General features: G+C 39.7%; 2 protein-coding genes across 4 annotated transcripts; both read right to left on the bottom strand.

Moving 5' to 3' along the window:
• Window positions 1-18,378: 18,378 nt before the first annotated feature.
• On the bottom strand, window positions 18,379-41,605 carry cd82b (CD82 molecule b). The gene is made up of 9 exons (XM_042412079.1): window positions 41,438-41,605; window positions 35,749-35,821; window positions 34,457-34,529; window positions 28,822-28,946; window positions 26,651-26,725; window positions 24,501-24,599; window positions 23,819-23,992; window positions 22,703-22,786; window positions 18,379-20,422 (listed from the first exon to the last, which is right to left on the bottom strand). Exons 2-9 carry the CDS (start codon window positions 35,809-35,811, stop codon window positions 20,345-20,347), a joined length of 771 nt encoding a protein of 256 aa, XP_042268013.1. The 5' UTR covers window positions 35,812-35,821; window positions 41,438-41,605; the 3' UTR covers window positions 18,379-20,344.
• A 2,879-nt stretch (window positions 41,606-44,484) lies between these two features.
• Window positions 44,485-80,975, bottom strand: tp53i11b (tumor protein p53 inducible protein 11b). 3 transcript variants are annotated; one of them, XM_042412854.1, is made up of 9 exons: window positions 80,798-80,975; window positions 76,781-76,903; window positions 69,580-69,684; window positions 54,300-54,439; window positions 49,753-49,811; window positions 49,523-49,571; window positions 49,001-49,097; window positions 46,643-46,744; window positions 44,485-45,912 (listed from the first exon to the last, which is right to left on the bottom strand). In XM_042412854.1, exons 4-9 carry the CDS (start codon window positions 54,426-54,428, stop codon window positions 45,779-45,781), a joined length of 570 nt encoding a protein of 189 aa, XP_042268788.1. In that variant the 5' UTR covers window positions 54,429-54,439; window positions 69,580-69,684; window positions 76,781-76,903; window positions 80,798-80,975; the 3' UTR covers window positions 44,485-45,778. The 3 variants fall into 3 exon arrangements, with proteins under 3 accessions (XP_042268788.1, XP_042268787.1, XP_042268789.1); XM_042412853.1 differs by lacking the exon at window positions 69,580-69,684 and having other exon boundaries at window positions 80,798-80,972; XM_042412855.1 differs by lacking the exons at window positions 69,580-69,684; window positions 76,781-76,903 and having other exon boundaries at window positions 80,798-80,974.
• Window positions 80,976-101,305: the final 20,330 nt, after the last annotated feature.

Here is a 101,305-nt window from a genome sequence, read left to right as displayed (position 1 = left end):
TGTATTATATAATGTAATAATGTATAATATAATAATTTATTTTTGGAGCCAGTGGATTCGCCCCCTGCTGGCCATTGGAAAGAATGCAGGTTTAAGGCACTTCACTTTTCAGACTGGGAGCTACCCACTTGGAAATAACAAGAAATAACAAGAAAGTTTTGTGATGTAATAAGGTGTATGTTGTTAAAAAAAAAAAAAGTTAGTTAAAGCTGAATAATTTAGAAACTAGTAATAATAAGAAAAAGTATGTCATTATAACATGAAACTATCTTGCAATAACATGAAAAAGATCATGTTAAAATGAGCAAATATTTTTTGTCATGATGGCAGTGATACGCTGCTTTGATATGATTTTATATATATATAGAAAGGCTCCAGAGCAGTTTTGAACAAATGAAGGTGGAGACTTTTTTAATGTTTTTTTTTCATGTTGTTTCAAACTGAGACTATCACTGTCTTAATAATATAGGATGTGTATTGGGTGTTTGTGTGTTTAAAAAGACTTGACACCCAATGCAAGTGATTGTTCAAAACACTGACATCTTAACTCTTGTCTTTGAAGGATAAATGAAAAATAAGTATCATTAAGGCTGAGTCCAGCCCTTAATGATATGAGAGACAAAATCTCTTAGCTTCTTGCAGAGCTACTTTTGTTTCACAAATGCTCTAAATGAGTGAAAAAGACTTTTCTGCAGAGTGAGAGGCGAGATGTGAAGGAGTCTCAGGCCACATCATCCATTCACCTCTTTCCCTGTGAACCCTCTTCTAATGGCTATTTAATTCATAGTACTAACGGATTATCAAAGCCATTTAAATTAGTCATTATGGAGAGGATAGATTGTGAGACAGCTATGGGAGGTGGGTCACGTTAACCAAAAGGCCTGGAGGAAAGATGAGGAAAGCATGCAAATGAAATATAAAAAGGATAATTTTTTCCTCTCCCCCTGTAGATTCCACAGGCTCTACTTATGATTTAATCTGCTATAAAGCTGAGCCCACTGTGTGAAGCCCTCATGAAGCCCTCTATCCTGCACTTTTAGCAGAAATAATGTTACAGATTCAAGAGAATCTTAAGAGAAAGAAAGGGAGACAAAAGAGGATGTGTGTGTTAGAGAACAAAGCTGCAGAGAGAAATGGAGGAGTTAGGCGAAGAGCGTGAAATGCAGGCGGCACCGGAGCCAATAAAATATAGATCTCAAACATCACATTGAAGTGACAGGGTGACCTCGTAGCTGGTGAGTGCCATTTATGAAAAGCCAAGAAAAAGCAAAAAGGAAAGCAAATACACTTAGCCTGGATTCAATTTATTTAATGTCTCCAACCCCACATTGTGTTGTTTTGGCATTTTCCAAGGTGGCTGGACTGTATCCAGATTTTGTAAAATGCCTGTGCACATGTGACCACTTTCACATCTGATTTTGAAGTCCAGAAACACTGTGAGTAAAATCAGAGTCATTTAGACTGATATGAAAGGAATAGTCTGACATTTTGGCAAAGATCAATATCACTCTTATGTCTGTACATTAAATATCAAGCTGGAGCCAGCAGGCGGTTGCTTAGCTTAACATGAAGACTGGAAACAGCACCAGCACCTCTAAAGCTCACTATACAACATGTTATATCTCATTTGTTTAATCATTACAAAAACCAAAGTTTAGAGGTTATATGCCAGATTGTTTCTTGGCTGGAAGCAGTAACTTGCTGGATTCTTGTCATCACGCTAGCTGCTAAGCACCTCCTGGCTACAGCTTCATATCTAACAGACTAACAAGGGAGTATTGATCCCCTCATCTAACTCTTGGTAAGAAAGTTTATTTCCCAAAATGTTGAACTACTCCTTCAACTAAATTGCTGTTTTAACTGCTTTAATTGACATGTGTAACCATAACAAAAATTTGAAGTCTGTGTCAAATATCCCATTACATCAATCGTATTCATCATCAGCTAATCTATTAGTTACTTTTAGATATATCAGTTACTTGTTGTCATGTCAGACAATAGTGAAAAATTCTCATCACAAGCTCTTAAACTCTAAGTTGGTGTCCTCGTGTGCTTGATTTGTCTAACTTCAAACCCTAAAACCCAAAGATATTCAAGTGAGACATATAGAAATACAGAAATACATACAGAAAAACAGAAAATATCCACATTTAAGAAGCTTGTATCAGTGAGTGTTTTGATATTTTTGTGAAATAAATGACCTAACCAATTATCTGAATTATTGTTGATACATTTTTTCTTGGTTGACTAATCATTTTAATTGACTAATTGTTATAACATTAGTGTCAAAAACGTTCTGCAGTATCACAGCTCTGCATCAGAGATTAATGATGCAAATTTGGAGGATCACTGGAGAAGAGATTGAGAGTTGCATGCGTGTGTTAAACTCAATAAAGCTCTGTGTTCTTGTGAGATGCACTTGTGCATCCACACATGAGCACACAGTCACAAATGTCTGACACAGACCGCTTCATCAGCTCATGTCTCTGCTCACCACAGGCCACTGGCTCTCCTCCGCCATGAAAATATCTTCCAAACCATATAAATATTTATGTCCATTAATAGTAAAGAAGCAGCACGAGTAGATGCATAATGCTTTGCGCTGGTTTTATTTTCGAACGAGATGCACTCCAACTGCCACGACGTCTCTGTCACCATGACAACCGAGTTCAGCGAGCGAGCCAAGCAGGACTTGGCCCCGTCACTCTGCTTCAGACAAAAGTAGCATGATTCTCGTGGAAGGGAAACAATGTGCACATCAAGTGTGCTCCAGCAGCAATGTGCATGTTAATGTTAATTCGTAGCTACTTAAACATCACAAGGACACATGTTTTAGGGGTAGAGAGTGTGCACAACATGCTTCACTGTTACCTCTGTGTTCACCACAGATGTCAAAATGTGGATATGGGCATGATTAGATGATCTCAGACCATTTCTAGACATTGTTACCAAACAACAGGAGCCACAGAATAGTTTGACCATATAAAGATGTGGACGCTTATGAGGAAAGCAGATGTGAGGAATTACAAGCTATCACATTCACATTCCACAGTGCCTGAGTCCAAGTACAAAACACTGTCTTAACAAGGAGCCAGAGATTTATTGTCCTCCTGCTGTCAGACGTTAGTTGATGGGGGGATTTTGAAGGAGTCACATCTGATTGTACATATGAACACACTTATATAAACAAGCAAAATAATTTCACTCTTACTTCACCTCTTTCCATCTCTCACGCAGAAACACACATGCTGTTCCTGGAGCTCTGGGCTTTATCCTGTCAGAGCGTTGAAGTTTTGTGAACACGGACATGATTTCTCTTTGCACTGACATCTCCACTGGGAGCAGCGACGGTTCTGGCATAGAGGATGGATGGAGAATGAAGGGGAGGGGGGTCTTTCCAGTTACAGCTGGTGGATGAGAAACAAATGAAAAGACAGGAAGCACAGATAAAGCTGAGTCGTGTGTCAGAAAACAGAAGCGGAGGGTTATTAGAGTGTGTGTTGAACACAGCAGCTCCATGAGGGATTAGGAGGCCGAGAAGCAGGAGCGATTTGCACCAGAGAGAACAGCTTACCGACTTTCTGCTTTCAAGGTAACTCAGCTTTCACTTCCAGACTCAGCATGCAAGCACACGCTGGCTCAAAGTGCCTCCTGCAAGATTAACAAGGAAGTTTGCTCATTGTGTGAAGAAAAGGAATAATATCTTCCACCAGAAGACGGAGCTGGAAAAGTTGAGTTTTTTTTCCTGATGAAAATGGGTTTGTGAGATGAGGTTTTACATCATTCAGAGTTAGAGTCACTTTCCCCATGATGCGAGACTTCCTCTCTAATGACAAGGGTCTGTCTCTCAAGCTGTCCTCTAAGCCAGTCACTCTCCCGCAGAGAGATGACCCTGTGAGAGAAGCTGAGTCAAAACAAGGCTTTAAAGTTTGTGATGCACCTTTCAGACACAGGCAATTCAAAGTGCTCTACACGAGGCAAAGAAATGCATTAGAGCAACGTGAAGACAATGAAGATGGAAATAAAATCCCTTAAATTAGAGTAAAATTAAGCCCAATTTAGCCCAAATTAAATAAAAGAACAAAAAGTACAAAAGGAGATTTGAGAGTGGCTAAAATTGGGAGATATTCACTGTCATCAGGACGTTAGCTCCATCTGTGCGCTACATAATAGCCACTGTAATGCTAAACACAGCTTCACCATTGTTGGTTCAAACTCAAGGATACTGTTAAATGCTTCCTAAAAGGTTTATATTCTTTAAGTATATCACAAAGGTATTTTGGCCTTGGATGTGATTCATAAACAAACAGCAGCACTTTAAAATGTATTAAAACTACATGGACACTGATGTAAAGATTTAAAGGTTAATTCCTGTTTATCACAACTTCCCCCAAAATGGTCTTCAGTCAGACAACTGCAGCACATTCCTGTTCTTAAAGGAAAATCCCAGTGTACAGTGTTAGAACTTTTCATCATTTTGGACATCTTTTCCATTAGTTATGATGAAATTGTACTTACCAATGTAATTGCAGAGATTTGGGAGCACAACCACATCACTACAATATAGTCCAACAGGGCAAGAAAGACAAGGCAACCATTTACTGTATCTAGATTACCTAAACCACTTTATTTGAGAGGTAAAAAAGGAAGTGAACACAACCATGATGTCTGGAGCAATCCACAGGGGAACTATGTGCACATATAAAGCACAGTTGGACAATGTGGAACCAAGATGTTGGTCTGCAAAATGTGATGGATGTTTACAGTGGAACAACTTTACCGTTTGCCTTGGTTTGTGTACTCTGAAGGTATGGTTAAAACTTGGACTAGGACTAGGATCATCTAACTGTTTCTTGCTCCATCTGATTCCCATTTAGCGATTTCACTGTGTTCCCAGATCTTGCATAATGAGTTTAGTACTCTTATTACAGATAGGAATGATGGCCAAAACTATGAAAATATGACCCAAGTTTTACTTCACCAAAATTGACCTTTAAGAACAGCAGTAATGTGCTCGCTTCTCCTGATTTTTTATGAGAACGTTCTTAATAAGCTGCTGCTTTCTAATGATCTTTTCAGGAAGATTAGACCACTGCTCAAAGTGCACCTTGCCTAATTTCGTATGGACATGAAACCTCTAATTCTTGCCATCATTAGATGTTCCATTTATTCCATCTATTTCTTTATTTTCATAACCAGCATCCATTGGAAAACTTGGCTGCCATTCGACACTGCTTTAGCCATTAGAGGTGATGTTATTTGTCCAGACTGCGGCCCCCCCACCCCCACCCCCACCCCCCCAACATCCCCCACTCCGGTCTGAGTGAGAAACAGAGAGAGACCCCATGTAGAGACAAAATAGACGAGGGTGTGGAAGAAGACTGGCGAGCCCGCGGTGACAGCAGGACGTTCCCACACACATACACAAACTGCAGCCCTCCGTGTCCCACTGATATCCCCAAAAACAGCAGGAACACCAGAGGGAGGGAGGGTCGGGTGGAGGGTGAGTTTTTCTAGGCTGGTCTCAGCTGTGCCTGGGGATAGTGAGACAGCAAAATCCAGGACACACATATAAACACACGCACACACACACACGCCACTAACTGTTATTAATACAGGTCATCAATTAGGCCTGACCTAGAAAGCCTGTCTGCACGAAGGCTATACAACAAGCTGAAACAGACCGACGAGCTCAAAACAGTCGGTCTAAAAGCCCGGATTAACTTGCATACATATAAACACACACATTGATATGACAAAATACATGCAGACTTAAAATTCCACTTAAAATAATCTTCTCAACCCTGAGACTGATTTATACACGCAGTAACATGCAGAGAGGCACTCACGCATCATACGACAAAAACACACACATATGGGAGGAGGGCCAACACTGAAATTAGGCAACTAATTTAAAGTCTTTGATTTTGCTTTCTGTGCAGTTGTCAAAAGAATGTGAGACAATTGGTTCCAGCATGACTGTAACTTGTTTCTGTGACTCTGCAGGCACAACACCAGGAAGCTGGCAGACCATGTAAACAAAGCTAACCTGTAGAGAGTGATACACCTTCGCCTTTTTGTCTCTGTGCTTTTCTCTCCTTCATTTGGAGTGCAGGGAGTGACTGTCAGAGTCCTAGGTGCCACGTTGAATGCATTAGCAGAAGAGGAGGGGGTGGTTGTTGAGGCAGAAAGATGCTCTGAAGGTGAGGAGGGTGAAAGTTTTCCTCCTGTGCCAGGCATGTGCTCTCAGTTAGCAAGCAAGGACATGCCAGGGGCAAGCAGCCGCATTTGGCTCTGTTCCCTGCGCCCATACCCTTTGCTTTCATTCATGGTCTTGTCTTAAGAGCTTTTTCCTCCTCCATTGTCACACAAGGCCTATCTAAAGGGTTTATGCCTCTGACTTGTGCTAAGCACCAGGGGTGACAGAGCCAGACCTCTTCACAAATCCTAAAACCCTCTGCAAATGCTATTTCTCCTTCCTCGTTGCTCTCTGTCTATATTATTGTTTTTTACCCCCTCCTCCCTGTCTCCTTCCCCCTTGTCCCCTCCCTCTTCACTCTCTGCTCTCTTCATCTCTTAATGCCTCTATCTCCTCTACGCTTTGACTGTGACAGTGGAGTGCAGGCGTGCTCTAATCTAAGCCAGATGAGCTACAAAAACACAGGCTTCCTCCGCCGGTTGCTTTCTCCATTAACCAAGAGGCCCATCATTTCTCTCTACAATCACAGGGCAGCCTTCTGAGGTTTACCAGCACGTCTGCATATGCACTAAAGCAGACGAGCCAGTAAAACTCCTATATGAGTGATTTATAATGACACTTTGCTGCTGCCATCTTCTATCTGCTAACCGCAGACTATTGGGCAGTGGCTCAGAGCCAGACTCATGGCACCTGTTGAGATTACTGCAGTGTCAAAGCTGTTTTATATAATGTTGTCTTTTTTATGGATAGGTTTGGACTTCCAACATATTTAGGAACCTGAAGGTACTTTTTCAGATCATATGGGCACTGTGTTGCATGTAAATGTGGCTCCCATTCAGTCTGAGTGTACAGTCGCCACCAGGGTTGAGCTGAGGCTTCATCTTCCACTCTGTCATGGTGAGTTTGGGCTGAGGCTTTCATTTAGGAACGGCTGACTCTCGCTCACTGCTGAGGCAGAAGGACATCTCGTCCCTCTGGGGACGGTTGCCGTCCCGCCCTGTCACTTTCACTCTCATATCCACAGGCCAAGAAGCACATGGCAAACAAGCACAGACTGCAGTGAAACAGAGGATGGAAGAAGAGGAGAAGAAAGGGAAAAGATAAATAGGGCAGTAGACAGAACGATGGAGATAGCTGAGACTCAATATTTATCAGACTTCAAGGAATAGTTTGACATGTTGGGAAACACGCTTATTCACTTTCTTGCTGAGTTAAATTAGAAGATCAATACCACTTTAATATTAGGCTGCAGCAGCCAGTTAGCCTAGCTTAGCGTAAAGACTGGAAACAGGGGGAGACAGTTAGCCTAGCTTGGTGCAAAGGTTATACAATCCACCCACTCCAATCCACATTTCTAAAGCTCACTAATTAACACTTTATATCTTGTTTGTTTAGTCTGCAGAAAAACCAAAGTGTAAAAACAACACATTGTGGTTTCACTGAGGTTATTGGCTGAAAATGGAGCTAGGCTTGCTGGATCCTCCAGCTTAGCTGAGCTTAGTGGCTGCTGGCCCTCACTTCATATGTATCGTGCAGACATGAGAGGTATGATTTTTTTCATCCAACTCTCAACAACAAAGCTGTTCATATTTCCCAAAATGTTGAGTCCTTTAACTTATTTTAATTTAATGTTGCAGCACATTTGCACATTAAACACATTTTGATGGTCATCCTCGTGCCAAGGTTTCTGCCATGTGGGAAAATAAGGTCGCTGACAAATCAGAAACCGGATATTTCACCTGATTTTGTGGGAAACATAGTTTCCATTACTCTCTGGGGTAGGTGAGAAAAACTCTGTGAACTAACATCAGAAAAGGCAAGAGGTGAAAAGGAAGCTGTTACATCCACAATCATCCGCTGCTCACTGGTGTCATGTGCTGCATACCAAATCGAGCTTTTTCGATAGTCTCCCTTGTACCTTCTCCCTCACACTCTTTCTTCTCTCTCCTCCCTTGTGTTACTACCTTCATCCACCCACCTTCGGCTCACAGCAGAGGGTACAATAAGTGAAGATGGTGAGATTTAGATCGGCAAAGTTTAGGAAGTGAGTAAAAAAAAGATTTAAGATGTGAGGAAATAAAGAAACCTCTCCTCCTCTAACTATTTATCATTTCCTTGTACCCTCCTGTGGCGACTCATCTCTTACAGGGCACATCTAAGATGCTAAGTTAATAACATCGGGAGGAGAGCATGGTGCAAAAGGAGAAAGGGTGCAGAGTCTCACAATAACACACTCTCTAGCGAGCCCCACATGAATCAAACTGACAAAGCCAATCTAGCGACAAATTCTCTCTTGCTGGCTGTAAACTGCTCGGTTCTCTGGATGGGTGGATACAAGAGTGCAGGCTGGGGAAATTGTAAGTTAAATTTAAAAAGTAAAATTCAGTAAGGTGTGCACACTCTACAACCTCACTTCTTATTCCCTGCGGTGGAGTTAATCATATCCTGGTTTATGGGACTAGTATTCTTCTCAGTGATACAGACTTTCACTTTTTGTGGTTACACATGTGTATCATAAAAAGCATGTCAGTGGAGATGGGAAAGGTCAGTAAAAGTCAAGTGAGTTCACTTATCCCTGCAGCTGCCTGTTGAGTATAAAACTAACCAGAACCACAAGCTAACCTCAAGAGGGTACAGTATACTCTATATATACTGCTCGCCTTCGCTGTCAAATTCTGCTGGCTGTAAAGGAACCAACACAACCATCAAGGCAGCGGGTTATCAGTATGTGAACAAAAAATACCGAAATTCAATTTTTTTGGGAAACCATTAAGTCCAAACAAGAAAAGGAGTCTCTGAGCACAGTGAAATATTACCAGCACAAATATATAGAAGCGGTGAGATGGAAACAATCAAGTATGGGAAGAGATAAGGGTTTAAGCTCCATCCTCCAGCCAGAGCCCAGGTGCACCATGTCACACCCCCAGGCTGTGAGAGTCTCCATGCTGGGGAGATCTTTAATAGCCTCGAGATGGAAGCACACTATCCCCACTAGTCCATAAAAGACAGTGTTCCTCTGTCCCATCTCCTTCTGTCTGTCTGGTATGGGCTCATAAAAGACTTAACTGGTCTCACATGACCCCTCTGTTCACTCATGCTGTGATTGGCTAGATTCTCAAACACAGGGGGTGCAATTGGATGGTTTTAGACTGTTTTAGACTGTAAAGGACAATGTGGCACACTGCCTCAGAGATGAGCTCATCTGTCCTGCAGTACAGTCAGTCTGTGGAGGCCCCTTAATTGGGTCTGAGCCATGGAAGACAAAGGTTACATTATTAAGAAATGTGCTCCACTGTCTCAAAGATCCTGAATCTGCTTTAACTGAATTATATTTGTCCACTTGCGGGGGAGCGACACACCGACATGTGATCACCATATAAATTTGCTATGATGAACATGTTCGTAAACAGTGGCCTATTTACACATTCAGCAGACACGGAGCAACAATAGCATTAATTTTGAGTAATGTTTTGGGCCACCTGGTGAATGTAAGTCCAGTATTCACTCCCATTTAAGCTCTGTTGGCTTGTAAAACCAAAACAATACACCGGAAGATGCTGAAACCCTGTAGATATGAGGGGAACTGCAGAGTCGGCTGATGATTCTTTGTGGGTTTGTCACTACAAGTATCCTCTTTAACATACATGTAGTCATTTGATCCATTGTTACCATGGAAAAATGTTGATTAGAGCATCTTCAACATTCAAAGGAAATATAGAATAGTGTGCTAAATATTATATATTGTCTGATAAGATGTGGCTTCTTTTTGGTGGTATGACACCATATATGTGGGGTTTACTGCATGGATAGTTCAAATAGTGGTGAGGTATGTTGTTAGTCATAGAAAAGTTCAGTGAAATAACTGCAGCATTATGTGAGGCAAACCTGGGGTTACCAATTTTAGAACAAGAAACTGGTTATAAATTCTGATTTGACCCAGTTTAGTTCACTTTGCAAAGACAGACACATCAGGTGGTGGATAGAAATAAAAACAAAAAGTAAGTAAACACACAAAAAGAAAAACCCTAAATTACAAATAAAGTACACATATCTATGATAAAATAGTGTTATGGTTCACCTTCTAGCTGTTTCCAGAGCTTTTGATTCTCATGGCCTATTTAGTGAATAAAACTTGTTCAGGTTGAAACAATATGATTTAAAACCCTGGAAAGAAGACAGATAAGACATAAACTCTCTTATTGTATTTGTCATAAAGAAGTAAATGTAATTTAATGGCAAGTGATGACACATATCAAATGTGAATTGTGAAAATGTGGTTGCAGAGTCTACAGCAGCGCAATGTGGACAGAAGCTGTGACATGTGGGGGACTTTTTCCTGGATGTTTGCTTGTGGTTTTGGAGGGTTTTTTTTGTTTTCCCACTGCTGGGGAAACTATGTTGTGACCAGAGTGCAAACGCAGCACCCTGGGATCCATCTCTCCATCCAACCTCAGCTGACCTCTCCCTGTTTGTCACAAAGCTGAGACTGCGGCCGCTGGACTAACATGGCTGAGGAAGTGTGTGGCCTGGGGGAGGCCATTAGCTCTGGCTTGGTTTTTTTTTTTTTTTTGCACTGAAACAGGATCACCTACACACACAGACACACTTCTGCTTAATAATGGCCACTTAAGTCTGGCTAAAAACACCTCCAGCCCCCCTTCCAGCTGTCCACAATCACAGTCTCAACTATTTCCTAAATAACTTCATTGCCCCCCCCCCTCCCCATATTTCTCCCTCTCACACACACAATCATTCACTCCCTCTTTACATACACACCCACAGGCATTCCAACACATTTGTTTCTGTTTCTGCATCTGGCCAATGTTTTACTCTTCCATCGATGTTTTTAAGTGCTCTTACGCCAAAAAAAGTAATTAGGCCACAGTTTATCTAAAAAAGCACTCGCACAATAGTTGCATCTCCAGCTTTCTTTCTTATGAAAAGGATATGTACACATATGTCCTCCAACTGGCTGGATTAAGAGTTTCTTTCTTGGGTCAACAAAGCTAAAAAAAACCTTGGATGTTCTCCTCATGAACTCATCCTTAAGCTTATTGAGCTAAAACATCTGGGCCCCCTACTTTCTCTGCACAGCTTTCCACTGAGCACAGAGATGGGTTCTTCAGGATTTGGCTGGTGGGCAGTACACATACACTCACACACACACACTCACACACACACAGACGCCTAAGACTTACTGGAGCGCCCTGTTGAGTGACAGCACCTGAGAGGCTAGATGCACTGCTTATACTGTAGGCGTGAAAAACCAACAGCAGTGGCCCGTTTGTCATTACTCCTGTTAATATGGCTCAGCTGCCTGCCTGTCACATGGCGCCACCCGTACCCAAATCCCAAGGTGCTTTGTGTGTGTGTGTGTGTGTATGTGTGTGTGTGTGTGTGTATTTGTGCTCCTCCTGCTTAAAGCCCCTCAGGAAGAAGAGACAGGAGGTCTGTGCCAAAACGTGTGATGTTAAAGATATGACTCCACGACTGTGATCATTACAGAGTTTGGTGGAAAAGGCCAGATCCCCTGCTGTCTCTGTCCAGTGTAAACATGGATCCCTGTGTGAGGAAGAGGCAGACAGAGAGGAAACTAGAGAGAAACAGGAAAATATGAGACAAGGAAGGGGACTGAGAGAAAGGGACGGTGCAGACAGACACAGCAGGGGGCATGCTGTTCTCCGTAATAGACTGTCAATGAATCTCATTAACATGGCTTCTCTAATCAGCATCCGAGAATATTCCACTGAAGGCCATCCGCTCTGCTTCCCACCTCCTTCCTCTCATTCTGATTACACATATGCATATTTACCATTACTTTTTCCCCCTCTTTTGTTGTTAAAGGTGCATGATTTTAACAAAATTAGATTTTTGAGAAAGTGGCTAATACGAGCTGCTCTCTCTATTATGTCTAGTAGCCTTCACAGTCAATCCTCACATGTGCAACACAGCAGGCTACCATGTTAAAGATATCCACTCTGCCCTCATCACATCAGGAGAGGCTTGTTTTCAACCATTTCAGCCTCCCTCAACAAGCAGTGGAAATAAATGGGCACTCATGCTGAAAGCCTGTCTTTTCCAAATGACGGCTTACCAGATAAATACAGCCAAATTACTTCCAAACACTGCTCACAGTGAAACAAAAGAATTTTAGGTCTTTGATTTTTGCTTTGATTTTTTCAGATTTGTTGACACCACACTACTCGGGCTCGCTTGTGAAATCTTTTACGTTTTTTTTTGTGATCTATGTGTGTGCAGCTGAAGAGCAAAAGGACGGCAGGATGTTTGCATTTTCAAAACAAAGTGCAGGTTTCCCCCTGAAAGTCGAGGATGAGCTACCAGGGACAAAGACGTGTCAATGGTGTGTCGGGCACATGTGTCACTTGATAGCGCCTCAACAGGAAGCTGGCTGGTTGTAAAACAGGAAGGTCTGACCCTATGGGGGGGTGTTCCTCTTTTTTATTTGCCCTGTGCTTTTCCTTAATGAGAGCAGATGGTATCCAACACAAACAAACCCTAGCTATTGTCCAGAGACATCAAAACAGTAATATTTGATTGTCCTCAGAGAGATTTGTATGGCATAAGATGAAATGGAGGAGATTAGGGGTTGGAAGGGAAGAGTCATGCCAGACACATTCCCAACACCACACATGCTCATTCTTTAATCATGATCAAGTCCTGCCAATATTGGGAAATCTGAATTCCAAAGGCTGCTAGGCATCAAATGGGACCAGCACAGCCTCCTCTATCTGTCTAACATCTGACAGAGTGACTAATGGGAGCATCTGAGGCTTCACTCCCAGAACCCCAAGTCTAAACACCCTCAAAACCGCCATTGACTCCGAGTCTCATCCTCAACATTATATGCAACAGTTCTGACACACATCTTTAGGTGCAGACTGATTAACTATCCGTCCTCTAAAGTCCTCTCCCTTTCTCGACACTCTGCAGTAGCTCGAGGCGGTGTTCCCATCGTCCTATGCGCTCTCAGGGTGTGTTCCTGGCACTGAATGCGTAGATAGGATAAATAAATCACACGCAGGCCCTCTGGAGAGCAGGGAAACTGACTGGAACGTGCTACAGGGAATAAAGAAGACATCTGGAGGAGGCGCTAGAGCCTTTCTGGTGAGGAGAAAATGACTTATAGAAAGACATCATGTTAGGAAACTGACTACTGTTGTTTAAGTTGAAAGAAAGCTTCTTATTGTGGGATGAAATGAACCACTGACCAGAAGGAGGGATCACATCTCTGTCAGCCAGCAAATGAGTCAACTCAGACGGCTTATGTTGTGTGATAGCACATGCTGCTAGCCATTTTGTAGATGCCTCCGCATTTGTAGTCCATACACAACAGCAGCCATGAGAGCTGGAACAGTTGATCCAGTATCAACCTTGGTCCCAGTGGGTTAGTGAGCACATATCCTATTAAATACTGTAGCTGCTGTTGCATTCAGTAGAGCAGGGGGAGAAAACACACATGCACTAACCTCCATCTGCTGTGGTCAGCTCTGGCACGGAGTCAGCAAGACTCTCCAAATGGCAGAGATTACTTTGTGTGTTTGTGTGTTAATGTACATGAATGCACAAGAAATTGAGAGAGGACAGAGAGACAGAAGGAGATAGATGGAGCAGGGAGGCGAAGAAAAAAAAAAAAAAGAGTGAAGACGAAGCGAGAACAGCCATCCGCAACAAATGTGCTGCAAGGCTTTCGTATTGGGGTGACAGGTGCATTATCATAGGTTAATGAGAAGCCTAGTGCTGCCTTTAGCTGCAATCAGGGGAGCTCTGCCTCCACTACCAGCTCCATCAATCAGATCAGACATAAACTCCCACTCAAGCTCCAAGCACACACACTCACAAACACACAAAGGGATATACAGTATTGAAATAGCTCATTACAGCTTGTGGGGTACACTGAAATAACAATATTATGGCCACAATTTGGTACAAAAGATTACGGTGTGATACAGTATATGGACACAATGAGAGATAATTAGCACTTCAAGCACAGCCCACATGTGATCATCCAATGATGTTAACTACAGCTGGTACTGCAGTCAGACAGTGGTGGAATAAGTACTCAGATCCTTTACAGAGGCCCTGATAACATATTCTGTCAATCACGTACTTATTATGAGTAACTGGATCCCACATATATACACAGTTTTCTACCAAGCAATTCCGATTTTTCACCTTCTGTATTTGTGCTTTGTCTGTGCTCTTCTCACTAGTTTGAAGTCCAGCTATCAGACAATATGAAAAAATGTCTGATGATGAGATTGCTTGCTTTTGTTGCCATGGACACACCACTGTCTATCAAATCAGACCAAAACACACCCACGCAGTCCTCATAAAGCAGAGTTGAGAGCTTGAGGTTTTAATGGATAGGATGTAGGGATGTTTTTTCGAACTTCGTCTTTGTGTGATGCTTATTTAGTCATGAAGATCTTACAGAGGACGATTTAAGATTTAAAACCATTTTTTTAGGTACTTTGATAGAAGTAGTCATACAGTACCACACTATCCATCAAATGTAAAAGTTCTGTATTCATGTTAAGCTAACTAGCATGTTACCATCACTAGCAGTATGTGACTTTGCCTACCAAACAATCTCAAAAGCCACCAAACCACCGAAGCTTCCTGAGCTACCTCATCTTAGCAAGCAACACAACACATTTTCTCTATGATATCAGCAGCTGATATCAGAATTGGCTACAAGTACAGTAAGAAAAAACAGTGAACGGTGGAGACAAATGAAAAATAAAAATAAGAATATGGGAGCACCGTGTATCACATTCTCCTTAAAAACAACAACAACAGAAAAACAAACTGTAGGAATATTTGACTGTTTTTCATGCTTGATGCTATGAACAGTAAGTATTTAGGTGCAATATCCAGGCCTAATTATTACTGATGTATAAACAGTACTTTAATGTTGTAGCTTGTCAAAGTGGAGCCAATTCTAATTACCTGGTGTACTGATGTTTACTGTAGTTTAATATTTTAATAATGCATGAGATAATTATATGTTTTGGATGTAAAATCTTAATCTGCACTGTAGCTTATAAGTAACAAAAGCTGACAGATGTAGTTACAATAAGCACAATATATTCCTCTGAAATATAGTGGATTCAAAGTTTTAAAGAAATGGAAGTACCTCAAAATTGTGGCCTACTTAAATAAATACTGTATACTAACTTACTTTCCACCACTGGAAAATATTTGAAAGCTGCTGCTTCTGAGGTGTGAATATGTAAGAAAGGCTGATAAGTGTAGTTGGCGCTCAGCTATAGTTTTTTTTCTCTTTCAGTCCACACTTGGCGCCAAGTGTCTCTCTCTCACCTCCATCTCACCGGACTGGAGAGGAAACAGTGTACAACACTCATATTGCTGATGTTCACCAGTGTTTGGCGAGGCAGTGGAGCTGTGCCAGAGTGATTTCAGAGGTCTTTACTCTCCGCAGGCCAAAGAGGCCACATGGAGAGGAGAGCTTGCCCTTATCACACTGGATTAGCCTGCGAGAGGGAGGAGAGAGTGAGGTATAAAGAGGAAGAGAGAAAGGAAGGTGGCTCTGTGTGTGAGTCAGTGTATCATTCTCCGCCGGTGCTGGATTCTACAAGCCGCTGGGCAGGAAATGAGACGGAGGACACCCACTGACCTGCAGCCACTTGCCGCCTCTCAGCCTATCACAGAAACAATTTAAACAGCTAATGGAACAAGGCTGATCCTCTTTCCATCTCATACGGGGGCACTGTGACTCATACTGCTCATTTCTGAGTAGAGCTCCTCAGGCTTAAAAGTAATCTACACCAGACAGGAGGACAGACCCGGCTAGTTATGTTATTATACATATCTATCAGACAGATATGTGTAAGCAACTGAGAGCACACTGTTTATTTATGTATGATCCCTGAAAGAGATTCAAAACAGGAAAGCCGGTGTAGGGTGTGTGCAGGAGGAAGGGACCAGGCAGGCAGGTCAGTCCGCAGGTGCAGGTAGGGTCCAGTTTAGGGGGAATGAGGGGGCATGTGTGGATGCTGCCTCAACATGTCAATGACACAGTGTGAACAGGATGCAGAGAGGAAGAGCACAGCGGATCCCCAGCGAGCCCTCCACCATCATCCGTGTTGGATGAGCACCAATGGAGCAGAGAGCTAACTAAAAAAACACACATTGAAAGGAAGCCAAACAGTTGCAGAGCATAGCATATGGTAAACATACTTCTTATTTGCTTACATGAGCTCTATGCAATTAAATTGAATGTATTCCTCACAACGGCACCATTAGAATAGTTGTATCTGCCTCGAGGTACCATCACACACATATACACTCACGGGAGAGGTGCTTCTCAAATCCAGCATATTCTTTTAAATCACTCCAGGTTACTCGGTGCTTTGTGAACACGTGGACTTGACATTTTCATTATTCATCCTTTTATTTCATTCTGTCTCAGTGGGATCATCATCTGTCCCACTTCCTCTTCCCTGGACTCACTGACTGACAGTTAAGTGGAAAAAACAGAGGAAGCTTTCCTTCCTCATTGTGTTTGGCCTGGACTCTCCGTGTGTGTGTGTGTGTGTGTGTGTTTGTGTGTGATCTGACGAATCCAGCAGCAGCAAATTATCCTGGCTATAGCTTTCCTCAGCCCACATTCATACATCATAAGAAGCATATCCACATGTGCACTAGGACTGCAACTACTTTTTCAATTATCAGTTAATCTGTTGATTCATTTCTTGAGGAATCCATTAATTCTTCAGCGTACGAAATGTCAGAAAATGGAAAAAAAAAAAGAACCATAATTCAAATTCAAAGATATTCACTTTATATGGACAAAGCAGCAAATCTTCAGCTCCGAGGAAACGTTTGATCAAACGTCAGAATTGTTGTTGTTGATTAATTTTCTGTCTAATCGACTGTTTCAGCAATAATCTGCACACTTTTACCTGGTGGAACAATGATTTATCTGGATATCCAGATCTAAGTTGCACTGCATTACACCTATAGTATAAAAAAGACAAATTAGTAAGATATATTGAATATAATCAAATGGAACATTCCTGAACCACTTTTCTTTCTCACCTCAATTACAAAAATATTTCTGTAAAACCTTTCTTTTGCAGATTTCTGAAAATGTATTTAAGGGTCATATTTTAAGTTTTCTTGTATATTTTTTGTTTGATCACTTGACAGTGACATCAGTATGTAATTAGTTCTGTCCCTACAGGATAGAAACCTTGTCCTCTATTATGTTGACTACTTTATTCAGTCCAATAAAGTTTTGGGAACTTTAATCTACTTTGTTCTATTTTTTCCTCCCCTCATGTAGCCTACAGCTGTTGTTTGTGAGTCCAGTATCATGTTTTAAATGAGAAATTGAGGTTTGGCGCTCGAAGTATTGACGGAGCTCCCTGATGAGATGTGGCTCTGTTGAGTTACTTGAAACAGTCTCTTGAGAGAACATTAAGCTGTACTCATTATGCTGAGGTTAAGTGTCTTAGACAATAGTGGACTGGAGAAGCCAGGTTCGTGCTGTGATTGTGTTGTTTTGCTTAAAAGCAGAGCTGATGAGTCAGTGGTGAGGTATTAGCTTCTGGCATGACATGACATCATGAGGCTCCCTTCCTTTGATAAGAGTCACTGCACTTATGAGAGGAGCTCTTTTATATTTATTGCAGAGGAAAAATCCTGTTATCACAGTGAAATGAATGGATTTGGAGCTTGTTCTGTTCAGCCACAGGGCAGTCAGACTTAATTAACAGGAAAATACAAACAATACATGGGGAAATAATAAAAAAATGCAATAGCTCAGAGGTTTAGAACTTGCAAGGTAGCGAAATAACTAATTTCTTAAGAATCTGCATGAAAGACATAATTATAGCTGCAGCTTCAGCAAATCAGCTTCTAAAACATTATTCCACTGATGAAGAATCTTTCATTGTACACTTTAAATCTATTACAATCTATTTGTCTTGCTCATGTTGTCCCAATGCATTTTTGCCTGAGCCAATGACAGTTGAGTATATACTGCCATCTTGTGGTTGCCTTCAGTATGACAACTGACCTCCACCAGACTTGAAATAGTAGCCAGCTTGACAAAATTTCAGTATGCATGTCTCTTACCACTGTTAGAACTTGTTTTTAACAAATACGATGAAAGAAAAGACATGTAGACTGGATTCTGGTGGGTTTGAGTTTATTAATGGTTCTCAATAATAAAAAGAAATACACAATTTGTATTTTAAACATGGCTTAAAAGGTCCACGGACATTTCTTTTCCTACTAAATGAAATCTTTTTTTGTAAAAGTGTACAAAACATTTTAAAAACACAACAAAAAGTCTTCATCTCTTATTAAGTTAAATTAATGTTTCAATTTGGAGCTCAGGCAGACACAGCTGTTTTTTTTTAAAAAACGGGCAGTTTCCTCCGTCTTGTGTTATTGCAGCATGATGAACATGATTTGAAATGACTCGTGTGAGATGGTATGACAAAGCTACTAACCACATTAAAGTGCCAGCTATCCACTAAATTAACCATAAATTCAGCCATAATAGTGTGTTTGAAATGAAGCGGAAGGACTGAGATGATGAGGTGGATAATAAGTGGGATGAGGAAACTCAAAGCAACATTTAAATACTTTTGTAGAACAACTTTAGCAAAGACAGCATGAGTTCATGAACAGTCATTTTCTGGTCATATTGGTCTCCGAAACAGCCAATCATGCGCAGCTTTCAATGTTTGTCTCTACTCTTGTTACCAATAATTTAAACAAGGCAAACTTCTTCTCAGGAAACAATCAATCATGCAGAGAGGGGAAAATACATTGTGGTCACACAGCTGCCATTTTTATAAGTTTCTGCCACGACGGCAAAAAAACAAGTGAAGGCAAGTGTGAGGAGCTTATTTAAAGATGTCCAGTCGTCTGTTCACAAATTCAGGCTATGGAATAGATGCTAAAACAAATAAAATACAACTTCAAGAGTGATGACAGATTCACTCTAACTGGTCCAATTAATCTGATTCAGACCAAAATAGTGCTGACGAGGTGCTGTGGCAGCCACATTCTGTACATCATAAACAATAGAGAGGAAGTGAAGAACAATAGGACTCTTAAAACAAGAGCATGTGGGTGACTGCTTTCCCATATAAAACGCTGACCAAGCACCAAAGTGCCATAATCCCCTACCAAAGACATACTGTATATACACTAAAAAAAAAAAAAAGTTAAAAAAAACAGAGATGACATGAGAATCTAAAAAAAAAAGAAATAAAATATTCACTCAACACATCATACACACACTTACTTCATGCAGAACTAGTCATTTTGGAAGCTACTGGTTACCAGTCAGACACACCCAAGAGGAAGACAGAGATGTGATTTAGAGATGCTATGATGGATAGCGGGAGGGGGAGGTGGGTGGTGGTGGGTGTAAACGGAGGCTAATATCAGGGCTGCTGCGTACAAGGAGCTGATGACAGGAGCCAAAACCTCCACCACAGCAGCCCTGCCCTAGCTCAGCCAGGGGCCTCTCCTCCACCCTCTGCACCAAAAATACCAGCTGCAGGATCATAGAGTGGGATTTATGGTTGTAAGCATCTACTACGCACCCACCCACACACCCTCCCATCTCCCTCTCATCTCCCTGCCCCGGAGTCAGAAGATGCTCCGTCTCTCAGCTCACCAAATGTCACTAAAGTGCTCTCTCTACTACTACGTTAAGCGCTTCATTGAGGTCAGCAAAGGAAAACAAAAATACACAAAGAATCTTTTCATACATGAACGTTTGCATAGGTTTCCACTGAAACATACCACCTAAACATCATTATGGTTGTCTCCTTAAAAAAAAAAAAAAAACAGAAAAATGATAAGACAACTATGTTAACTTGCAAACTATGTCCAACATGTGTGTCAAGCTTGATTGAGAGGTGTGTGTTTGTATGTGTGTGTGTGTGGGACATATGGGGCGTGAGAAATTTGCACAGCTGTCAAGGCAGGAGAAGCTCAAATGGTAGAGACAGCTGTCTTAATTTTGTGTGTGTGTGTGTGTGTGTACGTTAAGAGTGTGAGACAAGGAGAGAGAGAGAGAGAGAGAAAGAGTCCATCCATCTGTGTGTGTGGTGTGAAGCTGGATCTGTCTTCAGCTCAGTACTTTGGTACTTTGGTATAATCCTCCTGGACGACACTCTTGCACAGACACATGGAGAGGATCATCCCGAGGAGCTGGAGGAAACAGAGTTGTCAAATTAGTTATCAGGAGTTGAAACTGACCAGCTAAGCACTCACTCAAACATATATCCATGCCGAAGAATAAAAACAAAGAATTGAGTCATTTCAAGTCTGTCTTAAAACAATACTTATATATTACATGTATGTTGAAAGTACTGTAGGGCTGAAATTAACACTTAACCTCATTACAAACTACTTGAGTAATCGCTATTAAATGCCAGAAGATGGCAGGAAAAAAAAAAAAATCACAGTTTCGTAAGGCCCAGGCTGAGCCCAGCATATCAAAATTATTGTCAGATTTCTTACTTTTAAGACAGAGAAAAGCAGCAAATCCTCAAAATTGGCATTTTTGCTTGAAAAAAAGACTTGAACTATTACTTGATTAACAAAATAGGTGTCCATTTTCTACTTAACGACCAATCAACTTGAATTTTTTCTGCTTGAGTTGGAAGAATTGGTTGCTGTAGTCACTACTCCTCCTCTCTATACTGGCCATGAAGTAATCCCTTTGTAAAATGACTCCACTGTGAAAGATGGGGAACTAAATCCACCCTCCTCATTCTGTGCAAAAATGCACCGTTAAATTCAGCTGAAGCTAATCTAAGTTAGCCAAATCAGGTGTGTTCTTCATCCCAGACATCATGTGGAGGGTTAATTGCTGGTTTTTCATCCCAGCAACAAATCTACAGGTATCCCCGAACCACAGCTGTGTCCCATTTCCAAATTATAATTCTAAGCAGGTTTTGAATATGTGGTGTGTTCATACTGGAAAAGTTACACAATAAAGTATTAAAAAGAAAAAAAAAACTCCCTCCCACTCCCATAATTAAATGCACAAAGGAAATGGTGGAGTTGTTCACAGCTGCAAAAAATTAGAAGTAATAGTCGATGGTTGGTGAAACAGCTCCAGGGTCATCTCAGAAAACAAAGTAGCTACTACATTTTTGGAAAATTCATTTACTTTCTCTTTGTGAAGTTTCACTGAAAGTAGCATTTTAAAGTCAAAGTTTATTTTACGTCTGACCGTGCAAGTATTGTGTCATTTCCTGTCAGTACAACACAGTTAAGCTTGTTGACTTCTTGTATAGTCACAGCAAAAAATGTGTACTATAAAGATTTGTATATAGTGTATATTGCATTTAGTTAGCATGTAGTATGGAATTAGCAAGTTAACACTGTCCAGGGAAACACAAATAGGTCATTTTGTAACTTTAGAAGATACCCACATGATTTGTCTAACTCAGACTGCTGAATCCTTGAAGTTTATTCAGCTGAACTAAATGGACAACAAGCTTACCGCGGTAGTCAATGTAACCAGTGTTACACAGTGTTCGGACCTACATCGATTACATGACTTGCCCATTGCCCCTACTGTCATTTTGCTTGTTTCCCCCCCTCTTTATAGAAATAAAAGCCATTTAGTTTCCATTTTATTTAATTTTCGCGTGTCAGTGCCCACGTTCATCAAGTACAAAATACTCTAATTTGTAAAATACTAAGCATGTTGTCAATACTTAGTCGGACGACGCCACAATTATAAACTGAAAATGTCCGCAGCAGCAGCAGCAGAGTCACAGCACAGAGCAGCGGAGTGAGACGTCTGTCCTCCCTCCTGCTCTCTGCTGTAAATACACGTAGCTGTTAGCGAGCAGCTACTCTGATGTCTCCCCAGCTCTCTAGGCTTGTTTTCAGCAGAAACTCTCTCACTCTCGCTGTGTCTCTCTCTTCAGATGGCAGGCGGGTTGCTCCGGTTCTGGTTCTAAGCGGTGGTCGTCCTCTGGCTCGTCCCCGCGTCTGTGTGCGTCACAGCCTGGCTGTACACAGAGGACGACGTGCTGGTGTTCCTGAGCAGCAGCACCCTGAAGTCTGCCGTCACTAACTCGTAAGTAAGGGGAAGATCTAAACTAAAAATCTAACATTAAATATCAAAGTAAGCGCTCTACAGATATTGAGCATCATCAACGAATATATCTTGTGAAATGTCCAGTGCAACCTGTGACACGAGCTTTGTCAGAGTTTATTAACCGGTGGTAAAATTTCCTCACCGTGGCATCCCTAATGGACAATGCATTTTTCCACGTTTTCCAATTATTGTGAATTTTGTCCCCCATCGTCCAATAAGAAGAGATGTCTTACAGCCAGTATGGAGAGAAAGAATGATTACAGCTACCAGTAACTCTTTCAATGTACACTGACATGTAAATGTTGTGTTAAAATAGACTTGAAAAAATCTGAACCTTTCCTTTAAGACTAGTGTGGGAGAGAGATAGATACCTCCACAACTGCCACACCGAAACAGATTCCCAGAATAACTCCGCAGTTTTCCAGGAGCCATTTCTCCACACTGGTTACACAGCCCTGAAGGGGAGAACAAGAGAGGAAGAATGAGTTTAAGAAAGACACAGAAAGAGAGGGGTTGCAGGCCAACATGCGGAGGGAGAGATGAATGGCTACGTGATCCCAGCCGGACATGAGCAGAGCCTTTTCAAAACACAACTGTTGGCTTTGGACTGAGTCACTGAGGGGGAAGAATAACAAGGCTTAGCTGAGCTGAGAAAAAACATTGTAGAGAGAGAGAGAGAGTAAAGTTTCTGAAACACGCAGACCAAACAACAGCACAGTAGAGCTTTCCTGGTGTTTGAACAAATCTCACAGCACAAACAACGTGCCTCAGCTGTTGGTATTCACTGCACTGATTAAGTGAGACCACAGTGCCACACTGAGCTGGCAGCCGGAGTTACACAACATGAGTTGAACTGACTTATGTAATGAGTAAAGGTATGAGGTCTATCAGAACAATGCAGGCTGTACTGTAGCATTGTTCACCCAGCTGAAGTAACGCCAAATAACGCTGACCACGGTCTAGACTTGGAACTGTTAGCATTCACAGATGAAATGTTCAGATGGCGTCAAGGTGAAAATATACGTTATGTTCACCTTTGTGGTACCACATAGAGATGCTGTGAATAAGAACAGAAACATCTAAACAAAGGGAATGTCTATGTATGAAAATAATCCAGGATGATCATGGGCAATTAAAATTAAAGACTCACAGCTGATTATCAACCAAATCTCTAACATTGGCAACAGAGGAAAAACCCTGCATGAACTAAGAAAAGTCCCCACTGTTAAGAAAAGTGGTTGGTTCAGCAAAATGAGGCAGACTGCAGGCTGAAGTGCAACTGCTCTGCACAGCAGTCTGAGTGAGTGACTGCAAAAATCATGAACCGAGGCTGAACAGTTGAAGGAAGGAAGGATTTTACAACCAATTGTACACTGTTGCTTACAACCAATAGCTGTTGGCTGCAGTAAATTTACAACAATGATTTTCAAAAATTACATTCAACTCAGTGCAAAAACATCATTGCAGATTTGATCAGGTTTGTGTACCGTTTCATAGACAGGTGGTTCTGCGGACAGATGCTCACACAGGCCCACGGCCTTGATCTCGATGCCAGGCAGGGAATCGTTGCGACAGGAGCATGAGTAGAGGTGCTGGGAGCTGTTCTTGATCACCAAGTTCTCTGACCAGTTGCCTGGACCAGTCCATCCACAACACTTCATCTGGTTATATGAAAGAGAGGAAGGGTGTGAGAAGGGTGTGAAAGGAAGGAGATAAAAGAGAACTGCTTACTTAGAGGTAAAGATATGTTTATATATCGAGTTTTTTAAATGTCAATTTCTAATGCATTGATCACCACAAAGAAAATTCCAGTCATCTCCACTGTATAGGTGTGTGAGGCAGAAAACTTGAAATCTAGGCACGTAAAACTTAAACAATCTGCATGGCTAGTCACACGGTATTTTGGCCCTTTATAATACACTGAGTGGAACATTTGACTGATTTTGATGGGTTGAGAATTCACACCTTTCTAAAAATATATTCACTCATGCTATGTGTCAGAGTCACACCAGATAACAGCTTGACCACATTGCATCCGTGACTATAACACTGTAAATGTTGACAGCATTTAGTAACTAGCTTAAGTAAATGGATATTCAATTTGTTGGTTACATAAGTCTTTCGTGTGATTACTATTTAAGTTATGTACAGGTTGAAGAGTCAACTCACCGTCTTCTGAACGTAGTCCCAGGTGTGCTCTGTCGTCCTGTTCTGGCCTGTGTAGTTGATTATCATGCCCTTTATGATGTTTGACATCTCATGTTTCAACTAGAAGTGAGATGAGAATAGAAAAGCAACGAAATGCAAATGACTATATGTGTGTACATGTTTGTCTGTAAACCATTAAAACAGTCAACAGATTGTCCACACACAAATTCATGTTTGGTGCAGTGTAAAGAGAAAGTGCTGAAAAAAAGAAAACAAACACACCCACACTGACTTTTTTTTTCTGACTTTCTAGCAACATCTGAACTTAATGTTTCATATGGCTACACCACGGGTGGTACTGGCCTGTGAAGTTCCATGCTGGGCTGAAACATTGCACAAGCACAGCTTAGCAGGAGCATGATTCTGTGTTTATGTGTGTAAAACCACAGAGCGCTGGCAGCTATGTATCTTAAGAGCTCTGTCAGAGATGAGCGAGAGCCTCACCCTATTCTGGGAAAGGGCACCACCCTGCCCTGTGGTAAGCCTTAAACACAGGGAGCTCATCTAGGGCTCGAGAGACACACATATACAGTACACACATGTGCATATATACATGCTGGAGAGAAAACAGCTGAAAGGGTGACAGCAGCCTCCACCTAACCGAAAGAGTCCAACAGGGGTGAGGTTTATCAAGGGAAAGGCTTTTTAAGTGCTGGGAGGGATTGCCATGTTCAGAGTTAAAAACCTGTCTGAAGAGTGGAGAGTGTTCAAACACAACACACCCTTCACACGCTGTACAAACAAACAAGACTGGTTCTATTATTTAAGGCTGGTTCTATTATTGGTTTGACCGCTGATTAATTAGAAGGAGGAGAACCAGGACAAGGAGAGTTCAAACTGTAGTTCAGATTGATGATCACCTATTTCACAGTGTATGGTTAGAGATGGCCTGATGCTCCACAGGTTATAGAAGATCTTTTGCACCTGGGGCTGTGAAACCCTCGAACAAAATTTGCATGTATTATGTAATACTGGATACATTTTTTGGAATCCACCTCTTTTGTTTATTTTTTCTGTGGTTTTGTCTTTCATTAGTCATGTTTCAGATGCATCACCTATTATCGTCCTTTTTGATCAATTTGTACTATTTCTGTTGTTGTCTTTTAGCTTAGGCTCCTGAGCAACACTAATGTCTTCTTGGTTGCTGTGTTAGTTTATGTGATTTGACCCATCTTGAATTAAAAATTTTATTGCATAATTTTGGTTTAACTTTTATTTAATCAGGTAAGTCCCACTGATGTTGGAGGAGGTAGACCTGGCCAAGACGGCAGCATAAAAAGTTGCGGACAAAACAATAGAAGATCAGGCAACAAATATAAGAATAGTAAAATGAGCACAAATAAACTCAGAATTGAGACTTGTTTTCTGACTTTTCTTGTGTATTGATGACGAAGAAAGTTTGGTTTGTTTGGTTTTTTTTAAAAACAGGCTCAGAGAAAAGACTGAAAAACTTGGAGTCAACTCTGTGGAGTTAGTGAATCCACCTGTAGGGGGCTCTGTGTCATCAAAGACTTCAGTAGAAAGTGGTTTCAGTCCCTAGAGTGATAATTACTGTCTTTGAAGGCCAATGTTAGACAAACCAGTTAAATACATCAGTATATGACAGCAGCTTTAGCAACACTCGCTCACCGTGAATTCGTTTGCCCTCTCTCTCTGATACAAAACTATACAAAGGGAGAACTGAGATTACAATGGAAACATCCAGTTTAAGAGCCTGCGTGCCACTTCCTCTACAGTTGCCACACATCTCCTTCAGTTCACCTGCCCAAACTCACTTTCCATCAGCATCTCATGTCACATGGGTCAAAAAACAACATCCTGTCACTTTCCACTCAACCTATGAAGCTGTGTTTCATCACAGGAAGCTGTGGGCTCTCTAATGGGTTTAGCTGAGACTCAAACGCAGCTTGTCACAGCTGTGATGGGGGGGAAGCACAAATACCTAGTAGGCCCCAACTGTACCAATGGGATGGAGAGGATATGAGAGGTGGGTGTAAAAGGGTGAAAGAAAACTGAAAAAGACAGAGGAGAAGAAGACAATTTAAGAAAGAAGGGAGGGAAATAAAAAAACAAAACAAAGAAAACACAGTATATAAGGGCTGGTGTCTTACCCGATCTCTCTGGAAGTAAATGAGAACTCCAGCAGTCACCTGGGCGATGAGGATGAGCAGGAGACAGGTGAAGTACTGTGGGGGATAATTGGAAATGTCATCATAACTACATCCACAACCTCTTCAACGGGCTGACATTAGTGTAAAAACTGCAAATGATGGCATACCCGCAATAGAACAAATTTTTAGAAAGCCCATATTATGTGTATAATAAAAACAAACCAGCGAAGAAGAACACTCCTGGGCATTTTTACCTTTCATTTTCAATTGTCTTTAATCTGTGTGGTGAGATACCACGTCTTAAGCATAATCTCTGAAACCTTGTGGTGTGTGTGTGTTTGTGGCTGATGGGGGGGGTCCTCTGCCAGCTGGTTAGTGTCACTGAGAGAAGTAGGTCATGGCAGTTCTTCAGTTAACCCCTAGCAGGTTTAACGCTTTAGAGGTCATACACCCATCCCCACTCTTGTTGTACCCCCTGCATCTCACTGGCTTATCCCTGTCACCCCCACCCCTCTGTAAACCCACACATGCTGCGAGCCCCCAGCCCACACATAAGCATTTCTGCTTATGTGTGGGCTGCTTACTGTCAGCAGGAATCTATCATGTGCTCTTAAGCAATGCTTAAGATCTCAGGCAGGTGCATTCATACAAATGTTTCATGCTAAAAAGTAAGTGTAACTTTTATGTTTTAGTAGTACAATAACTTAAAGTAACAAGTACAAGAAACTACTATGCTTGATTTGAGAGCTGCACTGCTGAGAATCTAAAGTATTGTTTTGGGGCATTTTTATGCCTTTTTATTAGAGATTCGACAGTAGAGATGGCAGCAAATGAGGAGAGAAGGAGATGAGGAAAAGCATGTAGAAAAGGTCCCTGGCAGCAACTTTAACCCCCTAGATCAATGATTCCCAACCAGACATATTTCTACCCTAGGGGGTACTTGTGCAATTACCAGAGAGTATGTGGAAAGACTGTAGAGTAACTCATATAATTTGATCAAATGAAAAATCTGATTTGATTCAATATTGAGTCAGCTGAACACACACAAGTGTGAAAAATTGTGAGAAAAATGGGCAGAGAAGCAAGAAAAAACAGTTAGCTAAAAGTCACGGCTAACTGGTTAAAATAAATAGCTGAAAGGAGTGGATAGCTAGCTAGAAACAGTTTGCTAAATTTAGCTAATATTTCAACCACATCCATTCCTTTCAGCTATCTATTTTAACCAGTTAGCCATTACTGTTAAAAGTAACAAACAGTTAAAAGTAATTCATTATTTTTAAAAGTAATAGATAAATGGTTGAAAAATTGATAAATACTGTAACTGGTTGCAATAGTAGACAGTAATGGATAAATGGTTAAAATAGCTAAGAGTATTTCGATAAACAGTTAGTTAGCTAGTGGATAAATGATCGAAATAGTAATGGATAAACAGTTAAAGTAATGGATAAAAGGTTGAAATGTACGGCTTCTGCCAATCCAATTGGTAGTAATACAAATGCAAAGCTAACCAAACCAAATTAAATATTTCAATGTTTGAAGCTGGAATGCAGGACTTTTACATATAAATGAACGTCCATTACATTCAAGCCCTTGCCAGACGAGTTTGCACAATGCTGATTAAGCCTATCACCGCCAGGTAAATCTCTCTGTATTGTAAAGTAAAATAAAACTATATAAAGTATACCGGAATTGTAAAATCTGATGTCTGGTGCAACTTTACACTGGTAGTGATACAATTTACTTCAACCAGCAGTGATTGATTCCCCTCAGATTTGCCAGGGAAAATACATCATGTTGGCATCATGTCGACAGTGTTTGTGTAATTACTCTCACTGCCAGAAGGGGGCAACAAAAGTTCCGCACTGCAGGTTTAAGCCTTTCATAGTATTAATAGATAAATAAAGTAATATGCAGTTTTAAATCAATTAAGATCAGCATGACAGATGGTGTTGAGAACCACTGCCCTAGATCATCAGGCCACCCCATTTCTGAGAACTTTATTTTCTGTCTCATCAAGTTTCCTGAGAGGTCATGTCTGAACTGTGGTCAGGTGGTACGTGAGTTTTATGTTTGTTCACTGGGAAAGGGTGTCAAACCTGTCACCCTCTGAGAGAATGAAACCAAGCTGTAGCGTGTTAGCATTAGAGCTCAAAGTGAATGTAATTCCTCACCAGACCCAACAAACAACGAATTTCGTAGATGGCTCCGATGCAGCCGAAGAAGCCCATGGCCATTGACAAGGAACCCACTCCGATAAGGATGTAGGAAGTCACTTTCACCGTGTCTGACGACTCCTCTGGAGAAAATAGACAAAAAACAAAACAAACAAAAAACCACAGGAAGAGTTCAATTCACACAGAACCACTGAAACTTATATGATCGCTGCAAATATACTAAACACTTGCTGCAATAGTTCTATAGCAACAGCTTTGTAAATGTTAAATTCAGTTTTCTAGTTAAATTCATCTACTTTTTAACAAAAACCAAAAAAATGCAATGCATCATGTGCAGCAATGCCCTGACCTCTGCTCTTGTTTTTCTACTTTAACCACAGTGTGTGCCTCCAAACAAATTCAGCTCAGAGGTAGACCTCGTTCACATGCAAAACCATTTTGATACAGATGGTTACAGTAATCCAAAAAATGCTTTGCACAGCAGACCTATGTTTATTTCAGAACATTCTGTTTTTTTCTTTTCTCCCACAAAAAGATTATTTTAAAGGGGACCTATTATACTATCCCTATTATGCTATTCTGTCATATATATAATGTTACAATGCTTGCTCATGGGGGAATTGTTGGGTCTCTGTAAATTAAAGAGTACAGTCTAGACCTACTCTATGTGAAAAGTGCCCTGAGATGACTTTTGTTGTGATTTGGCGCCATATAAATAAAAGTGAATTGAATTGAATTTAAATGTTGAAGGTTCACATTAAATGTGGTCAAAGAGTCAAATAACGAGGTAAACGTATGATTCAGACAGAGGGTAAATTGAGGGGCTGCATAAAGGGCCAGTATAAGATAAATACGGATTTTTTTGAAATGTGAATCATGCAAACTTGCTCTATTGGAGTCCCAGAATAAAAATATAGAGCTGAAAACGAGCATAATAGGTTCCCTTTAATAGGCCACCGGAGAGAGTTGGATCAAGACAAGTAAATGTGTGGCAAGATTAATTGATTTCCCTCTTTGGTATGTAGAACGAGAGAGATCCAGGAGGAGGGAGGCAGGGACTGAAATGGAAGATTGGAAGGTTGGAGAGGAGATAAACTGGAGCCAATATGTGGCTGTGTGTTATCTGGGCTGGAGGAGCTCCAGAGAGTCAGAGCTCGGTCTACAGATGAAGCCAGAATCTGAGCTCTGTGAAATTGCTCCAACTCCTAAAGATTCCCAAGCCAAGCAAACCAGCCAGTGCTATCAGATACCTCCCTCCCAACCATTTGTGAAGAAGCTGACAGACACGGCAGCTCCTCCACCACTGCTTTGTGAATTGAAAGCAATGTTGCCTCTTGGCTAGTTCACTAGAACTCTTCATAGATGTAGTTCCCATTTCATATTAGCTGCTCATGCTTTATGCAGCTATCATCATACACAGTATACAATCTGGCACATTGACTACAGAAATTAATGATCACACAGACTATAAAAACAGCCAAACTAGAGTATAACTCTACATAAAGAACATTTGTCCACACATGAATCAGAGAAAGACTACATTATTTACAAAACACTTATCACCAGCTTACTGTGCAGACCACAACGGCCTTTATATCTCATCACATACACTCATTATCAGAGGATGCAGGCTGTGTTACTATCCTAACATTTTCCTACCAGGCCCCAATTCGATGGAATAAACCACACACTATTGACATTTTTAAATCAAGGCTGAAAACCTATTTATTTTAACTGCCATACAACTGAACCTCCAGTTACGAAACAGTTACTTTCAAGTGTAATTATTTGCTTGTAGAAGTTAATCATTGTAAAACAGTTAGTTACATGTTATTCTACAAGTGATCTATTTTTGCCTTTAACAGACAGTTGATAGTAGAGAGACAGACAGAAAACTATGTTTTACAGATGTTTTCTTGTGTAAAAAATAATTATTTAATAGTATGTCATTTAGCTTTGTCCCCCAGCGGGGGATCCAACTGATGGCATTGCAGTTACAGGGTATAAATCATAACCCTTGGGCCAACAGGATACCCTGTTCTACATGTGTTAAAAACAAAATACTTTATGTACATCATATTGTGTACATATGTGGTGACCATGCACTTCATATAAACTTATTTCCTGTCAATATTACTTACAACTGGACACAAAATACACATGAATGCACCGAGAGACATGAGTACATGCATGTACGTACATCGCTGACTCTATATGGGTTACCAGAGCAGCACATGTTGTGGTGACTTGAGAATAATTGAAAGCTAAAAGTACCGGGGCCAACATATGTAGAGTGTTTATGTGGCTACAGGGTAGCATTTAAAGGGAGGCAGACAAGCGTACTGTACTGCATGTTCTATATCCAGCAGCATGTTATTTCATTCTCCCATATACACACAGAACGTCTGCAAAAGGAACAGATGTCTTTAGGTTGCTTAAAAACAAGAATTAGCTTGAGAGGAGGATTTGGGGAGCTGCTTAAAGCAGAAGTCTCAGTCACTACTGACAGATCATCAGTCAAGAAATAATTCAAACTGGACTGAACATGAGGGGTGTTAGTCAAAGACTAATCGCGTTATGCAAGTCGTGCAAGACACTCTGAGACTCTAGTTAGCTGCATAAAAGATCAATATCTAGAGCAGAGGCAGAACAGAGAAAGAAGTGACGCAAGTTTAATCGCTGAACTGGCTTTGCAAGATACATCGATTGATCTTTTGCTAGATACTATGACTTCCAACACAGTAATTAGTCTCAATATTTGCTGAAAGGAGCAGAATTATTATACTAAACTTATGTTCCACTGAATCAGTAATAGGGATGATTAGCGACAGTTATCTATTAGTCCAGATGATAAGCCAATCAGCTATGATTATTAACTGTGGGAACGAAAATTGTGATGTTTATGTGGGTCTCCCTGGAGACCAATGCTTAGATGAAACTTGTTCCAGTAAAAACACACACCCTGGAGTTAGAGGAAACGTCATGCAACACTAATGCAACCTCAAAAACTGTTCTACACTGTGACTACTTCTGACATTTTGTCGAAGTAGTCAAAGTTTTTTAATATTCTTGGCAAGTTATACATTAATTCTTTAGACTATTTCCTCTCACATCATGTCACATCAGCTGCAAAAAATCAAACATATTCTCTTTTAAAACTCAAATAGTGTTTCCTCTCAGACACTCTGCCAGATTTATCAAAGTTGCAGAAAAAAAGGTACTTTACAAGCTTCCTGTTGTAATGCTAGCATCTGTGTTCTTCTGTTCCTAATCCTAAAACATACAATTCTCATGAAGTCAGCATGTGTACGCCTGGTTACTGTACTGTTCTGTCATGCACTATGGCACGTTTCCATGTAGGTCTCTTTTAAAATAGTCCCTCTGGTGGTTTTCATGGAACTTTCTATTTAAAGAGACAAGAATTATGGTGCCCTTCAAGAAAGCTGCTGAGGGAGGAGGAGGACTGTTGGGTATTGTAGGTCCTTCTGTAAACACGACCAGAACCGAATACTTAGCTTGACAATATGCACAGATTTAAAATGTAAACATAAGTGGCTCAGCTTTGCTTTCAATTTCTACATTGAAGCAGTCCAAAGAAAAATCATTTTCCAACCAAGTTCTCTTTCCTCTGTTCATGACTTTGGAAAGTTTCAGAATGAATCTGCGAATGAACTGTGCTTTGGCACACTCTCCGGCTCTGCTCATAGACCTTCTCTCCAAGGCTGACTTTTGTTTAAACATAAGGCAAGCTGTGTTTTGGCAAGCACCATCAAGATACACTCAAGACATCATTTCGCTGAGGTAAACTATTAACAGTGCGATGCAGATACAGAGGAGTGAACATTGAGGGGGAGATGCCCTTTTAACTGGAAAACAGGGGGGCCCGAAACCAAAATATTCTCAAAGTTCCCCCGCCTGAAGTCATTGGGACAGCTGCAGAGGCCTCTATTAATATAACTCATAAAGAATGGAAACTGAAAACACAGAGATCCTGTTTATGGTCAGGCAATGGTACAACTTCTGAGGGGAACACAAAGAGTCAATAAACAGAGCTGCCTGCAGCTTTGGTTTTTGATCCTCTATGGAGTGGCAAGACATTTCCACTGAAGTTCCAGGGATCCAGGGAGGAGCTGAGGTTGAGCTGAATACAGCAGAGAGGTCATCAAGCCCCACATAGGAAGGGATATCCTCAGGGTATCAGTGAAGCGGGATCTCAGCTATCTCTGGAGGAACAGCTGGATTATCATAACAATAGTACTGGGGTCGGCAGGGATGATAGATAGTGTACTGCCTTTTATACTCTGCAGATAAGCAAACTCAGCTCAATAATGACCTTGTAGTGATTCTTCTCAGGGCGGTGACCTCGAGAGCAGAAATATGAGCAAGAGGAAGACAAGACTCAAGTCTGACTGGTTAAGGACACAAGGTCAGTTCAGGTTCGTCAAAACGTCAGCCTCTTAAAAATTCATTAGTCAAAGCAGCACAAACTTCGAGCCTAAATATAGATTTCTCCAGCTCCGCTCAGCCCTAAGAGATGGGCCTTAGTTGTAGAGTGCAAACAGAGGCTAAAAAAGTCAGTGTAATAGCAGTTAATCCCATAGTCAGACTGGCAAAGTGATGCATGTTATAACCACATCTGAGGCTGATCTGACTGGCTTAATGCGCATCATCAGACCTGGCTTTAAAACAGACGTCATACATGCATCTCTCTGTGTCTCACTGAAATAAATTCTGTATTTGATTTCCAACACGTGTTAAATTGCCAGATAATAAATTGAAGGATTCTTCTTTACAGACTGGTGTTGGGAGAAAACTTCGCTGCCGCTCTCGGGCAATGCTGCATCTGGGATGAATACACTGAAAGCATTTATAAAGAGATTTATGGTAGCTAAGAGTTTCCATCCACGGTTCCCTGTTCTTTCAGGCAAAGCAGGAACTGAGTTTCATTATGCTTTCTTTAGCGTCTTCACAATAGATAACAAAAGTAAGACACATTGTTGTTTATGACAGAGCTGATAACTTTGCCTCTTACAGCATTCCATTTGGAGGCTTAGTTTCTCTCTTACTGTGCAATGTCTGCAAATAGATCTGTGTCAACATCTGTGAGGGTGGGAGATTCTATCTGTGCACCTCTGCCATCTGGGGGACTGAGAGAACAGGCAGGTTCAAAGTACAACTTTGTGGAAACTGCGGGGGAAAGAAGCTGCTATTTTCCAACATAAGATGAAACGACTTGAAACGCCTTGATAATCGTGAGCCTGACACCTCCCCTGACTAACCTACTCCCCCCTATTCTCCACAGATGTGTCTGTATGTCTACAGGGCGACTTTTCAGTGGTTGAGGAAGTCATGAAGTTTCATTTATGAGTCACTTTTTTTTGGTTTGGTGTGAACATCCCTTTGTGGTTCCTTGGGAATGAGTCCTATGGGATAAAATCCACATAAACTGCGCTGAGTAGGCTAAGGGTTTTAGGATTTGACAAGCACATTCTCCAATCTGTATTTCCCCTTCTACTGTGCTCGGACTAGCTCAACTGACATTGGTCAAAAGTGCTGAATGTTTGCTGAGTTTTATCACTTAAGAACGTGACAGCAGGACTGCAGGTGTGTGTGTGGGTGTTAAAACACTTACGTAGAACAGCAATGAAACTCTGGTTATCGAAGAGAACCCACAGTCCAAAGCCCATGATCAATGCTCCAAAGATCTGTGAAACAGAAGAGAGTCAGACACCATATTGTGTATTAGAATTGAACAGAGTCTGTGCTAGTGTGTCTTATTTTTGTTTCCTCAGTCTTTCACATCTGGGATTAATCAGATCCCAACTCTTCTCTCCGTCTGCTTGTGTCTTTCTCTCACAGCCATGTAAAGAGAGACAAAGGATGTGGATAGCATCAAGAAACCCACTCTGCTGGTTTTTCTCACAATTAACACCCAACCAACCAGCCACAGAGGATTTACCACCCATTCTTCAGTATCCCAACAGCAAAGTAAGCCGTGTTAAATAAGGAGACAATCACAAATGAGAAGACAATTGTCACCTCTAGATCAGAACATTTTGGCGCTGGCGTCTGAAAGCCACAGAAAATTATCGGCTTTACCTCTTTTACCCTTGTAATGAGGTTATGCAGTTCAGAACTTCTATGTAATTAAGAGGGTCCTTGTTTAGAAGCGGTGGGGCACCGTAGTGGGGGCAAAATCCATAGATGAGAGACTGTGTTGATTCACCAGCTTCCCCCCTTGAACCACTGCCCCTCCCCAACCATGCAACAGTAATTAGAGCCCTGGTAAAGAGCTGTTCATTTAGGGGGACTGTTGAGCTCCCCAGCAGCCATCATTAGCCAACCACTTCCTGGCTTCCCCTAGTCTCCACTAGTCTAATCTGTCCACATGGACAAACACTGACATAGACACACACGCTTCCTATTAGACACCAGTCGAGTGTTCACATCAAAAGGTCTGTCTCAGGTTTACAGCTGTGGACTCATTGGAAAGGTCTGGACATCCTCGCAGAGTCAGTTTTAGGAGTCTGGGGTTTTATCAACCCCTGGACTTTATGCTGTGGCCGGTGTGAGAGAGATGGCAACAAACAGAAACCATCTGCTGTTGTTTAGACATGGCTGTGCTGAGGTGCTCTGTTATGTCTTACCCCCGGGCAGAGTCACAGAGACATTGCCCTATGTGTCTCCACTAATCTCTGGTCTTATTTGATGATTATTCAAGTAAAAGCTGTTGCTGAAAGGCATCTGAAAGCACAGAATGCGTCACAAGTGTCAACTGAAAGAGCGAAGCATACCTATCTTTTTATCTACAAAAGCCACAAACAAAGGTGAAGTCATACGATGGGGTTTTGACAGTGCACGCAATAGATCTGCAGTTATTGCAGCATGGCCATCAAGAAGTGACAAAGAAATGTCATTACTTACAAAGAAGAGGAGATTGAAGAGGAATAGAAAGTACTTGGTGACTGTGATGCATCCTTTCCCCATGGCTGCGCTTCTGGAAGACAGAAGTAAACAGAATTTATTGGTTAAACTGAACATCAGATGGTAATTTTGAAGAATAATGTGAGTGTGAAAGATAAAAAGAAAGAGACAAAAGACAAGACACAGATGGAGAAAAGACACAATAACAAAAGCTAGCCTTGAGATACTCTTGACTTTATAGCGAGTGAGCCACAAAACAAGGACACAGGAAAATCTGCACAGTTGGGTTCCTGACTAAATGCAGCTTTAATCTTCAAAGCAACAACATCCGCCTAATTCATTTTCACCGTGCACATTTTCAGTTTTTAACAGCCCAACCTGCTCTAATCCCTATCTTTATAAGACAGTAATTAGCCTGTTGTCTTAAAATATTAGCTTTTATGACAATTTTGCATGCTTTCGAGAGCAAATTTGATAACAAATATAGTTTTATTCTTGACAAAAAAGAGGAACCACCTGGGTCACTGGTGGACTGGAGGGAAGACTACCACACAGTTGAGTGGTGAGATCATGATGACTATGTGGAGACCATGACATCTCATGTTATTACGCATGCTAAGGTCATCACAAGCAAAACCGAAACAAGCAGAGATGTATTAGCAGCAACAAGCTTGGTGTGATAAACTGAATTTTACAGTCAACTTTATTAAACATTTCAAGCCAAATATACAAGATTTATGACCATAACCAGTCAAGTTCAACAGGCCTGGCTGATGTCATACAACCTCATTGCGCACAATAATGTTGTGAATCACAGCGAGCTCAGAACTGCAGCTGTCTGACCTTTTAAGTTTGGGCATGTTACAGTGACATCCGCATTGTTTTACATCACTTTACCTCTAACTCATCTATATTTGGGTTTCTGATGCACTTAGTTGTACACACGAGAGCACAAGCCTACACATACGACTGCAGTTCCATGACTTTTCTGTGAGAAACATTTTCCTTTGAGAAACAGCTGTAGGCCAGAGCAGCACCACACATACAGTACAGTAAGGACACTTCACGAAACTCTCTGGCAACATGATTCAGCCTGTGCTCCAGAAGTCCAAAGAAAATATTTACCACAACCAGACCTTTTTCCTTCACTGGAAGCACTGAAAATATAACCAGCCATTGTGGTTATTTGAGGAGTCTGAAAATATCCTCTGAAGACAACTCCCCGTGTATCAGATGACAAGCTTTCTCTTTTACATCCAAACTGTAGGCTCTGTCTGTCATATTGTGTATTTAGTTATATTTTTTATAAGTGTACTACTTTTGGTAGCAAACACTCATCACCTAAAGTTTATTGTGTATAATTTCTTAAATATATAGTTACTTAACCTTTAATGGGAGGCAATTACTTCTAAAAAGTACAGTAATATCACTTTCTCCAGAGACAAATATGTTGCATTACCAGTTAAATTACTTTTGAGTTGCTTTGGGAAAACACTCAAATAACTTGCAGCATATTTACTTTTCAGGGTTTCTCTCATCTCTCAGTCACATCTGACGGTTAGACTTTATCTTCCCCCCAGTTGATTAGCGTGCACAAGTGAAACGTTATGCAACAGTATCACAGCAGCCACAGGAAATAGAGCCTAATTTCAGTATGAAACAGGATTTTAAAAAAGAATAACACTAATTTAAAAATGCTATCACACTTTTAACTTGTCAAATGTTTTTATCTGTGTCTGCTAATTAAATTGACACTTTTATGTGTAACACTTTGTTATAATAATACAGTAAAATCTTCCTTTAAAGCATTGGTAATTAAAAATTTTTTTTTCTTCCTTTTCCTCTTCTTCTTCTTCTAGTCTAATCTGCCCAACTGGATTTATTAATGAGTAAGATGGATATAACACACAAATACATTCAGAACCATCACTAGAACTCTGGTTATTTAAAGTAAACAAATGCAAATATGACTTTAACATTACCACCTTTACTGGGCCATTAAATATACTTGATAACCTAAATACCAACACAATTTCATGTTTACAAAAATGGACCCCCTACAAAGCCAAAACCACACAAGAGATACCCCTGCAAAGTAGATAATCCTTAAAGGAGATTGCTGGTCTTTATGTCTAGATGGTGAACAGAAGTGCGGATTAAAAAAGGCTTAGTTATGACTATCATTGTTGTGTTGACTGAGTCTCATCCATCTGAAAACAATCCTTAACAATGCCTCAATGCTACTTATTATATTTTTCAAACAACAACTTAAATAGGCTAGCAGGCCCAGCCCAGTTCTCTCCAAAGCAGCCAACTGACCATATTGAGGTTTACAGTAATGCCAAGCCAAACACAAATAAACTCACATTTTTGCAGAACTTCCATGCAAACTCACATATTTAGCAGACAAACTGTGGGGCTGTTTTATAGCACTATTTTTGCTGAACCAACCTAAGCAAGTCCAATCACACTGGACTCCCTTAAAGTGAATGACAAATCTGTTCCAAAGTGAAAAAAAAAAGACTGGAAAGTGTAATGGAAATTCAAAGCAGAGTCAAACAGTCTCATTGTGACCATGAAGAACAGCAAGAATTTGCAATTTTTCTGAAATCAGAAGACACTGGAGTTTGACAGAAATATGAAAGGGGAAAAGGGTTAGAGGAGTCTCGAGCTCGTTGTGCAAAAACCATGCACAGAAATTACTTGCCACGAAAAGGCTGCAGATGAATCACCTGAACTTTCCAAACTCTGTTACCTCATACTGCCATTTACCCTTTAGAATTTCCCTCTTTACGGTTTCACATTCAGTTTGTTCACTATCAAATAATGTTTTGGGTGCACTGAAAGATGTGTTCTTTTATTGTACAAAGAGCCAGTTCACAAACATGGGGTACAGAGGTGATTATGAAGACAGCATAAGTGGCAGATGGCATTAAATGTGCCTGTAATGGACCCAGCATGGATCAACTACAGCCCTGTTGTGCTCAAAAAGGTCAGGCGACGTGCCAACCAAACCTCCATCTACCACCTCCTTCTATTATATTCATATATGACCCATTTACACATCTGTGAGGGCATGTCTCTGGCATGGACCTGCATACAGCATACTGGTACTAAAGCCCTTAATACCACGCCATCATCTGCAACAATGTAGTTTATCTACATTGTTGCTATGTAGTCCATTATCTACAGCTGTGTTTTGGTGACTAACCTGACAATGTGAGTTGTTTGAGTAAGAGGGAACAGCATCACCACTACTCTATATCTAGAAAGATTTGGTGTACATTCAGTTTGGTGAGTAATACTGCACCCAGCAACAAGCATGACAACAAGGGCTTGGCAGTAATGACCTTTTCTTTCTTATCTGATTATTGTTTATGTCTGTAATGGCTTTTATTCGTCTAGGTTTCATCATTTGAGGTGTTTCACCAGTATATTGGTATCAACAAAATCATTGGGATGGAGGGGAGTTCTGATTTATTTTATGACACTATCATAAAGGGATGAAATTTCTCACAGGGGTTTAATGCCAGGTAATTTACCACCCTCCAGTGGGCCTTATGAAGCATCTAAAATAAGTGGCAACAACAACACTGAACAGACCACAACTAGCTTTCACATAGCAGTGGGGCTGGGCAATATATCAATATTATATTGATATCATGATATGGCATAAGTGGTGTCTTTTCCTGGTTTTAAAGGCTGCATTACAGCAAAGTGATGTAATTTTCTGAACTTACCAGACTGTATTAGCTGTTCAGTCATTATATCCACATTACTGATGCTAATTTATCAAAAATCTCATTGTGTGAATATTTTGTGAAAGTACCAATAGTCATCCTTACAATATTGTCGCTATCAAGGTATTTGGTCAAAAATATTGTGATATTTGATTTTGTCCATATTGCCCAGCCCTACATAGTACTACTAGATAGTACTGATTTACTGATTTTGTCTTCACATTAAAAAATAATAACACTACAAGTAATCAGAAGCAAAATGGCTTAGTCTGACAAGAAGCCAAAACCAAGCCCCATTTTATGATATAAACCAGAAGGGTGAATACATCAGCTAACTGCAACAAGCTGAATCTTTTGGACTTTTTGTGGCTGAATTAAATCACTAAAATACATGTTTTTATGTGTCTGCAACAATCAGCACCCATGATATTAAAGATAATACCACTAATAACCTCTAAAAGCAATCCACCAACAGTGCTGTACTATAGCTTTTGAAGAAACATCATGTGCATATATGCACCCGCAGAATAAACGGCCAGTTTAATGGTGATGGTGGCTAATGGATCATTTTGCCTAACCCAAAAGCAAACTCTTACAAATGAACATTGTAGCAATTTAAAATTATGCTGTTGAGTTGATACTTTACTAATCACTTCTGCAGTCCAAACTAAATATAATTTAACCACAGAGAAAGGGTGGTGAGAAGACAATAACAGAGTTGAGAATATATTTTGCTTGCCCCATGAGGTGTGCCTCTGAAATATGTATTTCTGCTAGCTAACCACAATATTGCAAAAAGCTCACACCTAATGCAAGAGGACAGCAAGACCACTGTGGTAAAAGGATGTTGCCTCAGATATGGAGGGTAACTAGGCACTTTTGTCATAGAAATAACTACATAAGGCTCACAACTTTTTTCGTTTCAAGCCACCTTTTATAAAAATATATTCTATTAAAAATAAGTCCCATAGAATACGCTCTAACAGATTTTTTAAAATAAAATAATAATAAATTATATAAAAAATATTTATATTATAATATAAATAACTACAGAAGACAGCTGTACACAAAACTAGGCTGTTGCTAAAGAATGCAGTGCTTTTGTAACAGCACCAGCATACCACTTTCAAAACAGGGGGTTATTTAAATGTTGTTTTAGCACACAACACAACATAAAATATGCTTGTACTACACTTTAAAGGTAAGACTCTGAAGTGAAAGGAAGTCATCCTGACATCCAAAGTATATTCTTTATGTGGGATAATTAGCTGGAATCATGACCCCGGAGGTTCCTCATTTGTACAACTATTGACAATATCCGTTTGTGGTTTCCTTACGAAATTCTTTAAAGACCGACAGCACAGGAATTACACATTGGAAAACATAAATCATAACATGAATACCAGACAACATAATCCAGCCGTTACACAGGCGTTAACAGATAACAACACAGCACAAAACGGCAAATAAGTTAAAAAGTGACCGCAGCAGGCAGGTTGCTACTGTGCCGTCAACTTTTAGCACGTGTTTAACACTGAAGAATAACTTGATAAAAATGAAATAATGGCACTTTTGCGAAGGTTAGCTTAAAGGAAGTAATTGGTTTATTTATTTCAGGGAGCCCTGGCACTTTTACTTTATAAATTACCTAGCTTAACGCCAACTTCTACGTACAGTAAATCAATTCGGTTATAGAGTTAAAAGACGAACGTTTACGCTAACGTCAACCGTCAACCTCACCGACGTCGCTTTATCCTTTACAACTGCCGTGACGTGTTTACTTAGTAGAACGTTTGTCATAAACGCTTGTTCAGGGATTAGCAGTTTAGGCAGAAAGTTTTCTAAAAGACAAAGGAGATGGCGGCTAATTTACAACAGCAAGTTTACATATTCTACCTCAATCTTATATTATGACTAGCTAGACAGAGGTAAACATGATAAACACTTACTTTGTCTTCTTCAAAAAAAAGTGGGAACACTTGGCTGGGATAGTCGCCTGTCTTCTGTCTTGCTTGCTGTGTGACTGAACCCGTTTCTGCTGGTGAGAAACAAGATGTGTGTATGTCTGTGAGAGAGTGTGTGTGTGTGTGTCTGGGAAAGAGTTCACACCCCCACCGTGCGGCAGACATGGATACTTTTTTTTCCTTAACCCTCTCCTGCCCATTTCAAAAAACATACAGAAGGTCTTACATGCCACATGTGGATGTGTTCTCTTGTTGTAATATCTGAGTACTCCGTTATTTGCTTTCACAAAATAATAATGTAATGATTTCAACATGGCAAGCTGCTTTCTTGTTAACTTAAAATAATTACTTCCTTATCTGAACAAAAAGCTTCCTCATCATTAAAAAAAAAAGATCAGACACTCTGATATGAAAAATAGGCAATTTCTGCCAGCTTTTGCTTTATATCTTTCTACAGTGTATTGTTAACTAATTGTTTATATCACAGGTTCACTATCAGACCTTGGCTTGTAGTACTTTAGACATTAGTGGCAGCCTGTGGTAGTAAACCATAGTAATCTCAGTCCTGAAATGCATACTTATAACTTTGTATGTGGTTGCAGCTGCAGTGGACGGTCATAACAGCTATAAGTTGATGTCAAATGTAGGCAGCAACAATAGACAGAGACTGCCTAGTACCTTCTGATTATGGATAATCATCATTTTTAATTTGGTGATTACATTAACACAGTTTGGGTTATTGAGCTGGCTTTTGAATGATCAATTGTAAGCTATTCTTTAATACTGTTTACCACCATGCCTTAAGAAATAAACCAGAACCCAACATATTAAATGGAAAGTATGGAGGGAATGCAAACACAGGGACACACAGGAGCTTTTTGCCTATAAACAACCCTAAGCACACACACATTTCCTGTGCCACACAATCCCCCTTTTCACCCTTTGCCCAATGTGTGTGTGTGTGTGAGAAGAAATGGGATAGAGAGAGAGAGAGTGCTGGGGTGTGATGGGGATAGGTAGTTAGGAATATGTGCTTAGATATTCCTGGTAGATGGATTTAAACCCAGAGAAAAACATTTTTGACCTGAAGATAATCGTGTTATGACATGTTCAACACCTTCCAAACACAAAACACTAAACAAAAAGTGGAATTACATAACAGATGTATGGTTTCTTTGTTTAGACATGTCAGAACATGTTTTTTGATAACTTGGTGAATGTAAGTACATTTTGCTGAAGGCTCTCCCCTTTCAAAGGCGCAGCAAATAGGCGGAAGGCAGCCTGTTCGAGTCTGTTCTGGGCTGCCGGCCACAAAATAAATGTGTATACCTGTACCTAGAAATGAAAGTCTCACCCTTGCTGATGCAACAAGTTGAAGGCCTACCCAGGCACAGAGAAAAACCTGAGTGGAGTTGTACTGTACGTTGTGATGGAGTGGAACACTTTTCTCAGCCTTACGCTTTCCATTGTGTCACTTCACAGTTACGTATTTCTGGTGTTACTGTAAGCCTGTGAATTGGTTGATGTGGACTTTTTTTCCCCAAAATTTCAACATGAATGCATGAGATGAATACATAATCATTCCAGCTGACACTTGGAAGTCCCATGTGGTTGGTTCATAAGTGATAAAACGTACATCCTCACAATGACGTAAGCGTTTAGATTGATACAGGGTCGATGACAGGAAAACTATATTTCTATCAGAAAGCACAACAAAACAAAACAAAGCTAATTACATCACATTTGAAGTCTTCAAAATAAACTTTTTTTTTTATTTCAAACTAAATAGTGGAAATCCATGACATTTCATTTTTGAGGTACAATATAGCACATATATACATAAAAACACAATGCTACAACTTGAAACAATTTGACCTGGTATGCTATTCACAACAGTACAATATAGGTTAGATCTACATCAGACAGAATGAATAGCTCAACTTACCATTCCTCTAAGGACACAATTTACCAATGTAATATTTTACTGCTTTACGTCAGAGAACCAGGAGGATGAAAGAGACGTTTCTTTGCCTCCCCTCTTCTGCCCATCCCCCGAAAACTGCCCATCTCTCCTAAAATAACCTGCTTAACAGACCTTTGAACATTTCGCAAGGCTGATGATTTGAGGCCTCTAGTATCGACAGAAATGGAATGACGTTTTTTTTTAACTCCATAATTACCATGCTAGTTAGGACGGAGCAGTAGGTTGGGGCACACAATGTCACTCGGGAGAGCTACATCTAATTAAACACTGGAAAAGGGATAATTACTACTTTTCAGGAGGACGAGAGACCTCACCCATGTTTCACGTTCCCTATCTGACTTGAAAACTCACCCAAGTAAGAAGTACATCTGCCTTGAACGCTGGACTCGCAACTGCAAACCCACAATCACTGTGACCTCAGGACTACTCCCTTCTAGGGCAGGACTGAACGTGGTCATTTGCAACAATATGGACCACCTTTGGAGGAGATCTACTGTAAGCTCCTTGTTCAACTCAAAATTAAGTTTCAAGTTAAAATACACAAAATGAGTTAACTGTCTTTAGAGTGTCTTTTTGACTGGCCTCAGACTGGACAAATTATCTTTGCTGCCCAAGCTCTAAATCGCTGAGCTGGGATATTGTGTACCTGAGGGCCTGCCAAGGGAGGTAGAAAATGTACTGAACATATTTAGTGGACTAAAACTGCCAAGTGTTGGGTTCTGTCTGTTGTAAAGCACATACAGTTTAACTTTTGTAACACTCAAATTAACTTTTCCTTATAAGGATTTTTGCCATTTTTGGTTAACGCATCCATTCACTGCAGTTGACACCTTTATTTATTTATCTGCTTTGCATCCTTGTTGGTGGCAGCTTGCTACACAGTTCAAGCTATTACTTTTGGTGGATTATATTGCATGCATGATGTCAAAACACAAATGTCACTTAAATAGGTACAAAATTAAGACACACCAAGAGAAAGATCTATCTTTGAAAATCATTTTTAACTAATACTGAACAAGTTCCCTGTTCGGTTCACAAGAACACCACGTGATGGTAAATACTTTTATTTACATATATACAAAAAGTAGGATGCAGTGTTGGTGACTGTTCTTTTAAGTAGTTTTAAGGCAAGACTGAGGATATGGTGTATGTAAAAAAAAAAAAAGCTGTGCTACATCACTAAAGAGGAACCAGAGCAGGTTTGTTTGCCCTACACACTGACATGCTCGGCTTGTGAAACTAGCTTTACAGTAAGGTCAGAAATGTTTAAGACTTTCTGTAAGATGACTAAGGTCCCGCCAAACAGTGTACACACAGCTTCGTACATATAGAGAACTGCACTTCCTCTATTCTACAAATGAGTGCACATGTGCATTTATCAGCATTATATGTATTCATCTCAGTAGTGTAAATATTCTGTACAAAACCATTCCTATTCACTTTGGTAGAACTGACTGATATACTTAAAGGAATATAAAATCCACTTTGTCCCTGATTTTTTTTTTTCAATACAGCATTTCTTTTTGGGTAGTCTGAATCTGAAAATGACTGATGGGCATTATTGAGAGTAAAAACTGACCTTAAAGAGTTTCCTCTATGTGCTGACCACACTGTATAAGAAAAGATTAACTGTCACTCATCTAGCATTTAGCTTATCTGGCCTGAATTTTGCACTAAGCACAGTTGATACTTTTTCCATTTGGTATGTTCACTAGATAGCTGTCACATAAGCATGCAAAAGCACAGATATTCAGGCTTCACTTTAACATACATACAGTATGAATTGACATCAACAGCATCAAACCGGAAACAAATTTTAGCACAAACTCTTGGTCTTTCAGTGTGATTAAGAGGAAGTATCAAGATGTAATGTTTTTATCAAACAGATAACACTAAATTCTGAATCTGGAAATCATGTAAGTGTACATGAACAACATAGTCAGGTGATTGAAATTATTCTGTACTGTACATATTAAACCATAGAACTAGGCAACACAAGAGTGTAATTCACCACAAACTGCTAGCTCCATCTTTATAATAACAGCACTCAGAACTGCACAAAAGGAGGAATGTGTGTCAAGAGGGGCTTGACCTCATAGCCCAGTGAAGGAGTAATTCACTTTCACTATGAAGTTTCTAGTTCTTGTTGTAGAGTCTGGAATGTGAGACTGTGCTCATCTGTTAAATATTGGGGGTTACAATAGGCTAGGTCCCATTGGAAGGGGCAGAGAACTGGCAAAGTAGTGCTCCAAGCCCCAATCAAATAACAATCCAAACCTTCTGACCCCACATTTGTGACCTGTGTTCAGCTGTCCCCTCCCTGGAAGTATTGTGCAGGCGGCTCAGATCTTCTTTGGCTTGCGGCCCAGGTGGTAGTAGTAAGCCATGGTGACCGCCAGGAAGAGCACTCGACTGAGAAGCAGGAGTATGGCAGCATTGGGCAGGATGCCAATCTCCATTAAGGTGATGGATGTCACTGAAACCACAGAGCAACGCGCTTAGCAGTAAAAATCTGACTTTAATTATTAGCAAAAGGCACATGGTTTTCTGATCATTATTAACCTTTGGATATTGGATATTAAAGGACAGGTTCTCATTTTTTCAAGTCTGTCAAGTCACATGCCCGTGTGTACATTGTAAGAGTTATCAGGTGCTGCAATTGTCAATCTATAACTATACAAGTCAAGCAAATATTGCCTAAAGTTAGTCTTTTTGGTACAAAATCCCCTCTTTGTGTTACCATGGACAGCATTCGTTGCTGAGCTGCAGTGGAGGATTAGTGACACAAACAGGGAATTTTGAACTAAAAAGACTGTAACTTCGGAATAACCCCACTTGATTTGTGTAACTCAGACTGCTGAAGCCTCATATAAGGTTAAGTGGAACTTTAGAAGTAATTTTTCCACAAAGCCAGTATAGACAGGAGGAAGATTACAGCGAAAAGCTATTTCCATATATGTGTGGGCATGTGAGTATCGTTTTAAGACACACTTGAAAAGATGTAAATCCTTCCTTTAATATAGTGCAAAGCTGTGACTGCACATGATGAACACAAGAGGGCAGTATCAACACATACATGTGCAAAATGCTGGTGTTATATCAATTCTGACTATCAAAACAAGATTAAAAAAGGGAGATATCTGATGCTGTGATTTAACAGCTATTGGAAACCAATGACTGGAACTTGTAGAGAAAATTTTAATTACCTAGAAACTGAACAGCAAAGTAGCAAGCTTCACTGAGCAGAGTCCACTGGATGACGATCTTCTCTGCTGTGTAGAGACCATTCCACATGATGAGGGCCAGGCCTGGAGAAGGATGAGATAAAGGGCAATTTATAGGTTCAGGGGCATGGGAATGAAAACAAAACAAAAAACAAAAACAAAAAAAAGAGAGAGGACGCTCAGGAAAGAAGACTCCTACACATCCGAGAGCAATTCAACTGACAAAACTACTATGAGAACAGTTTACTTGCAGCTGGACTCCAACTGTAACATATGATGCCGTGTACACACGGTGATAATTGGCCTACTGATTCCGTTGAATGCTCTGACTCATTGATTGTGAAAAAAGCTCGTGCTCCCTCATCTCATTCCTTGCCATTCTTCCAGTTAATTTTCCTGCATTTCACTCCCACTCACCCACACAAACACACACAAACACAAACACAAACACACAGACACACACACACCAGTGAGGCTATGGAAACAAGCAGGGGTGGGCAGAAAGGTGGGAGGGCTGATGGACTGTATCCTCTCCATACCATGTTCCATCTGTGTGGCAGATGAGACCCCATCCTTCGACCTCTTTACTGCTCCTTGTCTTGTAAGACATCACCTTTTTTTTTTCTTTCTAATCCCCACAGCCCTGTTGACATTTAAAATAGAAAGAAGCCCGTCTCTTGTTGGTTTTATGAGATTGAAAGCTGGTTCATTCACATCTTCCTCCACGGTGCCGTGGTTTTATCTGTCCTTAGGAAATGCAGTAATTCTTTATCATGCAGAGGGTTATTTTTTTTATTTGTTCAGATTTTACGTTGCTCAGCTTTATCAGGATATGTGCATATTACGGTAGTGTGTGGTTTCTCCCTAGTCTTCCCATAAATTTCTTGAAGGAAGGTGGTTGACATATTATAGTAGATAGATGGACTATCTTGTGGTAGAGCTGAAACAATTTATTAAATAATCTATTTGTTGATAGACACAAAATTAATCTGCAACTCTTTTGATAATCAATTTAAGTCATTTTTTCCCAGTAAAAATGCAAAACATTAGTTGGTTCCAACTTGTCAGTTGTGAGTAATTTCTAATTTTCTGTTTTATATCATTATATACGGAATATCTTTGGGTTATGAAGTGTTAGTCAGACAAAAAAAATCAATTTGAAAACCTCACTTTGGGCTTTAGGAAATTTTCATATTACCCAACAGTTAATCAAGAAGCAAGAAAATAATCAGCAGATTCAGCGATAATGAAAATAATCATTAGTTGCATTCCTTCTTCTATATATCTATAAAAGGACAACATATAGTATAAAATACTGTATGTTAAGCCTTTGTTCTCACCCTTCTTTCTTTTCCTACCCATCCCCGCTTACTTTCCCATCAAGGAGCAACCTGTGTGCTACCTGCCTCTCTGTCAGTCACGTTGTGCCTCTTCCCAGAGCCATCGTAAAACCTGTAATCACTAACAGAGTGACTGACTCACCAACTTGCCTGACAGCCTTGTCTCAAACAAAGGCCATTAAAATAATTGGTCGCATCTCCAATATAAATTCCATGTAAGAGGGAGCAAAACACAAACGCCATAATTACCCTGCATATTGACGAGCATTAACTGTCCCCTGGTGATGGCACGGCACCGAAAAGCTAAAAAGCTCAATTTAATGTGTGATTGAGTAAGCGAGCTGGAAAATCTTCATGTAGAGTAATATGTTGTCTCCTCTCCAAGTCCCAGACCAGCCCAGGCACACATACAGTACCAGTCAAAAGTTTGGACACACCTTCCCATTCAGTTGAATGAGAAAGTGTGTCCAAACTTTTGACTGGTACTGTGTACAGTACACACACTGTCCTGACATCCCCCACTGTGTTCCCACAGGATTTAGAGCTGACATGTGAGGCCACAGAAACAAAGGTGACTGGAACAGTTGCTGTTAGTATTCTGGAGAACTGGTCTTTGTACTCCTGTTATCGCCCTCATAGTGAACTGTAGAAACATAGATCTGAATCAAACCTTATAGCCTCTGTTTATAGCCTAAAGGGATGATTTTTCAGCAAAAAGAAAGCTTTATGTACATTATGAGCACTTGTGTGTGAATAGTAATGAATGCATTTCATGGCATTATCACAACAGACCACGTGCTGTAGAGCAGTGTATATTTTTAGCATATATATAAATAAATATCAAAAACATTGTGTTTCAGCATCATTGCAGTACAGTGAATGTACTCCCTCATGCATAGCTGCAGCACAGTGAATATACAGCAGCTATGCGTGAAGAAGCATCAATGAATTGCTTTGAGCATTTATTTAACTTTCTTGCATCTTCGGGCATCAGACTCACTTAGCAGTGCTCCTCCATAAAGGCGAATGGAGATGCTGGTTGTGGAAAGCTCCTCCTCAAAAATAACCTCATAGAGTTGGTTGGGAAACATCAGGGCCTGGATAAGAAAACAACAATACAACTCTGTAATAACAACACAAGAGCATTATATCCTCCCCAAATGCCCCAAAAAAGTCCCTCCAAAATAGAGCAGCAATGACAGACAAAGTCTTCCTGTTTATCAGTTAGAATGAAACACTGGAGATACTGAACATTCAGGTGGCACAGCTGACAAAGACTGAACTGTTTCTCCAGATGTCTCTCGCTGATAAGTTGGAAAAGAATCTACATTTGTTCATTGCTGATTTTTTGCTATTTGTAAAATGAGCGTGTCATAACAGCATACAAATGTAAATGCATAATTGTATATTGATGGACTAATAAGACTGAGTGAAGACTTCCTTAATAGCATAAATGACTAAGTTTTCAAAAATAAATGCGAAACAACTTCTTCACTGTGTTGATAATTAAAGCTTCACTTACCATCAGGGCCATAACTGTGAAACCCACAGCTGAGGTGAGTATCCACAACCTAAGAAAAGAGATATGAGATATGTGTGCTGCCTGCAACCAATACTGACTGTGAATTTGTTTTCTCAGAGTTTACAACATGTTGAACATTAGTGGAAATGATACATTAAATATATGACCTTACACAGTCTGCTGTGTTAACTGTGAGCTGCTATTGAGTAGCTGAGCAGCTGAAATCTTACCTAAGCCCGATAGGCTCTCGCACTGCAAACTTCATCTCATTTCCGAGCATCTGACTGATCTGTGAGTGAACAAGGCAAGACAAAAGAAAAAGGAAATGAGTTATGAGGAGGCAAATGTAATGGCAATCATGTCATATTAATGGATATCTATTATGACAACCGTCAACAAAGCAGAAAGCACCCTCCATGGAAGTGGATATAAGGTTTCTAGCACATTTGTAGCCAGCTACTGGAAAGAGGCAAATTAAACAAACCAGTGAAGAGAAAAGAAGAGAGACTGAGTGTCAGAGAAGGACCTATTAAGATGTTAATTAGAGACTGTAAATGTTTTCACCTTCTTAATCACCCCCTGAAGATTACGAGGGTGTGTGTCATAACAACATCTTCCCGTGAATTCTGGATGAATAACTACCAAGTGTGTGCCAGAAGAAAAACCTTTTTCCTACAAATTATCTTAATCTAAGCAACACACCATACCACCCAATACTCAATTTATAATCCTGAAAGCCTGAAGCAGTTAGTTAGACATTTTTTTTGACAAATTAAAGCTACAGTCACACTGTTTATTAGTGACTGATTGTTCATCTCGTATACATACAAAAACAGTACAAAAACAGAAACAGTTAATATTTCGTAAAATGCCACCAAAATTAATATTATCACATGAATTTCCCTTGCAATATCTGTTGGAATAAGCATCTCTTATCATAAATGCTACAAGATGCTGGAATGCTAATGACAGGCAACAAAATTTTCTAAATCTGCTCCATCAGGCACAAATAAATTCATGTGGCCCCTCTCTCAAACAAAAACAATATAAAAACACCCAAACGACTATCTGAGGGCAGGTTTATTGAGGTACTGAAACACGTAATTCATTAGTTGATCGACAGAAAATATATCTATGACACATTTGATAATCAATTAATCATTTAAGTCATTTATTCAAGAGAAAATGACAAATGTTTGCTGGTTGCAGCTTCTAAAATGTGAGGATTTGCTTTGGGTTTTGGACAGTTGGTCAGACAAAGCAAGCAATTTGAAGACATCATTGTGGGAAATTATGATTTTCTGACATTTTATAGACAAAAAAAATATTAGATAAAAAAAATAATCAACCGATTAATCAATAATTAAAATAGCTGCAAGCAAGTAGTGGGCAAAAGCACCATGCTGTTTGCATTATGTAAAGTGCATTCAAGAGGAATTGCAAGGAGGTAAACAAACTGCCCCAGATAAACCACACAGTGGGCAAGTTAAAAAAAAAAAAAAAAAAAAAATCAAACCCAGATTCCTGCTGAAACAGACGAACCTGTTTCAGTTGGTTTGTTACACGCCCTTAGAAACTCTTTGGAAAAGGCCCGGCACTTTCAAAAAATGACTGAATGAACCTCACTGTAGTAACACCTAAACCTCTCCTGTAGATAGGTTTAGGTGTTTGGTCGCTGTTTGGACACTGATTGGTCCAAACCACTGGTGGTTCAGCCACAAACTCATGACTTGAAGCCTGACAAAAAGGATTCTCGAATGATCTCGCGAATCCAGCTGCCTCGCAAGGTAATGAACAGACAGTAAATTACAGAGAAATTACAATAAAAGTTGGCTGTGAAGTTCAGTTCCTTCATCCAAAGCCTTTAACGATTTCTCTTCATCATCAAGCATCCCTTCCTTCAAAAACGGTTCTTGTGTTGCAGTCAGACATAGCATCACTGAAACTAAAAATACACTGAAGCATGAAAACCACTAAGGCAGATAAGATGAATCATTTTCTGGCTAGCAATGTTTACAGAGAACTCACTATCAATTGGAAAGTAGTTTTCTACTTGACGAGCCCGTGAAATGTCAGAGTGAATGAAACAAAACGATTCATGTCATATACTAGAAAGATCAAGACAAGGGTTTTGTCTTCTACCATTTCCCACCATGTAAATGTTATCAAGTTATGTGATGAGAAATAACAATATTATGCTAATTATAACAATATCAACTTGCATACTTTGCTTGCAAGACCTCCCATCAAAAGTGACTTTCCTTGCTTTATCTCAGCCTTTAGTGGAATCATATCATATCATGTTGTCATGTTAGTGTTTTCAAATTTCTGTTAATGATTCTTAGCAAACTGTAATTAAAAACAACATTTGTTAATGAAGGTTTTATTTTACACATGAAGAGTTTGCTCTCATGTAATGCATAACATTGGAACGCAGTTCATAGCTTTGATTTTACCCAAGTCCTCCAGCTGTGTTCTCAAAGTACATCAGTGTGAAAACCATTACTCTAAATCAATGAAACGTGCTTGCCATATCTAAACATTAAAACTAACATAAAATGTATGACAATATTTATGCTTGTGTGCATTTGTGCACTGGCCTGTATATTCCCATGCATAAACACACAAATGGTTTCTTTGATCTCAGAGCCCTTAAGAAAGGACTCCCATGAATCTTCGCTCCTAGAAACATTACAGATAAAGAGTTACAGACTAGAGTCATTACATGCCTCCATGTGCTTTGACTGAAGTGCCTGTACATGAATTGATCTGTGCCAGCTGTGATGACGTGACCAGGTGAATCAGCCTTCCTGTGCCATAGTTTCAGGGGCTGTTTTTGACAGGAACACATAAATATTCATGACTGGCATGAGAAATACTCAAAGGGAACTGAGTGTCAACTGATGGCATGAGGTGGCTTATGGTGGAATAGAGTGGTAGGGAGAGAGGGAGAAATAGGAAAAGGAAGAAATACACAATGCTGTTTGTGGAGAGACGCTTAATCACAGCTGCTATGGCCCGGCTGTGTCGTCAATCACTCAGTCAGCAACATTCAGTAAACAAAGGGCAACTCTTCAGCCAGAGAGCATGAAAAATGCTCAGGCAAAATAGAATCCATTTTCCTATGACTTCAAATTTGAGTGTTTACGCCTCTCATCTGATGGATTTTGTCAGTTTGTGGAATCACATTAAGTAGATAGTGATCACTGTTTTATGTGTCTCAGTGGTAGTTGAGACATATATTCTCGCTGTCAGACTGGTTTTTGCTGCATGACCTTAACACTGAAGTACTATACCAGTGGTTTAAAGAAGCTGACAGTACCAGCAATATCTCTCAGCACAATTCGCATATTGTTGCATAAATAGAAAGCCTTCAATCTAATTTAAGTATTAGTAATAGGAACAGTATTCTTATCTCGAAGCAGTAAAAGAGGCAGGAAGAGACAGTCAGCAGCCTACAGGAACACTTCCTCCCTTTGTTTACAAGGACCACAAGGATGAAGTCAAATTGCTTCCCCTTCAAACCAACTCTTGCTATGCAGCTAACCTTTAATTTTGGGTCCCATGGGCCTCTTTACCACAAACACTTGTGGCAAGGATAACTGGAACAACTCAACAATAACAGCACATTGTAGGAGAACAATTACATTGTAAGAGCAACCATTTAATTTCTAAATTAGGGTCAATGTCACAGTTAAATAGGGAAACCCACTATTCAAAACAACACATACAATAGACCACATTGTATTGTGTTACTGTACTTTGCATAGACCGATACTGAATCACCATACAATCATTACAGCCGGTATTTAACCTCAAGAATCTTTGTCAAATCAAAAAACCTTCATGAATATTGAGGTATTAAGTGTTTCTCTCTCTATTAGTATAATATATCTGTCTCTGTCAGTATGCTCCATGAAAGGGATCTGAGTGGCAGATGTCTGGCTTAGTCTCCTTGCTAAAAAATTAAGAGAGAAAACAAACACTCAGGAGGGCTGAGAAAAGGGGGCCGACATGTCATCACAAGCGATCAGCCACCACCGTATGTCTGCTCCCTTCTGTTCTCCTCACTTCTCCCACTTGCCTAATGAATATTTCAGTGAGGAACAGTTTGCTCAGCCTATGCTCATTGTAATGCAATCTGATTTTTTTTTTAAAAAAAAAACAACAAAAAAACAAAAAATTGGAATCTTGATATTTGAGCCCTTTGAAACGGAACAAGACAGTATTGTCTGCCTGAAAGTGTGCAGCTCGACATGAATATGACAAGTGTTTCCGTGTCTGCTGGCATGAACCGGCATGTGTGCTATTGTGTTTTGGTTCACATCGCTGTACATTGTCCATTTGTGCAAATACATGTGAGGCAGGAATATAATACATGCGATGCAAGAGGCAGGGAGTCTCCCACGGGAGCCAGTCACATCTCAGTGAAGCTGCGGGAGCTCTTGGGATTACGTGATCTACATTCACTGAAGCATAAAGAGCAAATGCACACAATGGGACACTATGAAAGTGATGAGCCAATTAGCAGCCCATTGTAGCTTTTAAAAGGAATCCATAGCTCTTCTCGGGGTTAATGAATGCATCTGTGGTTGGGTGCCATTTTTGCTTATGCATTGCTGCAGTGTCATCCATTTGAGTGATGATGGTTTAACACATGTGCTTACATTTCTAAGTTGTTTGTTGCACTAATGCACCAGCTATTTGCCTTTGTTAATCGCATTACTGCCCATATTGAATAAAATGACTGGAATATGTTCATGTGACGTAATCTGACCTTTGAGCGGTGCACTTCGCCATCATCATCCTCCCCACCGACTCCAAGGATCTTCCGGCTCTTCAGACGGCTTATTAAGTCTGTCTGACTGTGCTTCTTCATCAGAGGAGCGTGAGGTTTAGAAGCCATGATGGACACACCTGACAAAGAAGTGGAAAGAGAGGTTCACAAGAGGCATAAAGCAGGGAAGGCAATCAGTGGGTGCATGGCAATATTGTTGGAGGGGATGGTGGTAAACGAATGAACAAAATAGGGAGAGAATTGGAAAGAAAAAGGGACGAAAAGAGAAACAATGTGGATATTTTATAGAATTTTTAGTTTCCAAACCATTGTAAGGAATATGTGTGGAGTTTTACCTCTGTTATTACCCCTCTCTTAGAAGAAGACACCTCTACAGCATAGGCAGGAAGAGGCATCTAGCAATCTACCAATAATCCCCTTGAGGACTTCACTTATGCAACACAATTACATAACATGGGTCTAGCAAATACACGCAACCCATAAAACCTTCCTCTTAAGTCAGAATGGACTCAGGGGGCCAGATGTCCTCAAGGTCTGCCGAGAGGCCAATAGGGAGAGGTGCCAGCTCAAAGAGCCAATGGATCTGATAGTGACACGGGCTATTGCCTTACACACATATATACAAACACACACACACACACACACACACACACGTGTAATTGGAGATGGGCCTTCTGAAGACTGAGGGTCTCACTGTCCATATTGATCAAGTTCCATTGACAACAAGTGACTCAGTAAGTGGAAGGTGGTTTTGGTGTCGACCAGTATTGACGACACAGCAATATGCCCTAACCTTGGCTACAGACACATGTATGTCTCATCTGAAATAAACAGTCAATGGCCTTTTCTTCCAACAATTATTTCATCTTCTAGTTTCCTTCCTTTGCTTCTAGTTTGTTATAATTTCTAGCTTTAAGCTGTGAGCATGACTTATTTTTATCTCCACATGCTGTGATTAAAACAGACCAAAGCCACAGTGTTGCTCTGCCAGGCAGCTATGTTGGTAAGTTATAAAAATATATTTCTTAACCAACAAGTTGTGAAAAAAGAACTTTGGTTATCCTTTAGCAGTCAGAAAGTTCAATTCACTTTTAAACCGAAACAATAAGGTTTTAAAAACCTAATTACTTTTGTATCTGTTTTTGAAACCATAGTCTTACACTAACTTTATTTGAGGTTTATTTTTTTAATAATTACAGTCAAACAATCATTTTGTCGATGTGAACAAATAGCAATAACTGTATGACAAACATTTATGTGCAATTTATTTGTACTTTTACGTCTATGTTGGCTGTTGACTGTGTTTGCAGGATACACTGCGGTGGTCCTATTGATCAGTGTTAATGAATAATGCCTGTGGATACAATGGGGACAAGTAATAGAGATAGCACAACGCGTCATACTCTGAAATCCACGCCCACCAGAGAGGAAAACAATCTGTGCCGTAATATGCAACCAAGAGCCGAAATGTTAACAAAATGACTGTAGTCAGCTAAAAACATTAGATTTCAGCATGTCAAAGGATTATTTTAGCATCTTATGTCTACCAGAGAGGAAAAGATAGTTTATAGCATACGCTGAAACCCATTACATTGTATATGCTAAGATGCAATACATGAATACAAGGGCTGATATCTCGTCTACAGTACAGTAGAGAGCGCACAACTGTATAGCAAACACCACCGTATAACAGGCTGGCATGACACTTTTCACAGCTGTTATGGCGAGTACAGTTGCTAAACATAGGCAGGGAAATTACACGCACAGACATGCAATCTTTTCCCATTCAGGCTTTTTCTACAGTTCGCATTTCAGCTGAATGCAGGTTAGCTATTCTGTGATTTAAACATCAATTAAAAACACTGTATACCTTTTAATTCAACACCTTTTTTTTTTTTTTTACTTTCAACCTGCGTGTTGTCAGTGACTAGCAGCCTATCCAGGTATATGTGTCATTTTTATGGAAGTTTTTGAGCTACAGGCTGTCCGTGCAGCACAGTTCGGGTCTGTCTCTTCCACCGCACTGCACACAGCCCTGTAACCACTTTTGTCTTCTTAAAGGCTCAGTTTTTCAGTTTGGCAGCTTATAAAAACTTAGTTGTGGGTTCTTTACCCTGCTGGTAGTGCATCCCACCACACAGCAGCTTTTAAGCGTTTTTATGTTGTATGCACGTTCACTCAATACAAAGTCAATGGAGAGCAATGAATTGTTTTCCCCTCCAGGGTGGGCGGGACTTAATTGCACTGTCTCTACAGTCAAATCAAGAGAGATCATCATTGACTCAATAATGTAACCTCTGTGGTTCAACTGGAGGCAAAAAGGCATGCACAAACATGTGTGCACACACACAATGGGATGGTTTGTCTAAAAATTGATGGCTACTCCACAGGGCAATTCTCTAGAGGAGTAAAACAAGAGCAATTATTGAACTACTCTCCCAAGGATGACGACAGCACCTCTAACACAGAGCTTTGTCCGCGGGAAAGAAAAAAAAAAAAATCAGTGCTACCGGAAAAACAACACAAAGTGTTCAGTTTTCCACCAAATAGGAAGTGTGTGATCACAGTTAACAGGCACAACGCATCAAATAAATACTACCAAACACTTGGTTTTCTTACAGAGGCCAAATGACCCAGCTAAACTGCACAGGAGAAAATACAATAGTTATTGGACATGCAATCATGATACATAAATTTGTGCTGAAACAATTGGTGATTTAATTTATCAACATTTTTCAAACTAATTAATCAATAAAGTTATGAAATGATTTGCTGCTTATTTTTTTTCATAGTCTGCTAAATTTAATATATTTTGGATTTTGAACTTCTTGTGAGACAAAATTAGCAATTAGAAGATATCACTCTGGCTAAATGATTCATAATAATACTACTAACAAGTTTAAAGGACCAGTGTGTAAGATTTAGTGGCATCTAGCGGCGAGGTTGCAGATTGCAACCAAATGAATACCCCTCCGCCTCCCCTTCTAAGCATATAGGAGAACCTACAGTGACAAAATGCAAAAGGCCCTCTCTAGAGCCAGCGTTTGGTTTGTCCGTTCTGGGCTACTATTGAAACGTGGCGGTACAACGTGGTGGCCTCAGTGGAAGGGACCCGCTCCCTATGTAGATATAAAGGGCTCATTCTAAGGTAACAAAAACACAACAATTCTTATTTTCAGGTGATTATACACAAATTAAAACATACTTATGAATATTCAATTTCTGCCAAGTCCGTTCCATTAGATGCCACTAAATCTTACACACTGGTCTTTTAACTGCTATGTAAATAAACATGTTGTATGTTGCGGCCCTACTTGGACAGCATCACACTGTAAGGTCTTCCTAATACTTTGTTCTTCTCACCCCCACTTCCTGCCACCCCATGTGTGTTTGGGAGGAACAGAAAGGTGGGAACTAGAAAGTCTGCTAATCTGAGTGCATTTCTATCTGAGAAACATATGGCAAGGCTTGACAACATTTCCTTGTAAACATGGACATACATAGGATTGCAGAAGTCAGTGAAGGTTACACAGTATGTGCTCAGGCTTCTGTTGTTCCACTTGGACTCTCACACAGCCAATGAAGCACTAGACTTTCCCTTTTTTTTTAACTAAAATGTATCAGTGCACTCTGAATGATTGTGATTCCACATTCGACTGAGGCTAAATTAGGTTATTTATCAGATAAAATTGAATGTCTATTACATAAGGAAAACAATGGTTTTCATTTTCGATCAAGCAGTAAAATGATCTATAAAGTGTACCACCGTGGGCCCAATTTGCTGTATTACATTCCATTCTTTGTAATGTGATCATTACAGATGTGCATTGCTATATCAGGGAAATAATATATTGTTCAACCCTAACCTCAAATGAATTCCACGGAGATAAGTGACCAGTTGTATTCCACAACCTCCTCATTCATAGGAAATAGGCACATCATCCTTCCTTGCTTTCATTGCCACTTCACTGGGCTTGTCAGACGCTACAAGAGAAAACCTGCATTGCACTGACATCCCTGTAAATGATGCAAAACTACAGCAGTGACTCCCTGAATGTCTGTCTGCTCTAACACTATGACCCCATCAACATCTGTGATAACGCAGTAAATAAAACATACCTCACTGTATGAACTGATAAATCACACATTTTTCCTACATGCTAAAATAACCTTGCATGATTTCCCTTCGTATCTATCCAACACTGCTTCTTGACTTGCCAGAGTAATGCTGATACAGTTGCCTAGCAACTGCCAATGGGCCAATCTCTTCTTCATTATTGAAAGCACCTTTCATGATTGCAACCACCTTTGATGAGGTCTCTGCTGAGAGCCACCAGTGACTCCACTATCATTCTCCTTGCTATCCAGGTGACATTTAAAGATAGATGAAGCGACTTCGATCCGTATTCAGTCAACTGGAGTACAGACATGCTTTCCTAATGAGCGGCTTGTTGTCAGCGCAAAAGACTTAGGAGAGGACAACTTCAAAGTTTAAAAAGTATATAAATGGTTGGTAGAGTAGCGGTCTTCTTCAGAAACACAACAATTGAAACAAATGTTACATACTGTTTACAGGTACAGTGCCCCCCCCACACACACACACGCTGTGAAACCCCTAACTAAGATCAGGTGCAACCTATTGCCTTCAGAAGTCACATAATTACTTAAATAGAGTCCACCTGTGTGCAATTTAATCTCAATATAAATACACCTGTTCCGTGAAGGCCTCAGAGTTTGTTAGAGAACATTACTAAACAAACAGCATCATGAAGACCAAGGAGCTCACCAAACACGTCAGGGATAAAGTTGTAGAGAAGTACCAAGCAGGATTAGGTTAAGACTGGAATGGTTTAAGGCAAAGAATGTTAATGTCTTAGAATGGTCCCGTGAAAGCCCAGACCTCAATCCAATTGAGAATCTGCGGCTAGACTTGAAAATTGCTGTTCACAGACGGTCCCCATCCAATCTGACTGAGCTTGAGCTATTTTGCCAAGAAGAATGGGGAAAACTGCAGTCTCTAGATGTGTAAAGCTGGTAGAGACATATCCCAACAGACTTGCTGCTGTAAGTGCAGTGAAAGGTGGTTCTACCAAGTATTGATACTTATTGGGGGGTTGGGGGTACTTGGGCATCCAACAGATGTCTGCTTTTTTGTCTTAATTTTTGTTTGTATAACAACAAAAACTATTTTGCACCTTCAAAGCACTATGCATGTTGTCTTAATCAAATGGTAAAAACCCTGATAAAATCATTTAAATTCTGGGTTGTAACATCGCAAAATCCAAGGGGGGTGAATACTTATGCAAGGTATTGTATGTGATCTCACTCCCTCAGCATGACAAGTCCCTATTTACTAAAGTTGAGAAGCAAACCACATCTGAACTGGATGATGTGAGTGTGTTTGAAAGTAAAAAGACCAACATGTATATGGTGTAAAACACAAAATTATTAAGTTAGTTGGAAAGGATGAATAAAGAGAAGCTGAATCTAAGAGCAGAAAAACGAGACAGCAGTCCATTTTTAGACACCCAAGATTAAAATTCCAACATTCACAGAAGATGTATTGATGTGCTGATGAGGGTACAAGTGGCTTGGAGAAATGATATAGCATGGTCTTAAAGGGCTTAGAGCCCTATTGACAAAATCTTGATATCTCTACCTACACTGATACCTGAAGAGGATTATTTTTCCCAGTAAGAGCACAAGTGTTCCTGGCACTTAAAGCAATGAAGGGCTTTGTTTCTAATCAGCCTTTAATGCATGAAATACATTTACCTTGGCATAGTAATTATGTTTAATGTGGGTGGCTGCCTTTTTTAAAACAAAATCTAAAAGCACTGACACTTCAGAATTAAAGATGCATCAGTATTCCAGTGCCAAGGAGGGAAAAGCATCCATGTTCAATAATGATCATTTTACAGTTTCTTATTTTATGCAACCATCCAACTAAGATGCATTAAACTAAGTTTAAAGTACAAAACAAACATTATTGGTGAAACAAGAAGATGGCAGTTAAAATCATAATTTAAGAAAAGCTAATATAAAAAGAGGACCTAGTGTTTAAATTTTACTGGCATCCACAAATACCTCCAGAACATTTCTCATCTCAGCAAGATAAGAAAGAGACAATGCAAACAATCAATAATCAGTGCTACATTATGAGAGGGATTATTTTCTAGAAGACATACTTATTCCCAGAGTAATTGTTTAATGAGGAAGTGCTATTCCGATTCTGTAAATCCTATTACCCATTTTAATTGTTATGTTATGTTATTAGCTGAAAGAATTCCAATATGTGAATGATTAAAAACACCCTTATTAGCACACCATCAATTCAACACAGTTCAGCAATGGTTAATCCCTTGCTTTAGAAAGCTCTCGCACACAATCAACAAACATTATTCCATGTACTGTAAAAAAGATATAACCACAGATTCCTCAAAAGCATTGCATGTGTGATGATGACAATTCTGATGCATTACATAGCCTCAAGGATTCTGGGAAAAATATAAGAGGCAGACCTGTGCATCAGTTATAGGCCTTTAAACAGACAGGTGATGTAGCCTGGAAAGCCTGTTATTGATGCAGTCTAACAAGAAAGGCTTTCTTTCACCTTCTGTGATTGAGGATGTCTTTGCAGAATGTTAATGCATTCATGTGGCATAAACAAACAGGGGGAACGGAGTCTTATCAATATCTTATCTTATCAACATATATGGGGTCAGTCCACCTAAAGTGGAGAATAAACCAAAACCTGAGAATTTGATACCAGTAATAATATATCAAGAGTAATGAACAATAATCTCTCTGTTCCTTCTCTGGATTTTGTGACAGAACATGTGCTGCTGAAATGAAAAGCTGCTAAACATAGGACGAAGATACTGTGGAAAATGTGCGAACTCCCTGAGAGATCTCTGGTGAGTGACTAGAAAGATGCTCTGTAAAAAAATAATTGTATCATACGAACAAAGCAGTGTGTGGGTGTGGAGGAGCAACTGTGAACAAATGTGTTACTCAAAATAAGAAAGCAGACTCTAAACCCTGCTCATCTCCTCTTTTCCATAAATAACATGAGACACAGTTGCCCAGTAGCCTTTAAATCCCCTCACCACCATGTTTGGGATATCTAGCGGGACCATATAGTGCCAAGAGTAGATAATGCACAAAACAACAGCTCCACTCAACAGTCTCCAGACGAAGTGTGGACAGTTTCCCAATGAAATGTCTGTCTCTTGTACCCACTCAGAATCATTTACTGGCCTTAGTAAATGAATTACTTCTCATGGTTAGTGTTAATGGTATGGAATTCTCATTACTGCGAGGAATACTGGAGCCTCAGTACAGTACACAACTTTAAGCTGAGGACAAGAGGATCCAGTCTCCTGTGGTCAGAGCTGTAAACCATGAAGAGGAATCAGGAGATGTGGAGAACTACTTTTTAGCCATGCTAGCAGCATGTCTGTCTGTTTTTCAAGCAGTCCACCACTTTGGTCCAGACTGTGATGACATTTTGTAGAAACATTCTCAGTCCCCAGAGGATCAAACCTGATGACCAGGTGCCCAGAGGATGTCTCTTAGGCCCTGTGCACACCTGGCATTAATTGGGTGATCCGGTCACAAGTGGACAGCTCTAAGTACATCAGGTCACACCTTACATTAGAATACATCTACACAGTGACCAGTGCAATGGACTTCCTGTGCCTAGTCTGCAGGAAATTAAAAGAAGAAGTTTGCAAAGACCTTGGTGCACAGAAAAAAACAAAACTCTTCAGCCCAAATGCAAACCAGACAGCGTGTTTCATCCATCCACAAGAATCCATTTTGCCTCTTGTTGTGGCTTCTTCTTATAGTTTCGCACTTTAATATGACACCATTGGTGCACGAATGAGTACATACTTCCACTTATGCAGAGGACGTCAGTTGAGTAGGCAGTCCTTCAATGTGGCCCAAGACACATTCATGTACACACTGCTAAAAGAATGTGGCCATATGTGGCCCAGACCACCTCCAAATGTGGTCTGAGCAATTGGATCTCAATGCGTCCTCAATGCGACTTTGGTGCATTCACACCTGTACTTAGAGCTGTCCACTTGTGATCGGATCACCCAAGACACATATTGATGCCAGGTGTGATAAGGGCCTTCATGACTTTGGTGACCCCCTGACTTGTTTTAGCACCACCAACAGGTCGAAGTTTTCTCTTATCTTGTGAAATATCTAAACATCTGCAAGAGAGATTGGCACAGAATTTTATACAGACATTCAAGGTTCGCAGATGATGTACCCCACTGACTTTGGTAATCCTTGGATTTTTCATCCAGTTGCACCATGAGGTTGATAATGAAATAACTGTTCATGGATTTCCATGCAGTTTGGTGCAAACATTAATAGTCTTTCATCTAGTGCGACCATGAGCTCAAAATTCCTATTTACCCAATTCTTTGGTTTATATAGGCTAGCTAACTGTTTGGTTATTTTACAATGAGCATAACAGTTTCACAAAGCTGCTAGTGTGGTTATAAACTCTTAGTCTTGTTTTTGTACACAAACACTCATGGCCACCAACCTTTACTTCTGATTACTTACCATTACTACACATCAGCTCATTAGCACTTTTTTTTTTTTTTTTTTAATTTAGCCTTCATTTTACCAGGCAAGACATTAAGAACAGTTCCTTATTTACAATGACAGCCTGGCAAGTGCCAGAAGACACTTGAGCTGTAGCTGTAAAATTATTCTGATGATGATGTGTAGTTGTTTGTTCTCTGGTTATGTGTGACCACACCCAATCACTGAGGAAGACTAAGGCACACGATTTCATTCACACAGGCCAACACGACTGTCTAGTGCCCCAGGGCAAGTAGGGCTGTGGGAATCCACTTTAAAAGCTGTGAGTATTCAGCATTTCCCTACCAACCTCAGATATCTACTCAACAGTGATAAACGGATTCACTCCCACTCCTCCAGGAAATCCATACATAATTTGTTTTTGGATAGACAGATTATGCATGCATAATCTGCACCATGAGCAGACCAATTGTGAGCAGAACTCAAGATGTCAAACAGTTTTTCCATAGGGTAGGAACAGCACAAGAAAAAACATGGTTCACCTTGACCATGTGTTGGGCACTTAAGGTTTCATCCCAAACTGTGAGCCTACACATCATTGTCTGAAAGCTTTAATTCATCTTCCTTTCTTTTTTTTAATATTTGCTTACAAACCAAAGCGGAACAGCAAACTGCATAATATTGTAATCCTGACTTCTGTTAAATCCTTCCATTCCAGTTTTTAATATAATGGTAAAGATGTTGTTTTCTGAAAAACTCTCCTGTTTGTTGCACTCTATCAGTGATGAAATTAAGTCAATTTCTCCAGTTAAATGATCAAAACTGATTAACTTGAAAATTTACAAAATCACCCCTCAAATTACTGAAACAACAAAAGGTGTGAAGCAAAGAAGTGCTAGTGGAAGGTTTCTACACTGTGTTAGTATGCATAAACAGATTGCAAGGGAAGAATGAACCTCATTATAGCTTTAACAAAGACATAACAGCTACAACCAAACACTGCTGAGAAGAGTAGATCAAAATAGTGCACAGCTCATACAGGATGTTGACATCTGGGCTGCTATGATATCCTGTCACTCCCTACTGTTTGTGTATCACAGTATGCACCTGGGACATAGAATATTTGACTGCATTTCATTTAAAAAGGTGCTTCTGTTAATTTGTCTACCCACAGGAGTAGATGAGATAACATGTAGGCCTATCATATCACCAGAAAATGCAGCCTCCAAATGAACCATAGAGTTAAATCAACCCTATTCTGACAAAATCAAAAACAAAAACTGAACACTGCAACATTAAATCATTCTGGTGTTCAAAATACTGTGTCAACCCCGTGCGTTGTGAATTTTAAATCGGAGACAAAAACACAAGAGACAAAAAATTCAGAAGTACAACACCTCATGTTGTGCAGAGGCAATAAAACTACTGAAAGATGAATATGAAGAGTCTTAAATGGCGTCTCTTCCTGTGTCCTGCGTGTTCACACATTTGACACATTCAGTCAACCATGACGTCAGTGCAGCTCTGTTGAGGGTATGAAACCATGTAATGGTAACACTGCACAACACAGCAAGATATGGCACAGTTTAAGTGTGTTATACCATGCAAGTAGACCAATGGATCCTGTACACCCAGCTGTTCGGGGGGTGTTAAAACTCAATTCTTTTCCTCAAACTACCTAAAGTAATTCCTGCATGACAAATGCTGGCTCTGATTTAGTGGAAAAACATAAATGAGGTTCAGTGGTGGCAAAAGGGTAGAGAAAACACATGAACACAGAAAGCAGTGCTTATGACAGCTAGTGATAAACAAAGGACAGTGGAAAAGGCAGTGAATTCCTATCTTGAGTCGGAACAGGCCACCAATGTATCCCCTGGAAACTGTACTCTATACAACACAGAGAAGATCTGTCCGGTTGGTCTGTGGGGAGAACTGCTCCTCAGTTTACCATCAATGGATTATTGTGCTGAGTTGAACAGATTAATACTGTTAAATTATCTGGGGACAGCTACCAAGGAATGAACTAGCACAAATGATTCCTGGGATTTGGAGTTTCCCTGCCTAATATTCAGTCATTACATCACACTGCAGCAAGGGAGTCACAAAGCCCAGTATCCCAACAGCCATTGCCAGTGTAATGAGATGTTACCACTCCATCTGTTAAGGTAATGTTTTTAATAATCTAAGTTATTAAAATGATAACTGAATGCTGCATGACATGGATTGTGGATAATGACTGAGTTCACAGTAGAGCAGTCCAGCTGGGTCTCCACTGACACCCTGCCGGAACCTCATTCCAGTGAAGGCAGCCCTCCGTCCATACTCCTTGCACTACAACTACTTCTTCATAAATCCAGAAGGAGGAGGAAAATATCAGACTGGAATACATATTTTTTGCAATGCTGGTTTAAGTACTGTAGTGTTAACCTTTGCTTTTACTGAAACTGTCGTGCCAGAAATGAAAATGGTAATATGTTTGGCAACAAGACACGTCACACGGGCCTTCAAACCTTCCTAGTAAACTTGGCTTTTTAAACACTTTTAGAAACATAATAAATGGACTTTAAATAACTCGCTTGTTTAGCAGCTTTAAGGCTACCAGCGACCCATAACGAAACACTCAACATTAACATGCTCATTCTGTAGGAGCAATAGGAGCCACTGCTTGCTGCATTCAAAAAGGACACAAATGTCTAGCTGTCAAATTTATAAATGTCTCCACTTTTTCAAATGTATTTTCCAGAAAAACAAGCTACATGACAAAAAAATAAAAACACAGAAAGGGATTGTGGAATGACTTGACAAGGCTTTGTGCTCCTCATCTGCCATTCACAACCACAGTGTATAATTTCATGGTGTGTAAGAAAGACAGGTGGTTTATTTTTACCATCTGTTACATTGGGCTCATGTGGGGCACAGCATTGAGGGGGGCCTCTAGTACTAAGCAGGCACTGAGGTCTGCCAGTGATTGTTTGGCATTTCTATCTCTGGAGCCATATTGACATGGCAGGCTTACTGTGAAGCCAATGAAGAAGCAGCAAAACGTGGTGAGGTAAAGCAGAGTTGACACTTAACGCACACGCGCAGCTGTGAGGTGAATGATCTCCTCCAAGGAGCAAAACCCTCAGAGCTCAGCGGGGATGCAGCACACACAGATAAAAGACAACGAGAATGAGGTCCCACCTTCAAACGTACACACACACACATCAACAAAGCTGACTTAAAGCTTCAAAGCCCTGTCTCTGTTGTACTGTGATACAATGCTGTGACAAACAGTCAACCAACATTTATGACTGCTTCTATGTAATTATTATTCTTACTGTTACACAGTGACTAACACTCTGGGTTATTGTTGATTTACTCATCTCTGCAGCCGCATATTATTGCACTGTCACTGTGATTTTAAGACATACAGTATGATAATTATAATTGCACAGGGCAGGCTGGAAAACAGAAGCATATGTTCAGTTTCATTACCGTAGTGCCACATCAATTAAGGTTGTAAAACTCTCCCAGATAATTTAAAATTAGGGCTGGGCAATATAGCCTATAAATGATATCACAATAGTTTTAGGCTACATTGCAATACATGATATATATCTTGATCTTGTCCTCTAAACTACTGTATTACTACTAAACTGTAACTACTAAAATACTAAACTACTAAATAAACTACTGTTACAATAAAATTGAAGTGCTGTTATAATAAAGTAAAATTAAGTACTGTTATAACAAAGTTGAATAAAGTACTGTTATAATAAAGTTGAATAAAGTGCTGTTAAAATAAAGTTAAATAAAGTACTGTTATAATAACAGTGTTTCCCCTGTAACTGCACAGGCCTAGCGGGCTGCCAGTCCAATGAGAGCCTCTGCCAGGTCAAAAAAAAAATCTTTTTTTAAATGCCAAAAATAACACCAAATATCCATCCATTCAGAAATCAATAGTGTTTGGGAGCCTCTGTGCAGCGCTGTTGCCTGGGAAACTCTTGGTAGCGTAGCACCTTTAAAGAATAGGGCAGTGTGTAATGGTAATGTGTGTGTGTAGCGTCTGGGAAAAGTGAGGGTGAATGTAAAGCATAGGCTATAGTGTGTCAGTTAATAAATGCTGCAGCTTCTCTAGACAAAGAAAAGTCTTGTCTCTTGTTTCCTCAACTGCTGCAGTGAAGAGGGTTTGCCCCAAAGTTAGCGACAATGGGTTAGCCTAACCTGACCAGGCTCACTTAAGGTGGACTGACCTTTAAGGTGGACCAGCTATTCTCATTTTGGTGTCAATCCACCACTCACCTCACCTACATACGCCGCACACACTCACCCAGGAGAGTGGTCTGGATGGGCAGGCGGGTGTGTGTGCGCGATGTATGTATATGATTTTTTTATCTTTTTGTGTGTAAGAGGGAGAGAGACATAGAAGAAGGCGATAGAAGCGAAATGCCAAAGCAAGTCTCATGCCAGCTTAAAAAAAATTATGTTCGCATTATAGTAATTTACTACATCCCACATAGAACAAGTCATTGAGTATATTCGATGTATCCCCCACCCACAGCCTGATAATAGATATGTATATTGCCATTAGAACGAATCATTAAGTGTCTATTTCAAAATCTGTGACACAATGTTAGTTGAAGGACTGATCCCTAAGGTGTCACAATATGACTATTTCAAGCCTTGGACTTGGTTCCTTCTTGCTCATCTTGTCTTGCTTGCTGAAGTGCTACCTGGTTGCTAGGCAGCCCTGCTGTATGACAAAGAATACCCATTTCATGGCTCAATATGCGTCAGTAAGGATCTCTTCATGTGGAATTCATTGCTGGGTAAAGGTCAAAAAGAGATCTTTAAAATATCCAACTAGTCATTTATATTAGCATCGAGTAACAAGCGGTTAATTTCATTAACTGTTTGCATTATTTCCTCCTCTGTAAAATCACTTCCTCTCCCGAACATGTGTAAGAGAGCCTGTCATATATCCTAATCCTATGCTCATCATTCCAGGCACAATAGTGGTAATGGATGCACACACACGTATGTACATAGGCTCAAAAGCAATAAACACACTTCTATTGCCTATAAACTTCAAACAAGCCAACAAGTGGGTTCCACAGCAATCAGTTTTACAACATATGTAGGTACGGGTCAGCTTTTCAGTATTAATCCAGAAGCACACTAGACAAAGCACAACAACTTCCATCTTGTTGAAGATTAGGTAACAACGTGGGCTCACTCATAGTATGACAAGTGACTGTGTATACATATCGAAGGATCAGCACTCAGGGGGGAAAAAATGGTGGTTTGCATATATACAAACACGGAGAGACAGAGAGGGAGCAGAAGAGAACGAAGATGTTTGCTCGGGAACGAGTTAGTGTTACTGATCCGCCAAACACTGATATTTCATTCAGCAGGACATTTAATGGTAATAGCCTAGTACTTTATTTTTAACTCAGATGTTTAACTTACATTTAACTCATTTTTATAGTTGTGTTTCTCATGAGCAGCACGGATTGATGATACTGACATTTCATTTGCCAGCTGGCCCCTGTGACAAATCATCTTGTTCTACTACTCAAACTACAGGAACAATGAAATAAATATCAAATATGAACGGGTCAGCAATAACCCTGCAATTAAAAAGCTTTCTGGTCATCATTTTGTCACAAACACCAAGTTGTTGAGCAATGCCACAAACAGCTCCCCTTCTCTTATTATGCTGCTAATTTTTTCTTATGATAAGCTTTTTACTTAACACAGACAGCACAGTGGTATGCTCAATGTCAGAAATATACAAAAGCAAACCACTTTTACAACAATGAGAAGATATTGCTGCCTTTTTTCCTTCCTTACCCCTTGCTAATTCTTCAGTGCTGCTTGTTGCCATCTTCATAGCCTTAGGACTGGCAGACTCTCCAGATACCTAATCACAATTTTAGGAGCGGATATGGTCCAAAAATGAACGTAGAGAGCGGACACACATGGTTCTGTTTGTACTACATCGGATGTCTGCATAGGCGGACATGATTTGTTTGCCAGACATGGGTAGATGATGAAATTTACATCGCGCAGACCCCCCCAGACCCAAGTAGACCACATTGAAACTATTGACGTAAGGCTGGGTATTGTTCGAAATTCTTGATTTGGTGCCTCAACACTACCTGTCTCCTCTCAGTACTGAAACAATAAAGAATATAGATATAGTTAAATAAAGAACTTTCCCTAAATAAAATATCAAATAAAAAAATTAAACTAGGCAGTATCTGATCCAAAAATGGGTAAACAATTCAAAGAATCTGATCAATCATTCAGTGACAACTTTTGATACATGACACTTTTCAATTCTCATTGATACAGACACACTGCAGTGGATGCTCAAGTATTGAGGCTCAAGAAAGCAGGATAGGTAGGTAACTAGTCGACTGATGTCATTTTACACTAGGGCTGCACGATATGACCAAAATCCCATGTCCTGATATAGGTAATCTCATATCCAGATAACCATATCCATCACAATATAGCACATTTTCTGTAAATTCAATGAATAAATAGTTTCCGGTCTGTGTCAGACTTTTCATACCCAAACCATGTCTATGTGACAGGAATAGCCCCTCTTTTAGGTGCAAGTTCCTGGTTTTGTCTTGAAGAATGCCACTGCTGAAATTTCTCGTACATAATAATCACAATGAATGCAAACCATACTAACTTTCTACTTCAAGCAGTGGTGAGCAAATGGGAATAGGTGTTATTGCTGCAGCCTCTCCTCTCTGCTTCCCTGTGTCGGTGTTTGACTGAGGGCAGGGCTCAGCTCCTACACACACACACACACACACACACACACACACACACACACACACACACACACACACACACACACACACACACACACACACACAGCAGCGAGGCCACGGTGGAATGAAGCAGGTGAAGTGAAATAATGAAGTAACGTTTTACTTGAGTTGGCGACAACTCAAGTAAAACGTTACTGTAAGTGCAACACGATTTTATTAAACCACCTGTTCAACAAGCATAAACATGCAGAAAAGCACCTGTTTTGCCCTCAGTCTATCCACTACCAGTATGTTTTACACAAGCCCAGCATGCTGGTTAAGCTAATAGCAAACTGTATACCAACAAGCTAAAACAAAAGCTGTATGTATGTAGCCGAACTGTTTAGCTTCATTTGCCACATTTCTCAAAATTTGGCAAATTCTTGTAAACTTATCTACAGGCTGAGATAGCAGCCCTCCCTCTACCTGCAGCAGTGAATCACATCAGCAGCAGAGGGAGGAGGACAGGATGAATGACTCACAGTGACTGATGTCTGTGTTCTTCATTCTTTCTAAACTTCGCACAGTATTTTCATGTCAGAAATATTATTTATTTTGACATGTTATTTTTGTTTCCAGTGAGATATTATTGAGTTTATACACTGACTTTGCTGTTGTAAACATTAATGTTGCTGCTCTGGAAACAATATTTGGTTACAGCTGTTTAAAATATAAATCAATTCTACTCCTGAAGATTACTTCAGGACACAGTGCTTATTTCATCAGTGAGCATATTTGTTTCACTTTTCTTCTTGCTAATGTCGGAGTGTACTGTGAAAATCTACAACCAGTGTAGATTTTTTGTTTTTTTATAAATATTATAAGGTCCAAAATTATGTGAAAATGCATAGTTTCATCAAATTCTCTTGGGGGAAGAGTCCTTCTGGTGCCAAAAGCTCCTGTAAATTATCACACATAGCACGATGAACATGAATAAACCTATCTGGAACAATTCTAACATACTTTTAAGTTATTTCACTGCTGGTGTGCACAAATACAGGTCCTGGCAACGTGGGCTCTGCATGCACACAACAGCACCGCTGCTGAATAAAATCCTCGGGGAAACACTAATCAGACTGTCACTGTTTCTGTGTGACGCAGTTCTGATTGATCCCTGCCCAATTAGTAAGCAGAGCACCTTCCACAAACAGCGCAATACACACTGCTGCATCTATACCAACATAGGTACATAAGTTTCTTTTTAATATTCAGACTCTGTGATTGGTTTGTCCATCATTCTCCCACACCGTAGACAGAGCGCAAATAATAAAGGTTCTCTGTGACAGAAAATCAATACAAGAAACATTGCATGGTATGACCTCCCTAAAACCTCAGCGTCTGTCTTGACTGTCTGCAGAAATTACAAAACAATCTTACAAAATGCAAAGAACGTCTAAAGAGCATGCCATTCAACATCAGTTGTTTTTTTTTTAATTACACAGATCACATAGCAGTTTATAGTCTGTTGGTGGACAGTTAGCCTTTGAGTTGTGCAAAAATAATCAGGTGACTGACAACAGAATTCCAGTCATTTCCTTTGAGAGGTCATTAAATCTCTTCCTGGAACTGTTACATCTCTACTCAGGAAGTGGACCATGCCAGGAGTAGTAGACAGTCCACTTAGCAAACAGGCACTAGGGGTGGGAATCTTTGGGAAACTCACAATTTGATTTGATTCCAATTCTTTAGTGTCCATTTCGATTTAGAATCGATTCTCAATACAAAAATTGATTCTTGATTGAACGAGTAGAAAAGGGGGCACTATTTTCAGTCCCTTGCTCCAATATACTGTGTGTGAAACCATTCATTGGTGTCCTTAGTCCACTGAAAAACAACATGAAACATAACTGGCAATTAAGATAAACAGTCTGCAGCCTTTTCATTCCGCTTCCTTTTGTGAAGATGAACTTGAGCGTGTGCACACCACACTGCCCTCGCACTTGAGTTCCACCTTTTCGGTTCCGTCAACATCACGTTATTAAATGACATTTAGAAAATCTATTTTTGACATTTGTGAATCGATGCAGAATCGTCCACATCTGCTTTGTGATGCATCTAAGAATCGATTTTTTCCCCCACCCCTAATAGGCACACAGGCCTAAATTAAGTCTTTGTCACAGGGTACTGGTTTCTTCTGGACCAAAACCTACAGAGTATGTCTGATTGTGTGTGTGTGTACGCATTTTTGTTACCTCATTGGAGACCTTGTCGGGACCAGTAGACCTCATGGGGACCAAGGTCTAGTCCTAATGAGGCAAAACGTCATTTCTGACGTCCTGGCTAATGTTAGGGTTAAGGAGTGTATTGAGGTTAGGTTAAGGTTTGGCTGTCCACAATGAATGGAAGTCAAAGCAATGTCCTAATAAGGACAGCTGTGCAAACTTGTGTGTGTATGTGAGAGAGATAGAGATAGAGATTTGCTCAGCTTTAACAACAATCTGTGAAGAGCTTAAGGTAATCAGATCACTTTTGTGGACAAAAAATAAAATAAAATAATACATACGACTACAGCCAGTAAATAAAACTAAATAATGTGTTGCTAAGAATATTTCCATACTTAAAACTATAATATTTCCAAATTATGTCCAGAAAAAGGTTCCATTCCACTGGGTCACAGCTGACCTTTTTTAAATGCTCTATAACATTAACTTATCTTCAGATCTGCCAAAGCCGCCTCATGGTAAATGTGAATACATCCACACAGCTTGCTAATCAGGTTTTTACAGAGCACCACAAATGCCATGAGGGTTCAGCTGAGTTTACACAGAAACAAATGAGGGAATCAACCTTAGCCGATGGCAAGTCAATGCCTTCACAGGACAGCTGATGATCAAGCACAATGAGGTAGATATCTAATCAGGCCCTATTAGCTTAAATTTATTCCCTTGACAAGAGCCTGTTTGTGACTGCAGGATTTTAATCTATTTACAAGAAAATTAAATTTCAGTGACAAAAAGTTGTTCACTTCTCTGCCTCGTTAAGTCTATCATGACCAGTAATCATCCAAATAAAATATTAACAGACACTATTAAGGCTTGGCAATACAGTTGTGAAAAATCATTGAATTAATAAAAATGTTTTTTGATCATTTTTTGATCACAATATAGCAAATGTTAGCAAAATTACATGTAAAATAACCAAACTGACATTCAGTGCAATTAAATAAATATTTTCCACTGTTAGCCATTACATAAAACAAAACTCTTCACTAATTTAATACATAACACTTTAACTCATGTTGCTAGAATCATTTGTACAAAAGAATTTTGTTAAAAAGAGAAAGAAAAAACCAAACAGACAGTCAATAAACAATAATATTGACATATTGCCCAAGCCTAAAGACTAGTTATACTTTTACAGGCCGTCTACCCCAGTCACCTCTCAGCTGTGTTTATTCAGTCATCTGTCTCATGTATGTCTAACACAACACTAAGTTTTAATCTATATAGTTGTTTACAGCAGCCACATATCACGTTTCAGTTTGCACATGTAACCGCAACCCAAAGTATGAGAAAACAATTGAATTTGCTATGTACTTACATTAAGTGTGAATGTTAAGTCACTTATTCTGTATAGTGAAGCAAGCAAATCCTATAGGAAAAACTAAATAATATAAGCTTTTTGTTTAAACTTAAAACTAAGATTAAAACAATTGCTGGACTGAAAAGCTTTTGTAACAATTGTATTCTATTGCTTAAATAAATGTCTGGGAACAGTCAAAAATAAGCAGCACAACTTATCATAGTTAATGTGTTACAATAAAGTGAGCACAGTGTGGGGGTTTCTGTGTGGTGTTATTAGTTGAAATGTGATTCAAATAGTATTTTACTCAGTGGGACATATGAGTCAACCAGTATTAAAACTGATGATGAAGTTAAGACCATTAAGCTCTGTCTTAACAAAGCCAGTCGTGTAGTGTCTCTGTGTTATGGCTGCTTGAGTTCTACTAATCAGGAAAGGAAGTTGGGTGTCAAAACTGTTACTATAAGGTGTCACATTAGGGCAGGAAGAGGGTTTTTCCTATCAGTGCCAAGCCAAAGTGTTTGCAGATCTGACACACCAGCACACCACAAATGTATGTGTGTGTGTGTATATAATACGTGAATGTGTGAAAGGTAGGGATTAGTTGGCTTCCAGGCTGAATTATATTTTACCTTGGGTTTCAATCATTTTGCACAACAGGGGGATAAGTTGTTAGCATGCATTTGCATATATTTGCATTAAATATGCTTCATCTTTCAGGATGTGGGATTTATTAGGCTACTACTTTCAAGAAAGAGAATGTTTGGACAGCTAGAAACTTAAAAAGAAATGTCAATCAAAAAATCTAATATGCTTCAATCAATAAGAATCTACTGCAAATATGTCAAAGACAAAGTCTGCAGGTGGTCACGTTTGTACAGAGTGTACGCGACTGAGGTATGGGTGACATTTCTTATTGGAAGCACTAGCATACACTAGCATACATCACGTTTTGCCAGGTGTGAAAGGGAATAAAACAGGAGCCCCTGTCTGAATTCTGTTAATTACATACAGAACAGTATACAGTCCTAATACTGTCAAAATTGTCAAGCATGTTCATTTTTTCCAAAGATTTTAAAATTTCAAAATCAACGTAATGTTGATGGAACAAAAAATGTAGAACTCAACTGCGAGGGCAGTGCAGCACCCCGGCTGTCTGTAGCGTGCACACACTAGAATTATCTTGTAGTTCATCTTCAAAAAAAATGCAGCAGTTGAAAGCATTTTTTTAATTTAATGACTACATAATTACTTTTGCAAGGCGAACGTGAAGTACAGATCGTTTATCTTAATTGCTACTTATGTTTAATATTGTATTTCAGTGGACTCAGGACACCAGTGAATGGTTTGGCACACAGATAACAACTATAAACACTATATATTGATTTCCAGCGTGGTCGGACAACACATCGTATGAACCGGTTCTGGGCAACCATAAATCATAAAACAGGACACCAGGTGTCCTGACTGCAAGAAACAGAAAAGTTGTTTTCCTTTTCCAATGCAGCACAACTAAACTGTTTCAGTAATAGATGTGACCAATGAGCCATTGTTGGATGATTACATTACCTCAAAACCAAGGTAAATATCGAACCCTGAATTTTGTGTGCTGTTACACCCATAGTAGTTAGTGAAATCAGCTACTATTGTGTTTTTTGGAAGGAAACCCGCTCAGAGAGAAAACTGGTTACCAGTCTGACCTGTTACATTAGTAATACTCCATTTTGGCCTAGCAGGATCTGATTCAAACAAAACAGTCATACAAAATTCAGACCAAAACGATTTGGGAATTGTATCGCAGCACTTAGATTCCAACCCTTATCTAAATCATCACAACAGGAAAAGTCAATTAAAAGACACACAAAGTTTGTGCCAAGTTGGACCCGAAACATTTATTCTGTGACTCAATTTGGGCAGCACAGCTGCTGTTGAATGTATTTACATTTAATCAAAAAAAAAAAAGATTGCTTTTTGGCTTTTGCCTTATTTGACAGTCAGTGCAGAGGGGTATGACATTACAACAAAGGTCCACTGACTAGAAATTGAATCATGGACACTCCCAATCAACCATATTTGACAATTTACACAAACTTTGGACTTTGTTTTATGTGCTCTCTTTGCATGTTTGTCTTAGAAATACCTGAAAATAGTGATCCATAAAATCTTGTATCTATTTTTAGTTTCAATGTCTGAATGGAATCAGCGAGTAAATGAAAAAGACAGAATGACTGTAAGATAGGGATTAAGCAACATCTGTGGGGATAGCGGTTCATCATATCACCTCAGAGAGGCTGGCAGAGGCTGAGATATTTCCATTTCTTTCATCATTTTGTAAGAGTTGAGTACTTCCAGTAAGAGGTTGCCAGGAGGTCAGCTTACCAGATGGGTGAAAAAAAAAAGATTGATTCACAGAAGAGTCTCAATTCTTATCTTCTACGATTCTGAATCGATTCACAAATATTAAAAATCGATTTTCTAAATGTTAGTTAATAACGTAATGTTGATGGAACAAAAAATGCAGAACTCAACTGCGAGGGCAGTGCAGCACCCCGACTGTCTGTAGCGTGCACACACTAGAATTATCTTGTAGTTCATCTTCAAAAAAATGCAGTGGTTGAAAGCATTTTTTAAATTTAATGACTACATAATTACTTTTGCAAGGCGAACGTGAAGTATATTATGAACTTTCTACACCATCAACCAGAGACTAACGTTAGCGGAGTGGAGCGGAGCAGCAAACTCTAGCAGCAACAAATGAGACCGGCAGATCAACACATACTAAAGCATTAAACAACGTAAACCAACTCTGAGGTGAAGAAAATAACTCTGTTTCACCTCAAAAACCCTGCGCCCACTCAGCATCTTGTACAACAACGCAGTTTGTTATTCTCATACAGGCAAGAGACTGTAAGATGCTTTCAAATTAATTAATTTGTTAATTAATGTAGTTAACTTTTAAAATAAAAAGGCTGCAGATTGTTTATCTTAATTGCTAGTTATGTTTAATATTGTATTTCAGTGGACTCAGGACAATAGTGAATGGTTTGGCACACAGTATACAAGAGACTGAAAATAGTGCCCCCTTTTCTATTCATTCAATCAAGAATGGGTTTTGAAACAAGAATTAATTCTAAATCGAGACCCAAGAATCAGAAACAAATCGAATTGTGAGCTTACCAAAGATTGACACCCCTACGAGATATACCGTGCAAGTGTTGAAAATGTTAGATGTGATGTATAAGAGCTGCTGAGGAGAACTGAAAGGTGACTTTGTCTAAATGGCAAGGGGGAAATATGAAACCACAAGAAAAAAACGTTCCATGCACACACACACACACACCCAGCCAAAATAATCACAATGCTCCACTGTGAGCATGAATACATACTGACTCCAAACAACCAGTCTCCACAGCATAGCTCTCTGAACAGCCAACCAGCACAGCCTGGCATATTCCTCATTTTGGGTGACTGCAGGCCTTTAGACATACCAGTCACTAAACAATTATGAATCACTGAAGTGAAACAAACATTCAACAAACAAACAACTTTACTTACTGAATTCAGATACTATGAGATGTGGTGTTGCTCTTAAAACCACAATTTAAGAGGATGATGCTGCTGCTGCTATTGCCACTATTCCGTTCTTCCAAATGTCTTGTGGGGTCCACAAAGATTTACCTGTCAATTAAAAATAACAGCACATGTAAAAATATAAAACACACTTCACACTGTGCAAAGACCAGAGTAGTCCCATAAAGACCACATAAATAGTTTCCGTGAGCCAAGGAAAGAAGCTGCAAGCAACTCAAACAAAAGATAACGCCACCTGTTGTACAACATTACCATCAGAACTAAAAGGGTTATCAAATATAATGAATCCAAAATGAGATTTTGTTGAGTTTATGCAGACAGCTGGAACTGCCGGAGGGAAATGACTTGCCAAATATATACAGAAATTATCCACAGTGTTTTGCCACCCCTCAACGATGGAATTGCTTTTCTGTCTTCTCCTGATGTAATCAATGACTTGTGCGGCCTGTCAGTGCCATAAACCAGCAACATCTGAAAAAGTAACATATGGTCTTAGCTTCTCTAATCTTGTCCACTAGAAAAAAACAGAAGCACATCTGCTCTTTGGTCATTATTAAAGTCTATGGCTAACTCGCTGTCACAACAGACAGTAGGAAATTAAAAGCAAAGATGCCAGGAAGAAAGCCATACTCATTGGCTGAACAATATTGCTGGTACTTGGTAGTCCTTAGGGACCAGAGGTCAGTACAGATAAAACTAAACATAGTTTCCCACTGTTTTGTTGAGGTAAATCTATTTGTTACCATTCTAAAAATAAATCTAAAAATGACCAAAGCAATACTTTTTGATTTAAAGTCAAAGACACTCACATTGCCTGCTGTGATTGTAAAAAATGAATGATCTATCAGTTCTCAATTAAACTAAAGTCTTCAGCGAAGATCCTTCATAGCTGCTGTCTACAGAAAAATCCTTTTGTGTAACTGCATTTCTGATCTTTTAGGAACGTGCCTCAGGCAGCATAAATACTACCCTCATATGGCCTGTACATTTATACAGTTAAACTATAAATAACCATTCAAATTACAGTTCATTGTGTCATTGGTGGACAGTGTTGTGAATGGAAGTGTTAATTAATCACTGAGGGGTTAAAACAAAAAAAGGGGTCACCATCTGCTTTGGCTACCCAGCATGCAACATGCCAAGAGTGTGTGAAGGACCTGTGGGACTGCCCAGAGCTGTACTCGGTGCTGCTGCCTGCTTCAGTGCCTCTCCACAAAAAGTACACAGACACACATGACCAGCCATCTACATATGCTACTGCTTAACAGCTGAAATACACCAGGCATGGACGCGATGCGTCACTGAAGAACAGGGTCTTCTACCTGCTACACTGACTCCGTCTCTGTCACTTCAAGCATATTTAGTTTTGTCAAGTGATAATGCAGTTGGTTATGCAGGGTTTGGAAGAAACTGGTACTGAATTAATTAACTAGATCATTTTAACTACATGATTATGGATACACATTGATTTGATTGATTTGTTTTAATGTGCAATGTTAAAAAAAAAAAACCCACAAGGTTGCACTGCTGCTTTGCATTGCCTCTGGTACAATGAAGTATTTATTTTAATAATTTTTAAATTGCTTGTACTTGTTTTTTTACATAGTTCTATGTAGTTTTTACCTGCTGGAGGGCCACGCAGCCATGCATAGAGAAAAAAAAGCTGCAGTACAGTTGTATGACAACCTGCACCACTTCTATGTGACATAGAGAGCCACACTGTTGTTCTGCATGAGAGCTATTAGTAAGAAGAGCTTGCAACTAAAGCTGAAAGAGTCTTTGAGGTGACAATATCCCACAGTCACAAGTATCCATGGAAAAAAAAACAGTCTAAAAGGTCATCACCAGGCCAGATCTGACCCATTTACCAGAGCATATTCTGGATTCAGAAAGTGCCAGTGTGTAGGTAAAAATATCTAATGGTTTACTTACTCTGTTTTGGTTTGCTTACTTGTTGTGGTTGGACAGAGAAGCTGGTGAATTTGTACCTCAGCCAGCAAATTGTTGATAACTACATCAGCTCAGCCACAGTATTTTCCATTGCTGTGCAATCCACATCAATTTTATTCATTTTCCACAAAGCAGAAAACTTTGTCACCATGGGCACAAAGAACAGAGCAGGAACGGAAGCCCTGTTTCATTTATCTTATTCCCTCAGCCAATTAGAATCCCCCGTCCGCCCACTGAGCCCGGATGATATGTTGATTCCTGATCACAAGGCGAACAGAGAAACACAGTGCGACTGCTGCCACGGGAATAAGGCTTGATTCAAGAAAAAGAGAAGCAAAATAAGCAATTAAGAAATTTACCAGGCTTCATGCCCTCCTCTGTCAACTCATTTGACATCACAGCTCTTCATTTTGAGATATTAGGAATGTAATAGCCACCAAGTCACTTCCCTCATGTTATTATTGGCTTCTGTTTGACCCAAGCCAGCATCTCGGGTTAGGTTTTGTTGTGTGTTGAAATGTTTGTAGCATTACAAACAGAAGAACAAAATTAGCACCAGCCACCAGCCAAATGCTGGTAAAATATGCAAGTGGCTGATAGATTTGCTTCACTAACCAGCCAAAAAAAACAGTGGTAATCTATTGAGTGGCTGGTAAAATTCGAACATTCACTAGCCATTTGGCCAGTGGACAAAAAAGTTCATTTTGCACCTTGATTACAAACGTGGGCATGTTGATCCAGCATGCATTAAGCAGTGTTGTCATTTTAAGAGGAAAATACAACTGTTTACTGTTTGTTTCTTCCACCTTAAACACTTTTTCATTTTATATTTATCAGTCATCAGATGAACAATCCTTTGATTGAGACTTTCTATACACAACTAAAGAGTGAGCTACAGCTCAGTTAACAACTTCACAACTCTGACAAGATGACGGTTTAGTCTGAGAGTGTTGCAGCATTGCTGAACTGCACTTGGGACAAGTCTTGACACACCAAACACTAACCTGTTCTGTGTTGCACAGACTCTCACACTGCATGATATATATCTACTAAGACATCATCAGCTACTCCACCACACCTCATACTTTTGCAGTTAGTCTCATTTAATTGTTGCATTTAAATTTTGAGTGTACACTGACACAAACTCCACTCATTTTTATGTGACCATTTGTGGCACAACACTGTTAATGTATCCCCTTTCCTGCAGATAAACACATCTGGTATGACAATGGTATTTTTTCATGACACATCTTTAAGTGCTGCCTTCATTAGACCATTTCTATCACCCAATTTGCTAGATATTACTGTATTTTTGGCTCTTACTGACCAGTTTTCACCTGTTAAGTAAACTCCACTTTCTTCAACATGCTAGATTTGAAGGGCTGCTCAAATTCACCAGCACAGACTAGAAAGATGTTGACTTCTGTTTCGTTTAATAATGACATCACCTTTCTACAGAGGGCTTTTAACTGGGTAAACAAAATAATTTGTTGCTGTCTAAAGTCAACCTTTGGCTGCTGTCGGTTAAATAACTTCACAGTAACTGGGTGGGGTGTTTCAGAAGCTGCTTCTACGGTTATGACGCGAAATGATTTAGAAAAAATGCGTTAAGCGTTTTCCTTACATAGCATTAACACGAGGCAAAATTGCTAGCTTAACTTAACGTTGCTGTTTTTAAAAAACATACTTATTTAACCTTAACGGTTTATTTTGTCAGAGCAGTCCACCATGCTCAACTTCACTTCACCAGCCAGCATTATTTTACCTGTAGTTTAAGAAAATTCACACAAACTACTGCTACAACAAAAGAACTTAACCTCCGGTTTAAAAAAAATAAAAATAAAAAAAAATAAAAATAAACACCATAAATAAATTGTCGTTGAATCTCCCAGCGCGGAAAGAATTATATTGTAGCTAGCAGTTAATGAACTCTCCAAGACGTTGACAGGCACAAACACAGCTTAAAACATCTTGAAGTGGGAAACACAATACTAAAGACGATAAAAAGCAAAGGATATATGTGTAACTTACAGTCGGAAGCGGAACAGTCTCCAGAGTTTACTTCAGAGTGTAGCCGTTACTGCGGTGGGGGAACAGAAGATAGTGTGCAGGCACTCCGTGTTTTCTCAAACCCCAGAGCAGCAAACAATCCAGGAGCTACCGACTACCGTAATGTCTAGAGCACACACACAAAAACGCACACCGGATTGTGTTCACCGTAATACATGGACAGAGCGCGTTATCTTTTTTTTCCCCCCATCCGCATTCTGCGAAGACCCGCCCCTACTCTGCCTCTTATTGGCTCAGTCTGACCCTGATGTTTTAACCCTGAACCTAACCATCTCACTCCCCATGCCTAAATCTAACCAACGAAGGCAACAAGTATTAGCCAATCAGAGACAGAGTAGGACGGGTCTTTGCAGAATGCAAGTGGGGGGAAAAAAATGAGATGGCCAGGGCCGTAGCCAAGATTTAGATGTACTAGGGCAGTGGTAGGCAAATAGTAGCCCATGGGCCAAATCTAAGGATTCAGATTTGTGCCATTATAATCAAACTAAACTTCTTCCATATCAAACAAAAATAAGAATTTGAGAGAGAATAAAACTCACTGAAGCAAAAAAATAGTTATCTCAAAAGTAAGACGTATAACTTGCAAACAATTTATCTGTGTAATGGTGTAAACTACTGGTCTTCTGCTTTGTTGATATGTCTTTTTGTTTACAGTTCCCTCTGCTTCTTTCTCACTGATTAGACTTTTGCCCTCACTGTCAGCTTTGCGGTTACGCTGCCAGCTCTCTCGTTCGCGCTGCCTGACTTTTTGTTTGCAGTTCTGACACAAACCCCTCAATAAGCTTTAATAAGCCAGCAAAGGTAGCCAAACAGTGGAACCCATTTAATTTTACAGCTTTTCTTCCTCACAAAAATTGTGACACAATCCCTTCACCAGTTCAGGACACATGCACATGCAGGCTGGTTTGCGGAAAAGAAGTTTTCCCATGCCTGAAGACATGACTCATTCAGAGGTGATCTATCTTTCTTTCTCTGACACACCTTCTCATCAAACAACATTCTTTGACTATCACACAAAATTTAAAAAAAAAAAAACAGTTGAAATTTCATAATACAAGCTCACATTTTAGGTCTCCAGCTTCTTTAAAAGTGCATATCCAAAGATGAAAACAAGGACTGGAGGATGGCTTCTGTACAAAGCAGGCGGTATAAAATTTTTTTAAAGAAAACCTCATATGCACGTTGTAATGGAATTATAGTTTGTACCTGCTGTGAAATATTTCTGATAACATTTGTATCTCTGGAGGGGGGGGGGGGGGACCCTGCTGTACATTGTTCCTTTACAGGAAGAATTTGATCTAGCGCCTCCTCCCTACGATACCCAGGAGTTTTCATTCATGCCAAAGGCTGAATGCAAGAATTGCTTTGAAGTTATGCCTTTGCAGCTTCTTACCCTCCATGTAAAACAATGTAAAGCCCCAGAATGTGACACACTTTCAGATTCTCAACCAGAGGTAAACATAAGTCTACTTGTTGCTTGAAACTTCCTTCTAGAAAGAGGGATGCCAAGTAACTTATTCAAAATGTAACTTCCTTGTCTATGTTTAGATAACTGAGGTACTCTCTTCTGAGAAGAAAGTGAGTTGCTTCGCTTCATGTCATGTCTTTTTGTTTTAGCCAACAGAAGGAAAGTGTCCTTTAAGCCAGAAAGGATTAAAGGGACTATGGGTTTCCTCTGTCCATCCATCCTGCCTGAGTCTGCTGGCTCTTTTTGGATGAAACTTTGGAGGATGATGGATTGTGACACTGGAGTCTGGTATTGTGAATATAAATCTGATTGGGACAGATTTATATTCACAGTGCCAACAGGGTCCTAAGCATCATGCTCAGTACCTCAGACACTGATGATAAACCTTTGTGGATTGATGCGTTTTTACATTGCTAGTATCCACAAAATGAAACTGCGCCACTGTGCCCAAAAGTCCACAGGCCTCAAGCAGCAGTGTCTTACACAGCATACATTGCACATACAAATAAATAAATGAATAAATAGATAATCTGCCCACCTATGGTGACTTGCTCCAATCCTGGGGGACATCATGGTCGCTGTTAACTGACAAACCTCTGCTGCCATTATCGACCAACTTATTGAAAAATGTTTAGGTTCTCTGTATAGATAAAATCACATACATATCCTAATTCAAATAGAATTTGGGTAAATTTAAATGGTATATACTGCACTGTCTTGGCTACTTTTCCATTAATGTTAATGGTCATATTTTTTTCTGCAGTCCTGTGATGCTGTTTGGATGGCCAAAAGAAGCCACAAAATGATGAAATTTCATTGTACATTAGATTAGTTTTTCTGCTTTTGACCTGGGAAAGAAGAGCATCTAATTCATCTACAAGCTGCTGTCTGAAATCTATGCAAAGTATATTTTCTTTATATATATTGAAGTGCTTTCCCAATGTACTCGGTTAGCCCCAGGACCGGCTTAAGTCATGTTCACACACGGCCATTCAGGCACCATGGGTTCTAGGACTAATCCTGAAAAGTCAGTACTAACTCTTCTCCAGAGCAGGGTAAGAAAGCTTTGGCCTAAAATCAGGGCTAGTCCACTTCATATATGGTTGTGTTAAAATTCCCTCAGCCCTGGACTAAAACGTCTCTCAAGTCAAATTATTTATATATGCATTTAGTCTCACTAAAAATAACGGGAATTATAATTTAACAGTGAGAAGGATGTCCTACGATGGCTGGCAGCTCCGGTTGACACCAGCAAAGAGTTCTGCATCTCCGTGTCTAGAATGAATCTCCTGGAACATGAACTGATGCTGTGGCAGCGCCAGAAGAACGGCTCTGCAGTCAGCCCCTTGAAGGTGACATTCATGGGAGAGTTTGGGGTTGGCACTGGTGCTTTGCAGAGAGAATTTCTGACAGTTCAGGATCATTATGTTTTTCATAATTCGCAGATAAACATGAGAGTAATTCATAAAGTTTCTTCAGTGTCTTCCCCTTTTGAGTGATGAATGTGTTTCTTGTCTTTGAAGATGGTACAGAATGTTTGCCTAAAAAAAAATTGTATCCCATCATTTCCCTAGAGATGATTTCTGGCAGAGGATGGCATGGGAAAAATCCCAAAATACTCTTTAAATGACCTTGACAATGGCCTGTTCCAGTGCATTTCTGGCATTAACAGTATTTTTTACTTGGATGATTCTGCATACACACACATACTTGTACTGTAAGTATTAAAGATGCATTGTCTGTTTTTGCTCATCCCTGAGGAAATATTTGCCTTAAGCCTTGTGCAGGGTGACCCAGTGCAGAGTTTTTACAAGAATGGTGCTACAATTTTATTTTGACTGGAAACCTACAAAACATCGTTAATTAAGATGGTATGTTGCACAACAAATTATTATATCCTTCAAATGATGGTCTCAGGGATATTATGGACTCACTGCATTAGGTGCTGTAGATCCTGGCAGTGAATGCGATCACTTGAATACCATTTATTTGAATCTTTTCAAAGTTACTGTGCACATTAATGATACAGAGTGGAAGAGTCGTGTTGACCTTCCCTCTAGCACTACCAAGAAGCCTGAAATCTTGTCATTCTAGGGACTTACCCTGCTGTCAATACAATAATAATACAATTTATTTGTATTATGCTTTTCAAGGAACTCAAAGACACTTCACATTAATGAAAAATTGCATAACGAAACAATAATAATAAAATAAAACATGGAAACAACTAAAACAGAAATAAAAGTGGGAACATAATCGGGGGAAAAAAAGGCTCAAGGCTGCTGTTATTCATTAACAGCATTCATTCTGTTTAAGATGTCATTTAAATGTGGTGGAACTTAGTCTTTAATTTTCTTCTTAATTTCCTCCAGGTTGATGAAACATCAGACTTATCTTGCACTGAACAAATTCTCAACTGCTGAGAGTCAGTGAGTTTTATTCTCTCTCAAAGTCTTATTTTTTGTTTGATATTTAAGAAGTTTTGTTTGATTATATTGGGACAAATCTGATTCTATACAAATCTGGCCCTCCAGCAAGACTATTTGGCCCCCCTGATGAAAGCTGAAGTTTTGACTTTTATAGTTTACATCAAAACTTTTACATCATTTTCACAAATCTACTGTAGAGAACAAAATAAATCCCAATGAATATTACCTTGTTACCTGTCTAATTACCTATCTAATACTACCCCCACACCAGGAGAGGCATTAAAACCATTGTGCTGTTTGAACACTGCATGCTGCTGAAATTGAGTTTAATAAACCTACCGGAAATTAAAATTTAATTCCACAACTTAAGCCTGTTGGGTCAGAACAGATTTGTTCTCCACAAACACAAATAGGTGGCAGTCGAACAGAAATACTATTTTGATGCCATTTTCTTCTAAGCCAAACACAACAGACCTTTTACTCAACCATAAATTAAGCTGCCCACTGTTTATCATGTATGGGTAACCAATAAAGTACATATTTAGTCTCCAAGTGCAACACAGAACATAGATTCATGAGTCATTTTTAGCCAAATGAGTATTAAAATAAGCTATTAGCCCTCACTTATGAATGTAAAACATGACATGACATCTGCTACTAACATCACAACTTACAATCCTAAACAGTTTTAAAAATTATATTTATTCTTCAATTAATTCAAAGAAATACACAAAACATATAGGTCTGTGTTTCCACTGCACCAGTTATCACCCCCCAATGGAAATCCAGAAAAAACTAGCCCATGGTTGAACCTAATTACTGACCTCTGTGCTATGGTCATGAATCCTACATGCACATGATTTTTTCCTTTTTGCCTGATTTGGTCAGAAAAATGATTAAAGCAATATTTGGTTGTTTAGGGGAAAACGCATATTCACTTTAATGCCAATGACAACACTGATACTACACTCATATCTGTAAAGACTGGAGTCTCTGCTCACAGTGACAACAGGGTTCAACTTCACTGCGCCTGGCCAAGAAATATATATACTCCCTGTAAAACACTCCTTTTTTGTTTTTGCACAGATTAAACAAACAAAATTTGTTAACTCTCAGTTTCCAGCCTTTATGCTAAGCTAAGCTGCTAGCTGTAGCTTCATACAGTATCGCACAGAAAGAGTGTCCTCAGTTTTCTCATCTAACTGTCAGCAAGAAGGAGAATAAGTGTATTTCCCAAAATGTCAAACTATTCCTTTAAGGGTTAGATTTTAATGTAAATATCACAAAAATGCATGCATGATAACAAAGAAAGTAGGCTCCTTAAAACAAACTTGACAGTGACTATGTTATATACTGTTAATTTCATATCTTTAAGCAAATGTGGCATCTATGACCATTTTCTTTCACCCCAAAAATATATTACATGGTTATGTAAGTCCCTATACACCACATGATATGGCATAATAGACCAAAGACCTAATTTTCAAACAAAATAGTCTCTGATTATTATCCTTGCACAGTTTTTCCACACTTGGTTTCTACCAGCATTAAAATGTCCACATAGTGACAAATTGCAAAAACCTCCACATTACCCAAAATACTGAGCACATGACCTGAGTGTCCTCAGTTCTACACTAAGGTGTGAGTTTGAGTTTCCCTCTCAATAATATATGGAGGCTCTAAGGTGCGAAACATCCTGTGCATACATATAGATTCACTGTATAGCCATTTTTAATACTCAATCTATCTAGGCCTATCTATCTATTCTGAAAACAAATGAACAGTTAAGTTTTCCCAATTTCCTTAATATCTGTTTGATATTTCAACATCAAGTCTTTCTTAACATTGCAGAACAGTTAGCGTTCTATTTCCACATGTCTTCAGAGCATGAGTGGAAACAGCAGAGTTATTTATCTTTTATTGCCTTTGTCACAGCATCAAGGATACTCAGGCAGGTGCTAATAAAACAAGCTCCTCAGCTTTGAACAGAGGTGCTGAATTGATGTTGGAGGGAGGATCTCTGTGGATTTTCTGGCAGAAGCAGGATTACTGTAAAGGTGTGGGTGAGGAAAGGTGCACAGAGCTTGGCAGCAGCACAGAGCAGCACAAATTAAATGGAACAGCTTTATGATCTCACACACACATTTCTCCGAAAGCAACATCAGATAATACATCTATGCTTTACATTTAGGTGAAAGTAGACCAAATTTAGTAGATCAAACTTTCATTTATAACACCACAAAAATAGGAATCATATCTTATATATTATATATCTCACATTTTATTTCAGATTTTAGCCACATTCATCTGTGGTCCCATGATTTGTGGCTAAATCCAATGATCAGAATTTTATGTCACTCTAATGCAACAATTGTCATGACTCTTTGCTGGGTTTAGAATATGGCTACAACATTATTGCAAAATTGTTCAAAACCTAAACAAAAGAAGTGGTCATGTGTTTATATTGGACTATATTTTACACAATAAACACAGCAATGAGCCATGACATGATATGCAATGGTCAGCATTTAATTTCAGTGGAACTTCTGAGCGTTATGTCCTCGGTATTGTAGTATATGCTGAGAAAAATTTGTTCAGATTGTGACCAGATATGTCCACATTGAAAAACATAATGCCAACAGTCTGACAAAAATGTCAGACAAATCAGATGGGTCTTGTTGTTAATTAATGATATCCATCATGAATATAATAATGGATTTTGGAGAGCTTTTGAAATAAGGTCTGTGGGTAAGTGCCATATTCAGTGGCATATTTGTGCCAACCTGCATAATTATGTCATCCAGCCATTAGTGGTTTGTCAGGATCTTGGACATTCAGGGGACAAAGTGACATTTGAGAGAGACGGTGGTAGGTGAATGGCAGGCAGAGGTAGTTTGTACTGTTTGCCTGGTGTGATAAGAGCATGATGTGTAGGCATATGTCGTATGGACGTGGTTTGAGTGAATATGATACGTGTTGAGACAGCAATGTCTTCACTTGAGTTTTGTTTATGAATCAATACGTACCATTTTTAGCCTGCAGACAGAGGAAGGTGGACATGTGCTGTATACAATTTGAGCAATCAACAAGAAAATACGAGCCCAAGGAAAGGGGCTGGTATGTGGGAGGCATGTGTGCTTTGTCTTCACCCACACTCAAACCTGTCAAACAAACAACACTCTTCTTCCACCCCCAACCTGCGACAACCAATAGGGGCAGTTTCATAAAACTCAATATCTTGCCTTGTGGCCATTCTTTTTCTCAAATGAGATCATGTGGAACAAAGTGTTTGATTATTGTAGATAATGGGTGAGAGACACTACAGTAAAACCCATCTTACATACTCATTGGTTTGACAGTAGGTAATTGCAAAAATGCTTAATTATTCTAGTTTATGTTATAAATGATGATTATAAACGATTAGATTTATTTTACAATTACACTGTTTTTACAGACTTTCACTCATTCATGTTTCACTGAAGGACTCTAAACAAAAAAGTCTGGGAGGAAACAGAAATCCCTTTAGTCCACTGGAGCAATAAAAAAATAAAAAAACAAAGCAAGAAAATCAGGGTCATCAGTCAAGAATAATTGATGGCACCATTAACATAGAATATAGCAGGGATCTTTTAACAGTAAACCAAGTCTCAGATGAGCTCCACATATTGTAGTAAAACACCCCTGTGGACCTTGGTGACACCATGGTCTTGTTATCAGCTCCATACCAGACATCCTACCCCCTTGGCTTGTTAGGCAGCCTTCCAGGTATTACTCTTAAATTCTCCCTTAGCGCTTCATCTTACTTGATTTATGAAGATTCTTGGATGTTTTTTTAAAGAATGAGATATCTCTTGCATTATGGTTATCATATAGCCTTAAAATTTTATTAAGAGTCCAAAAATCTTATCCTCTTAATCCTTCCTTGCCTCAAGAAAGTGGGATTTACTATTTAAGAACAAGATTGTGATATTCGTTTCATTTCAAGAAATTGATTATTTAGGCCTGTTGCCAGCGGGCTCAGGAAAACTGAAACCAGTCATCACAACAGGAAGACTGTAGGAAATCAATGAGGACAGTGACTTCCTGGAAAAGAGCAAGAACCAGCCAATACTGTCAACAGCCAATAATGCCAGGTGAAAAGGATGTGTTGAAGGAAACACTGTAAAACAGGAAGAGGGGAGGTGATTTCAGGGGAGGGATGAACTTGATGTGAACAAATGTATAAAGTATACAGAAAGCATTGTACAAAATGGCTGTTATCCATAAAGTTTACTGTATCAAGAGTATAACTGTGTCAGTGACCGCCACCTCTGTCACATGTAAACATAAAGATGGGGGTTGGGGAGGTGCATGACAAGCAGAAGTCAGCTGTGCCTCTGGTTTGGCTATTTATTTATCAGTGAGAATCACTTTAGCTCAACAGTTGCTCGAAAGTGGAAGGAGGCAAAGGTCAAGTGTTAGTTAAATGCAGCCTCGAGCTACCGTCCCTCTCCCCACTGCAGTCTGTCTGCATGTAGACCAATAGACCTGGCCTCCACTAGACAGCACAAATGCACAACCAGTTAATCATTTCCTTGGCTCATCCTTTACTTTGAGATTAATCATTATTTTCTCTATCCGATCCTGGAGAGAATTAGAGAAGCCACTAATCCAATAATAATCAGGACACAAACTGAATTACCTTTCCAATGAATAACCTCCACAAAAAGTGAATTATAAGAGACAAGAAAACAGAGGCAGAGTAAAATATGCACCCTATAACACCATAGGGGTTGTATAATTGTGCATTTTCAAAAAAAAAAAAAAAGAGAAAAGATTGAGCAAATGGAAATAGTCTTCTGATATGAAGGAGTTCTTCGCAGAGGCTTTGGCACATTGTGCTGCTACGTGGGATTAAACTAAATATTTAGCACCTATAAGCTGCTCTTCTTATGAGAACAATGGCTTTCCTTCTTTCAAGTATAATTAAATTTCCTCTTTGCTTCAGCCAAGAGCTATTTTGAGAACCTGGCTCTTATTTGTTCCTTGCAGGAGAAAATTATTAACCCAAACATAAGCTAGATTCAGATATGAAGGCATTTTACATCCCAGCTTTGAGAGAAATTAATGTATGACACATACTGTAAATGTTTTACAAGCTGAATGATGTCCCAGGGATGTTAAAGAAGAAATTTAAAAAAACATACAGGTCAATGGAAGCTTCAATATAAGGTTCCAGGAGGTCTCATCCAGAAGAAATGCTAATAACATCATTAAACACTGATTCATTCTAATTAATTCTGCTTTGAAATTAAAAGAGGTGTTGACTGTAGCATCAGGTGACTGGATGCACAAACAGGACCGTACTGTTGCAAAACACCAGGAGTGTTTGAACCTTTAAAACCAATCAATGCAAGAGTAATTGATCCAAACCGTTACTATAACACCCACATCTGCTTGGCGTATACCGCAGATGCTATAAATTCAGGGCTGTATAATATTTTACCTCAGGATCAACACTCACTTCACCCGCTAGGATGAATATATGACTTCCTGCATATGGCTGCATGTGCTATTTACAAAATGTTTCATCATTAAGGAACACGGCTCAGTGTGAGAGGTGAATAATTTCATAGCTGATGCATTTAAATAATCCAACACACTGCAGCGTGCATCAATACTGAACACTGTTTAAATATTTTATAAGGACACTTCTGTTTTGCCGGTACAACACAGACTTGGAGTGTTTAATGAGATATTTATAATAAGTAGTACCAGGAAATATCACAACAATTTAGACAACTGAATGTACCCCTGATATGACTTCCATGTGTGTACAGTTTGCATAGGACTGAGAATCACAGAGTAAGTCATGATATAATATTATTACAATATTTTCCTTGTCACTACACAGGTGATTCTATGATGTGCAAAAACTAGAACAAAGATAACCCAAAATCAAAAAGGCAAAACTATTACCTAATAGACTAGTTTATGAACCTATACTCTTATTTACTCAAAACATTATGAAAAGATGAATTATCCAGTCAGCTATAAGACAAATTGCAATCACTTTGGTAATCGATTAAATTAACTCTAGAGACATCATCAGGTTAAAAAAAATTAATTTGTCAAAATACCTTTCAAAACTATTAACATTTTCATCAGCATCAATTGTATTTTGTATTTAGTGCTAATTAGGAAATGTTACCATGCTAACACACTGGACCACAATGGAAATGAGCCTTTTTGGCATTTTTGTGACTTCATCCTCAACTAAGATGGTGAACAAGGTAAACATTATATACCTACTTAACATCAACATGCTAGCATTGTCATTGTGAGCATGTTAGCATGCGGATGTCATTAGTTAACTCACACACACAGTATGAATTCAATATCAAACAGCCATTAAATTGTCAAGAAGAAAAAAGCTCAGAGAGAAAATGTGTGCAGGAACGGGGGGAAATACTGTAGCACTGCCTTAGTGTTAGGCAGGAGTTTAAAAGCAGGAGGCTTGAGGCAATGGTTAGGTGCAGACCAACCAGCTGTTTTTTTTCACCCACACTGAGCACATGTAACAATGACAGTAATAATTCTCCATATAAAATACTGTGGACCACAGGCAGCATGTGGTCCTGACAGCAGCAGTGCTCGATGGAAACTGGCAGCCTAATATAGCCTGCCACTGGCAACGACCTCGACCTCTGCCACAGTAAAGGGAAATCTGCCCCTCATCTGACATCAAAACTACACAAAAACTACAAATATATAAAAATACATTTATACTGCACTACTATCAAATATTCTACATTATCTTAATTTATGTTACACATTACATAAGAACCATGGAAAATCTGAACAACAGATTAAAGTATCCTAACATCCCTACACTAATTACAATTTGGTATCTCCTGGAACCTTTAAATTGGTGCTCAGATAGCCTGAGGACTCCTTATCCCGAACACCCTGGAGAGGAGACACAACAGCTGTGTCCCAATTCAGGGCCGCATCTTTAAAGGCTGCATTTGAAGACCAAATGCATGACAGCCACACGATCAAGGCTGTCCCATTTTGAAGGCTCTTTCACATTCGGCTGAGAAATGTGGCCTTCTTTTCCCGAATTTGGAGGATCCAACGGATGATGATTATCACACTTAACCATAGACTGTAAATGCACCGTGCTAACCAAGCTAGCAGCTAGCGTTAGGGTCAGCTCCACCCTCTCATCCAAATATGGTCACTTTTGGCTCCAAAAAACCAAGATGGCGATGTCAAAATGCAAACTCAAGGCTTCAAAACGGGAGTCCACAAACCAATGGTTGATGTCACGGTGGCTATGTCCATTATTTTTTACAGTCTATGTCTGGGACTGTATATGTACAGTACAGGTGTCACCACGTATTTTATTACTGTAAGCTACATAAAAGTTTTGATTTTTATTATAGCTAAATTACAGACTGAATAACATAATTTACTGCATCTCTGTCAATGAGGTTCTTTTGTGAGAAGAAAACAGTGTTAGTGGAGCTTGGAGTTGAGATTATTTTGTCACAGTACAGTCAGGTAGTTGTGTTGAAGCTGAGCTGGTGCTGTCAGCAAGTACGCTGCTGTTCCAATTGCAGAATGATCATACCGTGTCCTCCTGTCCTTGGGAGCGAGAGCCACTTGAGAGACAGAGAGAGGGAGAGGATGCGCTTCTTCAGCCTTCATGGGGTTGAAGAGAGAGGCAGAGGAGAGGAGAGCACAGAAGAGCAGAGAGAGAATGGACAGGCTCTTCTCTCTACTTGAGAGATTAGTTGCAAAATAAAAAAATATTGAATGAATGAATTAAATAAAATTATTGTTAAATACATTGTTTATTTCATTTACAGCAGTCTATTACTATTTACAACATAAATAAAGTACATGTTTTCAGAAAGAGGCAAGAATAAAAGTCAGTGCATGCAAAATACTAATTCACTAACATATTTTGACAAAAAGAAATCTCAGCACAAAATATTTCAACAGGCAAAACTGTTCTAGAAAGCATTTTAAATAAATATGAGTCATAGCTTTACAATTCTTTTACTTGCCTGTTAAAAATAGTCGTAGCCAGGGGGTACCTCTACCTCCTCCAGGGCAGATCGTCAACTGCAGCTGTTAAGGTTGCTAGGCGACAGGAGCAGCGCTTCGTGACCTAAGGGAAAGGGCGGGAACAGCTGGTGATTGAATGCTGCCATCCATTGCAAGTCAAAAGTCGATAGTTCCAAGTTGGTATTCCTGACTTCCAATCTAAATGCGTCTCAATGCATCTGCTCGGGAAAATATGGGTACCCACAGCAAATTGATGTTTGGAGGGCCATGTGCATGCAGGGTTTCATTCGACCCAAGACTACGGCAGCTGATTTAGCGGATTAGCACACTTTAAAAGAGATGGGAGGAGTGTAGGCTCACAAAGACCTCTATCAAGTACAAATCGAGTGAATGGAAATGGCAACTACAAAGTTCTTACAGCCTGTTTCACAACACAAACACTACATAAAGTAAAAATTGATGAAAAGGTCATTCTGCTTTCTGTTCACTGTGTGCGCCGCCATATTGCTGTGATATTTGTGTTGCTGTCAGCGAACTCGCGCTAGATGGATCTTGCCCGAGTTTCCGACTTGGAACTCCGACTTGAATGACTATTCCATTGCACTTTGCTGTGTCAGAGGTGTTCTTTTTTTGAGTACAATGGATTGCAGCATAACAACACTCAGTTAGGCCTTCACAGTCTACAAAAGACATACCTATGTAGACCACGTCCTTTGAAGGATGCAGCGCCTGAATTGGGACAAAGTGGGTGAGTGATTTGAACATTGTATGTTATATTATTGCACATCAAGCAACAGTTAACCACACATTCAACTCATCATCATTTTGGCAAAGGTTATACAACAATGAGCACATGATGTTGAAGTAACCAAACTAGCCAAACTGAGTGTGTATCTTTTCCTTCACAGGGCCACCAACCTTCAATTGGTTCCAGCTGAGAGGCAGTTACAATGTCTACAAAACACACATCATTAATACACATAACAATTTCAATAAAAAACATTTTACCCCTCACGTTTGTGCCTTATTTCCTTTACCAGTACTGTATACAAATTTATAGTACCACTCTATGCAATGTGCTACAAAATACTAGTAATGAAGATGACCTTCAGTGTATTTCAGTGGTAGTGCCCTGTATTGCAAATATATCACGAAAGACCATATCATAATGTATTGTGATATTGACCATTTGCCCCACTCCTAGAAATCAGAGATAATCACTTTGATGCTGGGTAAAATTTTACACTACGATTCATATCATCAAGCAACCGCTTGAACTGGTTGAACTGGAAGTAGGAACTAAGTGTGCAGTAAAATGTGACAAATAAATTAGAAAGTCCAGCCTGCTGCCAGTGATAAAAGAGGAGGATTTAAAGTTCTCGGGCTGAATCTCTGGCAAGCTGAGAGATTAGAGCCGAGGCTGCGAGTGGGTCAACAGGGATGTCTTTGACAGGGTTCACACCTCAGCAAACACCATACAGCCTGCAGGCCCAGGAGGAAGAAAAATAACTGAAAGAAGGAATTTTCTTCGCACCACTAATAAATGTGCACGATTTATCTCAACTGCAACACAATGATGATGATGGACCTGCAGGGCAGCGTTTTGGCTCTGTGCAAGAAAAGATTGCTCCCTCAATAAATGACTTGAGTAAAAAATTGTATTGCTTCAACTCAAAAAGTAAATAAACTAAAATTCCAGCTCATAAAGAGCAGGTGAAGCAGAAGACCCTTTAAGTTTGCATCAGGTCATCTTGTGCCCTGATATCTAGCTGAGAAGGGCTTAGACAATCTCAGCTCATCAAAGATGTTCTCACGTATAGGCACACATTGATTTGTCTCATTTCCTGCTGACAGACCGGTTGATGTACTGATGAGAAGAGAGAGGGCGCAGAGGTCTGTATCTTACTTTCCTCTCCAAGAGGAGCTATGTAAAATGAGACCCAGCTGACACTCTTGAAGTCTCTGTGCTGTGTGGCGAAAATGCGACAACTCTCCAGGGATAAAGAAGGGCAGCCGACTTCTCTTACACTTCACTCTGCTCCCTCCAGTCCTTTATCTATGGATCAGGAGGCGTTCCCCTTTCAAGCACGCTAAAAGCTGAGGGCAAAGTCAATGTGATCAGCTCCTTCAAAGTGTTACTACAGTTATTTCAGGCCAGTGCTGACGTCAACCTCTCTTGTCCAAAGTATATTTGTGAAAAGAAATCTGAGTTTGTTTGAAATTAATATTCCCCAGTTTTCAAGTAAAATTAAACAAAAAAATACTTTTCCCTTTGTCTAAATTTAAAGCTACACTAGTCAGGCAAAGTCGTGTTTACCTTTATTTTCACCATGCTAACAAAACGGCTCCAGGGATGGTAATGTTGATGGTTGTTTAGTTGATCCAACACTTTGACCCGGACTGAAATCTCAACAACTATTTGATGGACTGCCATGAAATTTGGTACAAACATTCATGCCCCCCCTCATGACCAAATTCCTGCAAAAGTGATAACATCTCCATCACCCTCAGCTGTACTTTGTGTTTAGTGCTAACAAGCAAATGCTAGCATGCTAAAACCTAAAACAAATCTAACATGGTGAAAATGGTAAACAGTATATCTGCTGAACACCAGCGTGTTAGCATTGTCATTGTGAGCATGTTAGCATGCTGATATTTAGCTCAATGCCTATATAGTACAGCCTTGACTGTACTATATAGGCATAGCTAGCTTGACTGTTTTATAGTGAAATGAACCAAAAAAACATAGGCTATGGTAAGTTGAACTTTTTTTGTTTCTGTTTAATTTGGAGTTTTTATTTCATTGTTTAGGCACAGCAGTATCCATCAGACACCAGACCATACCGCACCTATACTGGAGGATAGAACACTCTTCTCTCTTACATCCCCACTTTGTGATTTAGGTTGTTAAGATGAGTGTTTAGTTTGATAAGTGCATGGTGAAGTGCATTATTTTTACATAAAATACCCGGCTTAATGCGTTGTTCAGGTACTCGTGGTACATCGATGGGCCAAACTTTTTGGCAAACTCCACCTACACACTCAACAAAGTAGGCTTAAAGAAAAACTACTTGATATGTCTGCAAAACTAAAATGACTGAAATGCATGAACATCATTAGTGTAGAGTTTGGTGTTGCTACTTTAGTCAGGGCCTACTTATCTTTTGTAGAGCATCCAGTAAAGTGATTTTTAGTCATGTTTCCAGTAAAATAAGGAGGGAAATGATAGGTGGCAATGAAGGGAAATGCGCTCCAAGTGCATTCAGATGTGACCAGCCCGCTGCCCCAGGGACACGGACGTTATTCACATTTCGAGACTGAATTTGAGACATGAATAAATCACTCAAGTCAGCAAAAGCTCGGAGAAGACAAATTACATTGTGAGATGGTGAACTCTGGGAATTCATAATGGGCAAAAAGAAAGTTCAAGTAAAAAGGAGAGAAAAAGGGAGAGCACGCTTTATTTCTCAGATTTGGGGACTCATCAGAAGAGAGCACAGAACATATTTCAAGGTTTTCTCATACAATAAAAATGTCTGCCACAAAGCTCATTACAAAGACAGTGATAACACTCCATACAATAATGATTCATAGCTTTTGAGACTCCTGGACCAAAGATGCCCTGACTGCAACATGTACATTTATATTATTAGTGTTCATAAAAACAACGTCATGAATCATACTGAATATTTCCATCTAGGAACTCAAAAAGCAACATACCAATTACCCTGAAAACCACGAAGCCCCTATCTCCATCTGTGACAGAAAAACATTCCAGACAGCTTAAAGTAGGCCCAGGAGGGAGCAAGAGGGAAATGAAAATGTTGGGTGATTACACCGAGGATGAAACACTTTTTCAACCAAAAAGGCTTGATTGCATTGGGCAGAGCTGATGGGTTGTTTCATTTCCCGGTCAAAACGGTGCTGTTTGGAAATGCCAAGCATTTTCTCCTTCACAATAGTTCAGCGTCTGTGCATCTGCTTGAGGTCAAGAGCTCTCCTGGCTGACATTTGGATGGTGTAGGGGGAAGACAAATGTGATGACACATCTCTCATAGTCACCATTAAGACTTAGATGTAGATGCATGTTAATTGCCTTGATTATGGTATTTCATCACCAACAATATAATACCCTGCGCAGTGAGGCAGGCACTTGCACTGATCCTGCTAAATGGATTATAAGTCTGCATGTTCTTCTTCCTGGCACTCTGCAAACATTATTAAACCAAATAAATGCAAAATAACCTGTGAGTGACTGTAGTCACATTAGCCATTAGTTTGATTATCACTCATTAACACTTGTGATTATTTTTAAGACTGGGCTCTTTCTTTTCAAGGATATGCTTTTACCCTGCTGTGACACCTATTCAAGCTTGAAATTAAACCTTTTTCAAATACAGAAAATGTCCTTCCATGATCTAAATATACAGAAGGTGTATTTGTGTGGTTTGTGTGCGAGAAGTCCTTGATAATGAGGGTAACAGGAGTGCATGACAGAAATAATGAACTCTAGCATTGCCATAGTCATGTGATTTATAGCCAATACTGAACTAGTGAGACACTGGGGGACACTGCTAACCCTCACAGACATGATTAAGCTCATACAATATATGCGCACACAGTAACACTGTGTTCTTGGCTGTCACATTAATGGCCTATCAATAGTTTTTCAGCTGGGACATGTTTGTTACCCATCCACAAGTATCTTTGGCAACTGTGCTCTGAGCCTGAATATCAGCACAATGGAAAAAAAGACAAAACAATCAGCTATCACCACAATGCAGTGAAGTTAAAAGATTCAAAACACAAGACAGCTCTGTTTTCTTGTGATTGTTGGATGAGTAACCTGCAACTTTGGTTCGAACAAGACTCAACCCAACAGGTGGATAGCAAAGAGATCGAGGGTCCCAGATGTCTGGAAAATGAAGTTGCAGGATGACTAGAGCCGAGAACCGGTTCAGTTAATCTCTGGAAATGCTGTTTGATTAAATCCTACTAAAGCCATGAGGATAGGAGCCAGAAAGTTTAGAAATAGGAACAGTTGGTTTGGAATAAAATCTAGGATTCTAGGATTAATTTAATGACAGTTTAATTATCTGTATCAGAATTTCCTTCATGAAATAAACTACATACATCTGGCACTCCAAACAAAAGTGCAAATACTAGTTGCTGTAGATCTTTGAAGCATAATATAAAGGTTTTAAAACAAAGGCAATTATCAAGGGAGTGAGAATGAGAGATGATAGAGAAAGGCCATACAGGATCACAGGAAGTGACTTGTGTTGCTGTAAGCATATATGTAGACCTATGACTGCAGCAGTAGAGGGGCACCATGTAAGCATGAAAAGCATCGTCCAAGTAGTATGGAGCCTTTTACTTTTGCTGCCAAACCTTGTCAGCTATTTTGCCTTCATCAGGGCGGTGTCTTAGGTTGTTACCAGTCTCCTTGCACAGTGTCTATTGATCAGTTATGAGACTTAAAGATGCAGCCTCATCCTTTAAATAAATATATAGGAGTTAAGAGGGTCTCTTTGTCAAAGAGAGCAGGGGAGATTTAGAGAAGTTAATCCTAAAGAGGGAGGCATTGTGACTTTCTAAATGTGGCACTTTAAGCCCAAGAGGCCATTTGTGTAGAATCCACTGAACAATAGGAAATTAAGTTAAAGGATGGATGTTTTAAGGTCAACCGTAGATTGACTTGACTTTGAAAATGAGACTGAAAGGGTGCAGAATTTGCTACTTTATTGAAAAATGGAGATTCAACATTTTACGTGTTTTAATTTTGACAGACTTACATTGAAGCTTACACTGGTGCATGCTCTGTAAGTTAGAAATTTTCAGGCAGGATAGGCAGCAGGGATTAAGTCAGAAAAGCATCAACCATACATCATGTAAGGCTTATCCTCTCATGAGAGAAAGAAACCCCCTCCCGCTAAGACACTGATTCCCAGCCACCTCTTGAGGCTCTGTCTGCCACTGACCCTGCACTCTGACCTTCCTGTGGAGGGGTCCAGTGAGAAGAGCAGAAGGACAGACAAATAAATAAATAATGCTGAACATGCTGCAGACATTCTGGGAGATGACAGATAAGTGGGTACAGTATGTGGGATGAAGGAGGAGGAGGAGGAAGAGGAGGAGGAGGAGGCAGAGACAGACAGGCACCATCGCTCACAACACAGAGTGTCGAAATAGATGCTGCTGGTCTTTCCTCCTAATCTTAGCGCTGACATGTTAACAGTTGAAGGGCAACGCCATTAAAAACAGCCCGGGATACATGCAAACACAAATGAGAGGTATAATTGTCTGCCATTCAAATATTAAAACTGTGTATGATGCAGTAGAGATGCTTAATTCTCTACAGAATACATACTTTATGCAAGCAGTTGTACATTTCCACAGTAAACTGTAATCACATGAGAGCGAACAGCCACACACAGAGACAAATGTGACACTTGGTTTAATCAAATTGGATTTTATCAATTCCGCCCCTGGATGATGGACAGACACAGAGATAGACTTGCTCATGAAAGTCATGAGGCGTTTTTTTCTGTACAACAGTCGAGAGTAAATTGATTTGCCTGGGGAAAGGTGAGGGAAAAGAATAGGTATGTCACTCAACAATAGGCCCATCACATATTCTGTCTCAGATTTCCGTGAACTGTGCCAAGCCTGGCAGGTGACTAGGTCACACACGTGAGACTCCCTGCTCACCTGAGCTCACCAACTGTTGCCATGCCAACAGAAGATATGGCTACAAGGCATGGCGTGTGTGTGTATTGACTGTGCCAACCGCTGGTAACACTTGTGTTGCGACAATCCGATGATGTTTCACAGAATAATATTTCACTATAAAAAAGAAACAATCAGAGGAATACAAATAACCAGCAATCGACTGAACAGAAACTGTGAAAACATTACAATGAAATTGTAAGTCTACGTTTTTAGCATCAGTGACTCTCCACTTGTGGGCTTTAAAGGTGCCAACAGAAGGCAAAATACACTCACTGTGTTTATTGAAGAAATGTGTCATCCAAATACAACATTATGGATCTTTTAGGTATTTTGAATAATTTTGGACAACAATGAATTTCATGTAGGCATAAGCTATATCAAGCTTTGGTTAAACAGACAATATTTATTAGAGGGATGAAATCCTTTTCCACAGGATTGTTGATAATAAAAGAGGATAAAATAACAGCAGCCTTATTCTTTGACAGAGTATTACTTTTGTAAGAACAGAGAAAAAAAAAAGAAAAGACAAAACATTCTCTGCTGCTTCGATACTAACAGATATCTGATCCTCATTTTAGAGGAGTTTGTGGAAAATCCCCATGTGCAAACTTTAGGACTTAATTGCCAAAAAGTTTTTTGTAAAAAGGCTAGCAACCACTGTATATCTAAAAGACGATAGTGGCAGTAAAAATGTTTGTTTTGCATGAGCAGTTGCATCCACAGTATGTTCCCAGTTGACAAGCTGGTAAAGTGGACAGCAATCTGATTTCTGTTATACTGCTATGCCTTCTAATGAGTACAAACCCAAATTAGCATATATCCAATTACTTCATAGCTCAGGTTCCAGGCACCATTCAAAAGCTACTGCAGTATGTTGTGGGGTCAGTTGAAATGATTTAAATGGAAAGTAAATGCTTGAAATAAACATTCTGTTGGGATTGCTACAAATAAATGAAACTAACTGTGTTTCTGGTTAATTAGTATTTGGGGTAATTACCTATTGTTTGTTCTATGTTAGCTGAAATCTCAAGTTGGTTGACTATAAATGTAACATTTTACACCCTGAGTGGCCTTATCGTGACTCAATTCAGCTGGTTTGACTGATCTTGATCCAGAAGGTAAAGGTAGACTCCGGGCAGATTTTCCCATGGAAGAATGCAAATTGAATTGGCTACTGTTCCCAGCCCAGGAGCAACTGCAATCTGTGCTGTGCAGTCACTCTTACTCTCACAAAAGGCTGAGAGAGGCTTTAATGTTCAGGGGCCTACAGCACATCAAATGTCAATATATACTGTATATTGACATATGAAAGTGAACTTGAAATTGCTTAACCTCTGAACAACCAAACACAAGCTCAACAACAAATCAAAAAAAACAAGAACAGAAGATGAGTGACATTTTGTTGGCATTAAGAAGACAATTTAAAAGGAAGGCTCGCTGCCTACCATCTGTTTGAAAATCTCTGGCCTCAGTAATTGATGATGATGATGAGAAGTAAAAGCATACTACCTAAGGGAGAGTGCTGGCTAGGAAAGCTTTGCAAATGACACCCACTTTGAAGCACTTACTGTACTGATTCACTTTCAATCGACCGGAGAAGAAAGACATTTCCTACATGAACAACACGAGATTAATGTAAGACTAGTCTCAATAGTTGGATAAAGTTAGACTCCTTTTAAAAAGACATTAATTGTAAAAGCAAATAGCACCCTCTGTTGCGTGGCTTATTCCTAATCTCTACTTGATGTCATGTTATTTGCTGTTGAAAACACCAGAAACGTGTGA

This window comes from Thunnus maccoyii, chromosome 5, assembly GCF_910596095.1.
Source record: "Thunnus maccoyii chromosome 5, fThuMac1.1, whole genome shotgun sequence".
Lineage (NCBI taxonomy): Eukaryota > Metazoa > Chordata > Actinopteri > Scombriformes > Scombridae > Thunnus > Thunnus maccoyii.
The sequence above is the reverse complement of the archived record's forward strand: the minus strand, read 5'-3'. Positions and strand labels throughout refer to the sequence as shown.

Coding starts and splice junctions, on each gene's coding strand:
- cd82b (XM_042412079.1), bottom strand. CDS start 35,811: ATGGGGAAAGGATGCATCACAGTCACCAAGTACTTTCTATTCCTCTTC. Junction 28,947..34,456: donor GAGTTTCATTGCTGTTCTAC/GTAAGTGTTTTA, acceptor TATTTTCTCCAG/AGGAGTCGTCAGACACGGTG. Junction 23,993..24,500: donor GGGACTACGTTCAGAAGACG/GTGAGTTGACTC, acceptor TCATATAACCAG/ATGAAGTGTTGTGGATGGAC.
- tp53i11b (XM_042412854.1), bottom strand. CDS start 54,428: ATGGCTTCTAAACCTCACGCTCCTCTGATGAAGAAGCACAGTCAGACA. Junction 49,812..54,299: donor GCGAAGTGCACCGCTCAAAG/GTCAGATTACGT, acceptor GTTCACTCACAG/ATCAGTCAGATGCTCGGAAA. Junction 49,098..49,522: donor TCACAGTTATGGCCCTGATG/GTAAGTGAAGCT, acceptor TTTCTTATCCAG/GCCCTGATGTTTCCCAACCA.